Here is a 144,179-nt window from a genome sequence, read left to right as displayed (position 1 = left end):
TGCGTTCCGGGGTTGTTGACTTTATAAATTACAGCCTCGCAAAAGGCTTACCTCAACGACAATAGCCGAACGTGCCCCGAATGCACCACCACCGGAACCACAACGCTCGTAGCTTGGGCTTGCCAAGGGAGTAGCTTGGCCCGTTTTCCCGCTCGGTCCCGGTTGCCACGTGTCAATGTGAAAAACGGACCTGTTTGCGAGATCGGGAAGGGCGCACATCCTCGTAGACAAGGATATCCGTCCCTCCGTTGTCGCACTCCCGTTCCTTTGGCATAATTTTGGTGGGTGGAGATGCTGAGCATTAGGTAAAAAACATTACCGCCCGGCCACCGGTTATTACGGGCAACCGTTGCACGCTACTGCAAGAAAGGGTCCACCCAGCGACCCACCGCCCAAAAAAGGGCGACAAACGGGGCGGCGTCTAGTGGTGCATACTTTCCACGGGACTCATCTCGCATGGCCGAGGTGAAATGGATGGCCCACGCCATCATAATAATGTGCGTCTGGCAGCGTGTGTTGGGCGCCGGGAACACCCAAACACGTGCGAGTGTGTGTGTGTGTGTGGGGCGTTTTTGGAAGGGCAAATTTATTGCGAGCAAACCACAAACCTTGGACGGCGGGCCCTGGGCGGATGGGAAATATTATGATGTGCTAAGATGTTATCATCTGGATTTAATGCTCTGTTAGGACATGGCCGCCCCCCGTCACGCGGTAGGGGTGCTGACTCGGGGGTGATTCCCCGTCCCTACTTAAGACCCCGTGTTAAGCCGGCGGAAAAGGCAATATTTGAAAAGGACGCGTGTACCTGTAGTTGCGGCCTGCCTGCCTGCGTTTTCCGTGGCTCCTAAAGGTGGCCCGTATTCGGGCAGGGTTTGGACCGAAAACCGGTGAGGCCGATCAGCCTACCAGCAAAATGCAAATGGCCGACCATTGCGGGCTGCTGACGAGTGTAAATTATCATCCGCTGCTCGATGTGCCCTGCCACGATAAAGCACAAGCGCCGCTGTGTGCCGCTGAATGCTGATCATATTTCAAAAAATGGACATATTTTTCTAAATCAGCTCTGTTTGCCGTCACGCCAGACCGGTTGACAGTTGACCCTAACCCTTGTGTTGCTCATGCTCATTTGTGTTGCTGCTACCGTTGTGTTTATAGTGGGCTTTCCCGGCCATTTTGTTTACCCACTCGTGTTGTACTCGGTGTTTGAGTTTGTTTTTGCACCTCTTGGCCACTTTGGTGTTGCTTACGCAGAACTTTAGTTCTTTCAGTATGTTTACCTTTGCGGGAACATCTGCAGCATCGCTTAAAACATCACTCTTCAACACCCAACAGTTTGTTGATGGTGTGTTGGATCGTGACATGATTTATACAGCTAATTTTACAACCACTCTTTTAAATGGGTACTGCTAAGCTTTTCATACGCAAATTATGCAAAGAACTTGCTAATTCATTTTCTGTAAGACAATCTATTCAAAACCCCAAGCTCTTCGCAGTTATTCAATTAAAGGGTGTTTAGATAATTGACGTGCTCGATTGGCATTGCTCACTGTAACGCATACAACGAATGGTCAGGTGCAGGTTTTTGCTTACTTACAGCCCTATTATGGTTCTCGATTCGAGTCGTCGAACGGTCATCTGTATTCATCTGTGTTCATTTGGTTATCCACTCGCCCGTTCGAGCTCTCGAACGGAAATCTTCAACTGGATGAACGCTTTCTGTTGAAAGCTTTCAACTGAATGAACTTTTCCGTTCGACAATCGGTATTATGGTTCTCGAACGGAAACTCGAATTCGACAATCCGGCTTCCGACAACTTTTTGCAACGGAAAGAGCCGTTCCGTTAGGAAGTCTTTGATTTTATCAATTATTTTGTATTGTTTATGCTGCGCCGTGCAAAGATAGTGATACTTTCAAAGATAGTTTGTATTTTGGTGATGAAAAATTCAATTTGTCAAATTTACATCGCAATATTTTGCGAAGAATCTTAGTATTTTCAGTTCCTTTACTGGCACTGTCGCTAGTCCAAAGTAGGTCTGCCTAAGAGCCTGCTCTACAGCAGATAGGATAAGTGATAGGGAACTCAGTAGCTCACACATTGGTGTACAACAAGAACAAATAATCATGTACACCGAGAACGCGTAATTGTAAACGCGTAAACGTTGAACCAACAAGTGTCTCGTTATTATGGCCGGCGACAGAGCCGCACCGAATCCGAACGTTGCTTGCCGATCACCGATCACTTTCATCGCGTTGGAGAACGGGACCAGCTAGCAGCCGAACTCGCTGTGCGACCCGGAACTAACCACACAGGCCGTCGCGCATTTCGTTCGCTATTTCGTGCGCAAACTTGTACTCGTGATCTCGGTGATCCGCCAGCTTACAATATTTCGAGTTACAACCTTTTACACATCTAAAAATTTCAGAAATGTAATAGCAAGAATCGCACGCACAGCTGATCTGCTATCTGTGTATGTGTATCTGTGTGTGCAATGTTTACAAAAATGCACAAGAAATGACAGTTCGTACTCAAAGAGCTTGAAAAGCTTTCACATTTAAGCTTTTTAGCACATTTTAGCACATTTAGCACTCGGAGCTTCTCGATTCGACAACCATAATAGCGTCGTTCGTGTTCGACATTCGCGTTCGAGACTCGGATGAATTTTTCCGTTCGAGAACGCGGATCGGGGGGTTAGTCTGTGGTCTTTTACGGTGTTATGCTGCGGTTGTCGCCAGACTGGTGAAACATAACCTTGCTAGTGCCTGGTAAAAGGGTAAATGGTTCTTGAGATTCAATGTTCTATTCATAAAGTGACATGGTGCTCTAAACATCCTTCCATATTTTACTGTAATGTTATTTATGGTGGGTTGAAAAGTGAGTCTTTGATCCGTTAACTTCTAAACACCGGTATGACCCTTGGCCAGGGTATTCCAATATTATTTGTTACTACCACGTTTGTACACGTTTGCATACATTTCATTACACATGATACTGTATATTTTAAGCGATTAATTTGGAAGTTTTACTCAAAACAAGTTGGAATCAATGATTGTATTACCTAATTTGAGAAAAAATGCTTAGCTCAAAGCATTTTAGAATACACTAGCAGGCCCGGCGAACTCTGTTTCGCCCCAGAGGCAATGGGCCCCCGGTGATAGGAGCAGTCGGTAACGCTCGTCCCTGTATCGCAGCTGGCCATGGGTTCGATTCCCGATTCCGGCGTTCCAGGGGGGTTGGCGCGGGACTAACAACCCGGCCCGTAAAAACGAACGTTTAGAAAGAGTATCAGAGATTAACATTGTCGCTGGTTGGTGCAGGCTAAAACCGTTCAACGGTCGTTGTCCAATAAGAAGAGAAGCACTTCATTTCGTCAGCTGATCTTGGAATTACTGGCAGTGTTTGGCGGAAATTTCAGGACAGTAAAATCATTGCCCCTCCAAAACATCTCGCAACATGCGCCAAACATCTCGATTATATACGTCATTCAGTTCACGATTTGGCGCTGGCATTCCTAATTGTTAGCTGGTATCTCCTTATTCACCTGAAGATCAGGATTGCTGGAATTGACACGAATCTTCACATTTTTTCCCAAACAAAACACGGTACGGTACAATTTCACTATTTTTAAGTAAATACTTACTGGGGAATGCTTCCCTACGATTAAAATTATTTCCCGAAAAAGCAAGTGTTTAAAATGAAGTATTCAATATTATTCCCACGCACGATAATTTTTTTACGACGCGAATGATGAAATGAGATGAAGGAGTCGAACTGCTCGCGAGAGCGGGGCGGAAGCTTGAAAGAGAAGTAAACAATTGTTTGCTATTGCGCTCTCTCACTGGCTGACAATTTGCCAAACTATTCGGCGTTCGTGAGAGAGAGTGTAAGCATACGCAAGAGAGAGACAATTGCTTGCTGTTTCGCTCTCTGTCTATCGTTTGTCGATGCCGCCTCAGCGGGAGAGATCGCGTCGACCTTATTTGGATGGGGAAAGGGGAGGGGGGGGGGGGGGAGAAAAACACATTGTGCGTATTGTGGCTTCATTGTGACGCGATCGGATTATAAAAAGTATCCTATTTACCCCCTTGGATCTAAGCTACCTCCACACCAATTTTCAGCCAAATCGGTTCAGCCGTTCTTGAGTTATAAAGAGAACAATAACGCGGTACTCTATATATATATATTTTAGAATACATTTTGATATGATGTAAATATTTTACTTTCAATTTCCAACGGCTGGTTTTGGTCGTTCATCTTATCGGCACGTTTTTCAATGACAGCAAAAAAGCCACCGATCCCTGTTATCATTCCCAGCTACGGTTGTATGATATTTAAAAAAAATGCCGTATAAACAAACCCGATCAATTGGTCCCGCTTCGCAGCGGAAGCACCCGCGTTCCGGTAATCAATTGACCCTCGTTAAGTGGGAAGACATCCAACCTGTCAATCGCTTCAGCTGCAGACTCGCAACTCCTTGCCACCCCTAAGGATGCCCTTAGCGAGGCGCCCGAGGCCAAGCGCCCCGCACCCGGGCCAAGGATCTCCCGTGGGGAATCAAATTAAAGAAAATAATGACCCCAAAAGGTCGCCCAGTTTGTTTCGGTGCAGCGAATTGATTACCGGTCATCCTGATGAGTCAACAGCCGGCGGGCCCAAAGTTCATATTCCACCGTTTTCCAATTTCGAACGTCACACACACACAAACACTGCCACAGACGAGCAAAAATCGTATATCAAAAAGTGGTGCTTGGATAAGAAATTGATTGTCTCCCCGGAAGCTGACAGCGTCTTCGTCGCGTCGACCTCGTCTTGAGGACGATTTCCGGTCGTTATTCTTCTCACTCGTGCGGCTTTTTCCTGGCTCGGGCTGCAAGGTACGAGACGATCATTCATTTGGCACACTCACACAGACGCACGCGCACGCTTGCCTTCTCGCCCCGGGAGTGTCTTTCAATTTTGCAAATGAAACACTATCAGCTAATGTAAATATTGGGAAATGTGGGAAAGGACGACCTCTCGGAGCGTCTCCGATCCCGACTCTCGGTTGCCAACGGTGGTGAAGGTCTACCGAGATCCGATCCTGTCACGGTTCATCTATGGCCACCGCACACACACACACACCGCAAAGACGCCGCACGAAAACGGGGACGAGAGAGCGGCGAATTCGAATGAAGATAAAATATCCTTATCGTTCATTCCGAGGTCCTTGTGTCACTCACATCATTATCATGCTTTTGTTGTTAGCGTGCCTTTTTCTCGTTGTGCGTCATGACATTAATCCACATCCCCGCATCGGCATGGAATTCTCTCTCTCTCTCTCTCCTTTCAGCATGGCAGCACTAAAAGAAAGCGCGTCAGGGAAGCATAATGCTGCGGGTCGCGCAATAAAACACTTCCACCCGATCCGTGACATATGTAGGCACGTGTCCCACCAGAACGAGAGGCGAGCAAGATCGGTTTCCGGTTCGGCGAAGAAAACCAACACATACGCGCACACGAAGGGGGTACATAAAAAGGAGGGAAACTTTTTCCGGTTTCCGTTGGCTGAGGAAAGCGGAAATGCCGTTCGACGATGGTGCCGTTTTGTGGTTTGTGTGGAGTGTTGACCCTGCTGCTGCTGCCGCTGCTGACGACACTCGCCGTTTTATCATCTTGTCTTCGAGGTCTTCGGTGTCTGCCCTGTCCTGGCGGCCGGTGAGTGCTTCTAATTTTAGGAATTTTAATTAAACAGATAAATATGAAAATGAAAATTAATTCACGCAGATAGAAAAGCCGAGCGAATGCTGGTGACCTGCTGCTGCTTTTGCGGGTGGCCACGCCCAAGGTTCTCCGTGTAAGACAGGACGAACCCTGGGTCTTGGCTTGGGTTGTTTTTCTTCCCACTCGCTTTTAATTGGTGTGCCAAGGAGCCGTTCGCATCGCAAGGCCGTGCCGCACGTACGTCGGTGTGCCGGGTCGAAAAAGAAATCGCTGCCGGCCCGGAGGGGGGCACAGATAAATCGTCAACGGTTTTCGGTCGGACGGAGTCGGAGCACACTCACATTCTTTGCATTGTATGCTTCGTTCTCGGCACACACCACGCGCCAGCTAGCACCAGCATTCCTGAGGCCACTTAGCAGCAGCATCAGCAGCAGCAGCAGCAGTCGGGAGTAGGTTTTGCAAAATATGAACAGCAGTCTGTGGCCTGTGGTTTGATTGTGGAAAGCTTAGCACTTTAAACCAGAGGACCGTTGGTTACTCAAAATTAATTTCTAACAAGTTAGTCTCCAGGTTTTTAGTTAAAATTATTGTTTAGCATTTTCAAACGCATTACTGAAGAGGTGAACGACATGTCGGGGCGTCCTTGGAAAGTTAACGAACAAAGCTAGGTTCCTCTGAGGAAAGATCCTCCGACACAGAATCAACCATCTATCTGGCAGGATGGGCGGCGAGAGAATTCATCAGAATGAAAGCAGACAAACGACCGCAAACAAGGAAAACACACTTTCTTGAGCAAATAAAGCAAGAGTTGCTACATAGGTTAATGGGTGCTAACTTTTATCGATCACCTGGCTAAAATAGGCCCAGTATTAGTCCGTCCTAAGTGCTGCACGCCTTATTCGAAATCAGAGCCTTATTTCTAGAATTTTTTGGAACAGTTTTGTTTGGCACACCGGACCGAAGTTTTACGTTGTGTAGAGTATAGTAAGTTCTGAAACCATATAGTAGACCGACTACTCTCCATCGGATGTGGCTATCCGTTCCGATCTCGAGTGCTGGTGCCACCGAACAGAGTGGAAAATAAAACACACAAACACAACGACAAACGAAAGTAATTAATCCAATTAATCTTCGACCGAAACCCGGAAGCAACTTGTTCGTTTCATTGCCCGCTGGGTGTCTGGTTTATTGGTTTGGGGTGTTTTACATTTCTGACGAGACTTTCGGACTCCGCCTCCGAGACCCTGGCCAGTTCGAGACGAGATTGTCCTTGTTGGCCGTCGGTGTCGGGTCGGCGAGATGCCTCGATTCTTAATTTCATCTGTCAAGAAACTTGATTCTAACCCGGAAGTGAAGGCGGGCTTCGGCACTTATGTGATTTGGCCACTCCGGTCCAGTGGCATAAGTTACATGGTTCACCATCATCAAGCCCACCTTCCGGGGAAGAAACTTTGCTCGCAACGCTCGCTTTTATTCATCCCGAAACTCGGGCCCTCAGTGCCCAATTCGCAATTAAACGTTGCGCCTGGCAACGGACCAGGGAATATGTAGCACGAGAGAAATGGCGAATGAAGACCATTTGTTACGGGTGCCGTGTGTTGCGTTCCGACGGGCACGGCTTGATGAGTGGAGCAACGGCACAACAACGGTTGTGTCAGTGTCTCGTTTGCCGGTTGAGCGTTTGGGATGCTGTGGGATGCTAAACGACTTTCAACAAAGGTTTTCGGTGAGTCGTGCTGCTTTCAGCAAACTGAAACAGGAGCTGAAATGTGAAGATAGCGTACCACCCTGGCTGGCGGTACGTCTGCTTTGATTGGCATTGGCCCGGGGTGCATTTACCTGTCTTAGGAATGCAATTTGGCGTGGCGTTTCGGGAAGTAACGCAGCAAAAAATGAGCCCCTCATAGTGGTCCAGCCACTACTGTTACGCAGGTTGCTGTCATTTCGATTTTTTTGGGCTTGGTTTGCACATTGCTTTGTGCAAATTGAATACGTTTCTATTTTCTTGTGCCGATTTCATAAGTGTAGTCTAACGAAGAGTTTAATTGAAAAGATACCGACTAGCATTTTTTTGCGCACTCAAACTGTTTCGCTGTCCAGGTCGCTCTTGGTGTTGCAAGCCAAAGGGACCATTTTTATTCCGCGCAAATTGCATCTAATACTTTCTGTCAGCAAGAGAACGTTCACCATAAACATCCGGCCACCCATCCAAATTGGCCACCGAAAGGAATGTGGGAGAATAATAAGGTAAGACTCGTAATAAGGCACGAAAGAAAATCAGTTTCTGTTGGAAGCTTCAGGGAAAACATTTGGGAAAATGCTATTCGCACTTTTCTTCTCCACCTGACCCAGAGGTTTTTGCATGCTGCGGCACTTCTTAGCCATTCCAGTGTCTTGGGCGGTGTCCGTAAGACGCAGCCAGCGTATGGTCATTTTGTTTAATCGGAAAAATCTGCTAAAAAAATGTTGCGTGCAATATTGCATGCAAGTTACTGGTGCCACCTACCAGTCGCTTCTGCTCCCCTAGTCAAATGACTTTTGTGACTTATTTTGCATATTGCTCCAAAACTACTAAATCAATCCGTGTGAAATTTTTGCACACCGTAGTTTTGTGAAACCGGACGGTGAATTAAAGACAGTGCGACTCTCCCACACTTCCCGGGAGGTGGCCTCCCATACAAACGTAACATGAAATTAATTGAAATTTGGGTTTTTTTCGAACAAATCGAACCAAATTCTGCTGGTGGGTGTTTTGGAATGTGTGCAACGGGAAGCGAGAAGAGAAACTAGATTGTTTTAAACGGAGGAGCAATGGGAACTGAGAAGGGAAACCGATCGGATACGTCACCAGGAAGGCCGATCCTCTGAAACGCTGGATCTTCGAGAAATGAGAATGAAAAATGGGATTCGATTAAATTAATCATTAATGATTCTTCTACATGAAAATACATGAGACCCGAACTGAACTCGGTTCAGAGAAGCATACAGTCGTAAGTTCTTTTCGAAGCGTAGAGCAAAAAGTAATACCGTTGGCAAAATCAATATCCACCAGCCCAGCCCGGCGAGTGCATGGAGCCTGGTCCACCAGCATCACCCAAACCCAGAGCTTCATAAATCTTCACCAATTTACAGTCCGTTTCTGGCACCGTCCAACGCCGGACGGTCGCACGACATTACATCGGAGCGTTTTCGGTGGCGGACCATGTTTATGTTGTACCTCCCGGCATCCCGACTCGCAGCACCACGTTTGGCTGGGTTTTTCTTTCTCTGTCTCGCTCGCTTTTATGCCCCCCGGAACGGAAGCAAACACTGCTTGTGCGTTTGCTGTGTGTGTGTGTGTTATTTTATTCCGACCGGTCCGACCCATTTCCGCACGTTTCTCGTTCCGTTTTCTAATTGAAAAACCGAAACTTGGTCAGCCGCGATGGCCTGGCCGATGGCTGAACCCGGGCCGTCGTTATGTTGGGCCCGCGTAAGCAATAAGCAACGAAACATTAAGCCGCGCCGTGTTTTTGGCACGTCACCAAACATACGCGAAGGACACACTTCCTCGTCGCTGACCTTTGTGGGCGAGGTGCGCATCGTTAGTGTCGGTGGATCCGCAGCAACCGGAGAGGGGTCCGTCCTCAGCAACCACGATCCACGATTGGTGGCCAGACGAGCAATTGGTTGGCTGATAGTTAGTCGGGACGATCTTTGAATTTTTGCGCTGAACCGGTGGCACCCTCGGGCGAACGCGTCCCGGAGTGAAAACGTGAGCCGAGGACGAAAGTGACATCCTGGCGCGCCGTGGCACACCAGACACATCAAAATCAAACGCTTCTCTGGTGCTGGTCCGTCCCTTATCGCTGGCTGAGCTGCATTTTTTGCAACGAGCTGGGCCGCAGGACGTCGGACGTTCAGCTTTTACGAGACCCCGCGAGGCCAGCTATCTGCGCTCCGTGTGGCGCGCACAAATAATCAATGAGAAATATTGTATTCATAAAAACTTCATTAGCAACTACGTGATAAGAATCCCCTCGCAGGTCCGGTCACTTCCTGGTCGCCGTCACTGAACTATTCTTCGCCAGCTCGCAGCTCTCGCCGGAGTTCTCGCCCGGCTGCTGTTTAGTGGTTCCCAGGGCTACAGTTCCGGTCCCTGTGGCGGGAAGTGACATGTCTTTCTCCTATTTTATTTTTTCGTTATGATCTTCTGCATTCTGCATCTCCGTGGAAGACTTGCAGCATGCTCTCTGGCAAGCGCTAGCGCTTACATGAGTGGAGTTTTAAATAAATTTTTATGAGCTATCCCATCCACTCCGGGCCACGTTTTTTTTTGTGGCATCTCGTCCGTGTCCAGCTTTCCGGCAGAGTACGAAGCAGCAAAGAACGAAATTGCTTTCCACATACCACCGGGCTGTTGAGCTGTTGGCGAGCCGAGCGCATCGTACAATACGTTGTGCAACATGTCCACTCGCTCGAAGGACATCCGTCCGTCCGTCGGTATCGTCGACGTCGTTGTCGGTTGCATAATCGGTGGACAGTTAACGATGCACTGTTTGACCTTCTGCCGATTCAAGTGGTCTGCTTTTCGAAAGAGATTTCGATAGTGATCCACTAACCTTCACCGTTTCTGGGAAGTTGTGTTTCGCGAGTGTTTAATCTGAAGATTTTTTATGAGTCGCGAGTTGCGAGTTGATAGTAAGTTTTGCAGTGGTTCTCTTTACGGTGTGACAAAAATGAAATGAAATGAGTGAAGAAATATCAAAAAGGTTTTTTTCTGAAACACTCTGTTTAAAAGTTATCTTTTCGTTTCTAATTGAAATAATCAATTCCTCACAAGATAAGAACAAACATGCTTTCATTTGAAACCATGGGCTGCCATTCCATTGAAAGCAAGGCATATAATAGGTTAATTAGATTTAATTCAACATGAATCTTCTATATGACCATTCGCTCTTTTGCCTTTAAAAATACCGAAAGTAATAAATTTGGCTAAAGGGATCAAATTTAATTATAATAAATTCACCAATAACCGACCGTTTGCTCCACAAATCGGTGCACCATGTTTTCCCGGCTCCGGGTTTCAATTCAGAGAGACCCAAAGTAAATTGGGTTTGTTACAACGCTTGACACAAATCATCTCCGCTGCCACCGTGACGACGTTTCAATTTACGGTTCAATTTGCGCATCATCGCGTAGATAGCCTTTTTTACGGGGCCGGGGCCAGACGACAAACTTCGGAGTCCAATCATCATCATCAACAGCAGTAGCAGCAGCAGCAGCAGCTGCAGCCCGGCCTATAACTTTCTCGACGCTTGACTACCCATTTCGGTGACGGTAGGCTTACCGAATACACTCTGACAAGCACCTCAGGCCCTAGCATCCGGTCCAGTGGGCCACGAGCCTCGCTAGCGCACCGGGCCAGGTCCTTTGCTACTGCGAAGCTCTGCATTATTCTCAACCGACCAACGGACCAAGCGACCGGCGGCCGGGCACCGTCGCACGCGCCGAGATAGTTGTGAGTAGTTATGGCAGATGAACATAATTAAAATGAAAATTCCTCGCCGCGCCGGTGAGGTCTGTAAAAGGGCGAGAGGCGTTTCATTCTGCGTCCTGCTTCGTCCTTGTAGCTCGTACTCGTGCAGCATCCCCTGACGCTGAAAGCCACGGTCCGTTCCGGCTCCGGAATCGCCCCGCCGAAACTGGTCGCCTGGGACCGGCGACGACCAACATCCGGCGTGGAAATAGTTGCACCACAACCCGGTAAATAACTTTTCCTTCCTACACACACACACACACACACACGCGGGCCCACGGAGCGACGCAACATGAGTGCATAAGTGGCCGGCATTGCGGCGATGCCGAGATGAGGATGTTCTGCATCGTGGGCCTGCATCGGCCCACGGAACGGCGAATTTCCTGCCTCGGCCCGGCTCGGCTCAGGAATGCCATCGGTAAAGTTCGAAGTGGCCGCCTCTTCATCCGCTTCCCCCCACTGGACCGCCACCCCCGGTTCCACCCGTGTGGACCAGACCGCGGCTAATCGTAACCTTCCGACCGGAGCCGGTTCTACAGCTTGTTTGTCGGTGGAGCATGTTTTCATATTGCCCTCTCGAGGATAGCGAGAGCGAGGACATGAGCATCGGGCAGCACGATATTTGCATGGCCTCGGATTGTTCGGCTGCGGGCGCTGGCGCAGAGCACGGACCACTCCTGAGCGGACCGGTGGTCGTCGAGTGATTTTTGGACCAGAATGGAAAAAAATATGGCCCCCTAGACCGTGAAAGTGGGAAAAACTGTGGAGAATCCTGTTTGTTTACTTCTATTCGCTCTTCTCTCTCTCTCTCTCTCTCTCTCTCTCTCTCTCTCTCGCGCGCGCGCTCTATATTGAAACGCCTCGTTTATGGTAGTCTTTGGAACGGATTTCCATTCCTCGGTTGAGTAGCATAAGATGCGGGTTGCCGTTCCGGTGGTCACGGCTCATCTTCGTGGTCCTTTTGGACCTCAAATCTCTCGTTCTCTGTCTTTCTCCTTGAAGACCCTTACACTTTCGGCGCTGTGATTCTTTTTAATCAAAATCTATCGCAACTCGAAATAGCGCTGCCCAGGAATGCGGAATTTATCCGTCCGTTTCGGACCATTTTCGGACCAGACAGCGACCGAGAGAGAAAGAGAGATATAGAGAGAAAGCCTGGTCCGGAGATACGTTTCAATCTTCCGGAACAGATTCGAAGTGATTCGAATTTTTCCGGTTCAGTCGGCCCCGGAACCCCGGAATCAGCCAAAGCAACGGCGGCGGTGGAATCCAAATTCTTCGAGTCCTTGTTTCATCCTTTCAAATCTTCAGCCTGGCCCGCGCACTCTATCATATTCCGTCCCACCGCGCGGCGGTGCGGTGATGGTCGATCCTCATCAGCAAATAATTTTGCTGCTTCAGGTTTTAAATTAATGCTCCGGCCCCGGGTACATGTGTCCATTTGCACATTTCAGGTCCTGTTCGCTTCCGGCAAGAGCGGTGCCGATAGGCGGATGTTGTTACCTCACTCTGTGTTTTCCTTTTCCTTTTTTTTGTTTGGGACCACTTTCCGGGAGGCATTTTCCCGCTTGAGAAGGGTGTAGTTGTTGTCTCCTGTTTTTCCTCTGCTTCTTTTCACTCGCTGCGTGTCCTTCGGTGTTCGGAAAATTGTGAGGGACTGCCGAAAGATCAACAGAATAAATTAAAAACATCGCACCCCGATTTTTGCCGCGGGTGACGGGGTCGGTTCACGGACACGCACCGGGCGCTGCCGCGGGATTAGCAAACAGTGCGACGACGACGACGACGACGACGACGACGACAACTTCTGGAATTTAAAATTAAAATTAATAATTTAACTCCCGTCACCGGGCGTTCCCGGCAGCTGGCAGTTCGGTTTGGTGTCCCTTTTTCCGGCCGTTGTTTTTTCGGGTTTTGTCGTTCCACATTTATCTGTTTCCGTTCCTCCGGGCGGATGTTTTCGATGTGCGTACGACGTAAATCCTTTGGACTGAATCGAGGTTTCGGATAGAATCGGATTTCGGACAGAAACTGGAGAAAGGTATTGTGGCTGTAGTGGGGTTCTTGGGCTTGCTTAAAAAAAATCGCCAGGCTATATCGTTTCGTTTAGTAGCTGGTGAATTATTAACAGGTCTGTAGGTCTTTAAGCAAAGATTACACTTCGAAACCTGACCTGGTCCCTAGAGCTGTGGTATGAGAATCTTGAATTAAAAAAATTACCATTTTTTAAACGCGTATTTTCAAAATCCGGGAAAGTTGAAAAGCTTAAACTCCTTGGAGCCCAAGCCTGTTGAATATTCTGGGGTCCATTTAAGCCAAGGATAAGTTTTCCACTTCAAACAAAACAAAAATAATCTAATAGAATAAAAAAAATTAAACCTAAAGATCAAACTACTCTATTATTACGTAAATGTATTCTTCAAGTTACTTCATTTAAAGTACGAACAAAACCATAACAAATAGGTTTTAATTTGCCACTTAAACTAAAACTGGCCATAATTTTCCAACCAGCGTCATCTTTTGGCGTAGATTTTTCTATGCTTTTCTATGCTTATCGTGTATTTTCTAAATTCGAATAAAAAGGGAAGATCGGATCATTCCAGGAATTTTCATCAGAATGTTGTCAAACCTATGGTAACATAACATATTTTTCCATTTAACGAGTTTTGTAGCAACCATTTGAGGGTCGTCGCCGTTAATAATAGAATAACCAACGGCCGAGGGTTGTGATCCAACGTCACCATCGTTAGACAGCTCAGGAACGGATTATGTTTGGCGTTACGACTCAAAGCCAGCAGCTATCGACTAACGATCAGTTTTGAGAAAAACAATGTTTTGAATCTACTAAAAATGCGTGTGTACTCCGACTGGCGACAGGCCCTTGCCAAGGTGGAATACAACACTGAACGTAACGGGTTGCTCGTCTAACATTTCCAATCCAGCCTAAAATAACTTTTAAATCGAAACCATGACCCCGGCACCCCTAAATCCACTCGTGCACAAACTCCCCGGGGGTCCAGCTTTGTTGATATTTGGTTGCGAAATTGATGCTGGGTGCCGGGGCGGAATACATAGTCTACCTCTGCCCACACACCCACACGCACACGGTGATTGATATTGCGGAAACAATATTGCCGCCGGAGCCGTACCGACGGGTGGGCCTGGTGTGCAATAATCGATCGAACGGACGGATGTGCGCCCCTAATGAATCGTTCTGCGTTTGGATCTCATGCTGTGTGTCTGACCGTGTCCAGGAGGTGCTGCTCGGGGATTGCGGAAAACCCGGAATGCAAGAGTGTGAAATCCGACGACAACAAAAATCCCTTTTTCCATCGCCACCCACGGGCGTCTGCCCGATCGATGGGATTTGGCGAGAGATTTGACGAAAAAGATGCCAACGGCAGGAGCCACGGCCAACGACGGAAAGGTGATGTTTATTTGTTTTGAAGTACGTTGTTAATGTAATCGATTCTAAAGATAGGTGAAATAAAATTTCAAACGGAGCGCCTTAAAGTATGCAATCTGTTTCTAATCCAAAATTATTTTTGCAACGCAAAACCACAACTGGCGCCTTCATGTATTCAAACGTAAGTATGAAATTCTTTTTCTTGATGGGCTCCTGCTACTTCCTTCACATGTTTACCGCAACGCTTTACGCTTTGCAAAGCTCCACCTGTAGCGTTTAATTCACTACCATTCGAGGAGCAGGCAGCTATTTAAAGCTTGAATATCATTTTGTTATGATCAACACGAATTAGCAAACGTTTCCAGACCGTGAAATATGATTGACTGGTTCGTAGGTGTCTAGTACAATTTTTGATCAAAATTAGAAAGTCCATTAAAAGCAAAATATTTTACCATTCTATGTGCGTGCCTGTGTGTCTTAAAGATGAGGTCTGTTTTTGCCTGCTTCTCTTTCTTTCGTTGCTTTATCCCTACTATCGCGCGAGGCTCGGGCTGCCGTGGAATACGAGACGTGGCCGAGAAAATATTTTGCATGACATGATTTTGTGAAACTTGGGGATTGCAAAACAGCGTGACATTAACGAAATGGAAAATATGGAAATCTGACCAAACTTTTAACTGAAGCTATACGCGCGGAAAAATATCCTTAGCTGCTTACCTGTTTATAATGAATATTTTTAAAATATACGCAGTCTGTTTTGAAAGTTCGCCACCTTTCGAAACAAGGTCCGGCTGTAGAAAGTTCGAAGCTATTAGAGCCGTTCGCAGCCTTTCACAATTGCTCAGCGACTCAAAAGTGCGCCGCTGTTCAAATGTATGCAGCCATGCGTGCTGTAGCCTTACACACACACCCATACACACACGCAGCCAAATATTACGGTTCATAGAGCAGGGTTCGAGGATTGAGTGGCAGCTTGGTTGCTGTCTAAAACCTTGTGCCTCACCTCATGCCGTGTTCGTTTCATTTTCGGCCGGGTTTACGATGGGGGGCGGGGGGGAGGGGGAGAAAGCAACACCGTCGACGACGTGAAAATGTGTCCCGCTTCGCCTATCCGCGCGTCGTGACCGAATCGTTAAGCTTCGACCGGTCAGCCTCATGATCCTGCCGCAACACACACACACACACATGCATACACGCACGCCATTTTGTGGTTTTGGACAAAAAGCCAACGCAACCTATCGATGACACAGGATGTTGATCCATGCCCGTCGTCATCGGGCCCTGATCCTGCCGGTCCCTGCGAGATGTCCTTTTTTGTCGGGTCTTCACCGCGCCGCATTTCATTTCGGTTCGCTGTTGTGTTGCCCCTATTTTTGCTCCCGAGAGGTTAAGCGGCCCGGCCTCTGATAAGTGTCGGTCAGTCGCCGGGGGTCATGTTTGGTGGAACGAGCAACGAGCTTGCCGGAGGAGGTGAAACAATTGATCCACCGGAACCGGTGGAAGTCGCGGCAAGCGGCAGACCGGGAGCGAGTGCTGATGATTATGTCGATGCCAACGAAAACAGTCAGCTGGCAAACCTGGCCTCGAACCGCGGCCAGCGTTGGGCCGCCATCTTTAAACCGTTAAAAAAAACCCCGAAATGATGAGGGTTTGCCCGCGATTTTTTTGCTGTTGTTGTTGTTCTGGTGAAAAGCTCTGCTGACGCTATGTGTGGCCCCGACCAGAGCGACCAACCGGACCATAAAATATAATGATGACCGGCCGGCCGGTTGGGTTGGGTTGGCGGTGGTTTGAATTTTTCCCCGTTTTTCCGGATGAAGGAAAGCCGCGCGATGTGCGAACCGGCTCGCTGATCATTGTTTATGGTGAAAAGCAAACTTTACCGCGGCGGATCCTAACCGCCCGCCAGCTGCGAGGTCGCAATCTGCATGTTTGCGTGTTGTGAGCCTGTTCGTTTTATGTTCCGAATGTGCCTGCGTGTATCCGTGTGCGTATGTGTGTGTGTGCGTGCTTGTTTGTTGGGTGAAATGTGACAAAACAAGGGGCCTTCGGGCGGCGCATCGTGCGTCGGGATGCTGGTTTTTGTTCTGTTAGCTTTTGCCGCACCGTTTGTTATAATTAGTTCCCAAACGACGGAAGGATGCACATTATTTTAATCCTTCCGTTGTTTGGGCTTGTTTTTTTGTGTTCAGCTCGTAGGGGCTACGGCTGGCAAACTGTTATTAATACTGATTCACGGGAGGGAGTAAAAACAACAGGCTTCAACTGGGTTTTTTTAATGCGTGTTTGTACCACGGCCGATGGGACATGCTACAAATGAAACGAATTTTTATGCAAATAATCTCTTTTGGAATAATTTGAGATCATATATCTATTTCTTACCACAAGTTGGAATGCAAAATTGATTGAAATTGTGTTTTACTTCTTTTATTATGTTGTTGTTTATTTTCCGATTTAATAAACAGCAGAGCGGTTTGACGTGCGGCATTTCACTTTGAATTTATGGGAAATGACTGTTAATACTTATTAGTTAAACGAATTACAACAGTAATGGAAAAAAACATTGATTATATTGCGCAGGCTTTCGAATCTATATTGTGAGTACAAAAATAACGAGGGTCACTGGTGAGTTCTTTAAGCGGTTCCTCCGCGAATAATGGGTCCCGTACTTTGTCTTGTACTCGGTGCGTTTTATTCTATTGGATGGTATTGATATGGTATCGTGGTATATTGTATCGTGTTGTGTTGCTAAAAAACATTCACTATCTTCGCCTTCTAATTTTGCACTGATTTACTCGGCGACCGGCGACGGCTCCGGTCAGTGTCCCTTTTCTTCTCACTCTAAATTTGGCGCTTCTCGCTCTATTTTTTTACTTGCGCCCTCTGGTGTTGTAGGCGCTTCCTACCACTTATCGTTTAGCTATCACTGGAGGGGAATACGCTCTATTTACAAACAACATATATAATAAAAAGGAGTTGCTGAACAGTGCGTTTTGTTTCATATTTTATTGATCTGAATGTGAAAAAAAAAACTTACGCATTTTTATTCTTTTGGTCCTGAGACATCCGAACTGACCGTGAGCGAAACTTGAACTGATCATTCATGGCTTCATGGCATCAAACCTATAGATCTCTTCAATCAAACGACCTTAAAAATGCCGGAACATGGATTCGGAAATCGAAAAAAAGAACAGAGAAGAAATTCCACGATGTTGGCTTAATTCAACAAATTGCATTAAGAGTCCCTTATTAAATTGATGCAGTCTATTAGTGATCCTTAAGTGTAGTGTTAACTTATTGTTGAAAGTTTGATTAAAGATTTTGCACAATACGAAAAAACCAATTAATCGTGGACATGATAACACTGAGCTTTTGTATAACTTCAACTACCGATCCAATCATTTGTTCAACCATTCGTATTAGTCCTTATCTGACGAATGGTTAAAACTACAAGAAATATGAGTTGGCGATCCAGCTTGATGTTCGGTTGACGTTTACGTTTACGTTTAGCCAAGCTGCCATCTCACGGCTGAAATATTCATGTATGAAACTCTGTCAGAAACCCAGATGATGACACTGCGGAAATTATTGAAGTAATTTATGGTTCGCAAACCTGGTCGAATAAGTCCAGCAGCTATTAAATTTTCTTTATTTTATTACATTTACAAAGTGCTATTACAGTAGCAATTTGCCCTTTTTTATAGGGTAAGCTCATCTTTCGATTATAGACGATTTAAAATTTAAAGGATGAATTTATAACAATCACAAAATAGATGGCGTTAAACAATGATAGGGAAATAAAAACTGTTTCGATGGCTCTTATTTTGCTCATAGCATCCTATCACTATCGTCATCCTATAAATAGCATAAGAACGTGATTTTCGTTATGCGACCACCGGGCGAAAACAATTCAACCGAACGAGTACACTATCAGCATCGCGAACCGTTCAGCCCGCGGCCCACGATCGGTCCCGTGGATGGTTATAAATCTTTTAAACAAACTGTGTTGATTTAATGCTCTACACCCCCATTGGCGAACCATAAAAACGTCTTTCCGAACGAAAAAGCGCACCGGAAAGAGCCCCCGGATCGCATTAGTGAAAGAGAAAATAAATCCTTTCGCGAAACGCGACTTCGGTGGCGAGTGTCGCGAAAACTTAAATTTTCCAAACAAAAAAAGAAGCGGGACAGGAATCGAGAGCATCGAGTCTCCCGGCTATCATGGATCGCATGGTCGGCTCACTTTCGACAGCCGGGGCCACACCGGACGCTAAGACGGAGTTTCGTTCGATAAGCTGCTTTGCTGCGCCGCCGCGCACACACATCGCACTGTAAGCGGCCCACCGAACGGTCGGTCGGTCCACTTCCGGCACGTGAATCGAGCCTCCGTGTCCCCCATCGGACGGAAGCGACACGAGAAACGCGGAAATTGGAACGAACCGAACGGAACTATTCTAAACTTAACATGGAGCGGCAAAATGGGGGGTGAAAAGAATTTTTTTGCCGCAAAACGTCAGAAACTATGGCGCACCATCGATCGGTCCGCAGTGCCGCGCGCGCTTTAAAGCGCCAAACTTTTAATGGATTTAGGAAAGTTTGCATCATTTCGGCTCTATCATCATTATCGTTACGTCGCCGGCACCGCCATCGCTGTCCTCCGTTTTCCTAATCCTCTCCAGCAGGACACGGAACTGCCACCGGCAGCAGCATAACTCGCTGGCACGACAGCTCCGTCCTACGGCGATGCCTTTTTGGTTACCGACAACAACTAACCAAAAAAACGTTCGAGGACACGATTGCCAGTCGGGTGTCGCTCGGTGATAGTTCAAACTTACGCGACCGTGTGGGAGCCCCGGGTGGGGAGTGTCTATGTTGTGTGGATTACATTAACTCCTGTCACTTCCGTGAACGGCGATGCTTCGCCGACTTCGGCCAGGCCCAAAGTCTTCGCCAGACGATCGGAACCGTTCTGATCATTACGAAGCCCTGCGAAGGGCATGCGCACGTGTGTGTGTGTGTGTCCTAAAGAGGGAAGAGTGCTCCCACCCCGTTAAGTGTTCGGGCCGAAATTCAAAAATCAACTGACAACGAGTTTCAGTTTCAAAGTTGCAACGAAGATGACTATCAGGACTCCAAGAATGCACCCGCCGGGGCTTTGTGCACCGGAGTGGGCCCCGGAGCGGGAAGCCGAGAAAACATGTGGCAGAACATGGCTACATCGGAAGCAGACCGAGCGAGCCAGCCCCAAATCGCTGGCAGCCCAGGTCTGAGGTGGGTCCTTGCTTATGTCCGGGCTGCATCACGTGGGCTTCGGGCTGGGCCAGCCATCTGCATACGGATCATCGCATACACGCCCAGGGGCGGGCTGAGGATGGGCACGGGATGGACAACATCTGCTCGACTGCCTTTTGTTTACCGACGACCCGAGTCGCTCTCTCTCTCTGTCACGCCGTCCTGTCTCTCTTTCGATCTTCGAGCCAGCGCAAAAGGAAGCCAGGAATGTTCAACTATTTATGCAGGAATTACAGCGCAAACTTATTCCACTCACTCTGGCAGCAGCTTAGACTTTGCCGGGCACTCGGCTAAGAATTCGGCGGCGGGTGGGGGGAGGGGTTGGCTGTTTTGTGTGTTTTCTTGGCACGCGGTTCCCGCTGTTCCGGTTTCGGGGCGGAAAATGCATAGTTTGGTCCATCCCACTCCCGTCGGTCCGGGAAACTTCCCCGCAAAGTTATTCCGGCGGACCTTCGGTCAACTATGCTGGCCGCTGCTGCCGCCGGGGTGAAGATGCTATTGGAAATGTTCTTGCGCAGCACACGATCACCCTCTCAGCCGCTCAGTCAACCTTGGCTAGTCGGTGATGTTTAACGGTTCGTCTGTGCTTTTTCTCCACCACGAACACTTTTCGTTACTAAAGTGCAAAAGTGTTTGATTTTAAATATTCACCAATGTTTCGTGCATCGTGCAGTGCTCTTCTTCCGCATAAATTTGCTGCGGCCACACCATCGCTATGGCGATGGACACACTCCGTCCCAGTTGAGTGCAATGCTCTTGATCTTTCTTTTCTTGTCTCTAAATTGAAACTTTTAAAGTTTGCCCGGGTTTTCTCCGGATACTTTTGGGAATTAACATTTTGAATCAACGTGGAATAAATCTCACCCCAACAGACAGGCAGCAATACTCTTAAAAATTTAGTTATAAATTTCGTCATATGTTTAATCCAAATCAAAGCGAAACTAAGATGAAAATAGCAAAATTCAGTAGAAGATTAGCATTGTAACTTTTTCATTAGATGAAATACACTTGTGTTATGAAAACACTATGATTTGAAGGCTAATCACTGAAGCTTGAAAATTGATGCTGGCTGGTCGAAAGGCTGATTAGGAATCCTGGGCAATGCAGCATTTATACTACACCGAGTAAAGTTGAAGATGAAGCCATTAAATGCCATAGTCTGTGAGAGCATCGTTCCAGACTAGCCTTCTAATCATCATTTTATTTTAATGAGCTTGGCTAATGACCAACACCCCAAATCCTTTGGTTTCTCAAGAGATGAAATCCACCAATGGTCTAATGCTCATTAAATAATAATGTTTCGCCATACGGACAATTAGTGTTATACTTGAGCGTTCGGGCCACCGAAACCCTATATGTTTGTGGATTAAGGAACATGAAGCACCAATTAGATGATTGAACAACATCGATGAATAGTGTGTCCTGAAAGTTCGAAACACGTCACTAAAGCTCGTACAACAACGTACTGATTAGTCAAAATGTTGTGCATCTGACCTTAAGCAAATATTGTTGGAAATTGAAACGAATTCAACCAACCAATCATTGCCACAAACTCTGGGCGTTCTCATTGTTGCTTGCATCTTGCACTTTTGCCGACCAATTATGCAATGAAGGCTAAGGAAAGTAGACTCCCAATCCACAACTGCATACTAATTTACAATAAACTGATCATTCAACTACATTTCATTGATCGTAAATGGTGACCGTTGAAAAACGCTGCTGCAGTTAACAATAGAATCAGTTGCTTCGCCAAACGGTAGTTCTCAACTAACCGCCGATGTCAGCGAACGGTGTCCGCATCGCAATGCGACGTATGATTAAGCATTTAGAGTATCAATGGCCCGTCTGCCCGAAGTGCAGCGCTGGTCTGTCACAATGTGGACGGCTAGCCCTTTTACGTCCTGCTAGCAAATGCGAACCATATTGAACATTGTTCTGACGTTCGGTCGGATCCAGACCAGAAACCATAACATTTCCCCGTGCCTCGTAACCCGGCAACATACGAGTATTGGCGGAGCGCATCCAGTGGCCCTCCGGTGGCTGCACTCCGACTGCGCGCTTATTTGTTGCGATGTTTAAAAATATATCACATTCAATTACTATTCATCCCGGTAGCCCAAGTTGCTTTTGCGAGCGGGCACTTAGAGCAGAGCGAAGAGAGAGAGAGAGAGCGAAAGAGAGAGAGAACGAGGAAGATCACAGGACTCACCCGGAAGGACAGTCATGCAGGATGATGATGCGGAGGGCAAAAAAATAAAAGTCCAACCCGGGCGATCCCCGGCCAGATCCCCGATCGTCTGTGTCCTTATGCTGCGATGCTCCTTATGCTGCTGGCGGTGGTTGTACGTGGCGCCGGCAAAAATCGCCATCCCGTCTGGAAAGGAGCTTGGAAAGGATGAAAGAAATTATTCATTCCCACCGGTGCGCTTGTCGGAACGGGAGATTTTATGCTGGCGCGCGGGCGGCGCTGGTGCAAGTCACCGTCCCACGGTGAGTCTCCAGTTTGTAGTCCGACAGACACTGACTTTGGTGCGGCCGGCACGGCGAGAATGGTGGACCGGGCGGTCGTAAAATGGCTCCACCTGTGGAGACGCACCAGTACACGGCTTCTAAATACACCAGACCGTTACGAGGCAGCTTCCGGAGCCGCTGGTTGGGAAATAAAGAAGATTAAAGAAAAGCAGGAAGTGGTCCCGAACCGTCGCCAACGCCGGCACCATCTTGGATGGTGGCCCCGCACACTAATACCAGCGGCTCCTAGTGGGTGCTAGCAGCCCACTGGTGTCCGCCTTTTTCCCTTTCGCAGAACCATCTAGTTGGTTCGTATTATATTTAGTATCACCTTCCGGGCGCCCTGGCCCCGAGTCAGCAATTGATTTTCTGCTCCTTGCGCGACGTGACGTTGCCCGAACATGTCCCCACTCCGGTGCTGGGTGCGGGTGCGCCCCGGGAAAAAAGGGGTGCCCGGAAACGAAGGCGCCACGGCCGTAGGTGAGCAGATGTGATTTGCGAATGTGATTCCGGGGCACGCTTCGGTGAAAATCATTCGTCACGGAACGGAACAATGACTCCGGGTGCGTCACGTTGGGCCCAAGGACCCACTCTGGTTTTCGGCGAACGGAATTTCCGTTGATGAACGGTGTGCGTTATGCTGTTTAGTCGATTCAGTTGATTGTCATGAATATGTATCCGTTACCGGGGACGATGGGCCGTGTAAAGGGACTTCGTTTGTATCGTTCGGTTCGGTGTGGAAAGAACGGTTGCAGCTGAATTGGTTCACGGGAACTTTCTGGAGGTTCGGTTGACTGGGTTAGCAACATGCCGGAAGGTTTAACAGAAACTGTTTCCTGAAGAAAGTCCTCGGAAGATTTACTGATTCATATTCACTATGAGTGAAACGAATATTGCCATTCTTAATGCATTTATTAGCTAATCAAAAAGACGGGATTCCGAAATTCAGCTCCCGGACTAATGGGGTGCGCCTAAAGGTAGGCAATCTGTCTGTCAATCTCGAGATGTAAATACTTCTTTCCGGGACAAACAGCCACACGTCGGAATGAAAGGTGACAATAAAATTGCCGCGCACCATTTGGCCGCGTTTCCGTTGTACCCTCAAAACATTGCCACCGGCTTGTGACGCTAGTGCCAAAGCGTGGCATTTTTGTGGCACTCAAATCAAATGCTCAGTCATGAAAGCAAAGCCCCAGAAAGGGCGTCAGTAACAATTAGGAACAAACGGGAAAGCGGTCCTTATAGCGCAATGCCTCGGCGAGTCTGCGAGTTTGCAGTTTAATGCTTCCACCCAAAACGCCTCACTCGGGCACTTGGCAGTGACACCAGCCACCCGAACCGGCCGTTCTGCATCGTCACTGCAAGGATTTGTTCGCGCGCCCCGTGTGACTAACGATCGCACGTTAGTGCCGGGAATTGGAACCCCCAGTGGCCCGAGATCAAGAGGATCCGACCAACAAAAAAGGAAACTCGAAGCATCCCGAAGGGGCGCCGGGCGCGCGCTTTCGAGCATTATGAGCGATGAGTTGGCAGGATCGGTGGCCGCTCCCGCCGAATGGGTGAGCGACATAAATCGTGCCGACTTTGGGAGGGGTCCGTGGCGAACCATGACTTGGCAGCCACTCTCCGGTTTCTTTCGTCCGTCCATTGGCGAGCCTTCTTTTGTCTGCCTCGAGCGTTTGGGTACCGTCTTTACACCCAACCTGGTATCCTTGTTCCTTGGCGTGTTTCTAATGCCGCTGGGCGCACGGGCAGAACAGGGGGCCAAAAATTATGGGCCTGCCGGTTACAGTAAGGCCGGTTTTTGGACAAACACGGACGTCCCTGGGAGCGGCTAACTTCACCAAGCCATCGGTGGTGTCGTGGTGGTTTCGGCGCCGGCAAAAGGATACTTTGTGGGGTGAATCCAAATCGCATACACCCGACAAAAATGGAACAGAAAAAATGCTTCGCCGACAGCACCCAGAGCAGAAGTGTCCGGTGGGGACCAGGGTTCGTCGAATGCGATGATCAAGTCAAATGAAAAATTGAAAACTGCTGTCACTGCGGGTTAATCCGTCCCGTCCGAGCTCATTTCCGTTCCGTTTTCGGCCCGCTAGGTCCATTAATAATTTCCACCTTCTTGACCTTTCTTGCCACGCACAGGCAGCCCGTGCCAAGCGGCCCGCGATCCCGAGCCCTTTGAATAATAATCCTGGCTCGGTTGGCACACTGCCCGTGATCAATAAACCACTCTTTCTTGGCGCGAGCCGGCCGGGACTAATGGAGGAAACTGAAGCACAGGATAAGAAATCAACCTCCATTCATGCCGGCCGCGAACTGAGACACAGTATTCTTTCTTTTAGTGCACAACATAAGGAGCAAAAACGAATGAAAGACACTGGCCCGCCGAGAAAGTCACTTGAGCATATTCTACTGTTCTCTTTCTCTCTCTTTCTCTCTGTGAGAAGCGTGACTTCATTGGAATTACTTCCTTCCGTCGCTCGCTCAGCTCATTAACGGGGCGCCGGTGGAAAAGGGAACAAGAAGCCGATCGGACCGCGAGATGGAGCAAGAAATTAAAGAAATTTATGCACTTTCCCTGCTAAGGGCGTTTTTATGCACTTCGAGGGCGCATTTTCCATTTTCTCAGTCTCATCCCATGCCGATAGCATCGCGCGTAATGAACAACCATGAAAATGGATCGCGCTGCACAAAAAGCTGCTCAACGAGACAAGGATCAATTTAGTGACTAGTGTCTGCGGGAAAAGTTTTCTGCCCATTTTCCCACGCTTTTCCTGCTCAAACTCTTTCCACCATCCAGGAATGATGGTGTCGCAGTCGGTGGCTGATTTAAAACCCCACTTTCTAGGAATTCGAATGGAAAAACGGTTTTTCTTTCGATTTTCATTTACCGTTTCGCTAGTGGCTTTCTTCTTCCATTTCCAGGCATCGCACGCTGACGCGACAAAGCGCCAAATGCACCCACAACCCATGCACATCGCAACGCCTATTGTTTCAATTACCACCTTACCCGGGGTTCGGGGAAGCTCGCGCTGAAAAGCAAATGTTCCCAAGATCAACACACATACACGGGGCACGGGACAGACGGGGCACGAGGCTTACCCGGGATGCGGAGGGAAACCGCTTTCCGCTCACTCGATGTGAGCACTCGATGAAGTAGGCGGTGAAAAAAGAAAAGGCATGTGGCTTCAGCTCATTCTTTGTGCAGAGACCCTCTTTTATTCAATTATGTTGCGAGCGAAGTAGGCGAATAGGGGTCGCTCGGAACGGATCGCCTTGCAAACCTCAGCCTACCGGAAGGACTATGGGAAAGGGCGTCACGGCCACGACAGCGCCCAACTCCGGAATCGCAAAAAGCGAGCGCCTGTTAATTAATATTGAACGGCTCACTTTTTGATGCTGCCCGGGTAGGCTGAAGACGGTGACAGAACGGCACAAGGCACAGGTCTTAGCCCCCGTCTGGTCAGCCTTCCGGGTGGGGCTAGTTTTGCTTTTGAATTTCGCCTAAAACTCGTTCGAAGTGCACCGAAATTAGATGAAGCCAAATTGAATTTTCATACAATTGAAGCTCATTCCGAATTAATTTAATACTCAGCGGCGGCAGCGGCGTTGGCGAGAGGACTTCTATTTCCATTTATAATGCCTGGCCTGACGGTGGGCCAGTTTTGGGCACGTTCGGAATTCATTCGATTAATTGGGAAATTCAATCTCTTTTAGATGATATTTATTTTGGCGATTTAAAAGCCCGGCCCCGGCCCTACAGGGTTTCGGTGCCATTCGTACGCGAACGTTCCACATTCCATTCCATACATTTATATCGTGTTTCGCGTCGGAAGGCGACTGGACTTAACTGTACAGTGAAATGAATTAAATTAACGTGCAACGAAATTACAAAATCCACATTCCGATTACCTTTAATAGCAACAGGCTTTTAAGTGACATTACATTTGTCCATGCCCAATGTTTCCGGAGAAAGTTTATAGATTCGATAAGTGTATATTCGTCCCGAGAATTTTAATTACATTTTGCTGTTATTGATAGGCGCTTCCAGTGAACGGTAATTATTTTTTTTAATTGTACAGTATAACTCCAGGAACAGTTCAATCACTTTAGTGCCTTCCGCGAACAGCATACGCGATGCGCACTGATGGATCTGCGGATGATTGAAATGTGATGCGATGAAATGCGTTGTTATTTTCACTCGCACAACATTCTTTCTAATTATGCAAAAACAGATGATAGATCTGTCCAGGAGCGTCGGCAAATGCGCACAGGATGTTCCGAATGGTGACTGATGAGTTTCGCACACAACCGCGGCTTCGAAATGCGGCTCATTTATCATCCCCAAACCCTGATCCCCAAACCTTGATTTGACTTTCGGGGTATAATTTTGGTTTCGGGCTTAACATTCTTATCAACCGTCACCGGGTGGGGGTGGGCAAACGATACACCAGTATCTGCACACAAATGTGCAGCCCCAATGCATTGGAATGCACGTGCATCCATCATCCGGTTGACGTCTCAGAGCTTGGCCTGCGTGTTTGTGCCACATTATCAGTCTGCCTTCTGCTCGAAAGCGCTCATTTTTCTTCGTCGACATCATTCAAATTAGTGAAAGCCATTATAATAATCACGAAACCACAGACTCCCATTGGTGTGTGTGTGTGTTGAAAATGCATCATTTTGAAATTAAAAGGTTTGCGCACCCCATTTTCGGGTGGCACTAATACGTTGAACGTGAAGCTACAACTCCCATGCAGCCATCGCACGGTTAAACCCGGCCCCACCCGGTGCGGTGATTCCTGAGGACACATTTTAGTTTCAATCAGCACTAATCACTTCATTCACAAATGAATCATTTTCGCAGCGGCGAACCGCAGTGTCAGTGGTCCGGGTCCTGCGCCGGCATCCGGTCGCCCTACATTTGGGACACCTCCGGAAAGCGCAAAGAAAATCGCCGGCAGGACATCGCTCACGGGTCGCTCGGTAGTGCGGGTTGCACGGTTGAAGAAATCGCCAGCAACGGGGCCGGCCGGCCGACCGGCACGTGTAAGTGATGGCCACACTCCCACCGAGATTGTTGCAAACGAACGAGTTGCGAAAGCACTTTTGGGTGGGGAGGAGGACGAAGAAGCGATTTCGCTCCAGTGACGATTGCGTCCCCGCTTAACTTTTGAAGCTGCGTCCGGTCGGTTGACTTCGGTTGGCCGACTCTTTCGCCGTGTCCCTCAGATTCAGATTCGGTCAGTGCTCGGTGATCGGGGGCTCGGTAAGCCCGGGATACGGCGGTAGCGGGCGCAGTGGCGCAGACAGCACACTTCTGAGATTTATGCTCGGGCTCGCACACTTGCACCGGCTAGTTCTGCCTGCCGGGCAAACGGCGGTGGGACGGAATCGAACCAGGCAACTTCGGACCTCGGAAACACTCGACCCCAACATTGTGGCAGTTTCTCGTTCGGGAATGTGATATTTTATGAAACTTTACTTTATGTCCTCTTCCTTCGAACGATAAACTTATTGGGTCAGGTTGGAATTTCAGACAAAGCATTTTGTTACTTTTTATGAGGGCGAGAAAAGGTTTATGAAAATGGATTATTAGAATTTATCGTTTTTCTTAGCAATCTTAGTGAAAATCGTTTTTTCTCTAATTGAGAGAGGGTAATGGAGCTAGGCAACCATAGCGGAACTAAAGCAAAGCCGTCAAGGTCTCTCACTCAAATTTATACCGCATATCTGCATACGATGTTATCGATCATCAAACAACACATCTTTTACAAACATTTTTAGACGATTATCTGTTGCGAATGTAGCTTATAAGTCGCAGTCTCGTTAATTTAACGTTTTCAAATACTCAAAACAAGTAATTATTCTTGATCTTCCTGTTTGTAGCTGTTCCATGCAATCGTTGTGCTGCTCACCTGCATCTTGACTAGTTGCTGCTTTGGTTGGCTACAGTAACCTACAGCTGACTGGTAATGGGACGATAGTCCTTACACGGTGCAGAGTCCAGGGCCTGCTCAGATCAATTCTTTCACCCAGCAATAGCTGGCACTAGGCAACAGACGGATGAGAAAATAGTAACAATAACCAACACAGCGCGAAAAAATAAGGCATGAATCCAAAGGCTGCTTGGACCAACACTCCATTCGGCAACAGCTATGTAATCAAATCAACCGCAAAGGAAGACAGGAAAGAAAACGGATGATTAAACAGTCCCTCAAAAATATGCGTCCTAATTAAAAACCACACAACTCTCCAGAGAACAGAAATGGTACGTAAATGGTTCGTCCCAAAAAAGAGGCATGGGCAGAATGAAAGCAACGCGACGATGGGCCGTTTTCACGATGGGCTGCAAATTGTAGTAAAATACGTATTGGTGTTTTTTTTTGCAAGCAACTTTGATTTGAAATTTAACTTGGCACACGTAACGTAATGACAATTATATTGCCAACGATAGATAAAAGAGAAAACATCATTGTTGCAAACACGTGACGGCCCTACGAAATGAATTGAATTGGGCGAACGTGTAGTTTTATTAAATAAATCAAGAAGTGTTAGAAGTTACTGTCCACCTCATTAAATAGATGATAAAATTTGTTGATTACGTTTATTTGCGATGCTAAACCAGGAACACGGCGTGCTTAACATCGGGAAGCATGCAAAACTAAGACCCTTAGAGGACTGGACTGAAAACACCCTCGACGCCATCAAGAATATGACCAACATCATATTCATCATAGTCATTTAGTGTAATGTATCTAATGTACGAGAATGTAGATTGAATTCTATCTCCTTATTAAAAATCTGATTCTTTTCTTTATTTTAAGCTCCAATATTTGTCTACATTGGCCAATAAACTAAGCCTGCAAGGATTTTGGAATTATGCGTACTCTATTAGGAACTTCTATCTATACTCTACTATCTACTCTAGATTGCATGGACTTCGATAAAAAGTTCTCCGTTTTAAAAATCACCTGAAATGGCCCAACAGTTGAATAAAACATTTTTTTTTCTGTGAAACTCTGTTAGATGGTATTTTTGTTGAGCATAAAGATATGACTGAGATGGTTGACAGTTAAATCTTCCCAGTAAGGGTTTGGTCTATTATGGTAAACGCTAATGGATTCGACAACATTTCAAACGAATAACTCCAAGTTTCCCCAAAATTGTGAAAGGTCCACTGTCATTTCACTATAGCGCTTAATGCCCAAATTACCATGACTAAAATCTTCGACAAAAGAGCTTTCTCTTTTCTCTCATCTTCAAACACCTGAAGACGTTAGCTTTGGTGACAACTGCACCTTCCCACGGCAACACTGAAAGCGGTTCCGGGAAGTTTATAAACGTAAATTATGCTGCTGAGAATATCGATCAGCCTTCCGAGGCACCTTTTCGCACACAGTGCACTTGCTGCGTGACGTGTTATGAGTTGGCGCCAAAAAACAAGAGAAACAGCTTAAATCGCACCACTTTACACCAAAACGCTTTGCAATGGAGGATTTGGCTATTTTTATTCGAAGCTTCCACGAAACCGGCTCAAAGTGCGTCACAGAAAATGTTTGTTCAATTGCGACGCGCAACAACATCGGTGACATCCAGCCATCGGCTCCGGCTGGATCCAACGGATGAATGGCATAATTTATGCAAATTCTCGGCCCAAGCTCGATGGGGCCGAATAGGGGGTCCACCCCAGCCATTCGGAATGGCTGATCTGATTTGCATTCATTTGGACGGAATGTGGTGGGCAGTTCAGTGCACCGCATCAAGCGGACTGTGCATTTGGCGCTGCAACAGAGAATGGAAAACAGAGTAAAAATTTCATTAGGCTGCCCGATAAGATTTGCGCACTTTCGGAAAGAATTTGAAGAATTAATTTTAATTACTGCATGTGTGGTGTGTGTGTGTGTTTATGATTATTTATGGAAATACCGCCACGCGAGTCAAGCTTCATAATGTCCCATAATTGAAATCCACTCGGCGCTCTCGTACCGATGACAAGGAACGTGATTCAATAGAAGTATGCTGCCAAACAACAACCGTCGCTCGTTTTGGTTCCTTTTTTCCCGCACAATATTTATTCTTCATACTCAAGACACACACACACACCGCAAGAAATCCAATTCCAGCGTCTTCGGGACGAGAATGTAATCTTCTACAAAAACATGGTGTTATCTCGGCTATCTGATGCCCGGGCCGGAGTCGGCCCGGGCAACCAGCATAGACAATCCACAAAGTAGAGCATAAAAAAGCCAGCAAAACCCCATCAAAGAAATGAGTTGTCAACAGACGCAAGCAGACGCTCGGTCGCCCGGCTGTGTGAGCAAATTAAAAATTATTAAAAATTTGTTTAAAGCATCGTGTCCGGGTCCGGATCCGGGTTTCCTCGGAGTCATCCTTGCGATGTGCTGGCCAACGGTGGTCCTGCACGGGCGCTCTCGGCAGCTGCCGTCGTGTGCTCTATCGCTTTCATCTTAAGAACCGGATTCCGGATTTGCTGTTGCCACCTAATGCAGTGTCGGGGTTGAGGGCCCGACGCTCGGTCGGTCGTTAGTACGACGCTCGACGTTTCGCTTCTTTCCCCGTTCCCGTTCAACAAACTCCACAATGTTGCCAACACCGGATGGTGTGTTCGTGTTCGTCCGGGGTCTGGGGTGGCCCGGTGGGTCGGTGGAGCCAGCTCAGCTCCTCCGCTCCAAGGCTTAAATATTTCTCGCCCGGAACAGGATTTGTGTCGTAGGTTCGGAACCGGACAGTTGTTTTAGATTGTTTCATAACTGTTTCGGGGTTGTTGCTGAACATTCTGGCCCACAGGCTTCGGCCCCTAGCCACGCCGGAAGCAACTAACCACCGCCGGCACAGGCGCTGGCCACGTGATGTGGGAGGGCGGTGTCGGAAAAGCTGGTTCATCCTGATTGCGAGACGACACCGGACCACTAGGATGGGCGGACCAAAAAGCGGAAAGCGCACGGAGAGGGTGCAGAAACAAAAAAAGTGCACCAACCAAGGCGAAATGTTTTTCCACTTCCGGTCCGGAGTTCGGTTTTCGAACCATTCTTCTTCCTTCCGTTCGGCCCGAGTCCCAGCCACGGCCAGCAGTAGTTTCTTATCAACAGTTCCTCAGACCGGCCGCCCGGGGCTCGGGAAAAGTCGGGTTTTTCGGTCGGTCGGTCAAGTTAGTTTATTTAAACTTTTCACAACACACCCACACGACACCGCCGGCCGCCGCGTCTGCCGCCTCTAATTTATCGCCATTTGAGTGAAAGTCACGTACCGCAAGCTCATTATATTCGTTCATATTTCGTACCGGGTTTCGGGTAGCCCGGACACGACCCTCTCACGTCCCGCTGTCGGTGGACTGCTACTGCCGCCGGCTGGACATAACGCCGGTATGATTGAGTTATGGGTTTCTTTTTTTCCAATTCGGCTCCTTCTCTCTCTCTTTCTCTCTATCTCTCCGATGCGACACAATTTCGACTCCACGTCCTGGGAACGTGGACGTGCGATAGAAGCGAGAACGAAGACGATGGCGACGACGACTTTATATTCGATGACGATGGAAAACTTCTGCCGAGGAAAACCGACCAGATTTCGTTTCAGCTTCCGTTTTTTGGGCGCCTTTTTATATTGTAATTTAATGCTTGTTCATCATTCGGGATGATTCCGCCTTTCAGGGGTGATATTAATTGTGTCACCGGTGATTGAAAATCATTTGATACTGTACGGTTTTGGGCGGCATAATCATCAATAATTTATCAACCGTTGCATTTATTAGAGAATGTTTTATAAACTGCTTTTCATATTGAAGTAAGTAAATCGTAGCGATTATTGCATGATTGTAGGCTGACTGATTGCGGAACATTGTTTATTGCAGTTAATCGTTCTTTTATTTATATAAAAGGCGACGGCAACTATAGAACGGAAAGGATAAGTCGGACGATCTTTATAAAAAGCGATAGAATGTAATAAACCAGCATCCCCGTCCCGAAGTAAGAATGACAAGGCTCAGTCTTTAAGTAAGAATCACGGTGTCTACGTCTTTCTGCATGTTTCAGTAGCAGTTCTGCCCCGCGAACTATAATAAGGGACAAAAAAGTTCCCGGTACACATATTAAGGCAATCAGCCGTGTAACGTACCGGCAAAAACATCTTGAGATAGTTAGCATAAAGTAAATGATACTCGGAAGGAAGCAACAAAAAAACAACCAATGTTGCTTTGACCCGGATACGCTTGAGAACGCTAAAGACAACTGTTGAGAACATGTAAACACTCGAGAAATAGAAAACCTGGAACAGGCACCAAGCTCGGCAAAGGATCTCAAGACAGCTGCATACGATAGGTAGGCGATGCATATACATGAGAACCAAGCGAACAAGGGAACAAGGGACAAGGAAAGAATAGTTTTAAATAAAAGTACTATACGGGGATTAGTTTTGTTAAATATCATTATATCAGATATCATTAGCTACGGAACCAATGCTCTAATTAAACTCAACCGTCTGTAAATCGGAAATCAAAAGACATGTTGTAAAATAATAAAACGCATCATTGTAAAATGCTTACAATTTCTATAATTAACATATTAAACAAGGTTTTCAACACAAAAAAACGTTGGCGACATGTTACCATTAATGAACGAAAACAGACCGTGTGAATGATACAACGAAACAGACCAAACTTTGTCGTACGAACACACAAACGTCTCTTTAATGGACTCCGGATCCGAAAATGCACTTCACCACGCGGTGCACTTCATTCGCCAGCACGCAGCAGCGCCCATTCGTCATCATTTTAATGATATCCTGCCCGAAATGGGAGTGCAGCTCAAGGGGTCGCGTCAACGCCACGCGATCGCCCAACCGGCTGGGCCCTACGTGCCCATTACCGCGAGCTGCAGCCGATGGGCCGATGCGTCCTGTTGTTTTTGTCACCCAATTCCACTCACCTTAATGTGCGGCGCGCCCATCTGCCGGGCGCGCAGGATATTCATAAGCTTCATATGCCGGCCGGCTGAATTATTAAGCTCGTAATGTGATTGCACCGCCCGTGAATGACGCGACCTCACTTGATTGTCCGCGTCGGGAAAGTGCATCAAAAAATGGGTCGCGCTTTTTTGCGGTTCCTTTTCCGATGCACATTTCCCAATTTGTCTTTCACATTGTCGCCGTTTGATTGACGTGGGTATTCTTGGGTTTGGTTCGTTATTTTTTTACAGCTCTCTGCACAATTAAATTACAGCCCGTCCCTCCCGTCCCGAAGTGGGACCGAATCAAGGATGGTTGTTGGAGGACGTTTTTGTGCATAAAAGTTGCCAAATAAAGAAACAAAATGATTCTCTCCCAAAAACCAACCAACGCACGCCGGGCCCGGTGAACAAAACTAACGACTCCGTTCGGTTATGATTTTTTTCGTAAATTTTATTCAAAAATTCTGCTTTATTATTGATCGCACGTTTGATCGCGTTAGCGGTTTACACAGTACTGGTTCGTTCGGTTCGTTCGCTCCTCTCTTTCTCTCGCTCTGTTGGCCAATTTCGTGTTATCCTCTGCCTTTGCGCCTATTTACCTTATTTAGCGAAAACAAAAAAACGGATGAAATTTCGATGCTCACATCCCGAATCAACGTAAAAAGCCTCACCAACGTCCCACCTTTCCGCTGTTACTTGTTACGACCACTTGTTTCTACTTGTTATGTTGATTCCGCTGGCTCCGTCGAGTGTAGTTACCAAATGGCCACCAAATGCCACGCCAGTTTTCGATCCGTCAATTTTTGTTTCGTTAATTGTAGCACCCGGCATCGGCCCCGGATGACGGCGAACTTAACGAGACGGTTTTTTGGCCAATCAATGTTTTGGTCAGCTCGCTTTCGCACACACCTCGCTATTGCCAAGAACGGTTCGGACCTGAAAGCTGTTTCGTTGTTGGGTTGGGTTCTTCGTGGGGCTTAATGTTTTTAAATTCGTTTATTGCTTGACGTAGCTCGGAGCCCGGGCGCCCGGGTCACGGGAACAAAGGAAACCATCGGGAACATTTGCGCCCATTACCCACTCTCTCTCTCTGTCTCTCTCTCTCTCTCTCTCTGTCTCTCTCGCTTTCTATGTCCCTCTTTTCTGCTACGTTTCCCTCAATGTGTGGCCAATTTTGTGCTCATGAATTTCGCGTTTCGTGTTTGCTCTCGCTCGCTGCTCTTCAATCCGGAGCATAATTTTAGCACCCCAGCACCGGGCCGGGCCCATTGTTTTAACTTCGTTAAACAATCGTTGCTTTCAACCTGGCGCTCACCCCACACTATTTACAGTCCGTTTGGTTCTTTGTGCGATTCCGGGCTGTAATGTTTTCACCGGGGAAAAATCCTTTCTCTCTTCACGAGATTTCACGGGTTTTGTGTTACGCACCGCACCGCGGGGGCCCGCGAATGTTTTATTTATGGCTTGACCGACCGGCTGCTTTAGTTAGCCGTTTCGCGGTACATTCAACCCGAATGCATCCCCTTTTTTAGGGGAGGTTTTTGCTTTTTTTTAATGTATTGTTTCGATTTGGCGGTCCAACCGACGGCAGCCCTCGGTTTGTGCGTTCGCGATGTTCGCGGGCTCCGTCAATTCCGAGGCAAACAACCATCAGCGGCGAACACGGAACCACTGCGAAGTGGCACCGAACAGAGAGAGCTTGAAGCCGACAATTTCGAAACAATTTACAGTTGAGCAAATACCGTGATACTTAAACGAGAGCTTGCAGATCTTACGCTAGGTAAAAAACAGGAAAAGGGCTTATGCTTAGGATGCTTCTACAACGGTTACGAATCGAGTGAAAAAGCCCACCAAAGACGTCAGCATGTGGTGTGTGTAAGTTAGCAATGCACGATCATCGAACAGAGGGCGTCGTTGTTGTTGGCCAGTTGGCCAACCAAATCTTAATCAATTCTCAATCTGGACCTTTTCTGGTACCCAGTGGCTTTGAAGAAGCAAGAATAGAAGGGACCACAATGATAGCTATGTCCAAAGAGCATAACTAAAAGTGAGGCGCAAAATTGCTTGATCAGAGATCAGCTCGGGGTGGTCCACTATAAATTGCCCACTCAAGTGGGTTGCCAAAAAGTTTTCGAAGTAGCCCAAAAATCGCCGTGCACTGGTGCCTCACACACACCACTAAGAATAAGGATCGCAAATAGATCGCTGGTTGCATGCTTGAAACACAATTCCTTCTGGCGCCCCCTGGGGTTCAACGTTATCCCGTTGAGTAACCCCTCACTATCATGCTCCGGTTGCTGCTTTATCACTACAGTCTTATCGGTTAGTATGTTACAGAGTAAACGTCGCGCGTGCCAGCCGCGTGCCCGCGTCCCTTCCCTTCGGGGAGCCATCTGCACGTTCTACGAGCGCCGACGTCGATCGCTAGCTTCTCACTCTTACCTTGCGCATTTATTTGTTTTATTTACAGACCGCCGCCCCCGCTGCACGCACTGCATACCGTCGCAGCCCTTTCCGCTCCCCGGCTAAGCATTGGCATTGTTTTCTAAATAACTTACTTACAACTTACTGCGTCTGTGGCTAACGTCGGTCGGGGTTAGGTTTTTTCCCGTTTTCCCGACTCGCCTCGGGCGGGTATTTAATGCATTTCTACAGTTCTACTACGTTCGTTTCGCGCGGCTTTGTTTGTGGTTCCATTGCTTGTGTTGAGTAGGTTTCAGTCACCCCCTGTCGGCCGCAGCCTCAGGCCGTGCCAGGCATCGCGAGGGTTCGGTTGAGATAAAGTCATCACGTTTGCCGGGAAGGGGCCTACGACCCGTTCGCCGGTTAGAGTTTGTCGAGGAGATTCGAAACCAACAGCGGAGCGAGCGCTCCGTTCGGGTCCACCAGCCCACCGCCGCTGGCCGGGTGCCGTTTCGGTTTGTGGCGCACTTTGGACCACTTTTTCGTCTTCGCTCCCGATTTCGCGGAGGGACCGGTGGCCGACGGAGCAGGATCCGGTGTACCGTGGGCCGGGGGTGCCGCCAGCTTGCAGCCCTTCAGCGAGCTGGGCAGGTGCTCGGAGCGATTGCAGCAGTGTGGCGTCCGCAAGATGCGTATGCTTATCTCGGCCGATTCCGCCGGCGTCGACCGTGTCCCCGGTCGGTGGGTGGCCTATTGGGGGGTGGGGGTGAAAGATGGACGAAAACGAAACGCATAAGATTCGGGGAATCAACGCCTCCGTGATCATCATCGTGGCAAGTGTAATGGAGGCGCTTGGAACTCGAGAGCCACCAGGCGCCTCCATCGGGACGCCGAAAGTCAACGAAACAACGAAATAAAGGAGAGACGGGCGTACATAAAACAGTGTGCCGGCGTATCGATCAAAACACCGGCGTATCGGACCGGGGCCGGAAGCGCGCCGGAAACGAGACGCCGTCACGAAATCACTTACGCAATCTTTTATGCTGCTGCCGGTGCCGCTGCGCCCAGTTGGGTCGTCGCTGACGGTGGTGCCCGGGCACGGAGCGCCGGAGTCGCCGCCTGTTTGGCCTGCTGCTTCGTGGGCTGTCGTTCCGGAGGGAGTTGCGATGCCGTTCACGGCGCTCGCCGTCGGTGGCGGTGGCGTCGGCGGCCCACTGTCGTATATCATCGCCCGGTTGCGAAGCTCGTGCTTTATGCTCCAATCACGGAGATAGATATCGTTCTGTATCGGAATGCCGCCGTTCGATAAGCGAACTATAAATTGCCATCTGAAACGAGATTTATAGACGCGCAACGGTGAAAGGATGAGTGGCACACACATATACGGGCACGCACGCACACGCTCGTGCGTGAAGACGGACGGGGTCACATGGGGCTCAAGTTGGTTGGTTTCGACAGCGGTAGAGGATACACGCCAGAGACCGGATCCTGATTTTCTCCGCCACACGATGGGGATCGTAAATTCTCGCCACCAACCCTCGCTTTGGGGGGTGGATGATTTCTTTCCGTACTTAGCCGCCAAGCTCGAACTGCGAACGAAGTCACTCGCGGCGCCTAAAGCCCCGAGGTTTCTCTCGGTTTGACGGAACGGAACGTAGTGCCACAAAACCACTTCCAACGAAAAGTCGCACGCTCCACTCCGTGCTTTTGGGCACCAGCGGTCGAAACGGAGTCGACGAAGTGCGAATCTGACAAAAACCAGGTCCCCCGGCGGCGGCGGCGCACAGGAAATGGTGTCAGGGATCAAGAATGTCATTTCTGTCGGGTGTAGGAAATGAATTATAAATTATTCCTTCAGCGCCCGCACCAGAGAGGGCACGGGGCCTTCCTCGTGGCGGGCGAGTTGCACCCTGACCGTGGAACTTTCGTTACTGTGCTCGCGTCCGGATAGTGGCACCGCGAAGGTGCACCCGCCATCAACCGAACCGGGCCAATCGGGCCGATCGGGATTATTGCTTTATGAAGGTCCCGACGCCTGACAAGAGAGAACGTCCTGCGATTTCAATTTAATACCAGTGGGACATTACAAATCGAGTTTCATTCGGGTCGGCGTTCTCCGGGCCGCCAAGATCGTGACAATCGTTACACTGATGGCGAACTTCGGACTTGCGGGCCGCATCGTCGGAGAGGATAATTTACAAATGCATTCGCCGTCCATCGCCGTCGCTCGGTGGATGCATAAAGTGGTCGACCGGCGGCTTGAGGGGAAGTGGAACTGATGTCATAAAGTTCATCAACCGGTAACTCGGCCCCAGTTGGCTGGCCCAGTTCCGTGAGGTGACGGCTACGCCCAATGGAGCGAGTATGATTGGAGTGAAGGAAGAATTGATAAATTACATCCTAATGCCTTCATTGGCGCCCCCACAATTAACCTTTTCGATTGGCTTGATTCCTTAAATCGATAGATTTGTAATAGCTGGAATTTGGAAAAGGGAAGAGGATGATTGTCGATAAAGACATTTATCTTTTAAAAAACTGAGAATACTTGTTGTTATGGATTTAAAGCTGTTTGAATTTCAAAAAAGCATTCTGTAATTATTGGAAAACATTACATATAAATGCCTTAAAAGCCAAAACTTTTTATTATTATTTAACCCGAAGGCGTCTTTTATATTTACTAAGTCGGCATATTTCACCATGTGAGTTTTATACAATTAAAACTATTGTTTTTAAATGATTTTTTTAAAACTAAAAAAATCATCGAAAACAAAACATTTTTTTGTTTAAAAGAAAAGGCAGAAAGTTTAAATAAAACAAAATCAATTCCCAAGACTTCTTACAATGTAGTAGTGCAATTTATGAAAGTTAGTAAAATAATTATTAATACGAATATTTTAAAAAACTTCATAATTTTTTAGAATGCACTTAAATTAGGATTACTTCAGAGCTCGTTAATTGCAAGCCTTCAATTTAAGCCTTAAAACCGTTTGGTAGTGCATCGATCCACAATGATTCGTGACCAGGGACCAGCCCTGTAGACCATTCTTTATCGTAACCCATCCTTTATTGGAGATTTAATGTCAACTTTCTAACTATACGTTGTAATTTTTTTAAATATATTTGTAGTTAGTTGAGACATTACAGGCTATAAAATGCCAACAGGCAGCATATTTGTTCGTTAGTTGCGCACGTGTAGGCTACAATCACTTTCACCCAAAAACGTGGACCTTAACAGAAACACGGCTCTCTTCTTGCTTCCTACAGACACGTTCCCCGATTGCACAACCATTCGCATACGACGCTTGATTGATTCCAAAACAATGCAATCAACATTTCAGCGGCTTGAAACACGTTCGGTTCCAACCTGGGGTGGCGGATGGGGCCATTTTCGATCGCATAAATCAAACACTGATGCCACGATTGAAATGTATCGTCAAATCGTCGGCCATAACTCTCACAATCGAACCGGCCGATCGCCGATAAAGGCAATCACTCTCTCCCTCTCTGTCCGGATTCCGGGCTGCCCATCCGACCATCATATTATCGGCCCGATACAGATGTCATCAAATGCTAACTCAAGCTGGCCGTCGTGGGCTGTCGAACAAAAAGAGCGAGAATCCTCGCCCACTCGGGGGGCGTGTTGCAAAATTTGTTAAACAATCGAAATTATCATACCATTTAACCAGTTCGTCGGCGGCGTCGTCGTCGCTCGCGCGGAAAACTCCGCCATGCGTGGCACGAATTGATTAATGGTTGGGTTTTGGGTTGGAATGCGCCGACCCGCAAATTGTATCCGCCCAGCGACCGAAACTCAGGGGGGGGGGGGGGCACCGATAGCAAGACGGACGAAGAAGAAGAAGAAGCACTTACCTCAGCACCATTTGATGTAACCGGGCCTGCTGTCCCATCCGGCGCAGGCATCGACAGGCTCCAATCACGGATAATTGATGAGTTTCCATTATTTTGATCCCTTCCTGGTACTGTTTGATCGCCTCGAGCAGCATCCCTGCGAAAGAGAGTGAGAGAGAGAGAGAAAAGAGAAAGAGAGAGAGACAGGGAGAGAGAGAAAGAATTAAGATAAAAATGTGGGCCCAGACACGAAGAAAACCGCTTCTGCTCTCGACCGGAGAAAGGAATCGGAAACGCTCCGGCGCGTGTGTGTGTGTGCGGCCCTCGATCATGTGTTTCCTTTCGGTGTTCTTCGCACCCCCACCTCCCGTGACACGTGTCGCCGGTGCTTCTCCGGTACATCCGGTTGCGAGCGGGCGATAAATAATTTACACACGGCCGTACCTTGCTCCAGCAACCAGTCGCCGTACTGTCGCCGCAGGTCCGCGTTGTAGGGTGCGAGCCTTACGATCCGCCGCAGCAGCTGCCCGGCCCGGGGGCCTCCGTACAGCTTCACCAGCTCGAGGTAGGCACCGGTGAACAGGGGTTCCAGCTGAATACAGCGCTCCAGCATCCGGATGGCGTCGCCGGTGCGATTCGATTTCCTGCCCGAAGGACAACCGTAGCCGAAGGATATTTACACAAGCGAGAACGAGACAGAGAGAGAGAAAGAGCGAAATGAAACAAATTGATTAAGGAAGTGTCACGAGCGCCCCCGTTTTCCGAGAGATCCCCAGCTCCCCGTAATCCTTATCCCACCGACGCCGTTGCGATGCGGATCCTTTTGATCCTGTTTACTATTACTCCTCCGTTTTCCGTTTGTTCGCAACAAATTGAACAGCGGACGCGAGAGCGGACATTAACGCCGGCCAGGTGGGTGCCCGTGTGTCGCGGGGTGAAGTACTAAGAAAACAACCGACCCGCCAACTCACCAGTTCCGTCCGCACCCGGCTTGCAGGACCCCCGGTGGCGGCTATGAATATTTTATAATCCTTTTCATTCGCTTCTCGCCACAGGATCCTGGCCACCTGGCGCGCCACGACCGAGCGACCGAGGAGTTGGTTGGCGCAAACAACACAACCTCTGCTGCGCCGTGGAAAACGTCCTTGGTGAAATCAACAGACAGAGCGAGAGAGAGAGAGAGAGTGCGGGCGCGCGAGCATGTTCCATGCTTTTTATTTTCCCTCCAATCTGCTCCGAACCAGTGGGGGAAGGGCATAAAAAATCAGTGGAAAACTTTACCACCACCCGCACCACCGCTCGCCAGCTAAATTTTCCTCAACACTTGCCTCGTCGGCCCGACCACCGTCAAGGCAGCCCAATTCCCGTGGCGAATGCGAAATCCTTGGCCGGGCGTCGGTTGAAGTGTTGCCCACCGCCAGACCATCCTGCCACCATCCCCTGCTACCATCAACCCCCCGCCGGTGGTATCGGTTAAGCGAGGGGGCGGGATGCGGGCGGCGGCCAATAATGATGACGATCATTATCGTGAAGATGATGATGTAAGCTGTTCTTGTTTTACTACGCGATTCATCCATTCGCGGGACCCCGCGCGGAAGTGGGTGGCCGGGCCGGGTTTATGTTCTTGTTCATCGCGAATCGGTCCACCCACCACGGCGCCGTTGCCCTCCCCACTCGCTCGGCGTATCGTTAATTTTGATGACAGATCGTGGGAAGTGTGCCTCTCGTGGGGGCTCCTTGCCCCTGCGAGGTTCACGGATTCGGAACCCAAAACCATGAGAAGTACGTAAAAGACGGGAGGGAGGGGGGGGAGTATGGTACCCGATTTATGCTGCCGGGTCCATTCCGGGACACTGTAAACCTGGCGGTAACGATCGACCAAAAGACCAGCAGAGTACTGGGCGCGCGTAACGAAACTAAAACGATGCGACGAATGGGGACGTGAAAAAAGGAAACAAAAAAGGAAAAACGCACCCACACACATACACGCAGAAGTGGCCATAATGGTGGCAGTTGTGCTGTCGTTGTCACTCGGGCGTTAAATATATGCTGTATGCCGGTTTCTTGCTTCCCGCCACCAGACGGACTAGAGAGCCACCGTTCCGCGAGGGAGAGAGCGAACCGTTTGCTGGAAGATGGCCAACTTCCGACACGACGCCACCGGCGCCGGCCGCCGGTGCTTCCTCCAGCTGACGGTGGTCCGGTGAAGCTCTTCGCTCTTCGGTGTAATGTTTCGGTTCGGCTTTTTCCCGTTTTTTTTTGCGCTTGTGGTGCGCACCGCGGGAGAAGAACCCGGGCGGGAACCGGGATCAGGGTGGCCCGGGGTGGTGGCCACGGAAGCGGGCGACGTTTGTTGCCCATGAAAATGTAACAACATTTTGTCAGCTGTTCGTGCCCGTCCGTGGTTTTATTTAATTCTTTCCCTTCGGAGCAGACGGAGATAAAATATGCAAAAAACGGGGACGGTTCCGGTCCCGGTTTGTGTATGTGTGTGTGTGAGAGACAGAGAAAGTGCGGCTTTCATGTCGACGTGGCTATAGTTGGTCCGGAAATTTGTTTGTCAGTTTAGAATAGTAAAGAGTCTTTGCTGGAAGAACCCGGAACCCGTGCTGGTTGGCTGCGAGTTGCCGACGGAGTGCGGAGTCTCTGGAGCATGTTTGCGTTGGTGAGTAACAGTTTGTTATGCCGTTATGCTAAAGTGTCGCTGAAGGATGATGTTTTTCGAACTAATGTTGATTCTTCTATCACATTAATTGCTGTGCTGCTGTTTATCTGTTCGTATGCCACAAGTTCCCTTCGGACGGGGTAAACAGCAGAACCTACTTTGTCCAATTTCTGAGTGTTTCAAGAACGTCACTTCAAATGTGCGACAAACCTTGTACATCTCGAAACACGTCTCGTCCTTGTAAGTAACAACATTCAACAGAAGCACCCATACTTTAAAGAAAAATCATTTGAATGTTTTTTTCAATTGTGTTGACATTTTGAATCGAAGAAGAACAACTGCGGGTAGCTTTTGGTACTTCCCAAGCTCCAATGTGGTCGGATAGAATTAGCCAAGAATTCACTACGTCCATGTTCGTTTACAAATCCTACATACTTCCCTGTCTCAGTCAAATAATGATTGGTTCCCCTAGTCCAAAAAGGATTTAAACCACTGAGGCATTGGAAAAAAGCAGAATTTTTCACAGTTTGCTTAAAATCACTAAGCAATAAAATTTTAACCTTTTTTGTGGAGCTCACGAATGCCGTTGGTGTCTTGTAAAATGGAAAAAGGTCTAGAACGTTGAGTTGTGCATTAGAACGACATCACGGATGTGAGTTCTTTTTACAGAATTCATTATTTAAGATTGTGTTATACTATTCAAGGGAGTTGTTAAGTTCAATAGTCATCGTATTGCATTTAGTGTTGATGGGTTGACTACATGAGTGCTAAAGAAATAATTCGTTAACAAGATTAAATAAAAACATTTGTTGGAGTAAGAGTAAAATATATTTTGGAGTATTATTGGAGTATGGTTAAGACCTCAGTTGCCGAAGTGGAGGCTTTAATTTTCTAGAGTTAAAGCCCTATCTTCCCTCCAACTTTAAAAAACTACACTCCGTCTTCCACCGTATTGTGTTTCCGAACTGCAAGAATCCAATAATAAAAGATATTTTTTTAAACTTTGCGAATAATTATGCAAAGCCCCCTTTAAACTAAAACCGGCAACATCAAACACTTTGCGGTTCATAATATTCGGGATCACTTTAAGAAGGTGTATCTGGCATACATTCAACAGTTCCACAGCAAAACGTGCAGCTCTTTACAACGAGCCATTGAAAAAGACAACATAAATAAGCGTAATTGGATTTGGACCAGCAGATACCTCACAGACTTCAGACGAAGCTACAAGACGATTAGGTTTCAGAATGCAAAACTAAAGTGCTTCAGTTCATCAACACAAACCGGCCCCTCTGAATGGTTGCTGCAATAGACTTCACCGGATTGTTCTAGACATTGTTGCACCAAGCCAGCGCCGGGTCCTTCGCGGCAAAGTCATTATTCCGACTCTCCCGCCCGGCCGCGGCTGGTCCGTGTGCGGTATTTCAATTACTCTTCGAGTTCGAGCTGTCGGAGGCAATTTATTCCCCGCACAGCAGGGCAGCGCAGCAGAAAACAATAGAAGCATCGCAAAACTTGCCCACCGCCCGGGTTCCGGGGGTGCCAGGCAGGCAGCCCGTTTGCCGTCGGCGCCGTACTCCGATTACAGCAATGGCAGCATTCCGCAACAAAACAACTCTCCACAAGCCATCACCATCACCACCATCATCATCATCATCAATAGCTGTAAATAGTGAGCATCATTTTGGGCGGTTGAGTGTCTGCCCCCGGGGGAAATAGCGATGGCTGCGTGGAGGTGAAAACGTGAACTAGCCCGAGCTTAAGGGAAGCTTTCCACATAATCTCTCCGAGGCCCTGCTCCTGTCTGCTGTCAGTCTGCGCGCATCGACGCCGAATCGCGCGGTAACATTGTATCGGCTTTTCAAGTTTGAACGATATAAATAAAACTAAAGTCGCCCTGCGTTTGTGTGTGTTGTTTTCTTTCTAAGCCCCAAGATGTCAGCCAAGCATCCCGCGGCCACGCACTGCTTCTGAAGCGGCGATGAAAAAGAAACCGGATTGCTGTCGGAGGGATCCTCAAAATAGGACAGCAAAAGAGAGAAATTCAGGATTGGCGAGATTCAGGGAGGGGATATTAGGGACCGCGGCACCATTAATGCAAACGCACCGACAGGATGGCAATTATAATTTCTAAGCCGGTACTAATCGTTTAAGTAGCGGAACACCTGCTGCTGGCTCACCAACCCCCGGTGTGTGGCTCTCGGTTAACTCCTTCCCGGTCCCGGGTTCGTACTGCTCCAGCAAAAAGGATTTGATCCCCGCCGAGCTACCGACGGGAGCCACCGGCAGATAGATGAGGGTTGAATGGCGGCGAAGGAAGCCTGGCACGTACCCTCCGAACACGACACGCTCGCGCGCGCGCTTGTGGCACGCGAACCACCGGCAAGGGCCTCGGCACAAGATTTAAGCAAACGATAGGATTAAAGGATAATTAAAGAAACGTAACTAGAGCCCGTTCCCGGATCCTCCGGCTCCGGCGGCTGGCTAACATGTGAAGCACCGGGCCCACGGTGTCTCGGGAGCCAGCTTACGGCTTCTTGTGGGTCGCCTGCGTTCAGTGCTTTTAATTTTCTCCAATTACAGCCGCCGGCTGGAGAAAAGTGGTTTCGACTTGGAGACTTTACTCCGATTCATTTTTCTATCCCACCGGCAAAGGGTGCCAGGTGACAGATAGGGGAACGCCGGCAATTGGCTTACGATTTTATTTTCTCTCGGGCGCGTTCCAGAAACGCCAAGATGAGTAATCGCACTTCGAGCGGAGTGCGAGAAATTAATTGAACGTTATAAATTCGACACACCAAGTTGACCCATCGGGATACCGACTTCCGCCGTATGGTCCGATCGATGGTTGGCCGAAGAAACGCAAGGACCGCATGCTCTAATCGGATCGCGGAACCTTCACGGAACGGGTGGCATGGGTCGCGACCGGCTCGGAGTAAGAGTAATCGCCGCGGACGAACGCATTCCCTCAGTTACAGCCTCAGTAAAAGGGAGATAATTTAACGAGCCCGACGTGGCATGGCCGTAAGTAATCCGTTTCCAAGCTCGGAGCCGCTCGGAAGGCATTCAGCCGGACGAAGATTTATTTCACTCTCCGGCAGTCCCATCACTAACCGGGGAGAGTCATATCAACGCTAAGATCGTGGAAAAACGTCAAAAAGACAGAGCGGCCTCCTGGCAAATGATGGCAGTTTTATTGAGCTGCTTAACCAAAACAAGGGTACGCAAATTGACGATTTTCTCGGGAAAAACGAGATTGTTAAAAGAAAGCTGTTCTTGGAAAGTTTTAATTACGAAAATATGGCACGAATGGCGGAATGCAACAAACCGAAAAAAAACGAATGAATGTTGAAACACCATAAAGCAATATCGACCAAGAATACAAAAATATAGAATAATGCAATAAAGAAATCAACGAAACTAGAAATCAACGAAAATAAGTAAAACAAGTAGCACTATGATAGTAAAACCAAGTAAAATAAGTAGCACCAAAAGCGAATGGAAAATTCAATAGTCAAGATAGTTTGTTAGATTAGAAAGCGTTAGTTAGAAAATGGTTCGAAAATAAATTACTGATTTGTTTGAAACTTCTGTGCGTCCAATTTTTGAATAACGCTTCCACAGTGTGGCGTCCTGCGTACTCCTCAATGTTGCCAATTTCTTTCGTTTTAACGAACAAAGTGTCTTTAAAGTAAATAAATTGATAGAAAATCAATAAACCGTTCGGAACTCAACGCAAACAGAACCCTGGAACCAGAGCATTCTACTTTAAAGTAACGGTCCCAAAATAATGGGAAAACGGACAAGGAAGAACAAAGTAAACGGCTAAAGTTGTAATACGGAACTGATAGGATGATTGCCTCACAGCATAGCTCGGACTCGCTAGTGCTCCGAAGCCGCGTTCCCTTAAGACCGCCGGCCACAAGATGCATCGAATCGACCCGAACCCGACCGCGCGGAGAGCCTTCCTGCCGAAGTTGCGGAAGATTTTTTACGTCCTGCGAAACCACTTTTAACGTAGCGTAGTCCCAATTCCCTGATTAAATTACATGTCCTCGGAGACAGCACCGCCGACCGGATCAATACCCGGAAGTGCAGCGGTTCCTCCATGTCCAGGCCGCCCGAAAAACAAAACGAAATGAAATAAAAACCGACAACAATGAGACAAATTGGTTGTCAGCGATACCCGCGGACGGTTGAGGTCAGTCTCGTCTGCGGCTCAGAAGGATCCCACGCGTACCCAACTCCCACCCTCACCTCGGGTACTTACCGGTATAATTGGCCTAGATTGTAGTGGGCGTTAATGTGTTCGGATGAATATTTGATCGCTTCCCGAAAGTGATACTCGGCCGTCTCGAAGCGGGGCATCAGCGTGCCGAGGTTGTTGTGGGCGCTGGCGTACGACGGCCAGAGCCGCAGCGCCTCCCGGTAGTGGGCGATGGCCGGTTCCGGCTTCGACGAGTCCCGCAGGAAATTGCCGAAATTGTAGTGCATTTTGGCGTTGTGCGGCAGCGTCTGCAGGCCCGACCTGTCCGTGCGGAAGCAACGAATGTGGAGTCCGTTTTAAATGATTTTCATCATGGTTGGATTGTGGGGAGAGGGCGGGTCGGAATCGGGGTGTGTGAGGATGCGGGTTGTTCGTATAGCATACCGTAGCAGCGCTTCCCGGGAGCTCCAGTCGCGATTCCGGGCGATGGTTTTCAGACAGCCGGCCGTCAGCAGGATGGCACCGAGGAACAGGATCGGTTTCCGTGCGACCCGAAAGCGCTCCCAGAGCCGCTGCGCACCGTACACGACCAGGATCAGGCAGCCCATGCTGGAAACGACAGAAGCGGCAGCGGGATCAGTTTGTTGCCCGGTCACTTTATTAGGGTCACATCCATCGAAAATGAGGGTCTGCTTCATTTTCGGTGGATTGCCAAAAATTAACTCAAATTGCGGGTACACTGCTTATGTTTGGCATTTGGTTTCCACCGAATCAAACAATCAGACATTTTCAATATTGTCTCTTATTATCATATTGGAAATACTCTAACGATACTTTTGGTAGTGTAAGATGTAAAAGAAATAAAAGAAAATAATATAACAGAATAACAAAATTGAATACAATAAACTTGAAAGAAACAAATGGTAACAATGAGTAAATAAAAAGGTATTTGGAACAAGCTTAAACTAAGAGAGACAGAGAGAGAATAACATTATGAATTGCTCGAAAACCAAGAATTTTGAGGAAAATAAATAGAAAAATGAAAGTAGAAACAAACCAAAACGCTAAACAAAGCAGAAAAAGCAAAAATGGAAAGCAAATAAACAAACCAGACAAATAAACCTCTAAACATACTTAAAACACAAGTAATAAACATAAATCCAGTATAAACATTTTAAAATTGAAGAACACTGTTTAAATCACAAGCGCGGCAAAAGAAGGACCACTGCCAAGGAAAGAGAGCACTACGGGCTTTTCAACAGAGAAATCAGCATAAAAGGCTGCCATGTAGAAAAAAATCCCTCTTTTTGCCACTTTGCGCGGACTAATTAATTTAGTCCCACAAAGTGCTGCAGCGAGGCAGGGCCTGGCCACATGTGCGATCCGTGGCCAACACTAGCATAACTTGCTAGTGGCGATAGTGACAACGCGCGTGGTGCTCCGTGAAAGTTTGCTACCCGGTTTCGCGCTTTATAAAAATGGAAAAGTTTCGCATTTCTTCGGTCCACTTAAAAGTTGCGTTCTTCGACCGGGCGCTCCGAGATGTCTATTTGGCGTCTACCGCCGACACCTGCAGCTGCGCGTTTGCAATTAAAGTTGTGTGCTGAACGGACCCGTTTCTTTTTCCTTATTTTGTTGCGGTCTTCTCGACCGGATTCCTACACTTTTTTGCAGGCCCTCCATACCGGCCCAGACTCTGTAGAGTAATTGGTCTGATTTGGGAAGCGCTTTTATGTGGTCCCTTCCTTTTTTCGTGGCGGTTTGTTACTTTTCGAAAGTCGAGAAAAGAAGTGCATCGCAAGGAACGCTCCGGTGGCGAAGGTTCACATTCCGTCTCGGAGGCCTACCGCGCTCAGGTGGGCGATTTTTCCGGCCCCTTTTCGACGCCCCCTTCTTTACACCCATTCCAGACGCCGGCATTTGGGGAATTGAAACATTTTCCCGTTCCCGCGGAACCGCAACTCCGGCGGACCTGGGAAAACGCGGCTGCAAAAGGCGAAATACAACTTACCTCGGAATGTACAGGACACGCTCGGCCACGACGAAGCCCACCGTTACGACGAGGTTCGTGGCGGGCAGGAACGGCAGCACCAGCAGCAGTAGGCCCAGCACCAGCGGCACGTGACGTTGATGCTGCAAAAAGCGTGCGGAAGGAAAGCGCAATTCAGACGAAGGAAAGCAGTAAACTAATACACAAACACAAAAGGGCGGCCCCGGGCCGACCCAAATGAACATGTCGTGGGCGAAGGAAAGGCCGCTGCCCCGAGACTGGGTGGAGTTCCTTTCCGCCGCCCCCGGTGCCCTGACGCTGGATGCTGGTGGAAAATCAGTTTATTTTCAGTCTCTCCCGGAATCGAAACCCAGTTGGAAGCGGTCCTTAGGACGGTTTTCTTTCCTCTTCCGATGGGCGTTTTTGCGTTTGTTTTTCGCCCAACAGACCGGCCGGCCGGCCACCTCGAAAATCGACGCCGATCGGACGCCGCCATTCTGGAAGTCCGCTCCGTCTGTGTCCGGTCGGGCAGCACCGTTTAATGAATACGAATGAGATGAGAAAAAGTTCTTCCACCGTTAGGCCGGCGAACGAAGAAAGCCAGCGAGCAGGAGGAGGGAACGCACGCAAGGACACGTTCGAACTGAGCCTGGGCGGGAAGTCATTCGAGAAAACCATAATAGAGTAATGATGGGCCGGTTGCCGGCCAAGTCCGGAACGAAAACCGACGGCGCCCGGGCGTCGAAAAGGGGCGTTGAATGCGGCGGCCACCATCGAAGAGTGTATGTGTGGTGGATGAAAAAATCCTTGCCTCCGCCAAGACATGTCGCTGCCGGCCACAGACTTCACGGGACGGAATCGGAATCAGGGCCAGAGCTTAACTAAAAGTTCGCTTAATTTATTCATAACGTTACCACACTCCGAGCGCACAAGTCGGAGCTAGTGGTAGGTAAAGGACACTATGAAACCCCGTCGAAAAGGAACCGCGTCATCGACCGCACGCGCATCCTGAGTATCTAGTTACCGATTTCGGAGCGGATTGTTTTATCGCCGAGAGAGAGAGAGAGAGAGAGAACAACAACCGAGATGTGACACCGTGCGAGGTCTTGAAGGGCTCAAAACTACGTGGCCCATTAGAACAACACACAGTAAAGACCAAGGGCTGTCCCACCTACCGTGCCGGATGCCCAATCAATTATTTATCAAAGGTCCCGTGCGGGTCCAGCATCCTTTCAAGGGATTCAATTAACCACGGGTCCGAGTCTCCAGGTTCGAGGCTCGGGGGCCAGTCCTTCCCGAGAGGGCCCGGCATAACCTGCCGGCAACACGTGGCCAACAAATGGTGGCGTAATTAATTGGTGGTTTGGTAGCGGTGGCCCCGACGATGTCCTTGCGGTGTCCCCATGGTGAGCTGTTGGTGGCGCGTACAAATGAAATGCGTGCACTACAACAACGGCGACAATTATTTATGGTCCGCACGTCCATCGGGTCAGGTTTTGTCCGCTTCGAGCCATTATGAGCGCCTGCTTGAGGGTCGCATTCGCTATTGTGTGTTGAGAAGAACTCATTCCAATTACCTTTTTTTGACGATTTTAGCTAGATTTGTTAGAACAATTTTATACCACATCGGTCAGTAAATAATGGGACTAAATTGATAAAACTATTTTCTGGTGGCGTCTTTTTTACATTTGCTCGAAAAATTATTGTTACCCGTACATTTCTTCGGGAGCGGAAGCAAATTTTGGCCCTTGACGAGCCACTCCGATTGCTCGTTGGAAAGAGCCAATTTAAATAACTACAACCATCGTATTGTTTTCGATGATTGATCAGAAAAAGTTGCGTAACATAATAATGGTTCGCCGGCTACGAGTTCGTTAGAAGTAATTAAATCAAACCACGACGGTGTGCTGCAAATCTGCTACGCAGGAAAGAGATGCTGAGTGTGGGTCCTAATTTTCCTAAACCCATAAATGTGATTGTTACCGAAGCGTCCTTGCTCACGGACCACAAGACGATCACGAACCTGAACTTTGGTGAGGAATTTGCGGAATTTGCCAGCCCCAGCTTGCTATTTCGGTTCGGCCATTCTGTGTCCGCCTGTTCCCGGAGCCGGACACGGTACTATTATTTTCCAACCCGCCCGTGCCCGGCCCGTGTGGGGACCAGGAAGTTTTAACAGGTTCCCTAGCCGAAGGCGAAAAACGCTTCTCCTGACGCTTTCGGAGGGGCGAAAGAAGAAAATTAATTTCCTGCTCACCCTGAAAACTCTCTTTTTCGAAACTCTACGGACGGGAAGGAAGTTCATTTCTAATGGGCCAATGCGATAAAAAGTGAATTGATTGCTGCTGCCGCCTCTCCTTTCTTCCTGTGTCTCCCCGCCAGGTCAAGTGAAGTGCAACCCACGACTAATTTCATTTCGTCTATTTATGGTACTGGCCCGGCCTTCCCAAGTACTTTGCCGAGCCCCAAGCATCCCTACGATTGGCCAACGGAGTCACTTAACGGTGCTCCCCACATCCCATACACGCCTATGTTTGTGTGTGTGTCCTATTCAGCCCGCTGCTCAGGAGGAGAAAGAAAAAAGCCTCAAGAACCCACCTCTTTATGCTCTTCGATGTTCATAAACCCAATTGATCGGCCCAGGCACAATCAGACACCACCGAAGTCCGACCGAACTCCAACTCCGGCGCGTGTATGTGGGGTCGGCTATGTTGCGAAGCGGCCGCCACTCGAAAAGCATAGCATCGAGTGCGGGTATTTATGAGCGTGAAGCGTGCCCCGCGTACGCTCCGGACTTTATTAGGCCAGCGTGCGTGCGCCCGGGCAATGATTCGGGTGGTTTTATGAGATTGGACGGGATAAGACTTTCACTTTTGGGCCACTTCCGCAAATCGGAAATCTTGTTGCCATTCGCTTGTTTTTGTCTACTTTGGCCCTCTCCCCGCCACTCAAACACTTGGCCAACTCGGACTCGTTCGGTTCTGCGGTTTCGACTCGACTCGAGTTTCTTCGTGCGTTTGGGTCAAGGGGGCGGGGACAGAATGTGGCCGGCCCTAATAAAGTCATCTGATTTGATGTCGCACGCTGCGGGAACCGCTCCGCAGATCAAAGTCCTGCGTCCTGGCGAATCCGTTCCCATTGGCAGAAGTCTATAAATACACATTCTCCGACAACAGACGGAGCGACACAACAAAGCAGCATAACCCAATGGGCAGCGGGATGGGCAAATAAATGAAATTTTGATTATTTTGCTATGCTGCATCTCGCTCAGCGCAAAGGATTCGCACTCTCTCTCTCGCTCGCTCTCTGTTTCTATCCCGTCGCTCGGATGGGTCTCTGTATTTATTTAGTTACCGGACCCGGGTGGCGTTCTGATGGACATTCAATTGAATTACGTGCCGGAGAGTGCTGACGGGGCCGACATTTTTACGGGGTAGCCCTGTGAAGACGTGCCGAGGCGGCCCCCCGGGCGAGGCGGCCCCCCGGGCGAGGCGGCGTGTCATCAGAAGAAGGTGATGATGGTCTGCGATGAGGAAGGAAAACGAAAAAACCACCCGAAGGAGAACGACGAGCGTCCGAATTGGAAAGGATGCTCCGTCCCACGCAGTGTCGTTATTCTGCGCAATTCAGTGTAATATCCTGAAAGGAAATTTCATCAGTATCGTCTGGTGTGCGTCTGTCTTGCGTCAGTTTCCTTCAGTGGTTCTGTGAGACATAATGAATCAGGTCCGTCAGGCGTTATCAGCGTCGATGTCGATGACTGAAAAACCAAATCTATATATATAAAAGAGTACCGCGCTATTTTCTGTTTATTTATAACTCAAGAACGGCTGAACCGATTTGGCTGAAAATTGGGGTGAAGGTAGCTTAGATCCAAGGGCCCCAGATAGGATACTTTTTATAATCCGATCGCGTCACAATGAAGCCACAATACGCACAATGTGTTTTTCTCCCCCCCCCCCCTCCCCTTTCCCCATCCAAATAAGGTCGACGCGATCTCTCCCGCTGAGGCGGCATCGACAAACGATAGACAGAGAGCGAAACAGCAAGCAATTGTCTCTCTCTTGCGTATGCTTACACTCTCTCTCGCAAACGCCGAATAGTTTGGCAAATTGTCAGCCAGTGAGAGCCTCCAGTTATATTCTCGCGATCCGCCACTGTGAGCAATTGTTTAGCGACAAAGGCGGATCTCCTTTCTCATATCTCCTTTCATCCTTCGCGTCGTAAAAAAATTAACGTGCGTGGAGATAATATTGAATACTTCATTTTAAACACTTGCTTTTTCGGGAAATAATTTTAATCGTAGGGAAGCATTCCCCAGTAAGTATTTACTTAAAAATAGTGAAATTGTACCGTACCGTGTTTTGTTTGGGAAAAAATGTGAAGATTCGTGTCAATTCCAGCAATCCTGATCTTCAGGTGAATAAGGAGATACCAGCTAACGATTAGGAATGCCAGCGCCAAATCGTGAACTGAATGACGTATATAATCGAGATGTTTGGCGCATGTTGCGAGATGTTTTGGAGGGGCAATGATTTTACTGTCCTGAAATTTCCGCCAAACACTGCCAGTAATTCCAAGATCAGCTGACGAAATGAAGTGCTTCTCTTCTTATTGGACAACGACCGTTGAACGGTTTTAGCCTGCACCAACCAGCGACAATGTTAATCTCTGATACTCTTTCTAAACGTTCGTTTTTACGGGCCGGGTTGTTAGTCCCGCGCCAACCCCCTTGGAACGCCGGAATCGGGAATCGAACCCATGGCCAGCTGCGATACAGGGACGAGCGTTACCGACTGCTCCTATCACCGGGGGCCCATTGTCTCTGGGGCGAAACAGAGTTCGCCGGGCCTGCTAGTAAGGGTATAAAATCGATCGATCCATTGAATGGTGTTCAAAGCTGGTTTTTTTTATCCTTACAGGTCATTAATTGATGCAAGGCTGAGTCCACTGAAACCCATCCGCAGCAGACACTCAAAGGGAATACAAAAGTTCAATCTACTCAAATTCCGGCCAAAAACAACCTGACGGAAAGAAAGCCTTAAGTTTCTTTTTAACTCAAACTTTGCCACTAGAACTAAAAGCGTTTCATGCTGGCCACCGGATTTGATACATTCCTCGGCTCTTGCAATCAATCAAATGGGCCGAAATGCAAACGAAAACGGATTCTATCGATCAATCGAACGGTAGAAAGCGGTACATGGAGAAAAAACGGACGAAAAGTACGTAAACAAATGCAGCGTGCTAGTGGCGCCCATCGATAATGCGAACTGGGCACGCACATCGAAAAATGAGCCGTGAAATTTTCATATTTTATCGATGCGCTACTACAACAACAACAAGGGCAGAATGAGAGCGGTCTTCGTTTTTAAATAGCTTCAAGGAATTCATATTAAACATAGAAAACATCGAAATCTATGAAAACTAAGAAACGAAATTCAATTAGTTTGGCTGACAAATTTCATCTTCTTAAATCTTCCTAAATGAGAAGCTTGTTGAACCGTAGGTCTTGTAACTAACTTCGTATATGTAAGTAATGTAAGCAATATTTCGTATATAAAAATATGAATATTTAGTCCAATGTTTGGGGCTCAATTTATAAGTTTTAACCCCTGTGCTTGTTTGGGAACATTCGTCAAACACATCGCGTGGGCATCGCGCTAAACCTCGAATCGCCTTTGGTTAGACTAATTGACTGCACCGTCTTATCTCCGGGGTCATTGCCAATTCTTCAACGCTCTACCGATTGAGCGTGACCCTCCCATATTCCTATCTTCTGTTTATGTGTAATTTTTTGCTGTCTCCGAAGATGCTGGGAATTCCCTCGCTATCTAGCCGTTTGGCCGGCCGGACCTTAATCAGCCGGAGGCAGCGCACCGATCAGTTCAAGCTCGGCTCACGGTAGGATCGCATGTCTGAGAACGAATCAAACTGTGTAGGTTTCTCGTGATGATTGGATTAGTCCTATTTGTGTCGTTGATCAGCCTAAGCCACGGGTACGTTCAAAGTGATCTTCATATCGCAAGGAGCACACCTTACCGTGTCCTTAACCCTTCGCAGGCTTCTGGTGGTGGCACCAAACCATATCCGATCCAATCAGAAGTACACCGTGGTGATCAGCAATTTTGAGCGGAATGCGAAAACCACCCACCTGAAGCTATGGATCGAAGGTCATGCAGTGGACGGTACCAGTACCCTGAACGTCACCAAAGAGTCTGAAGTCCCACAGAACACAAATCGAATGATTCACTTCAGCGTAAGTATGGTGCGAGACCAATCCTGATCCCAGTTGACGTCACGTTCTCTTTCTGGTCACCTTGGTCAGCTTCCTGCTAATCTCGCGCCCGGCAGCTACAAGCTTACCGTCGATGGACAGCGTGGCTTACGCTTTCACCGAGCGACAGACCTGACGCTGTTGAGCAGATCCCTTGCAGGGTTGATACAAATCAGCAAGCCCGTATTCAAACCTGGCGACACGGTTCAGTTCCGCGCGATCGTACTAGACACAGACCTGAAACCTCCCGTCGGCGTAGCAAGTGTTTATGTAATCGTTCACGACCCGCACGGAAACGTCATACGTAAATGGTCGGCCGCACGGCTTCATAGCGGAGTGTTTGACGACGAATTACAGATAGCGCCATCGCCAATTCTTGGCACCTATTCTATCACGGTGCAGTCGAAGGGAGAAGAACTGGCGTCAAAGACGTTCGACGTGAAAGAATACGTGCTGTCCACTTACGACGTGGACGTCTACCCATCGGTAGTGCCGCTGGAGGAACATAAAGGGTTAAACCTTACGATATCAGCACAGTACAACGTCGGAGTGCCCGTCGAGGGCTCCGCTATCGTGGACGTCTATCACGAGGACGATGTACTTGATCAAAGAAAAATGGTGAACCTGATCGGCAGTGGTCATCTGGTGGTGCAGTTCAATAATGAGTTAGAGATCTACGACGATTCCCAGAGTGTTCGGCTGAATGTCACCTTTACCGAGAAGCATACCAGTAAGTGAACGGTAGATTTTGGGAGTTCACAATGGTTCAAGCTATCTGGCCTGTTGCAGATCGAACAGTCTCCAAGGAGCACTACATCACGGTGTACAAACACAAATATCGTGTGGAACTTCTAAGAGACACTCCCACCTTCCACCCCGGGGCGCTCTATGCCTGTGCCGTTAAGGTTGCATTTCAAGATGGTAAACCAGCGCAAGGAGTGTCCGTGCAGGTGGCGGTTGATGGCCTTTCTGCTGATTTCAAAAACAGCTATAAAACAGATGATAAAGGTCTTACCAAACTGGCGTTTAATACAGAAAAAACCATGGATGAGCTCTACATAACGGTAAGATATTTACCAGAACGAGTATCCCTTATATTTAACCGAATTTTTTATTGAAGGTATCAATCAACGAGAAAGAACTATTGGGAGAGGTAATTGATGCGATAGAACACGACACTGGAGCATTTCTGAAGGTCGATTTGGAGTCCTCGTAAGCGCACCCAGCCTAGCTTGTAAAGTTTTGCCTGATTGACGTTACATTATACCTCTTTATTTAAGTCCAAAAGCGAATACTCCTGTCTCACTTCGAGTGACCTGCACGAACAAGATGTCGTTTTTCTTGTACTACATCATCGTAAAGGGTGACCTGATTCAGTCCGGTTTCGTACAGCTCGGCAATGTAACCACACACCTCCTCCAATTGAAGCCATCGGAGAAGATGATGCCGAAAGCGAAGATAGTAGTGGCCACTACCTCCAACAATATCGTGGTGTATGATTTCGTAGACCTGGATTTTGCGGAGTTCCAAAACAATGTAAGCAAACGGATCAGTCTTTGATTAGTTCGGTTGACTAGTTGACGTGAAGTCTTTGATTCGTAGTTCGATTTGAAAATTGATAAAGACCAAGTGAAACCCGGAGAAACTCTGAAGCTCACGATGGCCGGTCGCCCTGGATCGTACGTGGCGCTGGCGGCGTACGATAAAAGTTTGCTACAATTCAGCAAAGATCACGATCTGTATTGGGACGACGCTATGAAAGCATTCGATGGACTACATTCGATCGAGGAAAATGTTTTCGATCCGTTCGGAGTGAGTACAACGTCGTTGCGATTTCGCAAAGAAGACTCAGCAGCTGAAGACTCGCATTCTTTCAGAGCTTCGGGCTTATCGCTCTCTTGCGAGATGGCATAACTTTCTTCAACGGTAATGTCTCCCAACTCGAGCAATAACTTCTACTCTATCATAAATATGGTTATATGTTGTCGAAAACTTCTACCTTTCAGCAAACACTGGACGAGCTGGTCTACTTTCTCGAAGTATCTCTCGGTCGAAGTCGGCTTCATTTAGGACGAACTTTTTGGAATCTTTCCTGTGGACAAACCTAACCATATCTCAGTCGGGATCGTCCACACTGGAGGAGGTCGTCCCAGAGTCGACGACCTCCTGGCAGCTCACGGGATTCTCTATCGATCCGGTGTACGGGTTGGGGATCGTTAAGAAACCGATCGAATTCAAAACCGTGCAGCCTTTCTACATCGTGGACAACCTGCCGTACTCCATCAAGCGTGGCGAAGCGGTGCTGTTGCAGTTCACCCTTTTCAGCAATCTACTAGCAAAGGCCATGGCCAACGTTACGATGCATATTGTAGACAACCAAATGGAGTATATCGGACGATCAGTCAAAGACTCAAGTCACACCAAAACGGTCACCGTTCCGCCGAACGTTGGAGTTCCCGTTTCGTTTCTGGTAAAATCGCTGACCATCGGTGAGATGGTGGTACGCATCAATGCTTCAATTGATCACGGCAGCCAGAGCGAAACTGATGGGATCGAGAAAGCGATCCGCGTGTTGCCGGAGAGCTTGGTACAGCGCAAGTCAAGTTCGCTGTTCTTCTCGCACGACACCTACCGTAACCAGTCGTTTGCAATGGTGTTGGATATCGACAAGAACGCCGATCGGGGTTCGCAAAAGATCGAGTTTACCCTTGTCCGTGAGTGTGCCCTTACCGTGACTCAACCGTCGATGTGTCGATAATAGACTCGTGCGCATGTCTCTTTTCCTTTCCAGCCAACATACTGACCACGGTGTTGAAGAATCTGGATAACCTACTCAGTGTTCCCAGTGGTTGTGGCGAACAGAACATGATCCGCTTCGTGCCCAACATCCTGGTGCTGGACTACCTGACGGCGATCGGGTCCAAGGAGCAACACCTGATGAGCAAAGCCGAGGGTCTCCTGAAGCTCGGCTACCAGAACCAAATGAAATACCGGCTGTCAGATGGGTCGTTCGGTCTGTGGGCTAACTCCAAGGGAAGTGTCTTTCTGACGGCTTTCGTGGGCAACTCGATGCAGATAGCCTCCAAGTACATACCGGACGTGGATGCCAAGATGATACTGAAAGCGTTTGACTGGCTGGCTCGGAACCAGCACAGTTCCGGGAGGTTTGATGCGGCCGGTGCCGTCTACCACAAGGACATGCAGGGTGGCCTACGAAACGGGGTAGCGCTGACGTCGTACGTACTGATAGCGTTTCTGGAGAACGCAAGTGCGACGGAAAAACACCCAAAGGTGGTCGAGAAGGCGGTGCGGTTCATCGCCGGTAACCTGTCAGGTATGAAAGATTCGTACGACCTGTCGCTGGCCACCTATGCGCTGTGGCTGAACAACCACTATCAGAAGCACGTGGCGCTAGCAAAGCTGATGAACCTGAGCACGACCGAGAAGAACGAAACCGAGCGACACTGGCACCGGTCTTCCAACCAACTCGAAACCACGGCCTACGCCCTGCTGTCGCTCGTACTGGCCGAGAGGTACGTCGACGGTACGGCGGTTATGCGTTGGCTCGTGAACCAACGGTACGAAACCGGAAGCTTCCCGCGTACGCAGGACACTTTCGTGGGCCTCAAGGCACTCACGAAGCTGGCGGAAAAGATCTCACCCGCACGCAACGACTACTCGATCCAGCTGATCTATCCACAACGGCGCAAGGAGTTCCGCGTCACGACGCTCAACATTGAGCAAATGAGCTACGACGAGTTCACGGAAAACACCAAAAAACTAGAGTTCAACGTGGCAGGCTTTGGGTTCGGGTTGCTGCAGGTCTCCTACGAGTACGCACTGGAGCTGAGCCAGTTCCGTCAGCAGTTTAATCTGGACGTGGTCCGACGAAACAGCCCCATCGACAGCAAGCTAGAGCTGTACGTGTGTAGCAGCTTCATACCGAAGCTGGTCGACGAGCGGTCCAACATGGCGCTGGTTGAAGTCTTCTTCCCGAGTGGGTACGTCGTGGACGATAAACCGATCAGTGAGGAAACGACCGCCAATCGCATAAGCGTAAGTAGTGCTCCTGTCAGGTATGGGTCCTGTAAGCAACGGTCTACTTTTCTTGCAGAATATCGAAATCCGGTTCGGAGGCACCTCGGTTGTGCTCTACTACGACAACATGGGAACCGAGCAGAACTGCTTCCTGGTCACGGCTTACAGACGGGTGCAGGTGGCATTCAAGCGACCGGCGCACGTCATCGTGCACGACTACTACGATCCACGTAAGACGCGAGACGTTTCGTAGTTCGGACTCCGAAATTTGACCTGACTTGATTCGTTTCAGAACTAACTGCCGTTCGGACGTACGAGGTCGATAGCCAGGATGTGTGCGAAATCTGCGAGCCAGCTGACTGCCCCGATTCGTGCGGTGTCCATTGAGACACACGGCTTGAAACAAATGTTAACATAAACCAATCGGTAACGTTCGAAGTAAACAAGAATAAATATGTCAATGTGGCCACCGGGCGGGCCTTCTATCACGGAAAACAACTCCACAGTGCTTCCGAGCGCCCGGTCCAGGCCAGAGTATTGTCCCCAAAAACCTTTACCAGCTCTGCTCTCCGGCAGGTCTTACCGAGCGCGTCATTTATCTTAAGCTGTCATGAGTTCTCGGCCCGTACTCGATAACGACCTCTTGTAGCCGAGACTGACACCCAATCGGCAACGCGGGAGGTGGTGTACGTTTATTTCGGTGATCATACGTCAGTTTCGGCGGCGGCGAGAACAGGCAATTTATGGTTGACGCAAATCCCTGTCACGCAATCGGTCGGGCAGAAGAAGAAGAAGAAGAAAAAGAAGAAGAAGAAGAAGAAGAAGAAAAAAACGGACCAAACCCAATACGACCGAAACTGTCAGTCAGAAGGTGGCTGGCCCGTAGGCTCTTGGGCCAAGCGCCTGCAAATTTATGGCGTCCGCCGTGAAACATGAACTCCCGACGATCGGTTCGCGGCTCAAAGTCCTTTCCCCCCTCCGAAAAAAAGCCCCACAACATAACCAAACATAAGTGGGACACAGGGTGGCTGTGGCTGTCAGCGGAGCGGATCCGGGCGAAGGATAAAGAGTGAAAGTTACATAAAACGTCATTTATCTAATTCACTTATCAATTTACTGCCGCTACATTTCGGGGCCTGCTGCTTCGGGGAGGGCACCGGTTCGGGGTTCACACGTATCCTGACCTCGCACACCCGGTACGCGTATCCTGACCCCACCGCACCGCACCACCCACAGCACCCGTTTCGATCCGATTCGTTGCGACCCATCAATCAACGGCCGCAAATAACAACACTAACCGGGGGCGGCGCTCGTGAAAGGGAAATCCTACACGTCGTCGTCGAAGTCGGTGCCGTCGGAGGATCGTCCGTGCTCTCCTTCGCCACCCACCGGGCGGACCATATGCGGCGCCCGGTGGTGGTCGAACAGAGGATTCTTGATTGATTGGTAACACATAAAAGCAAACCAAGCAAGAAGCCGAACAACGGCGCTGAAGCGGTGTGCCATTGAGCGTGCACCGCGTATTTGTGTATCGGTCGCGGACCGATACGTGTCCTTACACACACACACGCGCACACACATATACAGAGTTTATTGTTTCGCAAATGACATGATGTAACACGGGAACGTGTAGTGGAGTGGCTCGCAATGAAATGTAGTCGAACGCTTGGCCCAGCGTTCGATGAACGGTTTAGCAACAAATTGCGTGAAACAGGCGGAAGATGTCGTAAAATGCATTATGTGCTAAAGTTCATTCACGTGTGGAATTGTTACGAAGACAATGAACAGAGAATTTATAAAGAACATGATATATAACAGAGCCACAGCCACAGAGCCAAGAACATTAAAAGATGGCGATCAAAATTTAAGAATCAAATAAATAAATAAATAAATAAATAAATAAATAAATAAATAAATAAATAAATTAATAAATAAAAAAGTAATAAGTAATTAGAAAACGCTTCTCCAATCGTTGATTGTGTATTTTGGAACATTTTTTCTCACAAGCTCGAGCCCACAGTGCATCGCCGTGGCGGACTCATTGAAGCTAGTGGCCCATGCTGGGCAAGATACGACAATAATGAGGTTTGGAGGCTGCTGCCTAAAGCTGATGCTCCGGCCTCGGTAGGCCCAGCCAGCAGTAGCTGGCTGGCTGAGGCATTAAAACGGTATAATTTGCGAAGGCACCGGCGGTGGCCCAGGGCATCACCCGCCGCGGGTTCTGTGGTCTTGCATCGCGTGCGTAATGATGGTGTAGCTGTAGGTGGAAGGTGTCGACGTTAACATAAGTATGTTTGGTTTCGGGTGTGAGCTAGAGGCGGCTCTCTTGGACGTTCCTTGTGAAGTGGTTCCTTGTTTTGGCAACGGTTCCACGCCACGCCTTGTGTCTCGTTCCAGATTCGCTTGGAAATCGATGTTTGGAAACTGAGGCAGACGGTGGCGCGTTGGGCGCGTGGATCAAGAAAATTAGATGAACCGCACCACCTAGGACCGGTCCGGGTCCGGGTGCTCCGGTCCTCCTCGGTAGGAAGAAAAATCTCTGCCTAAACGAGAGATAAATCAACCGTACCAAGGCGGAAGTCTTGGTTTTATTTTGTTTTCGCGTGCGCTTTTCTTCGCTGGGCGCGTTCTTCGTCGCAGATGGTCCTCGGTAGTGGTGCCGGGCAGGACATCGATACGCCGCCGGGATGCGGTTGATGGGCTCGGCGTTGAGTGGCCGAGCCGGGCCCGTGACGAACGCCCGGGAAAGGCCTCGGGACGAAATTAAGAATGAGTGATTGGGAAATGAAACCCATTTGTTCTAATGAGCTGAGTGGATGTGCCGAGATTGACTGTACCGTGGTTCCAATGAAGGGAACACCCGCCCAGCCGCTTCCTCGGGCAGGGCGGCCAGGGAGGGATGGAATTGAATTTGAAGACTCCCCGACTCGGCGGTGATGGTGTGAACAGAGACTCCGCGAATCCGTACGTCAGCGAAATGTATTTGGCGCAACGAGCTGTTTGTTATCCCATTTTCCGGTGCCATTTTCGTTTTCGTTCTTTCCGTTCTTCCTGGCGGTTCATCATTTTCATCACCATTTCTTTCGCTTTCGCCAGGCCCTCAAGGGCTTCTTGCTAGGCGTCACGGCGCGTTGTTGACGTCGTTATCGATTCCACTTCAATTTGGTGCTGCGCTTTTTTTTCGCGCCTGCTCCCCGAAACCCGAAACAGGCCCGTCTTCGCCTGCAGCCCATTTTCCTGCACGTTCCTGTGAGTGAATAATGAGCTGATGGCACGCAGAAAGCGGCAAACTGCGATGGTCGAGGAAGCGAAGAAGATCGATATGTTTGGCTCGATCCGCTCGAACGCGCAAACAGCAAAAAACGTCGCACAGAAGGATGAAAATTTAATAATTTACGACAATCTCTTTTGGTGCCACTTTCCGTAAACCATCCAGCTGGGCTTGGCCGAAAGTACTCGCATTGAATCCATCACCACGCCGACTGACGAGCATAATGCTGTAGAAAAAAATGCACAAAGCCTCCAAAACGAACATCGGACCTTGGCCGTGACAGTGGCACAGTAAACAAGCCCAGCAAAAGCTAAAAACTGGGAAAAGTGACTATCCCGAGCATTCAATTTGTGCCTATTTTTAATCGATGTGCTACTGGAGAACATAGACTATTTTTATGCTTTTGGCTTTGAAGACCCAAAAGTCTGTGTTTATTGTTTTCCGCATAAATGGCTCGAATCATGGGGCAAAAACCTTCCTAAAATAATTTGACCATATACCGTTTAGACGTCCGTAGTGGACGTCAAAAACCAATCAAAAAACTAAGAGAGAATTACCAAAACGCTAACTACAGGGCTGACATGAGGCCTGTCACATAGTGCTCAACGTCTCTTTGCAGTCCGGTGAATAGGTTGACAAGCTCTGGCAGTTCGGTTGTCGAGAATGTGAATAAAACAACGTAAATCATCGACATCATGAAAAGCCCGGGACTTGGTATCCCGGGAGAGCCAAGTATCTCTATCGACGAATCGGGGTTAAAATTCTAATACCAAGTCAAACACTGTCAGAAATAGTTGCTGATTGGTGATGAACAGCTCGCTAATGGTGACGACATCAAGCCAAAATGGTCCGGATCGGGATCCTAACCAATTGCATCACTCGCAGAATGCGAATGGTTAAAACTTTTTCAAAAGCTTTTATCAAAAGTCAGCTGTCATAGATGTTTGGCAATAGCAAGCAGCGGGCGGTTAAACGAATCCGTATCCTCGAATCCGTTAACGAATCATTATTCTTGCAAACTCCTCAAATATAAAGCGAACAAAGCTCACAAGAAGGCTCACGTAGTACAAAATACAGGACTTTTGAATTGTCTCTCTGTTTTCAAAAGAAGCACATTATGCTTTTTGGTTTTCATTTACGAGTAGCAATTGGTGTTGACGATAGAAATCTGAATTGCACACGTGAATCCAAAAGTCCAGATCAATCATTTTCACAGCGAACCAACCACCGCATCGAATTTCATCGAAGCAAAATATATTTTATGGCTAGTTCATGCTTTATCATTTGCAGCACTTTTCGGATCAAAAATGATCGATATCGGATCAATAGAAAAGCGTTTCATACGAGGTAGAAAATGGGCCGCAAACAGCTAGCTTTGCATTTTTAAGCTCCACATACGGCGCACTATGTTCAATCGCCACCGCGCCCATCGATCGGCTTCAGATTCATCTTCGCACATCGCATCGCCGCCCGGCACTGAATTAGGCCCAAAAAAGGAGGACCGAGCGGACCGCTGTTCAATGGAACCCTTTTTCTGCACACGGAAAATACACGGGCGTGTCCGGGGCTGGCAGCAAAAAAAAATATACAAAAACAATACGTACTATTCAATTGCCACGCAACACCGGATCGGGAGTGATTCGAAAAACGGATACGCCCAACCGGCTAGCACCGCGAAAAGGATGATCCACGGGTGGCAATGGGCTCGGCAATGCTCGGAGACAAGAACGTCCGGCGTGGACAATTAACGTCAATAAGCAGCTTGCCGGTTGTTCAATAAATAATCGATGCATTACATCAATCAACATCGGCAAAGCGCGGACCGTACACTGCATTCCGATTGGTCCCTTTTTCGTTGTCAATCTTGTTTTTCTTTCTCTTTCTCGTTTCACTCCAATCATGGGGGTTTTCCAGCCGCAAGGCCCACTTTTTGCTCGTTCCTTAGGTCCACAGAAGCTCCGGCGCCCATTCCGGTGGCAGATGATACAATATTTGCACAGTTGATTGCAATCGGTTTGCGATGCAATCGCACTGCGAACGGATCGGAACGGAGGGCTCACAAAAACCGAAATAGAACATCGTGGACCACGCAAGTTCGTGCGCAAAAAACGTGTGCATTCAAATATTCGACGGCATCGAAGAGAGGATTTTCAACATAAATCATCAGTTTGCGGTGCGCTCGAGCGAGCTGATAGACACACAAAAAAGGGATGCAAATTTGAGATCGTCGAAAATGCGTCTAACGCGCTAAAAAACTTCACCCATCTCCAGCTAACTCGCGTCACTCGCATCAAACGATTAAAACAACCCCACATTGCTACACCACGTTACTGTTGGACGCTGGAATTACCTCGCCATCGGTGAGACCGCGGTACGTGAAGAGCAGGGCGGCGCCGAACGCGATGAAGGTGAGCAGGTTGCGCGGATCGCTCAGCGTCGTGACGAGCGGTATCGAGCCCATCTGCCAGTCGTGGCTGAGCGTGGACGGGCACAGCAGTAGCCACCAGTTGAAGGCGGCTAGATAGCAGAAGGTGAGCAGCCTGCGGAGAACGCCGGAACGGAGGTGAGTGATCGAGGATCGAGGGCTCCCCGGGTGGCTACTTACCGAACGTAGAGATTCGGGTGGAAGGCGGTCGGGTTGTCTTGCTGCGAGAAGCGAGGCAGCGATCCTTGCAGCAGCGCCAGCCGGACGGCCAGCAGGACCCCCATCGAGAGTAGGACGCGCGAAACGCGCCGCCCGAACTGGTGCGTCTCCTCGCTCCAGCGCATATCGCGCACCGTCCGCTTCAGGGCCGGCCAGTTCCGGTACGCGTCGTACGCGACGTTCAGCACGAACACGGTGATGCCCGTCTCCTTGGCCAGCATGCTCAGCCCGCCCAGCACGATGCTGAGCCAGAGCGAGTTCATGTCCGGCTCGTGGCAGCGGCTGCGGATTGGAAGATTGGATGCCATTAGTTGCGCAGAGAGAAATCGTCGAGGCTTCACCAAGGGAATGCAATCATCATTAAGGTTGACAGGCCAAGAATGGAAGTGGTAAAACGAGTGGAGAGACAAATCGTTTTGATAAATATGTTCGAGATTATTGCTTCTCCAAGAACAAACCAATTCATTAGAAATATACAATACGATACAATATTAATATTTGCATAATAATTAGCAAATTCCTATAGCAACACAATTAATAGAGTGATAAAATATGGCTAATATAGCATTGCAAAACGTTGCAAAAGAAAAACTTTAAAAATTCTTCATCGATGGCACAAAACTAATAACACAAAACAAAGCCGGTAGCGAAGGACAGTAAAACGGGATTGCATCAGAAAGAATTATCGTTGAAGAATCTTTCCATTTCAACAGAATGTAGTCAGTTTTATTAAAAGAGCTCTGAGCCACTGAGGAAAACACAACTGATTGGACTTGGGAAATGACCTCATCAAGAATGGCGAGATTGAAAGCAAACTAAAGTAGTGATCTGTTTTCCGAAGAGAATAAAAGTAAATCGGAAAACTACACTAATGAAGCTAAAAAGGGCAACTAGTGAAATCATTTATTGAAAAACGAAGAAAATAAAATGCAACGAAAACAGATGTTTCTCATTAACTAGTCAGTGGCAAATGGACCACACAAAACATTAGTCAATTGACCCTTTGGTTGAAACTAAAATAAAGCTTCTTTCACGCCGCTTTGTTAAACACTTCACCGTTCGTGAAATGCGATGCACCCTTTCTAGTGACTCCGAGCGTTCATTATAAGATTCAAATGGCTCAATGTAAGCAGTTATTCTTGGTGTAATCCCATTACAAAAAAGGCATTCGCTTTCCCCGATTGGCATTCGTGCGCCAACAAACCAGTCTAATGTCCGCAGACTAGTTCCCGGAGTTTGGCAGAGTTTTTGATGACTTTCTGCTCGAACGTGCGCTACTCGGCACCCTTTGTTTCATGGTTTAACGTTCGGAAACTTTCCGGAAACAGTAACAGAACCGAGTACCTCGTCGAGTCTGATTGCCATTGTATTAAGTTTTTGATTTTGCAAACCGAAACGAAATGATGATGTTGCGCCCGACGATGATGATGCCGATAATAATTAGCATGATGATGGTGCTGCTGCTCGAAAAAGAAACTCTTCTTTTTCGAGCCTTCGCCATCGACCACGAGCACCGAATGTTTGTTCATTACCCCCACTCGGGCAGACATCCTGAACTACTGGGGCCCGCAACCGTCAGCCAACCCCGAGCCGGGCTGGAAATCCCACAACAAAAATTAAACTAACGACCGAGCGACTTTTCCCGACCGGCAGCCAGGGCCGGCAGAACGAAAACAACGTTGTAATCCGTGAAAAAGCGGCTTTCGTCTGTCACCCGCCCGCGTTCCACTGGCACCGCACCGGTTGGGGTCCTTTGTCTTCGTGGGACCGAGAAAATGAGTTCCGTTCCGAAGGAGCCAGAAGACTGCCGGCGCAGACAATCTTCGTTTCATTTACTTCGAAACCAAAAACCGACGAAGTTGTGTGCATTGTCATTGCGGTAAGTAGCACTCATCCCAAGGAGCCCCGGCAGCCCCCTTTGCGACTGCAACTTTGCGACGGCCGGGGGTCACCGCTCCTCAGCTCCGTCATCAGAAGCGCTCGAAATGCATTATTGGGGCCGACGAAGTGCTCAACAACAGAAAGTAGCGCAAAACTTTCCGCAACTTCTCGCCGACCCACAGCAAGGGGTGGTCACGGGTGGTGCGGCAGGCAGTGTCGAGACAGAGGGCTGCCAGCGCTGCCGGAGCAAGAAATAGTTGAAGTGTTGTTGTTTTTTTTTCTTTCTGCGCCCCTTTAGCTATGCGCTGCCGTTCAGTTTTCTTTTAAAACAATGCCCCAGAAACCTCCTTCAATGAGGAGAGGGTGGTTTTGCGGGTGGCTCTTCTTTATCTTTTCCCGGGGCAGGCGCAGCCAAATGGTTGATGAGCCACCGCCACTGAAGGAGCTACCGAGCAGCTGGTGCTGGGGCAATTGTTTTTCCTGACACCAGAAGCGCCTGTTGACCCCCGCGTGTTGCGGTCCTGGTCCTGGATGTTGAGAGGTCTTTGCGTTGGTCTTACATGCCGCCCATGCGGTACGGCATCCAATCCCACGGCCCGAAAGTCATCGTTGCTCCTTTTAATTAGAAAACGCAACCATAGACCCAGACACTCCCACCGAGGGGCTACTGAAGGAGCAAAACAACACTACGGGCCCATTAAGGATTAAGCAGCCCGCAGCCCGGAGCCCTGCCAACACCTGCCAACCGTTTACGGGGGAGCAGTTTGCCGGAAAGGGCTTGCCTTCGCAAAAGTTCTCCCCCCCACCCGCAAGCGTGGAAGCCAGAAAATGCCGTTCGCAGTAACATAAAGCAACATTAATGTGACCGTCTTTTAAAGCAAAACAACGTCGATCCGCCTCCCAATCCACCGCTCGGGGTGAATAATTCATCAGCGAGTTCGAAGAAATGGGTAGAAAGTATTGCCAACTCGAAAAATGGCCAACCCTTTAGGAAATCGGATCGGGGCCACGGCGCCACCGTCCGGCCACCGTCCACGGTCCGGCAACACTAATTGCAAGCGTTATGATGACCCTCTCGGTAAGGCTAATTTTTATGCTTAGCCGTTCAGCTCTCTCTCTCTGTCGCTCTGTACGTTTGAAACGTATCGGAAATCTGGAAAGGAAAGCGAGGGGCCAACTTTGGGGCCTTTCCGGAGCATCGGGTGAGTTGATTGGCGAGAGGTAATTAAAGTTGATGGCTAACTGTAGGCTAGCAACCCACTAGTCGGCAGTCGGCAGCAGCAGTCGGTGGTCGAAAGCCGAATCCAAGATCAAAGGCGTGTGTCCTGGGGGGGTTAAGTTTGCTGAATAATGTTTTTTATGCCACTTCGCCGGTTCCAACGAACCCGACGACCGGTACCTTTAATAATACGTGCTGGCGTAGGTTCTACACGCTTGGGTCGCCCCAAGTCCCCCAGAAGCCGTTCAAACAAATGGAGCAATTATGCTAAATGCGTATGAATTGAACGGGGCCCCATTTGTGGGACCCCCCTTAAGCCGGACGCCAACTGTGACTGCCGAGCCGAGAAAATTTTCGAAACGAAATGATGTACCGTTCTCTTTTTTTTTCTTTGGCGCAGTATGGGGTAAAAATGCCGAATCAACGATGGAGGCGCCTGGTGGCGGTGGCAAGAATTTTGGAGGTAAGAGCCGAGGGGCCCTGGGGCCCTAGGACATCATCAGAACTAATTGCTTTCAATTGCTGGCACTAGGCTGTGATTTATTTTTTTCTCCATTTTTTCTTACCCAATGGTTTCTACTCGAAGGGCGGTCGGTGGGTGTGTGTGAAGTGGGTCAGAGTGGTCATTTTGAAATTCATAAAATATTCATCACTTTTCTTGGCCGTCCGATTTCATCGCCCACGAGGTCGTAATGGAGGCTAGTTGCGAGTGGGAGTTCCTTTTCAAAGGGATTCCTTTTCAAACTGATCTACGGATTAATCGAGGAACGAAAGAAAACTCAAGTGAACTCTAAAACGATTAACAGGAAGATCTTCCGACGATTATGGCTGCGTTTCGACAGTCCAAACGGCTGGTAGTTGAGATGCATGAATTCAAATGAAGCATTTTAGTGTGAGTGAAGAAGCTTATTAATAGATCTTCGTTCCTTAGCTTTGTCCGAAACGGATTACGATTTCTTCGTCTTTTCGACTTTTCTTTATGTGGTTTAGTTTTCGCCAATCGAATGAAAATGTATTTGTAATAACATGAACCAGAGCACGTTGAAGCCGGTTAGTAATCGGCAACATATCTTTAGCTAAGTTGTAGTATTTGCTATTTAATATGTGTTTTAGAGACAAAGAACCAGTCAGACTATTTGGCCATGACGCATATTGACGATTTAAGGCCTTTAGAACGAAACTAAACCGTTGATGTGGAAAATGGGTTTTTTATAAGAATGATACGAAATGAGGCCAATCTTTTGGATCATATTTTCATGTGTCATACAATTCATAGATCTTCAGCTTATGCATCGAAGCAGAACACGATTTGTAGTTGTATTTTGTTCGTTTCTTCGTTCGTTTGTCGATAATGTGACACCAATGCGAATCACAACTGGGCTTTAGAAACTGGCTGGGAAAAGGAAACAAAAGGGATCTTTAGTCTCTAGACCAAACGATAAACTGAGTTCAAGTGTTCCAGAGATGGAGCCCCGAGATGAAATCCTGCTGCCTGGTGGAAGGTTCATCACAATTTCATCTTACTAAACTCATCAACAATGCGGACTCGAAACAATTGCAATAAATTAGTTAACTGTGGATGAGCTTCTTGACCACACCTCGAACTCGAACTCAAAGTCGCTCTTCGCACTGCAGCCGAACACCATTGTGTGAACCGGTTGTCGGGAGAACCGGCTCGGGCTCGGAGATCCGGAACCCAACGCGTTCGCATCATGTAAGCTTCGTCGTTGATAATCCCCACCGCTTATTGCCGCTCAAGTGCTTCACTTGAGCAAAAGCATCCATTATTATGTTACCCTCCTCCTATCTCTGGCCGTAGTAGTGCGACCGACTTGCGGGTTGCATAAATAAATGTCCGGCATCCGGCAAGTTTTCCAGTTGCTTAATTTTTTGTGCCTCCCCAGGCCTGACTGCCAACTTGCGCCAGGGTGCTGGGAAACTTTCAACCCGTTCGCCGGAGGCCCACCACGCCGTCTCATTCATTAATCTGCACAAATCTGGCTTGGCGTGGTGCAGAAGTGGCCCAGTTTGGGCTTGCCCCGGACACAGCCGAACACCGAACCCGAGCGTGCTGCTCCGGTCTGGACTAAACTGGACGCTGTGGGATACTAGTTCCGGCTTCTTGTAAATTCATGCAAAAACTTCCCAGTGGCCCCAGTGGCGGTCCCAGTCTCCGGGCCCTTATTCCCCAGGATGCTGGCCGCACAAATTGCGGTCGCACGACGAAAGTGTGCGTGCCGGTGGGATTCATTTCGTAAATTGAACGTTTATGATTTCTCGTCCTCGTTGCTTATGCTGGCCGCTTCCCGGCACGGCACGGTGCGTTTGCAATTCATAACGCCGTAGAAAGTTAGCAAAGGCCCCAGCGATCCCGGAGCAGAAAGTGTCGCCGAGTGTGTCGTCTACTTACCCGTGATAGACCAGCAGCGAGATGAGGAAGAAGATACACGCCAACACGTCGGCACGTCCCACGATGCCCGTCACCTGGAAAGGGACAGTAAAAAAAGAGAACGAGAATGAAGGCGTTGAAGGCATTGTAAGAAGACGCTGGCACTGGACGCAGAGATTGTGTCGCGCTGTTTTGTTGGGCGCATAAAATTTGAGATTTGCCCACCATGGCCCATGATTAGAACCGAAGCGCCACTGGCGATAGCTGGCCGAAAGGGCGATAAAAAGAAATTGGTTTTGCAACCATTTTCCCATCTCGCCTCTCTCGTAAAAGGAGCCCCCCTTTTGGACGATTTGCCAGTGGGCCGTGGTAGGACAGAAACAGACTGCACCGGATGGCCGCCGACGTTACATACATTTTTAATGCAATGTAAGGGTCCGAAGCGTAGCCTTTGTAAGTGGAAACACGAAAATCAATTTTTGCGTGACAGTATTTTGTATTCCGAAAATGGTGCTTCAATGAATGATTAGCTCACGAGTGTCGGAAGCTGTAACATCAGTCAATCAGTGTTCGTCATCCTTTAAGCAATGGGAAGTTGTCGGTCACACCGAAAAGTCAAATAGACTTGCAGGGGCCAGGCGGTCCAATGCGGATGGAAGGCGAAAAAAAGGATCTTGGGCGACCCCACTTAATGTTTGTGTAAGATCAACGTCCTCGAAAATGTCCGATGTCCTCGTAGTGAACCAAAAGAAAATCGATCGACGCGATAACCGATTGACCGGTTAATTGCCGGATGTGGCCGATATGGTCCACGCCAGAAAGATGGTGCTTCTCACCAACACTACCATCGCAGCTGAACTCTTCGTAGACTTGCAGTTAGGCCACAAATTGCTTCCGGCGCCAGCAAAATGCAAAAAAAGCAAAAAAAACAGCAGCATGCATTCATAAAATAATCGCGCTGCAAGGCGGCAGCACGTCGGCGGGTTTATGTTGCCCGGCAGCGGGCCGCATAAAGCGGGCGGATATCGTTCCGAAGAAAAAACCCGGAACCACGCCGTTCAAAACGCCATTTTGTTTTCTTAGTGAAGATCCAGTTCCGTTTCCGGTCGCTCCGAGGAGTCACTCCCGTTGGCTTCCGGATCAGAAGAAAGTGTCAACCGAAGACACGCAAGGATACTTACGGCCCAACACGGCCGATGGGTGGCCGGGTGGTCTGCGACGACCGTAAGAACGTGCCGTCGGTGTTTAACTTGTCAATTTAAGCGATCGATCGAGTCTGCGGTTCCGGAGCCATGGAACGAGAGCCCCCGTCGGGCCATCGGGGAAGGACACCACAGCCCGGCAGCCCGGCAGCCCGGGTCATGGTCTGTTTGTTGCCCATCAACCAGAAACGGGTCGCCCACATCGGCTTCGCCCTTTCGCTTCCCGTGCCGAGGAAAACCCCAACCGGAAGTGCCACTAGTGGGAAGTGGCTTCAAGGAAGGCAGCGCCGGGTGGCAGCGCCAACAAACTGGAAGATAATCGATACCACCTGACCGGCCTGCACGCCCGCCGGGTTCAAGTGACAGGACAGGGACACCGCAGCAAGTGTCAAAGGATCTCACCGCTCGCCGGAGCTGGCGATAGTTTTAAGCTTTCGATCACGCCCGCTCGAAGCCCGACAGCAAGTGCGCTTGATTTACTTTGCCGAAGACGGGGCTTTCGACCGGGCGTTTCCTTCCCCCCGGGACCGGTGTCACCTACGGGAGCCGTACGGAAATCGATCTCAATCAGCCGGAGCGCCCGCCGCCTCTAGCAGGTCGTTCGGGCAATCAGGAAAATCGGGCGGATCAAAGGGATCGGAAAAAGTTTTGATTATTGATTGGTCCCGCTGCCATCGCATCGACCGGCGGCGATTCCGGTCCCACCGGAACACACTCCGCTCACTACCGGCCCGCCCCCCACGCTGCATGATGCGCCGCGAGCGATTGCAGCGCCTTCGGGGGCGAATGTTTTATTAATTCGCTCGCCACGGCAAAACAGCAGCAGCCACGGGATTTGGAGGTGTACATTTGAAAAGTTTCCCAATCAAAGCGTCGTCGCTCCGGTGCCACCAGTCGACCAGCTACCGCTATCGATGTGCCCGCCCCGTCCCGTGGTTTATGCTCCGGCGTGGAGAAGTTTTACTTTGCACATGGATGCAGTTCCAATTCGAAAGGAAGGCGTTTGGTGAACTTTTGTGGCAAAGTCGTTTTGGTGGGACGACAGCGGAGTTACATGGCCAGTGTGCTTACTCCTTTGTTGAATATTTAAAATCATTGACCTGAATTGATTAGGAAATTAGTTTTTTGTGCTTTACAACTGTCTTTTCGAATTCCACAAGTATGATCTGTACAGTATGTCTTTTGAGTAACGAGATTTTGTTAATATTAATTTTTGTTTTAAAGTTTGTAAAACATGTACTGAGACCTATAATTGTTTACAACAAGTTTGTGGTGATGAGTATATGAATAGAGCAGGTTTTGTATGGTATAAACGATTTCAAGAAAATCGTGAAGAGTTGGAAGACGATGAAAGATCTAGGCGAAAGTCTATTGCGTTTTATTGATTACTTCAGGCAGTCTCGTCATTTAAAAGACATGCTGTGTACATCAGCATAGAAGCTTTAAGATATTCCAAATAAGTAAAAGTTTCATATTCATAGTAAGAGAAAAAGGAACAAAATACAGATAAAAGATAAACAAAAAAGGTGAATCGGAGCTAAAAAACACAGCAAAAAAAAGTAAAATAACCAAAGAAAAGAGAGTAGCATTTTTCTTGAAAAACTGCTAATAAACAGTAGACTGATGATGCAAAATATAAGCGAAATAGAAAAAAGAAATGACAAAACCATGATTAAAAAGGAAATAATACATTAAAAGAAAAAAATCCTAATTTAACAACTTTCATCTCAAAACAGAAACACTCCAACCAGTAAACAACTTGCTCCATTTGCGTTGGCCGCGCTCACGAGAAAAGCCATGAAATATTTGCTAAAGCGAAAAGAAAATCCCAAATTCCCCGTTTCTGACCAGCGTGCGGACTGTGGGCCTCTTCCACCGGGTAGAAGCAATCCATTTTGGTACAATAAAAAATTGACACTCTATCCATCATTTATGAAGTAATTTCCCGCCGGCAGATATTATACGTCCGCCCGCGAAAGCCATTCTGCGCCACACAAAAAAAAAATGAAATGGACGGCAGGACAGCAAAAAAAAAACTACGCCGCTAACCAACACAACTCTCTATTTCTCGGTGGCAGCCACCGTGTTAACAAACTACGAGGATCCCGCTCATGGCTCATAAAACATACAACTTTGGCCGTGCCGTCGGCCCAAAGCTGCCGCCGTTGATTAGCGAAACGTACGAAAAGCCTGTGCCGTCGCCTCATCCCAGCGGCTCGGCTTCGGTGCAAGCTTCGCGAAGGTCCGAAGGACAATATTGAATCCATTCCGGGGCCGGTACTTTGGCGGCCAAAAACCTGTGGCCGAAATGTCACCGTGCCTGCCAGAGTGTGGCTGTCGAAAGCTTCTCACAAACACGGTATTTGGGGCGAAGCTTACGGCGTGTACGGGATGGTGGTCAGACGAAAGACGAAAAACACCGTTCCACCAGCGTTCCTGGGTCCCGGGCATCCAGTATTCCAGGCACCCAAGTTCCGACAGCATGTCGGACAGCACCACCGGACAGCTGCGAGGGACAATTTTTCATTTGTCCACATATACATACAATATGCACTGAGTGCTGGCCAGAGCATAACACGGCAAACGAAACAACCGGTTTGGGGACCGGGACCGGGAATGTACCACAATTTCCCACGAGAGAGACAACCAGTAACATACCGTTTGCTGATGGTGCAGTTCCTTTTTCTTTTTTCTGCTACTCGCTTCGTCTGACAACATTTTTGCATGCATGCTTTGCATGTTGTGCTATGGTTTATGCTTGCGGTATTCACTCTTTCCCACTGTCTCCGTCACTTTCGGGTTGCCTGTGGTTTCTGCTCTTCTATTTGTGTCTTCCCTCATGCTTTTCCCTATTCTTGCTTATCATCTCCGGGAGAACTATTTCACGTTGCTTCCCTTCAAATCGCTTAACAGATTTATCAATCAGCAGCAGAAGACTCAACTGTGGTGCCTTTTCTGCAATCATATTTGTCCGAAAAATCTATTTCTAGGTCTACAACGATTGTTTCTCGAGTTACTAACGTCTCAAACACCTGCCACGTAGTGTGACTTAGTTTTAGAAATGCTGTGCAAAATGTAGTTTGCATGGCACAAGGCGCCAGAGATCCAGAAAAAGGACATACGACCATCGTCTTGTGATTTAATTCGTGCACTTTAGTCATCTAAACCGCAATCTTTAATGTGGCCCATTGATGTGGTGGAGTTGCATAAACATGTGCCCATATCCAGAAATGAAAGCAAGTGAATTAATCCACGAATACTATGGGTTAGCCATCTTGTGATTTTTTTGAAGTAATGTCAGGACAAGTTTTCTTATCTGCTGATCTATCAGTGTGAGGACGATTATCTGTTATAGAAAGAGAACAACTTTAGCCAAGTCCAGTGCCCAAGTCCAGCAGTGTGTTACTACTTGCTCGCCAATAATCATCGTATTATCATCCAAAATATCGTCACGACTATTTGAAGGTGAAGGAGTGTTTCCATAAAAGAAGTATCAACACACCTTTCACCTTTCAAGGAACCGCGCCATTTGCTCCCCATTCAAATTTTCTCGTACGATTTTCTTTGTCCCTCACTGCTTCTTACGGTTCGATTTTTTTTCGGTTCCCGGTCAAAATGAAATGCTAGTTTCCATGTTTTGCATGCTCGTAAGCGTCACCGCCGGGACTTGCAGCCCGGGGAATGTTATTTCAGCTGTGTTTCCCAACCGGAACCGGATGGTGTAGCTTATTGTATCGTAGGTCCCTTTTCGTCTTCGGCAAAAGCTTAGGCTGCGGCCGACCCCGGAACGGGTGTGGTGTGTTCCTCTTCGTGTAGTTCCTCCTTCTTGCTGGTCCGAGGCGATGACGATGGCGCTCGAAGCCGAACGAGTTCGTTTGCTTTAAAATAACATGCACCTTGGCCAACGTGGGCCGCCCGGTCGCACTCGGTACTCGGTCCGAATCGCATCGGTGCTGTGCGGGGCCCGGGTGTTCTGTGCCGGATGTTTCGTTCCGCTTTTGCACTTCCGGCCCATAGCGTAGCCCGCTTCTTGCGGTTTGCACTCTTGCCCGGATATCAGGGGGCCCGACCAGAACGAGCTACTTACCGCCTCGGTGTGTATCGGATGGACGGCGAACAGGATTCCGGCCAGGATGGCAAAATTCCTCCGCAAGCCGGCGATCGTCAGGCAGACGCGGGTGAAGAGCACGGTGGCGGCCGCGTGCAGGGCCACGTTCGTCGCATGAAACCATATCGAGCGCAGCCCGAAGGTAAGGTAGTTTAATCTGTGAATGGGACGAGAAAGGAGGAAGAGTTAAACAAAAAAATAAAAGCCGGTTTCGGAGGAGATTAACAAGTGCAACCCGCAACAACCGCAAGCGAGCAAGCAAAGCGCAACTTCATAATGGCCGCGACGAGAATTTTCTTTCTCTCTCTCTCTCTCTGTTCCTATGAAAATGGCTCCCCCTCTCGGTGGACGATTATTTTTCATTGTGAAAATAATTGAAATATATCGTTTCAGCAGAGGCAACGAGTAAGCGAAAATGGACTGCAAATCGGACGCGCGATGGCCTTTGAGGTTAACCGATTCGTAGCGCATAAACAAAATGTTGGCGAAGAGCACACTTTTGTTGACCTTCGAATACTCATGTGACCCTCAGCATTGGTTTGTATGGATCCAGATATCGTTCGGCTTGTAGTTTATTCACAGCGACAGTCGCTAAAGATTGCTGCTATGATTTCAAACGAAATGGAATATCTTGTCTTAATATTAAATATCGGCTCGGTTGTGCTCTGCTACGAAAACATGGGAATTGAAAAGAACTGTATCTTGGTCACTGCTTACAGGCATGTGCATAGTACCATAGCAGTATTGACAGAACTGTCGAAAAGTTCGACGATCCTTTCTCTATGCAATGTCAACGAAAAATTAGTGATGGAAAGGTGGTCTTTAAAGCATCAACTGTGATTCTGTTACCTTTCCTTACAGTTTAATGTGGAATGCACAATACTTCTTTCAAAGTCCCGAGATGTGATTTCAGTTAAATGTTAATAAACTCCGTCATCCAAATAATGTCTTTGATAACAGGATTGTGCGACAAAATTAGGTTTAATCTTGCATCAGTACGATTGCATGGCGATACTTCACAACATGCTAAAAAAATCCACCCAAAAAGGGACTGTACATCAGAACGTTCAATCGTAGTTAAAACCGAGCCACCTTCAATCGATTGCATCAATCGATATTTAATGTTCTTTAGCTAAGCATCACCTGGCCACTGGCAGATTAGTGAGTAACAATGTTACTACATACCACGCCGAACGGCTTCCGCTGAACCACAAATCGGGAACTGTGGTTCAAGCTCCGCATTCCACCAGTTGTGGGTAACGCAACACCCCGCTACTGTGCTTTAGCCCCAGGTATGTTATAAATTGAGCCTTCCCGAAACCACACAAACGCACACCGTGACCCGGCCGGGGTCCCAAAAGCGTTCCAGAGGCGAGCGAAAAATATGCCACTGTCACAACCAAATCTGCGGTCACACTTCTAGAATTGCAGCACCGTGCAACAGCACGCATTAGCACGCCCCACTGGCCAGCTGGGTGGTCTCCATCCGCCCCACCACCCACCGGGTACAGAGCCGTCTTGTTACTTGTCGCTAATGCTGCGCCGAAGGAAACGCTCTGCGAAATCGTTTCCTGCAAACCTCTCCGGCTCCGGCTTTTGTGTGGTGGTCTCGTAAAGCTGCAACATTAAACTGGGCGGGGTGGCGCTGGGGGTGGTGCGTGCCGGGTTGCTGGGGTTGCTCCAACATGACCGCAAATGGCTTACCGATCTCTTCCGGCACGGCGAGAGAGCGAAGCGAAATTTATGGCACACGAAGGGGCTTTGGTTTCCGCTGGGCGCTGCACCGGCACGGCTGGGATCGCTGCCGTACCGGGCTACTTAGCGTCCGGGTGGTGCCGGGAGGCTTCCGGAGCTCACCCACACACACACACACACACCGCCCGCACAACGCCAATTGCCAATTCGTAAACGCTGTGGCTTCGGTGGCCTCAGCGCCCCGGGAAAGCCTGAAAGTCGACCGGCAGCCACGGTGCTCAGTGAAGCTGAAAAGTCTTTATTTATTCACACACACACACACACAGACACACATGCACGCACATTTATTTCCGAACTGCTTGCAATAATCGGCCCGCCAGACCAGCCAGAGGACTTCGACGGGCCCAACGAGCAGGCCCGTCGAGTGGTTCGCATTGCTTATCGTTTTGATTTTATTGCCAACTTAATTGCTATCAGGATTTATGTTTACACGTTATGAATTTCCTTCCGTCGGAGGCCGGACCGGGCACTGGTCAGCTCTCTCTCTCTCCGGTCGCTGGCCCGGACCGGTCATCTTCCGCGAGCCGACGCCCGTCGTCCCGAGAATGACAAACTAAATCACTGTGTGCACTGTGCAGTGCCTCCCGGGGGGCTCAGGCTTGGGGCCCGCTTCTCGGGCTGATTGATGACCCGACGAGGACGACGACGACGAAGCCAGTGACGCCGAGAACGACGAAGCCGCTCTCGTACATCAAGATTTGTGTTTCGCAGAGCCACGAGCATTCCATTCGGTGACAATACATTATTATAGGACTAACGCCCGGGCTCCGGCGGCCAGCCGTGTCCTGATTGAATGTACGGTGTAATGATTGACAGGTTAATGAAATCGTTTGCCGCTACCGGGTAGGCTCGCCGTGCGATAAGAGGGATTTCTAGCGGTCGGGATGTATATTGTAGCGCTCGATTCTTTGCTCGACAAAGAAGTAACACTTTACTGTTCTAGTAGAGTTAAATAGGTCATTCTAGTCAAAAAGACGTATTTTGCCATGTGGGATTGTTATAAGGGAACGGAGTTGTAGGTTGATGATAGATCATTTTCCGAGAATGAATGAGGCTTTTAACTATTATCAATACGCTGCTGTGGACAAAGGTTCCTTGTGGGGTAGTTTCCGCAAAAAGATATAGATTGGGCATTGCGTTACAACTGTACTTGCTTCACTAATTACTTTACAATCAATCTTGGAATTCAAATATTTAATAATGAACACAAACTCGAGCAAATTACTTTTCAAAGTAGTCCAATCGTTTCAAAGTCTTCAATTTAAGCGTCAACGTGTTAATTGGAGAAACCCAACAATTATCAATTATGAATGAAGTAAACCTAAATAACTGTGTAGAAATGAAACATGGAGCGTTTCGAATCGAAGTTTCGTAAATGTATCAAGCGAAGTGCACAGAAAACAATGAAAGACAAACATCAAACTAAATTCCCCGTTGAGCATAGGCAGCAAATTACGATTTTCTCCGGCCCAACTGGCGGCCGATACACGCACGCACGCACACACAAGCCGCCCTTTGGCTTCTCGAAGCAATCTGTAACATTTGCTCGATGGGCAATAAGTGCTGTGTCTTCTCAACCCGTAGCGTTGGGTCCGTAGAGTGTAAACGAAATCGAAGTTTCACGTGGGCTCGACGAGCTTAGGGCAACACCGGTGTCTGGCCATGAGAGCACGCGGCGAGAGAGAGAAAGCAACAGCGAGGGAGATCCCTTTGCTGGCATGCAGGAACGAAGGTTATTCATAAGTTCCAATATTAATTAAATTTCACTCCACTCACCGGTCTCGAGTGGCGCCGAGTAGATGGAAGTGGCGGAAGTTCGGGGAGTTCACCACAAAACTTGCTCTTGGTGCCTTCATTTCCGGTTCCCGGCAAGGCCCGCTCGCAATGCCGCGCAGGGACGATGGATGAAAAACCTCGCACCGAACCGGTGCACTTCCGTACCGAATCAAAGTCAATTCGAAGCCCGGGTTTGCTGAGCTCACCGCACCACGCACTTAGCAATGGGCTAGAATTACATTGGTCGTTGAGAAAGCCGGCGAGGGCTGGTTAGGTCGGCTCTGCGTTGTAGATTAATAACTGTTACCAGCAGACCTCAACCGCATCAACAGGATCTCGGCCGCCAAATTACTGAGCCCATTATTATTACTTCACAGTGCCACGCGGCACTCCATTCCGATTGCAACAATTCCGCCCCTGCCGTGGGTGGGTCTGCCGGCGCCATTGTTGGTCTGCTGGGAAACGAAGCCCGTCCTCCGCGCATCGGAGAAATTCCCGGCGCAGTGCATCAAAGCGTACAACCAACTCGAATCAATTTGATTTAAATAAATCCATTGCACGAGACGGCATCGTCCGGTTGGTGCTGGGCGGCACGATGATTTATTGGCCACCAGCCCAGTCTGGAATGCGGTACTTCATTTACCAGAACCGATCGAAATTTTTTTCTTAACCGTTTGTTGGAGTAGATATTTTAGAGAAGCTTTATTGATCGTGTTGATCAAACAAACTAGGAGTTTGATTGGAATCGTGTAAACTATGTGTAAAGCTAATCAACCAAGGTTTAATCAACTCCGCCATTCCGATGGCTGATTTTTCACAGCATATAAGCACTTCTTTAATTCAGCCTCGCTCGCTAAAACTTTGCAGAACTTGTTGGAAAATTATGCTTCTTCTTTTAACTAACTGCATTGCGCTCTCTACTGACTTTAACCATTTTTGTGATTTATTAGTGTGGACTTATCTAAAGGCCACGTTCTAAATATGGATCAAAACAATAAGTATCACCTTTGGATGTAACAAAGCTAACGAAAATTGAATCAATTGAAGAAGCTCCCGATATCGGGTCTCTTGTTAAATACCAGAAATGGCAATTTTCGGAACCTTTGACTAGCCGCCTGGCCTTTAAAATCCCGCCTGAAGCCGATGTTGCTCTAAGCGGACTGCGGGACATCGAAAATAAATAGACCTTTACAAATCAATGTTTCATTTCAACAATCTTCCTCAACTATCTTCCAATTTCGACAATTTCGAGTTATTTCGTCCAGGCCATTGGGTTTAGTGAAATCAGATGCATTAGTTGAGTGTAAGAAATTATATTCAACTTAAAACTACTTACAAAAGTAACTGAAACTAAACTAAAAACACACAACCAAACAACATAGAAAACGATTTCGTCTTTTACATCCTTATTAGCGAACCGAGAACTTCCACTTCTTTGTTGATCAGTCAAAATACAAGAATATAGTAAAAAAATCTTTGTCCCCAATTTTTGTGCTCCGTTCTGGGACAACATTTCCACCAACATCACTCCACTTAAGTCATTGAACCGATTTTCCAAACGCCCGGCCAGGCCGCTAAGTCAATCCTCGTAGACCGCCCGGGGCCTTATGCTACCGAGCGGGCAGGAGGCACAAATGTATGTTGGGCGCATAATTTTCGCTATCGCGCCCATCAGATCAAACGGCCACCGCCTGCTGCTGCTGGGGCCGCAAATTACTACTGCCGACTAGCGGCGAAGATTGCTTTCCTGTTATCGTAACATTTTGATTGAAATGTCTCAATAGCCGTTCGGCCTGAAACGTCTTCCTCCGCCGGACGCGGGGACCACGCGGGCCCCCGGACCGCCTTGCGGCCGACTCGTGGCAAAGGCAGCACGTCCGGAGACCCCAAGACTCCAGAATCATTAGCGACGATCTGACGAGTGCTACAGTGTGTGTGTGTGTGTTAGAGTCACTGTTCGCCTTCTCGACTTCTTCCTTCACGGCTCTGGACGGGGCCAGGATCCGTGCCGGGATAATGCGCTTTGATGTCCTTAATGGTGCCCGGCGCCCCCTGAACGGAGGGACACCGTGTCGGGGTTTTTGTGCCGCGCCCGAACCAACGCGAAGCGCACCAATCACTTAGCTGGATGCGCACCGGGCATACGGAAAACATATCCCTTACCCTAGGGCTCACGGGCCGTGTTAAGGTCCATTCACGGTCCGCTTTTTTGTTTGTTTCTTCCTTGTTGACTCTCGGTTGCAGTTTCATTTTTTTCTGACCAGCACGTTCTCATTAGGCGCCTGGCAACAAGAAGAAGAGCACGAGCCGCATGCTCATTACGCTGACTGGCGCCGGCTACACGGGGCAAAACATTTATGCGCAAAAGACACGTTGCCAAAAAGGCCAAAGGAGCCCCTCGCACGAAGGACGCCCAAGGACCGCGACTGCGTCACCGATAAACACATTTCCTTGCGCCCTCCCGACCCTCTCTCTTTCTCTTGCTCTCTTTTTGGGAGCGCTGATTTGAATAGTAACTATAATTAAGGTCACTTCTTGCCGGTGTGGGAGCCGAACCTCTGCAGAAGGTCCTTCGCCCAACGACACGGTAGCGAGGACTCGCTAATGATAATGATTTTTACTTTTTGGCTGTAATTAACACTGACCTCTCATTCAGAGTCCTTCTCTTTCTGCCTCTCCCTCACTCACACACAGACTTTCTAATGCTTCTTTAGGGCCGCGTTCTGTAGTTTGTTTTTCCCAAGGACCCGAAATCGCTTGTAATGGGTTCCGGTTCAGCTCGTCGAGCGTCCTTTAGAATATGGCCTGCAGCCTACCAAAACGGAGGAGAAGGAACCCAGGCCGCAGTCAGTGAGGCGGAGGTGGCGGGTACCGGCGGATACCGGACACGGTCTTATCGCCCGCCGCTGGCTGGCTCTCCGCCAAAGGCGGAAGCTTCATTTCGATCGACGATGTTATCGTTAATGAATCTATTAACGATCAACAATCCACCCAAGCTGTGGCCCCACTTGCAAACCCCCAGTAATTGACCCGCGGCGCTCCCCGTCCCCCGACAAGGGTCAGCGTTCAGCTGCCCGGAGTTGGCTCCCCGAAAACAAGTTGCACGGTAATGTTTTCGGTTCAACAGCGCGCACCGTGACATCCACCGGGATCATTACCGGGCACCGTGCATCGTCATCATCATCATCATCAGTAGCGTCGGCGGGCGCGGAGAGAAGGAGAAAAAAAGCGTCATCAAAAGCACGGTTGGGTGGGCCCCATTTGCCCCATCCCAGCTCGTTTGGAGGAAATTAAGAAGTTTTCGTTGGTTTTGGCTTAGAGCGGGCCCCGTGCTGTGGATCGTGACAAAAGCTCTGCTGGCCGTAGCTGCTGCTGCTGCTGCTGCTGGATGCACCAACAGCGTGACCTGGCATGCACACACCCCCGGGCACCCCCAACAACCGGCACCACCCTGGCCCAGCAGCGACCACTTGCACTGACAGCTTTATGGCGTTTTATGGTGACCGCTGATTTATACGCTAACGGGCCCCTTTCATTAAACGGCACGGGCACCTAGCTTGGGCGCCACGAAACGCCCGCGGAGGTCCTGTTTTTCTTGCCCCGTTTGCTCCGGCTGCCGTTGCGTGTTACACTCGCTACACGATTAAGGCCGACCAGTCGGCTCGGTCGGGCGACGGCTCACGGTCACCGGGAAAATTCTGGCCGCCCCAGCCAAGGCACGTCACGTCATTAAGCGAACCACCGCACACGGCACACGAGCCACGGGCCGGGCCGGGCCGAAAATGGGTTATTGATAAACTGGGCGGAAAATAAACGAAAATTTATGTTTTGAACATTAACATCATTATTATTCGATAATGCTGAGCCGCGGCACCATAAATAATACACCACAGAACGGCCGGCTGACCCGCCGCTGACGCTGACACATTGTATGGGTGATGGGTGGTGGGTGTTCTTCCACCGCCTACAGTGTGTGCGTGTGTGTGTGTCCGTCTCACTCGTCGCGCACAGGGAATTAAAAAAGGGACGATTTTTTGTTTCATAAAAAGGATCACGGCCGACACAGGCGTCACGAGAGGATGGCTTTTGCCGAGTTGTGGCTGTGCCGCAGCTGGTATCAATATGACCCTAGAGAGAAAGAGAGAGAGAGCGAGAAAGGGGGGGATCGGTTTTTTTTCTTGTTCGAGCCCACACCTACATTGCAACATTGCAATTTCGGGTATCCTTCTGCCAAACCCGGTTGGCCGAGCTTTTCCTGTTCCAGGCGGATCCGGAGATAGGGCCGATTTTATGTTGTGCTGCTATTTTGGCAGCACATTTTCGCGGTTTTCACGGCCTGGTGCCGAGGTTGGCCCGGGGAACCCCGGATCCCATCCCGATCCCGGATCGGTCGGTGAAACAATTCGATGAACAATTTTGTGTTCCCTTTTTTTTCGGTTGGTTAGCGGTCGCCAAAAAAGGACGCCCAGTTTTCGTCAATCCAATTTTGGGGGTCTATTTTTGGGTGGTCGGTGGGCCGAATATTTTCCAGTCGAGCTGAGCCCCCCCACCCGCCAGGGGGGATTTGACTTTCGGGAGAGCGCGATGCGAAAAAGTTAAACCGAATTTGCGTGCCGGCGGCCAAAATTGAGGCCCCCTTTAACGTTACGTTAGTTTTTACACCCGGCGCCGATACTTTTATTTCTACGGCAACAGAGTGTAACCAAATTTGGTTACAGTTTCGCGTTCACCAAAATGTGTCACATTACATTACCAATGATTGAAAGTTGAGATGATTTTGGATTTAAAATTGCACAAAAATGTTAATGCGAGTAAATAATATTTTGGCAATGTGCGCTGTTCAAGGCATCTGCCGTGTTGAAAACTTTGACAAAATTTTATTATCTTTAATAGCTCAGATTCTAAAAATATTTATATTCAATATAGGTTTGAATACAAACAACATTATTCAACCGATCTTAGCAATGACCAATTATTAACAAATGGCATACAAAAACATGTGGAAGTAGAATGTTGCAGAAAGCCTATCAATGGATTGGCTGCGTGAAAAACAATAATGCATCAAATCAAATAATTTTTGCTCAAAAAGCGTCAATTAAGCTAGCCTTGACGGTTTATCGGAAAAATAAAGAGTAGTTCACGAAAAGGATCAAACTTTTTCAGCTCTTTTGAGAATTATAAAAAAAACATTAGACTAACGCCATTGAGAGCTTTTGAGGTAATGAAATACATTTAAAAGAATAAATAAAAATATTGTGAGCTACAACCAAACGGTCGTTACTTTGTGCCTTTATGGCAATCCTGCGCTGGCACAAACCAGCAACGCCGTGCTGGCCACACGCAACGTCACACCCAGTACCTCGAATTCGAATGGACCGATTTTCCTGGCCGCGCTCAACGGAATACGCCCGAAATTGATAAAACAATCTATAACGATAAACAATTAATTATGCTCCCACCCGCCGTCGATTGACGCTGTTTTTTCTTCTTCCTCTCGTCCAACACAAAGTTGGAGCGTGAGGGCTTGGTGTACCGAAACCCTGCCTGCACGTCCCCTGTACGAGGGTCTGTTCCTGTCAATAAATCTGTTCGCCCGCTTCTAATTTGTTTTATGACAAATTAATTCTAAACCGTCGCTCCATAAATCAGTGACAAAAGCGCACCGGAACCGACGTGGCTGCTCTGGGTCGTTTGGTCGAAAGTTCGTCCAAACATTGATGCAGCTTTGTCACGTGCGGCGGTTTGACGTGTGTCTCGGGACGGGAGATTGTAACGGCACTAGTGATTTGTACTTTGAGGAAGCACAATTTGTGTGCTTCTTGCTGAATTCAATGCCTTGTTTTTGTGTCCTGCTTCTTATCGCGCTGTTCTACGCGCTGGCGATTATAACAAAACTGCACAACGTCCGCAACGGCAGGTCCTGTCCATAGATTGCCTTCACGAACCGAGCCAACCGCGAGGGACGCGTTTCTTTCCGCGTTTGCGTGGTGCGCGAAGACGCAAAACTGCGCCCCGACATGCAATGACTAATTTTACTGCCAGTGGTAATGCGATAAATAAATTATTCGCTTCGATACGCGGCACGGAATGGAAACGCCTGGTGCTCCACGTTTCACCGTTCGGTGGAGGCGCCTGGTGGGCCACAGATACAAACGAGCGCCCGGCGCCCCTCGAATTGAGCGCCAACAAGGAACCGTGTTCCCATTGTTCCGTGCTCCTATCTCTTACGCTACGGATGGTATAGCAAAAACCAAAGAAAAGCAGTGCCTTTGCTAAGTGAAACCCGGAACAGCCAGAACGCACACAAATCACGCGTAGAACGCACACAAAAGATCATGTTTGCCGGTTTCGAAAACGGCCCAACCGACCAAAAAAAGGCGCGCGGAAAGGATAGTTCTCGGCCCTCGTTAGGCCATCCTTCCGATCGACAGGTAACCGTCGTCGTCGTCGTCGCCGTGGCCGCCGGGTGGAAAACTCGTGTGCTCTTGTCTCAAAGCGTGGCTGTGCTTAGTTTTGCAACACACAGCCGGAGCTCCCGGAGGGTGTACCGCACATCCACAACTAACCACCAAAACCGAGAAACCAAGAGCGATGCGATGGAGCACTCCGTCAACAAACAAACTACCGAAACGGATGCTCCAGGAGCGGTGAAATGTGACTGGAATAAAATGGCAAACAACGGATGACAGAATAAATAATCGCAACGAACTAAATTCCGAGCAAACACGCAGCCGTGCAGCCGTGGAGCGGGCGAAAGGGAGGTCTTAGCAACCGGAACTCAAACACAACGCCGGAATGCGAGTGGATCGCGTCGCAACCAGCAAGGACCACCCATCCACGAGCCGATTCTCGCCGCGAACGGGACAATCACTGTGTGCTAAATCATCGGACTGGCCAGCGCCAAGTAGTGTACCGGAAGGCAACACAGTAAGCCCTCGCGAACCTACTGGGCCACTCGGATCGTCACAAAAGGACACACGCGCCATTACGAAAGATAGGAACTTCGACCGAGAACAAAAACAGGGAGCGCAAAAGCTAACCAAAACACACACCGGAAACCCCTTTCGGAATGTAACGACCAGGACCACGCCGGACCGGATAGCGAGAATCTCTCCGATCGGTCCCGGAAAACGGGATGTTGAGTCCGGACGTGATGAAAAGTAATGGAAAATAAATTTCCACCGCTCCACCGCGTGGCAGAGGCCAATCTATCAGATCTAGCTGGATCTAATGAATTGGTTCCTGCGCGACAGATCGATCTCTCCCGGTCGCGCTCCCGGAAGTGGAGCACTGCCCGATACAACGCCCGGGGACTGTGCACGGTCGCACCAAGGCGAACGAAGATTAAATAAAATAAACTTAGTTTAACTTCAAAGTTCAACTATGTCTGCCGCCTCCGGTGGCACCGCCCTCCGACCCGCTGTTGCCTTGTTGTTGATTTAGTTGACAATGTTTACGTCCAAACTGTGTGGCAATCGTTCGTCCGTTCGGAAGCGAGACCTCGATCTGACGAGCGTCGGTGATGGTTGGTGAAGGACGATCCGCCCCGGGGCATTCGGTGCAATTTGGTGGCAATCACCAGAACTCACCCAGACTATTGAAAGAGAGACAGACAGAGAGAAAGAGAGAGAGAAAGAGAGAGAACCATCGGCAAACCGAAGCGATTCATCAACCCCGGAAGTGCTGCTTATTATTGTTTGTTTACTACCTTTGCGCGAAAGTTTATTGGGAAAGTTTTTGGCCCCCCCCTTGGCCGGGCCCATCCCTCGCGGGTCCAGCACGGCCTGTGGTGCACTCTGGTACTCTTGGCTACCCTCTCGACTTTTCGCTTCGTTCAAAGGGAAGTTTTTAAAAGAAATGCTTAAATCTTTCCACGGTGAATCCCGGCCCAGCCCAACCCAGTTTATGGCTCCGTGGCGCTTTATGACGGTTTGGTGGCCGGGTGGTGTGTGTGGCGGTCGGTTTCGATGCGGAAATCTATTGCTTCGCCCCACTTTCCGCGAAGTTTACGGGCTGCTCCCGTGGTCGGGAGTTGCGGAACCTTTTTTTTTGGGGGCTTAGCATTGTGCTCGAGTGCGCTCGAGTCGAGACCGAAACGAACCACGAATGAGGCAAGTTTTGTGGAACGGAGCACGCGGAACGACATTTTAAAACACTCACAGCACGGCCAAGGGATGTTCGTTTCGGAATCGAAATCGAGCCGCGCCAATCCCGTTATTTCATACTCTCATTTTCTATCTAGTCTCCGGAACCGGAAACTTACCGAATACCCGCACACACACACAGACACACACAGACACACTATTTTTATGAACGCTACGAGTTCCGGTTACTATCGTTGAAGTATCATCAAATCCGGGCCCCTCTGGCCGGGGCATAAAAGCAGAAATCGAATTCCCATAACAGTCCCCGACAGCCCGCCCGGTGCCCGGTGGGGTGGCAGCCAAAGACGCTGCCTGGCCCCGGGGTTTCAGCGTATGCAAATGATCCAAATGGAAACCCGGGTTTTTATTTGACAATTCACCGACCGGCCCCGGGGCGCGATACCTTCGATACCGGTGCCCATCACGGCGGTTCCCCTGGTGAGTCCGACCGTCCGACTCCGGTTCGTGTTTTGATGTCGTTGTCGTCGGGCCGGGCACAAAAAACCCATCGCACCGAAACAAACCCATAATAATCAATGCCATGTCGTCGTCGTCGTTCGAGTTGGTCTCCCCTAGCGCAACGATGGTACTTCCCAAAACTTCCCACAGCCCACCGTCCGGGAAGGGTCGGCCCGGGAGCTACGAGGACCGAAGGGAACCAAACCCCAGGAATCATCAAGTAATCGAATCGGTATTCATTTCTCGCTCTCGTTCGCTATCTCTTCACCGGGGCCGTTCCCGGAACTTTGGGGTTGAAAGTTTCTGAAGACGAGCAGCATTCGAAGCCGAACTCCGCCGGGCCGCCGGGGGCTATGGCTGCGCGGCACTGCGGGTTGACAGTCGATATGTCGGCGAACCAAGTCGGCTGCAGTTCTGCAGTGCCCGATGGCTTAGCACTGCGGGTCCTGGGGTGAAGTTCCGCTCCGCTTCACCGGGCATTCGCTGCAGCTGGTAACAGCATTAAGCTGTCCGTAATAGTATCATCTTGAGAGCATTATTAAGCTCGTGGAAAATTGCATTCTGCCGCACAGGGAGCCCCGGAGTGGGCCCCGGAGTGCGGGGTGTCAGAGTCCGGTCCTCGAGTTGGGGGACATAAAAATGATGCCACCGCCACGGCCGGGTGGGAGTTTGGCTCAGGCTTAGAACAAAGATATGTTGGACGCGTTCGTATGGGGCTCCGGCTCAGGATGGCCCGGGATCAGCAACACACCATCAACCGGTTAGTGCGGATCTTACGACATACTGCGCCACTGCGCTCCCTAACGTTCGGTTGGTCGGTCGGCCGAAAGCCAAAGAATGAAATAACGGGGACAGATTTTCAATTTACATTAGAATTTCAAATGCCTTCAATAAATCATCACACACACACGCACACACACACGAACGCAGGGCTCCGGGAAACCCCTTCGGGAGCCGCGTCATCGCAGCGTTGACCGGGAAGACCGGAAAAGCCGATCCAACAACCGATACATCACCCGGGCGGAGCGACCCGATAGACGACGACCCGGATCAGGATGTGCTTCGCAAGGAGCGTCGGAGAAAACCCATTTCCGGTAACGAGCAGGCGAGCAGGTGATGGCCATCCCCGGGACGCCAGGCGAGAATGGCACGTGGATCGATTTTCAATCGATCATCAGGACACATCCGGGCACTGCGGGCCGAACACATCAAGCTTCGATGCGAGAGAGGGCAGAGGCGCAAAAGCATAAAAGCAACCCTTAAAACCGGCCAGAAATTGCAGCGCTCGAGGCACCCAACGCACCCACGCGTGCGCGTGTGTGTGTGTGTGCGAGAGGTCCCTCCCCAAGTGATCGCCATCGGGGATCACCCTCTTAAACGAGGCCATCAATAAGCGAACGGGATGACATAAATATGGACACTTTCATTGCTCTCGCCGCTCAGGGCGCGCCACTTTAGGGGCTCTCCTGCACTGCATCGCCCGCAAGAGTCCCCCCCCCCCAAACCGGACCTTGTGGGTTTTTTCTTCCTTTTTCACTCCTTAAAAGCAGTTTGTATGGGGCAGGTTTTATTGAGTGGTTCACTTCTCGACATCACCCTACGAAGACATCCCCGCGAGAGAAACAGTGAGAGAGAACGAGGAAGTTCGTAAAAAAGGGTTTTCGTCCTGATCATAAAATAAGAGGTCTGAGGTCAGCTACTGTAGGGCGCGCGAGAGAGCGAGACCGTTATGGTCATTGAGAGGACCACAGTTGGTAGGCACATTTTATTGACATTTATCAACCGATGATTTGATGAATGTAATTAAGAGCCAGTCGCCAGCAGTAAAGGGCTGCTGGAGTTGAGGGATTAAATAATTACCTCCACCCGAAAGCCTCGGTGCTTTAATACCGAGTGACGGCTTTGCGTTGGGTTCTTTCCGTGGTACGATTTAAAATCTCGGGCTTTTATTTCCCCTGAACTGTTTTATTCCTTTTAAATGACGCATATTAAAATCCGACGGAAGCTGAATCTGTTTCTTCTCCATGGCTTTTTCCATAAAGAGTTCCCATAAAGTTCTTAACCAGAGGGAGCTATCATTATCGCTGGACGTTGAATAACTATAAGGTTCGCAGAAATCTATGTTTTTTAATACGCTTCAACTCGAATATGTACAATTTAATCGACGCCTATGCACATACGTTTATGCTTTAAAAGATTTGTCAAAGTATCATAAATCATTGATGAAAGAATTTAGAATCCCCCATAAGCGCTCTCTCTTTAGCGATAGAGTCTGTTTAAGATAACACGCAACCAACACTTTCGAGGACCAACACTTTCGAGGGCAACTCGGGCGCTGGCTTAAGACTCCGAGGCTTAAGTTTTTTCGCTTATAATATTTTTGAATATACTCCCAATTGGTTTACTGAACGAAGGGTGATGTAAATATAAATAAAGTTCCAAAACCCTGCCATTAAATCCCAAAAATTGTCGCAGTTTTTACTGGAAACCAACACATCAATACGACAGAACTTTGCGATGCACCTAATGATAGCGAGGACCACATTTGGTTCGATGATTCACACGCAGCGGCCAACACTTGCCACGAATCGCGAATGTCAAAATGTCGAAAATATAAATTACTTTCGCCACCAGTTCCGCAGTTTCCGGCTCCCATAATCAGATACCCAAACCGCACGCAGCACTTTCAACATAATTTTCCACTGCACACACACACAAACACAGTTCCGGGCCACCAATGGTGGCCAATTTTTCGAGCCATTCGCCATTTCTGATATCGCTACGGTTTTCACTTTCCACATTCGGCAGCATAAATCGGCGGTGGGTGGTGGGCCGCGTGCATGGCATCGCACCTTTTCGCATAATTTCGGTCGTCCCGCTGCGGCCGGCCGGACGGCGAAAAGTGGCATTAATATTCACCCGCACGCAACTGCAGCACGCAGCGCTTTCGGGAGCCCCCCAAGCCGGGACTCGTCGTTGTCGACCAAAATCCCGCCGAAATACGAGACACTGTTGGTGCTCTTTCATGCATATTTATAAATTATGCGCAAATTTCAAACAAACCACTCCGAGAGCGAGGTGAAAAGGCCATGGCACAGCCGTTAAAGCGGAGTGTCCTGTCTGGACCCGTCAGTGTGGGTGTCCGTTTTTCCGGCGAACGAATCGTTTGATGCGCCGGTCCATTGTCACAGCAGAAGTGACATGGTGCCCAGGGCGAGTTCAGTGCCCCAAACTCTGAGAAAACCCCCGTCCGGAAAATGGCTAGCCCGTTTTCTGAGATCCGGATAGGTCGCGCGGACGGGTCGGTTTCTAGGTAATTAAACCAACCCGCGGCACGTACGCCAGCTTTATGAAGTCCCACCTTAAAGGTCCCTCGAGATCCTGCGTTCGCTCACATTCTTTCACTTGCTGCCAGGAGAACTCCGGCCAAGTTACGACCGAGTGAAATAAGATCGGCCAGTGTCTGCAACGGAGTCCTTTGCACGCCCCGAAAGGGTACGGTTTTAATGATCTACATCGCGGCTGTTGCCAGTGCTGCACCACTTTGGAGCAGGCCATCGGCCGCTTTGCCGATTTTGATGAAAGTAATAGTTCTTTTATTAGGTCCCGAGCCCCGAAAACTCATAATCCAATTACCAGCCATACCAGCGCAGCCCTTCGTGCTTAATCTCCTCGGCGACGGCCCGTTGCCGGTATGCTGTAATTAAATTCGAGCGGCGAGAGTTTGTGGCTTTTCGAGGCTTTTCCGGTGTGAGCTTATTGGATTTGGCACTCACTCTCGGCCCACGCCCGGCGGGCAAGGAAAGTTTTCAAACCGAACTAGCAAGCTTTGTTCTAATTAATTTCCTATTTTTTCCAATGTCCTCCCCAACGAACGTGTCACGAACAGAGCATTGCGTGTGTGTGTGTGTGTGTGTGTGTGTGTTTGTGATAAGCACACGAAATTAGTTGTGCTTTTCCTTCGGTTCGATGAAAATAATGAAATTAGCTTTCGCCGTGTATCGATCCGAAGAAACTATTACGGTCGCCCCCACCTGAAAGGACATCCTTTATCGATGCAGAGACCTCGTTAGGTTCGTGATGCTTGGACCCCGGGTCTGATGGATTTATGGTAAACATTATGCTCTGCCATTTTTCCCATTTCTTATTATCCCATCCCACCTCGACACGTCCGCCTGAACAGCTCCGCCCGATGTGGTAGTAAAAGGCTCACATGCGACCCGGACCCACCCGCAGACCACTTCACAGTCGGGTTCGGGTCGGGACGTGCCTTCGTCTAGCGGCATCGTCGTCGCCGTCGTCGTCAGGCAAACACAGCCAGCTTCTGCACCTTTTCGCAATTCACATACCCTAAGCCCTGGCGGCAAAAGGGACTAAAAGGCAGCGGGACGGCAAAAGAAACTGCATATGTCGACACCATCGGCGCACCAATGGAACCCACCCGGAGGAGTGTTCGACCGGATCGATCGATGAAGTGAGCGAAAGTGTGTGGCGAACGGAACGTCGCTTATCCTTGCACTTGGTAAGCAAGCGCAGCCCTTGCAGCGACCCGGAAGCGAGAAAGTGAGTCCCGGAGCGTACCGCAATCAGATCACATCCCATCGAAAACCGGCTGTCGAGTGCGTGCGCGTGTGTGCGTGTTGGAGTCCCCGGGACACATTTCTGTCCGGGACCGGGACACATTCCTGTCCGAAGGCTCGATGCACACGCAAATGGTCAAATGGTTCATAAAAATGTTTACTTATTTGTCAAGGATATTCGCCCGCTGCTTGCGAATGATTGGCCCGCTCCGGGGAGGCTCTCGCCAGATCCGGTGGCCGCACATGGTTATGTCGGGCTGTGACCACGTAGCCATCTTTACAGCTACAGTACCCTGGGTGCCCAGACACCGGGTGATGTTGTTACCGTTCAACCAATGGAATGGAGATCTGATTCAGTGAGGAATGTTGTTCATTTCTCAAGCAACCACACGAACAATACGCTAGGTTTTCAATCATTTCCCGGAAGAAGACCAACGCCCTAACGATGAAGTCAAGCAGATGATCGTTCGGTTGCAATTGGCCAGACTGGAGTGAAGGCTTCCCAACACGTGCGTTCGCATACGCTCAATAAAATAATAACATGACTAATAAATATTGAGCCTCTCGGATGAGTATGTAAACTTTAGGTTTACGCTCGGTATAAATCACAACTTAGAGCATCAACTAGCAGCATTCAGAACTGCATACGATTGGACACTCTGTCATTGTCTTTGTTTCGTCAACAATTTGTTATCATTTATTCACCAAACATAGCCATTATTGAGCCATATAATCCCCAAAGTTCAGCCAAAAATCGAATGTTGGTCGAGAGTCATGGCTGATTGGGCGAGTCAAACAACGAACGATGCAATCAATAATGTACCCATTTTCCATCGTGCTAATGACCTCTCGAAATGATTGAATGAGATTAAAAAGGTCCGCAGAATTTAGAATCAAATGTAAACGTTTGGTATATATAGCATGGATTTTCCTTAAGAAGTTTGATAGAAGAGAACTGTTACAATCACTCTGTCGAAATGAGAAGCGAAGCATGAATCCTAAAATAAAGGGTCTCTTTTATCTTCCATCGAATTCCATTTCGTGGAAGCGTCTCTTAGGTCCGGTGTGATCTTAGGTCCATCCTGATTTAGAAACCATCATCAAATAACATCTAATAAAGATTATTAATCTTCTCAAAAAAGCAATTAACTAGCATCGATTTACAAATATGCCATAATACTAAGAAACGGAGGTAGTTTATTCCATATGTCATACACTGCACCGTACCGAATGCATTCCGGCCAACTTCGTGGGCTTTTGACGAGTAGGAATTGGCGCGTCGTTAAAAATTATAGCTCTACTCCGGCAAATAGTACCTGCATTGTTGTTCATGTAGATTAATATGTTATTGAATTGGCAATACTGAATGTTTGAGCTCGTCTTTCAAAGCTTTGAAAACTTTGAATTACTTATCAGAGAATCTTTTCATTATGTATGACATTGGCTAATTATGTTTCTTTTTAATTACCGTTTCAGACGTAGCGCAATTGTTGTAGGGACGCAAAGACCATACATTTCCTTCTTGCATTTGACAGCAGATGGTGCTCGAAAAACGGCTCGAAAGCGCCCCCTACAACTGAGCGCCTTAGAATGCCGGGCTTTAAGATGACCCCCTACCATTCGTCCTAGTCACCAACGCCTTTTAAGCGATTAAAACTTTCCTTTTCTCTATTCTCAAAACAACAATCTGGCTTAAGATTATGCGCACCGAGGCAAGAAGCAAAACAAAACACGCCAAACACTAGCAAACAAAAACATTGTCACAAACTCCGAAGCAACTATCCGTTCCCGGTACAACTTCGGCTCCTGGAGTTTTGGACGCAAAAAAAAACAGAGACATAAATGCCGTCACCGCCGCCGTCGCAGGCGATGGCGACGGTGTCAAGAGTGTTTGATAAATGACGCCCGAGGTCAAACCAGCGTTGGAACGTTCCTTTTCTTGTTGCTGCCACCAGCGAGGAGTCTCCGTCCCCGGTTTCAGAGGGAAAAGCAGAGCACAGGCACACCTTCTTCATCGTGGGCCTTTTTCGAAAGCGAAAGCGGAAATACCGTTTGATCTTTTCCGTCCCGCACCAAATGGCTGATGGCCCTCCGGACTGCGCTTTCCGGCCCTTTTTTGGGCCGGGAGAATCCTCGGGAGAATCCCTTCAAGTGTTTTCAATTTTTTCCTCTTCTTTTATTTCTCGCGCCCGTTTTCGTTGGGTGGAAAACTTTGACCCGACTCACGCCCGACTGAGAGCGGCAGTGAGAGGTGGCAGTGGGGGCCTCTAAAGTTTTCCCGGGCACCCCAGGGAGCGATGCTCGACGCGCGTCAACGGTCGAGGCCGGGTCGCCGGCAGAAATAATTAATCAAACTTACCGAAACGTCAGCGTGGTCAGCGGTCGGTATGATTTATGGCTGCCGAGATCGGCCATCGGCGTGCCCCAGAAGTCGTTGCGGAACACCTGGGCGACCGGGCTCAGGCCGAGCACGTCCTTGTTGAGCGTGATGGCCGGCACGTCGTCGTGCACGAAGTCACCGTGGATGCCGTTCAGATAGCAGAGGGCCGCAATTAGCCCGACGACCGGGTACATGGCCCACGACTGCTGGCCGCTGCCGCCGCCGACGCCACCGGCCCTGTCGCCCCGCTCGATGTCCTTCGTGGCCGTTGTCGTCGCCGTCGTCGTAGTGACCGCAACCTCCTTGGTGGGCGAGCGTTTCGTCGGACCGGATGCGCACTCCGCACACCAATGATGATGATGATGATGATGATGCTGCTGTTGCCGGTAATGCTGGTGATTATTTTGTTGCTGGTGGTGGTTGTTATTAAGCGCATCTTCAATTTGCGCTGCATTTTCTGAGGCACTCAACGACGACGACGGTGACGGTGATTTTAAAATGGAGGATATCGAGCAGCACCGTTGGCACGGAAAGGACTGTGACGAAGCGTGAAATGCGACCGATGATGATGATGATGATGATGAGGATGATGATGCGGAGGAGGTCGAGGTCGCTGATGAGGATGATAATCGCACGGTGGCCGCCGACGATGACGTGGCCATACACGAGAGGCAGAGCGAGCCGACGGCCGTCGGCGGGTGTAAGTGGCCATCGATGCTCCGGGCTCCGGGACCGGGCTCCCAGCGGGATCCACCGGGACGGCCCCGGCCGACCGACTGACTGTACACGATCGTTACACGGCGCGTCATTTTCCCCTCCCACCCAACACCCACCGCCTCGTTTTCCCGTTTTCACCACACGCGCGGAGCGGATTTTCTTTTTTTTCTTTCTTCGCCTCACTTCTTTCTCTATTTTTCTTCCTTTCGGCTCACAATTTTCGGGAAACTTTGCACATTTTGCTCCCGATCTGGCCCCCGGCGTGTGGCCCGGTACGGGAAATGGCAATTTATTATTAATTTTCACGCCCCACGGAGCCGCTTTACTTTGGCGCGCGCTTTTCTGGAGCAATTTCGGGCGCAATTTTTCAACACTTCACTGCGATGCACTTCCCTCGGTGCGAAGCTGGCTCGGGCCTGGTTGGAACACAAAGAAGAGGCTGGAAGGTTAGAGGGAGACGCTACGGGACAGTAAAAGGAAAGCAACGGAATACGGTGTACGAGCTGAGATTGAAACGCAATGGCTACTGTGGCCGAATAACCACATTAGGGCGTTGGTCGCCCATTTTGACACTTGTCGAAGAAACAATCGACGCCACTGTGGCACGCCTACTGTGCACAATTGCACTGACAGGATACGGTGCTGACCACCACCAGATTCGATACGACGCGACCCGGAAGCAAGACAGAAAGCGATAAGAAAACTCCTTCGAGTTGACCACAGTCCGTTTGGCCCTGTTTGGCCCTCTTTGGTCCCTATCGATCAGAGAAGTGCCGAGTTCCGATTCCGTTTGCCTCTCATTTCCTGACCGGCCAGCCAGTATGCACACACACCTGCCAGCCAGCACATATGCACACACACACACACATGGGTCCTGGGGGTCACTTTCGAGACGTTGTTCCGGTGCCGGAAACGGAGCCGGAGATGGATATCAGAACGAGTGAGAGGCTCACAACCGGAACCGGGCGCCGGTTCCGCTTGGCTTTTGACGGTTCTGGGAGGCCGGCAGGGTACCCATCCCATTCATCATTAATGGCAGCTTGGTAGGGAGGGTGGCCCTGGGAGGGCTTGGAGAAGAAGTCCTTCGAGGGTTTCTCTTCACTTCGCTTCGCGTTTCCAACGACGTGTCGCTGTCGAGGAAGGAAGAAATCGCACCACGTGCCGACTGCCGGCTGGAAGCAGTTCTTTCAACATCTCTGTCCAACACACACACACGCGCGCGGGGGCGTGCTTGCACTTTCCTCTGTTTAGGGTCCTTTCGTCCAGGCCTTCGCCCTGGACCTCCGGAGGTTGAGTTGATTTTTCCACATTTAGCGGTGCCGAGCCGTATCCTATCGGGCCGCCTGTCCGTTGGCCCCCGAAGGAAAACTCTGTGAACGAGACGCACACACGGACAAAGAAACAGTATTAGTACGCAGCCACCATCAGAGTGGGAATGGAGAGAGTCTGTTCGTTGAGGTGACCTGTGCCTGGCGCCCTTGGGCTGGCCGGCAACTCGATGGCAAGTGTTTTGATTTATTCACCGGCCCCCGCCATATTTTCGCTATCACTTATCAGCACACATACACACCGGCACACACAGCCCGACCACGCATCGTTCGGCCCTTTCCCAAGCCATTGTTCGATTGCACTTTGCCCTCTTCGCGAAGTTCTGTTCCTTGTTCAGTTTCCCCAAAAAAACAAAATTCGGATGCCTTGTGGCGCCGGCGGTTGGGAAAAGCGGTGTTTCCCGCAAGATTTCCCAGCATCCTTACTCAAACCACCCCACTCGGTTGGTGGGCGGAAGTGAATGAAAAAATAAATTCTTTATTTCATTAGAGAGCCAGATTCGCCCCGAGTTAGTTTATTGGGCCGCGCGAAGCGCAGAATGCTGGCGAATTTTCTTTCCACCGAAATGATGTAATAAAACACAATATTAGCTTGTTGTTTGCGTGTTTCTTAACACACACCCTGAGGAAGAGAAAGAGAGGGACAAAAGTGGCACCGAATCCCTGGAACAGGTGGGGCGGTGTGAATTGCGGTGCGGAAAATGGTTCGCACCGTGGTCAAGTTGATGATTTTCCGTGCCGTTGGGAGTTTTTCCGTTGCTTTTCGTGCCACCGCGGGAAACTCGTTTCTAAATAAATGATAAAACAATATGATGCCTGCCCTAGGCCGGCCGGAATGGTAATTTACTCGCAGGCGCGGCACATGATTATGCATATTAAAAGACGCGAAACGCGCTATGCGATCGCAATGCGTAATGTTTTCTGGGACTAGAGCGCCGAAGAATGGAAATCTGGGAAAACGCAGGAACATCGACGATGCTCCTCCGAGCAAACGAGGGACCCACCCGAGTGGGCCGATTAAACATTTAGGAATGCTCGAATGAATTCCATCGACCGCTGGATTCGTTGTTGGGGCCAATTTTTGCGGGGCCACAGCACATTTCTCGCGCTGTTTTGGGAAGAACACACGCACAACGAAACGCCTCGCTGGGAATTCTAAATTCTTCGTATTTCATTAGTACCTCGGTAATTTGGAGGAAATTCAATAAAGAAAATATTTGATCAAACCATTGTGGAAGGTTTTTACTTATGCAAAACGTACGGAATACTTAAATCACCAACAATTAATTCTTTGCGCTCGAGTAATACCGTGGTTGGGATGTGACGGAAACTTTCTTTCGGGGTATTAGGAAAAACCAAGAAAAAAACTTGCCAAGCTAGGTTTTGTTTTTAACTACTTGTGTAGCAACTGAAAAGCATCATGTGCAATTCCGGAGAAACCTGACAAGATGGAAATTGCTTATATATTGCTAGATATATGCTGCTATATATAAGAAACCGATAATGGTTTACTCTGGCCATATCACAGCTAGAACCTGACTCGAAATAACCAGTCTTACCGAGGTATGTATCCAAATAATACTTGGGATACTCTTTGGGAATTATTTCCCCACACGAAAAGTCATTTTTGTCATTTAGATGCTTTTGACATTTTGTACTTTCTGATGAGAAACTACGTTAATTAGAGAAATACTACACTTTATATGACACACGTTAAATGCACGTTCCTGTTAAATATTCCAAAGTAAAGTCCACGTCAAACTTATTTCGAGAAGATGAGTCGTGCTGACAAAAATACGCCTTCTGGAACATCCTGAGTAGTACTTACATCCTCCTTAGTAGTAGTTGCTGAATGTGCAAGTCTTAAGCTCTTTTTCCAAGCGAGATAATAGTTGATAGTAACCAAACCAAGGGATAAACAACCGGTTAGAACTTCGCTTTGTGCTTGTCAGTCACTTTTGCCAACGAAAATATCATTCACCAGTAGCTTTAGGTTGTCAGTTTTTGGTTACGTGCGGTCGGGTCAATGAATTCCAAGTACATTCCAAACCATCTATGGGTCAACCGCAACAGGGAACATTGTCAACATTGCTGTGCGTAATATGGCCTACTTTGAACCCTTCCAAGCAACCATTTAACCGTCAACTTTGGTCTTTTGGGAAAGTTTACCCATTGCAACTACCCATTACGGCAGACAGGATATGTTATTAAACGAAACTCGTTTCAATGTTGCATTGCGCCAAGCTACCCCCTAGCTATTATGTTGACCCTCCCCTGGCCACCACCCACCGACCGATCGCAGTGCTCGCGTGCAGGAAGTGGTAGAAGGAATCAATCAATCTTCGCTCGCAACACAAAACATTAGCGGGCCGCTCGGTGACATAGCTTTGCATCGATGATATGGATAATTGAGTGCCTCAACCACAGCTGCCCATTGTCATCCATTAGAAGGACAAATAGGAGGTTTAGCTAGCCCGCACCACGCACCGACTCGCAACCACCGCTGCCAGCAATAGATTGCCCCTTTTTCCCGGGAAAAATCCCGGGACCCCCCCGAACACCCATAATTAATGCAGCTCGCGCGTCTAACCCGATGCTAGCTGCCTAGTCCTAGCGGATGTGAGTAAATAAGTAATGAGCACAATTTACAGCAAAAGTCAATTATTCAAACCTAATGAAGTGAAGTCGCACCGTCCCCGTGCCCCGTGGTCGGCTTCAAATTAATGCGCTTATTTCATTTCAATCATTACAACCCGCCGAGCCGAGCCGTCCTGCCGAGGGCTGCATATGCTTTGCGGAGGACTCCGGAGGACACCGCCAGGATTGCATTCGCCCCAGCCGACCGAGCACCGGCTTTGCAATCACTTATCTGGCCCCGACCGGTGCACAGTCACCGGTCCACAGCGGGTTATTTATTGCGGAGCGGGCCGCGAATGTCACTTCGCCGACCATCATCACGCTGACAACCACTCATCAGAGCGCGAACGGAGCGCGAACGTCCCCGGATTGTGCCGAGCCCGGAAGCGGCAGCTGAGCCGGTTCGCACGGGGCGAAAAGTCTCGCTGGACGGAAATAAGTTCTCCAATTTATTTTCAAATCACGTGATTAGCGGCAGTCGGATCGGATCGTAAAAGCCGTGTGCCAACGTTGGCGACGTTTGCCTCTCACGGCACGCCGGAGGGTGGGGTCTAATTATTTCATTAGTATTACTGCAAAACCTTGCACTCCAACCCCAACGGCGTGCGCTGCCTGTGTAGGTGTGTGTTGTTGTGCTCGATTTGTGTGCGGTTGCGGCGGCGTCGTTGTTGTCAACCGCGAGAGCCTTGCCTTGACAGAGCTCCTTTCGCGGCCCGGCCCCGGGTCTAATCTTCGTGTATAATTATAATCTCACACTAAAACCAACTGAACGGAATAATTCGCAGCCATTTCGCCGCGTCATGGGCGGGTTGGGCGACTGCAGCAAACCCTTGGCCATAAAACTGTCGGTGGTGACGGTGCGGTGCGATTATGGAAATCAGCAGCAGCACCATCATCAGCGCGAGCGCGAGTCCTGTGTGCCAGTCACGTGTCGAGCCTTTTTTGGATTTTCACTTGCTTTCGCGACGACTCGACTCGTGATCGAGTTTATCTGGCGAGCGTTCATCATTCGCTCGTCGGCGCTTCGAATCGAATCGGCAAGCAGAGCGCAAAGACGTGAGTTATGGCCGTGTATGTTTCGTATTGTGGTGTCCTGGCGATCACGCACGCCAACTAATCGCAGTCACAGCCAGCCCACTGGTGGACGATTTCCCAAGTTGACGAAAGACAGCACGCGGGAACGCTAATAACTCGACACCATCAGCGTGCGGGACTCGAGCACCGAGTCCTTGTTGTGCTGGCGTGTGGCGTTGATTGTTCCATTCAAACGTAAAGTTTGGCGGGAACTGCCGCACAAAGTACGTGCCAATCGCGTGCGTCTGTGTGTTGCCCTGTTCCGTGGGTGTCGTTTAGGATTTGCCTTGATGCGACACCCCCCGTTCGAAGTGCGTGCCGTGTGAATGACGTGTGTTAACACAAGAACGACGATGTCGGGGCTCTCGAAAATAGCCACACTACTTTCAAGAGTATCGAAGCGAAGCGCCGCGAAAAAGAAGTCGATGTAAGAAAGTGAAATTTCCTTGGCGTGAAAGAATTGAATTTATTTGGTAACTGATTAACTGAAAAAGAACGACCCCTATCTTCATCTAGTAACCCTCGCCTTCGACCCATTATGAACCGGTTATAAATCGGTTCTGAAGCGGTTATGTAAAGGCTATGAACGGAACGCTTCAGGAAAATTATGCATTTTTTGCAATTTTATGAACATTCGTTCTGAAATGGCACTGCTTTAATCGTTTGTGAATCGGTTCTAAACTGGTTGTGTTAGACGGTTTGGAACCGGTTCTAAAGCGTGATTGTAGCAACTGATGAATGATAAATGAAATTCAAAATTCTAATTTTTCTCTCCATCAATCAAGTACTCATCAAATACTAATCAAATCAGAACCCTATAACCTCAAATCGATTATCCCAGCTACAAGATGAAAGCAATCAAAATGATAGGATCACAATATAAAATAATCACACCAGCAATTATTAGATCGTACGCAGCAGAACAATGTACACCATGCAACTTTCGCCAAAAACAAAAACCCTCAAAGGACACTGATCGCAATCTTCTAATGGCACATCCTTGCCCGAGTGTGCGAACCTCTATTAAACAACATCGAATTTTGCTCCCTTCCAAAAGGCGGTTAAAAGATAAGAAATCAAACATTAAGACAACACTTTCAACTCCACGGCACCGCCGGGTTGCAAATCTCGGGAGCTCCTGCGCCACCGAAGAGGGTGATCCGTGGGTGATAAATCTAGGCGTGGCGTGGGGACAAAATAGACACATAAATTCTCTGAAGAGAACCAGAACGAAAACAATGGCAGCATATCTTGCATCGGTGTCGCATGCATTGCTGCCCCATTAGCGTTCAAGTTCAAGTGCTTTTTCATCGACGAAATCATGCGCCCGCGCGTGTGTGTCCATTAACGTTTGTTACTTTCCTTCCATTTTCCACACCGTTTCATGTGCCACCCTTTTTCGGGGTTTACTTCACCGTCAGCAATGGGTCCAGTTGCGACGGCCAAAAAGGCAATCGCGCAGTCCTTTTTTATCGATTGCACTCCACGGGCGTGCGGCGGTGGTCCTTACTTCTGTCCTTACCGCACCGTAAGGGGCACCGTAATAAAATTTCCCGACACTTAACCTCACAAAAGTGAACCTCATTTTGTGGCCTTCCGTTTGGGTTTGTTTTTTTTTGTTCTGTGTTTTTCTGCGTGAGAAATGACCCTCAAGTGAGTTCTTTCGGGCGCCCTCCCGGTTTGTCACTGTGTGTTTATGTTGCTGATGTTTTATGTTCTTCTTTCACCCAGCAGTCCGCGGGCGTGGGACGGGAGCTTTAAAATATGCTGTGGCGCATGAAAGGACGCAGCATCCATTTGTGTAATGAAGCGACCCTCCCCACCACCCCTTGGGGGCGGCAGTTCGGCGAAGGGGTTGTTGAGTGGCCGGCTCTTTTAATTTCTTTATCGTGGACGGTAAATCTTTGGGCGGTGGCCTTTTTATGCGCGGCCCCGGAACACCGGTGGGGGCTCCGGGTTGTGTTGCTCCGTTTTTGCACTCCACCACCGAGAAGAAATAAAACTCAGCCACCGAGAAAAGGAGTAAACACAGCGCGCGAGCGGTGAAAAGAACTGGCGGAAAAGCAACTGACAACGTGCGAATTGTCTCCCGAATGGGCGGCCTCATTTTGCATAATGATCTCGTTTATTGGTGGAACGTGAAACGATGCCCGAAGAACCGGCGGCTAATGTCTTGCCCCTTGTCGGTGTGGCGAAGAGGGCGGCGTGTAAAGGGCCACCCGAAAAACCGGCCACCGAAAATATGCTTCGCCTATGCTCTTTGAGGGTCGCACGATGATGAAGGGGTCGACATGACAGTGTGTAGCATAGACGCGAACGATGGGATGATGATACACTTGCCTTGCTTTGCCAGGATGGTCGAACGGGACCACACGGCTCCTGTCTCGGCTCCGTGCCGTGGGGGCCGTGAATATCATAAATCAAATAAATTAACGACATTCACGTGCGCCATTACTTTGGGGCGTCCCGTTTTCGAGCACCGCACCGACAGACAGAGGGCGCACCGCGTGGTCTGAGGCACACTGTCTTCCCGCAGGACGTCCATCGATAACCGGAAGCCGACGGTGGACGGCGAAGAAAATCGGCCCGACAGCAACGGCCAGTGGGCTGCTTCTCGCGAAAATTCCTCCTCGGCCCAGCTGTTGGTGTGGCGTGTTTTTCCGAAACCTGTCCGAAAGGTGTCGTGCCGTACCTTCATTAGACTGAGCGTGTTCCACTTTCCACACACACACACACACGCGCAGGGACGCCCGCAAGACGACCACAACGACGAGTTGTTGGTTGCGTTGGTGATGATAATCCGCACCGAACGTGAAGCAAGCACCGCCACCAGCACCAACCACCGCATGGACTTACGCTGATAAGCAGGCACCAGGCCATCCAGCGAGGAGCCGGGTCCGCGGATCTTCGGCACACACATTTATTGTAGCATAAATTTTCATAACATTATGCAGCACCTCGGAACCAAAAACCGGGCTCGAGACCTCATCACCGCTCGATTCAGTGCTCCTGTGTGTGTGTGCGTGCGTGTGTGTGTGGGAGTTTTTATTCCACTCGCCACCCACCAGGTTGACATCTCTAGAACATCTGGAGCTTTTGTTCTGCTGGGCTTTATGCTGCTGCCGCTGCGTTGTTGTTGATGGGCCCCGCTGTATAATATAAATAATAATAGGCGTTATATTGCCAACCATCAGGTCCGCGAGTGTGCAAGTGTGTGTGTGTGTGTGGTTCTTTTATGTTGCCCACTCGCCCACCAGAACGTATGTCATCGTTGCGAGCGGCCGCGAGTGAAGGTGTCGAGAGTCCTGTAAGACGCGCACGCCAGCGCTCCCCAAAACTCCATATGGATTTGTTCTTTATGCTTCGTCCTTCGTCGCCAGTTTCCCCGTCTTCTTCATTTTCTTTACGATGAGATGAAAACAGATAACCCAGCCGACGGCCGTCGGTTTTGACGGCATCGGCAGTAATGAAATTTTCACGCCAAACGCACTCAGGACGGAGTGCGCCACCAGGCGCCTCCATATTTAATAATGATTATGTGGCGAAGCGGATTTCCGGAGGTGGGGCCTGGCTCGGCATCCCCCCCCAGGCATCGAGGCACACACAATTTGATCCAAACGTCACCACCGCCACCGTCACCGTTGATTAAAATGATAATATGCCACTCGCGCCGCACGAGTCCCGATCACGAGTGGCTGACGACGACGACGACGATGCTTGGGCTAATCTTACACGATCGAAAGCGATAAGGGGGGTTGCATAAAAAATTAAACGACCCCCCACTTCGATGGAGCCCCAGCATTCGTTCCCGGAACGGTTTAATTCCTCACACTTGCGTCCGCCCGAGAGACTGCCGAGAAACGGTTATGTGCGCGAAATAAAGAAAGAAAAATTGGTTTGTTATTCACGCCGCACGAAAATGAGCACACAAAAAAACCCAACAAACGCCAGCGCGTACGATTCGTGCTGGCTCGTGCTGCGGGTTAATCATCATAATCCTTTTCGCATTTTCAAGCCCCTTTTTCGGGGCCGTTTTCAGAAAAGTCAAGTTCCATTTTTATCTTCCATTTTTCAGCCAAACTGGGGGACGACACACGCACCCGTAAGAAGATAATGCCGGCGATGCGCATATAGCGCCGGCCCTTTTAGCGAAAGTAAACTCCTGTTCACTTGCAAATGGGCCACCACTTGGCAGCTTCTGACTATGGCTCGGTTGGCTTTCGCTCCGCAACGACGACGACGGTGGCAGCGGTCTGGCCGTCGTAATGGGAAGATTTATGAGCCAACAGATAACCTCTCACCCGGATTGCATGTGTCTCTGATTATTTTCCGTTTGTTCGATTCGGAGCCGGAGCGTTCGTTCGGGGTCTCTGGCGCTCGCAATTGAAATGTGCAAATTTGGGGATTTTTTCCCGAGTCGGCAAATTTGGCTGCTCGGCTTCTGCCGGTTCCGTTTCTTTTCGGCCAGCCCACCGGCTCAGCGCACCGGAACTTTCCCCGGCACAATCGGAAGCTCTCAAGCTCGCCCCAATGGCAAATCGGAATCCACTTGCCTTTTTTTTTGGTTTGGGACCAACAAAAAACACGGACTCAAAAACCATGTGTGAGGACAGCAAATGCCACGCCGGGATGGGGGGATTCCGTAATTGGGGCGGAAAGCGGAAACACATCGCCTCGTTCCCGGAGCCGGGGTCCGATGGGACTCGGGCTCGCAACTCGACCAAACCGAGCAACCCGTCGCCCCGGGCATGAAGGTAATGGTTTTTCTCCGCGTAACGAACTGAACGGGCACGGCGCGAGGGGCCGACTGCCGGCGAGCCGATTGCTGAACATGGCAGGGTCTTTTTCCGTTTTCTTTTTTGTTTCCCCAGTACCCGGGCTGAATCGAAGACAACCGGAAAACTAACGAAAAAGGCCTACGACGATGATGATGGAATTGTTTACGAAGCAATAACGAGTTGTGCACTTTTCGGATAATTGGACCAACGGCCTCGGAGCTGAAGGGGGGACAATTTGATCGGTGTAAGACCGCATTGGACAGGCGCAACAATACACAAAAATGACACGTTGATCGTTTGAACATTCAATTTAACCTTTTTTTTAAGGAAGGCTAACGTTTTGATCTTATTTAAATCTATTTGATCTTCTTGTTAGAAAAACGAGAATATGTTGTCGTTATAAATGAATGTTGTCGTTATTTTATTCTTCAATATCTCTTATTTCTCTTTCTTCCTTAATTTTGACTAGCCTTAGGTTTCACGTGTGGTTTTTAAAAGATTGTTTAAGGTTGTGCTTTCAAATATTTGCCATGAAAATTAAGCAAACATTTTTTAATTTTTTCGCAATTATCTTTTAATCAATTATTATGTTATCGAGTCGGGAAATAAGGTATGAATTAATTAATCATCATCCGTCTACATCCACATTGTACCCATCATTCAACAATAATCCATTGTAGGATCGTAATTACGCAATTGATTTGGTATTGTTGGGTATCAACAAACAGGCCATTGAAAATGTATTCTATTTCGAAACAGGTCCTTCGCTCTTGGCCTGTTCTCCACCACGTCAGTAAATTTTAAGATGTGCCCAGCTGGGGCTGTTTAAAAAATTGTACGCATTACTCTTCTCAATTGAAGCTCAAAAGGTGTGAAGCATTAAAAAGGAGGTCGCTCTCTCTCTTGATCGAATTATAAGCCTCAAGCCTCTCAAGGTACTCAACCTGCTGGCGGCAGGCAATGTGCACCGGCGGCAGGATACTTCCCGTCCAATAAACTCGGCCCGGAAGCGTGAAGCACGCCGTAACGCATCTCTCGAGCTTAATGTTCTATTATACAACGAATGCGCCATGCCGTAAACTGCAAACCGTAGCGCTTCAGCGTCGAGCTCCAAGGGCAAGCCTCTGTCCTTTTGATGGAGCACCTCTGGCATCGAAGTTTTACGAGTTCGCCGAGATCCGGTGCCCGGTGGGGTGACGAAGTTTTACGTAATTTCTCTCCCCCGGCCTCCGGTGGCTCCGTTGGTGGTGGACGGTGGCTGGTGTGGCTGGGCTGTGGGCGTTGCGTGTCAATTTCTGGCCCACCTCTCGACTCGTGGGAAACAATGCTGGAGGATTTCATGCTTTTGACGAATGGTGACGGATACTTGGCCACCATGCAGACCCGCCACCATACCGGATGGCCCGCTCCCGAGAAAAGCCATCCGTCATCCGGGCCCCATCCGGCAACTCGGGCGCGGATCTGGTACCGAGTATTGCCACTTGAGGCGAGAAACTATGCCAACTCTGCCAGCTGCCGTCTTTCGCGGAGATGCCAGGCTTCGTCACAGTTGTGGAAATGAGATTGGTTTGAAACGTGGGCTCAGATAAATCGCTGCTTTGTTTAGGATGTGCATATAGCATTTAAGTTTAGGATGTGCATACTTCCAATAAGTTTCGGCCAGAGATTTTAAAACATGTTTAGAAATAACAGAATTTTGTAGCCACCGGAACTGAAGTGCTTGAGCGAATGAAAACCCACGCATACCAAAAATACCTTTAATTCGGTATCGGGTCGGATCGGTAATGTAAAATGTCGAAAAATGAATGACAATATATTTAGAACCAACTTTAGCTCTGTTAACACAAAGAACCTCGAAAAGTAGAACGAAACTACTCATCAACGACAAAGCAAACAAGGATACTAAAGTAAAGCTAAAACGAGAATGTATATGAACATCAAAAATAGTAAAAGGTTAAATATATTGTGAGAAAGAGTAAGCAAATACAAACGCTCAAATTATACCAATAACCAATGTAGTGAAATAATAATTGGTTCACACCATAAAGATCCAAAATTGGTGCTAAAGTTTCAACCCTGAACTGTGCTTTCTGGCGAATGCCAGCGCCAACGGAGCAGACACATGTCGGAATGAAAAATCTTCATATTAAAAATGTGTCAACATTTTGATGAATAAGATATTTAGCGTGCCCTTTCTCGTCCTTTCTAACCACCCATGGACCCGTGGGCCAAACTGGCCGGGTCCTGCATCGTCGTCGATGAATATGTCCTTGTGCGTGTGTATGTATGTGGTTGGTGGATTATTTTCACAGACCACAACCAGCTACGTTTTCTTACGCGCAGCTTATGCTTAAAATATTGCCACGGTCTTGCAGCCCGTGTCTTCTTCGAGACCGACTGACTAGAAAAGGAAGTGTCGAAACCCGTCGACATTTCTTCCACCGCAGCCGAGTCCACTACGCCACCGTGTTTTTTTCCTCTCACTTCCGCTAGGTCGTTGGACCAAAAATTTATGTCGATAACGTTCTCCCGTCAGCTGTTCAGAAACAGGCTCGGAGCGAACTACGAATCCCTCTGCGTCTTGTGTGGGGTTCCCCGGCCCAGGCTCTCGGTTGATGGGGAAACCGGAAACACTTCAACAACCCACTTGCGTGCGTGTGGTGTTTGTATTCACTTTACAATATCGCTCACCCCGCTTCGAGCAGGGCGACAAGGCCCCAACCAGCAGGATCCCTCCACCTAAGGGCCACCTCAAGAGCCTTTGAACCGCTCTTCACGGCCCATCGACACACACACACACGGGAGTGGTCATACACAAATCGTTAGTGAAAGGAAGATTACTTTCGAGGCTCAATTTACGCCACTTCCTGTTGACTCGGAGTGCCGCCCGGTTGAGGGCTTCCTTGCTGGCATTCGACAAAGTTGCCAATCGGAAACAGGCACCGGGTACCGGGGGAGGAAGAGCGCGTAATTGAACCTTATTACCACCAACAATCGATCCGCTGACGCTGAGTGTGTGTCCTCAACTCCAGGTATAGACGCTTGAGGAGTGGCAGCCGATACGGCAAATCTGCTTCCATCGGGCGCATTGTGGAAGAATTTCGGTGGGCCACCATTTTGCATACTAATGACGGTTGGATCACCATAAATTCCCAATCTCACCGCTCCGTCAAATTATCGCCCGCCGTGGAGCCCGCCGAAAATTCTCGACCCAGGACACCAGACGGCAACTCCGGGAACAGTTTCCAATAAAAAAAAACACGATGAGCGGTGCCAGTTGCTAATGATGACGATTTAATTTGTCGCTCGTGGGAAAACCCCGTTCGAAGGGCGGAACAACTTTCCCACGGCGGACGGTCTGCTTCCGGAAAGTTTTTGTGGCGAATTTTCCACGGAAAACTCGTACCGAGCATGGTGTGCCATGCGTGCTGGTTACGTCCACCGGAGGTCCTGCTTGCGGTATCTTCGGACCTCCCGCCAGGGCCGTGTGGCCGAAAGGAAGAATGACTTCCTTCCGGGAAAAGAGTGGTTTGGAAAATTTGTCCTCCCACAGCCCGCCATGTGGTCCGGCCGGCCGAACGACGGCCCGGTCCCGTTACAGGTTGCCAACTCGACTTTTGGCCGTGCGCTGAAGAAAGTGGCGGGTTTCTTCTTTCCGGATCGGTAAATTTTCTTCGGATCCATCCAATCCTTTCCTTTCGGGCCGAGGCGCCACCGCCACCGTCTGCAGGCGTCGTCGATCGCAGTCTCACGGACTGCTTGGCGGCGGCCTTCGGTCGCGGATGTACGAAGCAGAAATAATGTATATTCTCGCTCGCTTGTCCCATGAATAAAATATTTTTATTATATTCCACTAGCCACTGGCCCGCCAGCCCGCGACGTGCCACCGGCCTCCGTCCACCCGTCATCGGCAGTGGCCGACGGATAGTGTGGAGTGGAACTATTTATTTTAAAAAGAAATGAAACTTTCCCGACGCCCAGAGTCGTCCGGCGGGGCGTGCTACGTGCTGCCGATGGCGTCCACCGCTGCACGATGGCCGAAAACTTCAGCGACAGAGTGGACGCGGGGCGATGGGCGTCTCCGGTGCCGTGCCGTCGTGAGTTAAGATATTAAAATTCATATTATTTTCTCATTCTGTTCTGCCGCGTCGGCTCTGTGCCATCTTGAGAGAGAGCGGGACGGGAGTGGGATCTCAAAGCATACCGAATCGAACGGTCGGGACCGCTCCGATGGCCGGTGCATTTGGCGAAAGGAGTCCGAACCGTCCGACGGTCACGCCACTCGTTCATTACATGACACGACGGCCAGCAGTCGGTGCATCAGCATGGCTCCATCTTCGAAGGATGTGCCTCGGCCTCGGACCTAAGTGCTAAGACAAAGGATGATCCACTAGGGAGACAGCTAGGGAGCGATCCAAACGGGTGTGTCTGGCAAGAAATTTTACCGAGGCCGTACACCGATCCCGGAGCTCACGTTCACGAGCACGAGCGGTTGAGAGAAGACTTTCGGGCAACCGTTCGGCGGCGGTTATAGTGGCTCACGCAACGTGAAACCATCACCGGCCAGAAGTCTTTAAATTGGAGGAATGCAATTTTAACTATTGTGTTGGGGAGATAAAGGAAGGAATTTGGTTTTCGTGAGGTAAGTAATTCCTTAAATTTTAAGTTAATGCTTGACACGCCACAGTAGGTTGAACGGTCCCAAATAATTTTGGGTATCAATAATACAGTTTGGTTCCTCGAAAAAACTGTTTACAATATGAGGAATTTAATAAAAAATGTGTTACTATGATAACCTTGGCCGTTCAACGGTGACAGCCGTGGCGTACCGACAACGATGGTTTTGACAGTCGGTCGGTGAAGCGTACAAACCACGAGGCAGTCCATGTGGGGAATGCAAACAGACTACATGTGCCTACATCGGCAAAGTGCTCGTATCCTCAATAAATACGAAGTTACAAAAACTCAGCGACGAATACTGACTAACCAGCGTGCAGGTTACAGGAAGTGGTGGCGTTTCAATAAAATGAAATAAGCTACAAAAAGAACTGGAAGACCCGGAACGAGGTTTCAAGACCCGCTTGGTGGGTTTTTCTCTAGTAATAAATAAGCATTGTTGCGGAAACACTTGCACAAGGTTTGCAAACCGTTGAAATTGTTGTTAACACAAAGTTACACGTTGATGCTCACTCAAATCCATTCTTAGAATTCAAAACAACCGTCCAGGCGCTCAGACACACATGTACTTAACTCGGCTTAACTTTCACAAAGGACGAAGAAATGACGCGAAATATTCAGCGATAAGTATCAGCGACAGTAGAGCAATGAAACAAGAAAAAAATCCTAGAAGCGCCGAGTGCTGGGAGCGCCACTCGGCAATCATTGTTTTTGACATAACGGAAATAAGTAGAATGTTGGAATATAAGAAACAAAATGTAAAACACTTATATCAAACATTTTCATAGAAGACTTTAACAAGAAGACAAAAGTTCATAATTTATCATTATCCTTAGTGTGAATTTTTGAGAGCTTATCGAGACCTCTCTTGGTTGAATTTTCTAAGACCTAATCCAGTGTAGCTGAAAAGTAATTTTGTTCAAAACAGCACAAAGTAGAAGCGTCATGGACCACAGTATAATATGGCCATTTTCAGTTATGTTTAGTTGTCGTTAATGGCTTTAATCAAAAACATATAAATATTCGTTTCTATTTCTATCTCATCGTTGTTTTCAAACGGAATTGGACAAAGTTCCGAATCAACTAGCAGCTAGTGAGAAAGCAATTCAAGAAAGTTATCAATTAAAGCCGGCTCTAAGTCCCAGTACAAACCTTTGTTTGTCCAAACCAAACCACATTCGAGGGAACGTAAAGGTGCTGTGTTTCGCTACAAAGTGAATCATTCTTACAGAAAAATCGCCAACACCAACAAAGCGAAACAAAACCTCCACTCATTACGCCATCGAGTGAAGCACTATTTAAAAGGCGGCATAGAAATCGCTTCTCCCATCGGGGGCCGACTGATGCTGGCACGCCGGATAGCATCCTCGCCGGCGGGCGCTGGCCGCTTGGATGGATCATTAAAAAAGGGGGCCACAAAACAAAGCCGACCGTCACCGGGAAAATAAAAAGAACCCAAGCTCCCCTCCCCGGGGTCGGCCTCTTCCGGACCACGCGCGCAACAAATCGCTGCCGGATGGCTGCACGGAATATTGACGGAATAATTGCCGTCCGAGAGCGCTCACCAAGGGTAGGGTGTCGATAAGGGCTCGAGGGTGTCCATAAATAGGAAAGGCAGACGCACACGCCGAACAGGGAAAGGCCGATGCCGACGGGGCCCGCCAAAGAGCGAACGAAAGAAATAAAGAAAGTGAAGTGAACAAATCGATGCCCGACGCCAACGCCGTCGCCGCCACCGTCGTTGAGTGGCGGTTATGAGCTTCCCTCTGTCGGAGCATAAATCAATCATGCGAGAAGCTTGTTATTAAAAACATATTTCACCAGCCCGGGGCCGTGCGAGGTCCAGCAAGCCTGCCAGGCGAGACCCGGTTGTGGCTGACAGCTCGGGTACCATTGTTTCGCGACCGATCGTTCGCTTTGTTTCGCCCACCCGAGATTTGGTTCATCGAGAAAAAGGATTCTCCCGTTTTGGGCGTAGAACCCACGCTCGCCACACCGAGTGTGCCTGGAGACCGTTCGACGTCGCACTTTACGACGCACGGTATTATAGTTTTCGGGCTGCCTAACTCATCTGAATGTCGGAAGTTGGAAAACGGAACTTGAGTCTCGTTCATTCTCTCACTCTCTCTAAGGGCCATCTAACTTTTGTGCCGTAGCGAACCAAATAAATGGTGCATCGTACGAGTGTCGCCATCCAGCGACAGTCGCCGAGACTCGAATCAAAGTCGGAAAATATCATTTTCATCGATCGGCTGGAGGGCAATACGTGCCACAAAACCACCACCCCTCTCGTGTATCTCGTAGTTCATGGTTTGCAGGCCTCCCTCAGGACCTTGCTAGATCTACAGGATACGGGGGCCGATCCGGACGGCACCCGCGAACGACGTAATTCCCCGGAGTAGATTAGAAGCGAGCGTTGGGTCGTTTGGCGCCGGCAAGTACGCGGGAGGAAGTACATTTTTGCCACACTCCCATTCGTACGCAGATCGATACATCGGTTAGGTCGGTCGTCGTCGTCGTCGTCGTAATCCTCGGGGAGCCGTCGCGACGCCCGCCGACAGGGCTGTGATTGTCTGCGAGATAAATGACACTGATGATGACGGCAGACGCGCTGTCGCTGGCGGCAGGCGGCAGCTACCGGCGAACCGTGGCGAACGAAGAACAAGGACGAGCGATCGCGAACCGATATGTACCCACCGATTGTGGGGATAAAGCGACATTCACCCATACAGGGCAAGTAGAAGCAAGAAGGAAAAAAACAAGCGGCGAAGGAATAAAACCTTGACTTGATTGCTCCCTAATGGGGTGCGCAAAGCCATCCCTCGCTCGCTTGTAATGGTTCCCGATTTACATGACGCAGGAGCGGTTCTATCGAAAGGCAACACACACAGACGAGTCGTTCGACAAAACCTTTAACTGTTGTTGCCAGCTAACGGCAAGCGTTTTTCCCGGGAAGGTTCCAGGCCAGTGGGGGATGAGTGATGCCCATTGATTATGTAAGCGAGTGCTCCTAGAATGGGTGTTTCAATAACTGTGAAAAGCAGACGCCAGCAAAAGAATCCTGCCTTGTGTTCGGGTGTCTATGCTCCACGAAGAGCCCTCTCGAGTTGGAGCCGTGAACCTTAAGAAGCTCTTCAAGCATTTGCAGTGCAACCTTTTCATTAACAAGCTAACCTTCCATATGAGTCAATTGCCGAGCCTTACAAAGAAGAGCAGACACTACGTGCTGTATTTTAACATTCGCAATCCCCCGTTTCGCCATTCCTCATAAATACCACCATCTCTTGAGGTAACTAAACCAATGAGCCTCTATCGCTCGCTCCGTCATGTGTTGGGTACTGAACCTTGGGTCTTATGCCGCATGAATGCCTCCGCTCGAGACTTCGAACTTTCGACTCGAATACGCCGACAACGCCGGGTGGGGCCGCACTCACAACCGATCCGGTAGCGACGGAAAAACTTTGCCATAATTTTAATAGAAAAAGTAACAATCCCCCATCACGCGCCGATAGGTTGGTTAAATGGCGCGTTTTCGTTTTAACGCCGTCTTCTTGTGCCGCCCTTTTTCACCCAAACCAAAAAGTTGCCATATTGCATTTAGCTGCGACCGCCGGAAAAGCGGTCGGAAAATTGGCAACTTTTCGCACGACCACCACCAAACGACAAACGAACGAATGCCAGCGGGACTGATCGCACGGACAACAACAACCGATGTTGTTGCCGCATCGAACATCGAATGAACCGTGGTCGGTTCGGCGCGGCAAATACGGGACGCGGACCAAACTAAACACGGGACGGAAAACATGGCCCCAATTAATGTCCCCCGGGGTCGCCGTGTCCGTCTTACGTGTTTCGGCGATTACTTTCGCGAACAAACCCACGGCCACGGCCACGGCCTGCCTGCCTGCGTTTCGTCTCGTTAGTGCTTTTTCATAAATGTTCCCGGGCCGGCCAATCGGGGGAAAACTTTTCGAGGGCCCAATTTACCAGAAGAAACCCGAACCGGGTTCTCGGGAATCTGTAGGAGAGACCAAATAATAACGCGAGCGCTTTAAGTTTTCTTTCTTCATTCCGCGCCACCGATCCCGGGGCCGGCGGCCCAGCTCTCCCACCTTACTGTGAGGACGGATATTTTCAATTAGCCATTTGGGGCGAGTTTTCAAAAGCTACCGACCGGTCGTCATCGGCACTATAAATAATGCTTGCCCGAAGCTGGCCCGTGGGGTGAAGAGAACTTAGCATAGCATGCGGGTGGAGGGCGCGGCCCTTCAGCGTGATGGCGTGATGCTGATAAGGATAACACGCGTAATGCGCCAACGAAATTGGTATCGCGATCGAAGTGCTATGAAAAAAAAAATTTGATCCCACCCTGTCGGGAAACTGATGGAAGAAAAACGAACAAAAAGCCCAGATATAAATCCCATCGTAATTCTTGCCGCTTATTTCGCCCACTTCCGGTTCCCATGGCACTTCCGAAGTTTGTATTTGAAAGAAACGCTTTGGCTTTACTTTTATTTCATTTCCAGTGGGCAATAAATTATGGCAAATCCTTCTCCTTTATCTCTGCCTCTTTATCATTCTCGCTCTCTCTCTCGCTCCGTCCGCGACCGACATCCGGTTTCTCGTACGACGTTTGCGTGAATCACGCGAAAAGCGTGCGTTTTCCGTTGGTCCGCCCTTCGGAAGCGCCTGCATTGCTGCAACCCGCTTGACGTGGGAAGCTGCACCCATTTTCAAAACGATGCGCTGCGGCCTTACCGCTCATTACCTTCGCTGTGGTGTGATAAAACACATGTTTCGCTTTAGCCTGGTTCGCATCCTCCCCCTTTCGCGGGCCATTAAGCAATAGAAACGCCATTGTGAAGCAGCCAGCCAGCCAGCCAGCCGTAACGTTTGCGTGACTGGTGGCCCACTTTTATGCTCCCGGCGCGCGCCTTCAAAGCGCGGACGGTCGCGGGCCGGGACGGCACCGGCTAGTCGAAACACTCTGCGGCGAAGGAACAATTTCATCGGTCTATTGCGAGTGCTGGTGCACTTCCCCAATTGATGGCGCTGGTCGGTCGGAATGCGTCAAATGCCACAAAAATAACGACCGCACATTACTGCGAAGCGAAAGTTTTGCCCCGGCACCGTGCGGCGGATTGTAGCCATTTCATTCGCCGTTTCTTGGGCTCCGTTCTTCGCGCATTTTGCATCGATGGCCGTCGAATGGTGGCCGGAAGGAGCCCCCATCAGCCCCCTCGAAGTGAGGGGACTCCAACCGTTAGTTTTTATTTCTTGCTTCGTATCCCTTCGTTTGCCCGGACGACGCTGCCAAGCTGCCAAGCGTCTAGGGGCGATGCTCAGCGCCAACCATTCCCGAACCCGAGACGCGCATGCTGAATAAAATTCATTTTTTATTTGCCCCGATCCCCCCGAGGTAGCGGCGGCGGCGAGTGGACGGATTGTAAATGTATTTCTTATGCCGCTCCGTGTTCGAGAGCATGCACTTCCGGAATCGGCAAACATCTTGTTACGGGGCTGCACTGCACGGAGCAGCAAATAAAATGTGGGTCCAAATCAAAGCGCGTGAAATTCGTTACGGGGTTTGATTATTTGTGCCATTTTTCTTGGGTTGCGATTCCCGTATTTGCCGATCGTTTGGTCAGCAAACTGCCCCAGCTTGTGGCCGTTCCGAAATGGAGATTGTCAAATTCGAAGACTGTCGATTGCAACAAAACCCCACAAAATTGTATAATAAATGTGTCTGCAAAGGAACACATAATGAAAACTTGAAACTGGACATAAGCATCGGAGGTGATGATGGTCGCCGCAGCACACGGAACCATCGCAAAAAACCATGGATCATTCAACCTGCTGTATCGGATATTTCTCACTGAAATATTTACAGCACCCAATCGCATTAAAGTGTACAGATGACTTAAAATTGGGTATCTCTCTCTCTCTTTCTCTCTCGTTCCCGACCGGTGGCTCTAACTGATGGCGCCCGGAGATGGCTTCACTTTTATGGCCAGCAGATTGATTTAAAATTCATGCCACTCTCGGGCGCTCCTTTTCCTTTGGGCGCTGTCCTGGGAATGTAATTTTCCCAACCACCGAACCGACCGAGCCCGAACACACCACAATAAATGTGCACACACCGACTGCATTAACACTCCACCGCCGGCGCCGGGAATTACCGGAACGTGTGTGTGTGTGCTGCAACACCGCCGTGTCCTCCGGGCCACCTGCCGCGGGTGCTGCTCACACCCACGTAAAACATGCGGTTACTACCATCCACCATCCACACTGCCCTGTACACTTAGTTGTGCCTTTGCCCAAAAACGGGACAAAATTGTCCTCACGATAAACCGGTGCGCTGAGTGCTCCACTCCACTCCGTAATCGGTCGCTTTTGCAGCGGAAACCCTCGAACACAATCGGGCTCGAAGTGGGCTCAATGGCAACGGCGGCCCGGGCGGCCATCTCACGCCCGCCACAGGACCTCGTTCGTTTATTCCGAACCATTTAAAAACACTCATAAAAGGCGAATTTATTATTGCGCCTTCATCGATGCCTGGCTAGGAGCAGCCGGTCCGTCGGTCGGTCGGAGCCAGATCGACCAGCTGGGCCGGCCCGTAACATGCCCGACGTTCTCCGCACAGATACTGACTGACCGCGCGTCCGCGTCCTGGTCGTGTCAAAATTTTCGAACACAACCCGGAACGTCAATTGCATGTGAGAATTTAAATGTTCGTCGTCGCCGTTTTGGGACCCGCGCGTAGAAGTGCGCTTACGGTTTATGTTTCACGTTAACCGTCAAACGCTAAACTTGGGCGATGGGACCCCTCGTTCCGGGGCCGTACGGGGCCGTAAAAAGAAACAAGCTGCGTACGAAAGCGGGGAAAAAAGCACTCATAAACATAAGAACACATTATGCACAGCCAGTCGGCGCCGGCGGCTCGGGGACATCGATTCACTTGGCCCTCTCACGGCGGAGGCCACAGAATGGTTATCGCCGAGCGTCGTTAAAACTTACGGCCCCCGAAAAGACAATCGCCCGCCTGTCAGTGGGCCTGTCTGCCGTCCTCGCGATGAACGATTTTCCGTGGCAAGGATATCCACCGGGATGGCAGCACCGGGGTTTCTTTACGCTCCAGCTCCAGTAAACCGGGCATTGATCACGACGACGACGATCACCACTTCGTACTTAACTTGGTGACGACTTTCTGTTCGGTTCGGTTTTCTTTCTAATTGTGGTGGCACACCAAAACCAACAGCACGGCGAACGGCGCTCCGTTTGTCGCTCCGTTACGGCCGAACTCCAATGCAAATGATGTTAGTTTTAATCGGTTCCGACGAAACTTCAAACGGCAGCTAAATTAGAGCGCTGCCGGTGCGTAGCGACTCATCATTAATTCTCATTTGATTGCCCATTTGTAATCGACTACAATGATTTCGCGTTTTGTTTATTCATTTATGAAGTTTCCGCGTTCTGCGAAGCAGATTTATAGGGGCCCATTACCATACGGCAACTGTCTCGCCGTGAACGTTCGGAAGCTCAAATATCAGTTACTGTCGCCAATTGGTAGAAAATTGTGTGGCAAAATTGAATTTAAATGGAAAATCTTTTCCTGGACAGAAAAACAGGATTAAAGATTCCGTAGGCTATGGATAGGAAATAAGAAAACGACAAACACGAACTGCGAGGATGAAAAATTACTTTTGGTTAGTCAAAAATCGGTCAAAAATATCGATCAATACACGTCACGACTGTGACTTGTAATTTGGTGGTCAATCTTCGGACAGTTTGGACGAGTAGTTTTTGTGTAACAATCGTTTCTGTGAGTTGATGTCTGCGTTTTCGAAAAAATGGAAAAATTGAGTACCGGCAAGAACCTTCGTGAACAAATAAATAAAGGAGAAAGTACTACTTTTCCGAGTACTATTTGGACGGTTGCGTCGCTTGCCAAAGTGTCGATACAGTGAATTCCCCGTATCGCTGGATAACCGTTATCAAAGCCAGAAGTGCACATTCAATTTACTCAATTATATCGGCCAGTATATGATAAAATCGCGTCGTCGCGAACTTTAGTCCGCCTTACACCGAAGCCCTCATGTCGAACTTCATGAGCTACCGTTTGGGCCTCGAATTTTGCAAAAAACACCGTCACTTCAAGGACCGGGAAATGTCTTTTCCAATCAAGCCGAAACCCGAAACCAGCGAACCCGCCTTTGCCAGGATGTCTCTGCTAAAAAGATTGTGTTCCGCCGCGCGAAATAATTACTTAAACGAATCAAAGAAAGAGCTGCCGCCCGGTGTTCGGAGCGAGGACTAAACAAGGTTTGCCAAAACTCAACTCCGGATTGCCAATCAACCGGATTGCCGGAGCGACACCGGCGCGTGTGTGTGTGTGTGTGTGTGGCATAGGTTCTTACCGTACTATGCTCCGAGCAGTACTCTTTCTCTCCCGCTCCCTTTAGTACCGATTTTCGGTGCAATAGAATGACAATGTTTAGTGCCGGCGATCATGGCACCAGAGCGATGCCGGTGGCCACAAAGTCAAAGACTAACGCCCACCGCCCACCAGTAATGGCGGCGATAATCAGGGTCGCGATTGAAATCAAAAGCCTCGACCGAACTCATTTGGAGCTAGGGCTCAACCGTTGCCGTTCCTTAAGATTACCTTCTGTAGGCTTCACACAACAAAAGTGTCTCCTTGCGATTGTTTGCTCGCCCGCTCGCTCGCTCTCTCTCTCTCTCTCTCTGTGTCTAGCGCACCATCTAATTGAATACAGATTAGGACCATAAACTTGGCATCCTATTGGCGGGCGGCAAGGCTTTGTGCTTCCGCCCGCTCCGAAAGTATTTCCTTTATTTTCTCGGTTTTACCACTTCCTGGCCCCGGGTGAGCCCCGCTGAGTGTGCGCGCGAAGCGGAAATCAAATTAAAATAAAGGCCCAAACCCAGGCCACGTGACCCGCTCCGAGGGCCACGCCAGCGGCCACGTGGCACAATCGGTGGCCCGACCCCATCCCGGGGTCACAGCAAACGACTCACGCGAACGACACAACAACAACAACGACGACGACGGCGACCGAAACTTTACGCATCACAAGTGCCGTGGCGCATTATTAAAATTCTTCCCCACGCGTGGGTGGTCCCGTCGGTCGGGCGGGGGGAGGCGGTACCAGGCGGGGCGGGGAATTAGCATATTTTGCTCGATGTATGCGGTTAAATATTAGCAATCCCATTAAAGCCCTTAAAGTGCCGGCCCCCTTGGGCGGTGGTTCCGTGGGTTTGTCTGGTGTGTGTCCTTCGCCATGCTTATGCCGCGGTGACTGCGGCCGGGTGGCTGATGAACGAGCGAAACCCAAGCCCGTGCCGGCCGCGGCGGGTGCGAGCGCCGTGTGTGGGCCGCTTTCTTGTCTAACCAATTTATTCGACACTTTAAAGTATCACATTACGCCTGGAACGCCGTTTCCCGAAGATCGGGGATCCGGAATCGCGCGCTGCGTCGCCTTCGTCCGGAGCGATGGGTTTTCCGGGTGCCATTAGTTTGTGTTTTCCCGGGCATTTTTTTTTGTTTTGCTTTTGTTGCTCCTATTGTGGGAAATTGTGAGGCTCGGAACGGTTGCTCGGCGCGGCGCCAGAAGTGCGGTTCAAGAATCAACAACATGTCGACGACGCCACTCGACTACCGGGTTCCGATGGCGCGCAGAGAGTCGCGAAACCAAAATCCATAGCTCGGATCCCCAGGCACTGCGCTATCGCAAAGAGGGTATCAAATTTAAACCGCGCTTTTGGGGCGCGCCTTATTGGGGGGCCGCCAATTGGGTGGTAAATTGTGGGCTCGAACAAACATTTCGTTTTCGGCTGGGTTGAAATTGTATCTCTCTCATGTATAGTAAAAAAATCGATAGAAAAAAGACCTCATGTAACGGCTGAGTGGTTGTCTGTCTCAATAGTGCCCGAGTGAGCCTCAAATTTGAATCAATCGTCAAAGTACTTACGAACGAAACCTAAATCTTGAACAATTTTTTTGCTTTAATCACCATCACTCAGTTTTCATTTCACTTAAAAAAAGAATCTTAGGTGTAAATAATTCCAAGCCAAAGAACAAAACGAAACGTGCAACATTACAATATACTGCTTATTATTTGACTAAAGTCGCTTCGTCATTGGCTCTGCAGTTGCTACTCGAACTTACATGATCAGTGACTTAGGTATGACCTTGGATGCGAAGCTGAAGTTTAATACGCATTATAAAGACATGATCAACGGTGCGTATAGATTACTAGGTTTTGCTGTCTGCTTCCGAGTTCTGAGTTCCGGGATGTTATGTGCCTAAGAGTTATGTACTGTTCTAAGGTCATCCTTCCTTAAGTATGCTTGTTTTGGATGGCATCCGCATTATCAATATTGGATTGATCGCATTGATCTCTTATAACGCAACTTCACTAAGATTGCTGTTCTTATATTTAGTTTGTAGGGTCTTACCAAAGACGGTCGGCTCAAGCTGTTTTCGCATTTAAGATCTTAACTGCCGACATTCCTTGCTCAATTTAATTTCGTTTTTGCCAGCTGTGATTAGATGCAATATTTGTTCTAAGTTAGTCCTGTAAGTTGTCAATCAGGCTACGATGACCGTTGACTGTGTTTTGTAATAAATAAATAATAAATAAAAAGAGCAGGAAAGAAAACCGTTTGATCGTATAAGTAAAACCAAGCAAATGAAGTGCTGAACTGAATCAAATATAGAAATCATGTTAGCAATTAAAATTCGGAACCATCAAGTATGAAAAACTATCAAAGAAAATATGCATTATTACAAATATTCTCTTGAACTATCGATTATCGACTCGCTGTGTGTAACACTATTGGAAACGACGTTTGAAGCACTCTAATCTCGTCTTCAACTGCTGACACCAATGCTTGCCATTGTTGCTACCCTGCTGCTGTAAGCATTATGTTTCGCAAAATCGCAGCCGTTATCTTGCAAAGCTGCAAAGGAAAACCCGCTGAATCTCGATGCCGCACCACCTGCGGCCCCCGGTTTTGTTTCGACACCCAATTCCAATTACGTTAATGACAGTACACCCACCGCTACGGTGCCGAAAACGTGTCACGAAAGCAATCCACAGCAACATTCCTCGTACTGGCCTCGGGTTTGTCAAGTGTGCTGTTGAAGTGCCGTGTTTTTTCCCTTTTTTCCTTACCGAATTCCAATCGAAAATTGGAAGGAAGCAAAACACCAAAGCGTAAAAAAGTGGTACAAAAACAGGAATGCACTTCATCCGCATTAGCCTGTCGATGGGGGAACTGGACGTCCAACGCGCGGCACAATCGAGATGAGATTTTAATTGCTTTCTGTTGCGTTGATGAAACCGACAATCCAACCATTCCGAGGATGGCCGAGGCGAACCGTTCCGGTCTGAACTGGCCGGTCACCGGCCCGTCCGGATGACAGGAACCGAAACCGGCCGCCTTCCACAAAATGCGCACCACCCGTATTTCGGACCGATCCGATGAAGTGATTTCGTCGTCCATTGCGCCGCCCGAACGGCAAAGCCTAATGCTCTAATGCTCGTTCGAATGCTGCCCAACAAATGATGCCGGGTGAAGAAAAAAGAAAATCCCCGGAACCATCATCGCTGCCATTCGGTTGGGATCGCTTTGAAGGTTTGGAGTGGAAGACAATATTTCGAGGCCGCCCGACCGAACGATGGCGCTCACCGGCTGCTGATGCCGCCGATTCCGGACTTTCACAATAATTGCGGACAATAATCTTCATGTTAATGGACGCCCTCCGTTGGAGGGTGCACGGAACGATGGTCCCTTTTTCCGCCCCAGAATCCTTCCGTCCAGCGTTTTAATAGAATTTATGACGAGCGCAGTCGAGGGCACTATCGCTGTGCTTCAACAACGTTGGCTTCTAGTAAATGACCGCAACGTCGCCATCGTCCTGGACGGAGATAGTTTGTTTTGGGCAAGTTTTCGACCATAAAACAGCTTGAGCGGCTGCTGGGGTTGAGCATCTTGCTGGGAAAATTTGATTTACTTCTCCGGAAACCATGCCCCGGCCCTGCAGAAGGTGACCTCCTCGTCGTAACTCGATGTAATTTGTGTTACGAGTTTCTTCTTCGCGTGACTTCGTTAAAGCGGGTTGCTTATCGGACGACCCCAGAAGGCGACACAGCCTGACTGATGGCAATTGCAGAGTTTGCATTTAAAAACTAACACAATTGTGACGACACGACGAGATTTCGCCCGGGTCATTAGTGTAAAGTGAACTCAATATTTCAACCAAAACAGCACCAGCGCGAAGCAGCGCAGCTCGCTTTACGTAACACAGTTTACTGGGCAGCCATTAATATGTGCAGTAGGTCCCTCTCGAGACGGCCGTAAGGACTGCCCGCTCCGTGGCAACCGCCACGACACCGGAACGTGCTCAAGTGCACCGTCCGTGTTACGAGGTTACGAGGTGTCCATCGAAGAGCTTGCTACGCCCGCGATTAGACACGAGTGTGTGACCGTTTGTGGGAAACGGTCGCGCAACGGTGAATCAGTGTCATTTGTTGCAGAAGACTGTACCACGAAATGGAGCCGAAGTCAGTCAGCCCGACAAATTGTCTCACGCGTTCAAAAGCTACTTAAAGCTTCGCTCGTAACATTCTTAATGAAAAAAAAATACAGGCGACCCAAAGGCGCGCGCAGAAAAGTGACACTGCCTGGGGCCGGTGGCGGTGATGGAACGTAAAAAGGCCCCACGGAAACCGTAAATCGGATTGTTCCGGTTTATTAAACATTGATTCCCTTTTTAATACTGACGTTGTGCCGCCGAGTTGGCTGTCTACCTCGCCCGGGAACCTCGGATTGATGTCCTTCGAGGGAAGCGGCACCGAGCGCCCCGAAAGGTTTCTCGCATGAACCGCGGTAAAAATGGTACACCACTGTGAGCGGAACATCTTACGGTCGGTTGACGTATTTGACTTACCTCCCGTTTGGCGCCGATTTTTGATTGGTAAATAAACATTATTGCTGCAACCAATTCGCGCCCGGACCCAAATGTGCGCACAATCATCTGCCGGTGGGCATTAAAGGTAAGCGGTTCAACTGAAAAATTAAATTTCAGCGCCCGGAACCAACGAAAAAAGGATACGCCCAGCATAAGCACAGGAGCCGCATTAAAGAAAATAAATGCGAAGCGAACAAGCGTTCGACGTGGTGGGCTTCACTGAGGGCCAAATGTACTCCGGACTCTCCTCCTCCGCCGGAGTGATTGGAAATTTTGCACCCCCTCCCGGTGGGTGGCTGTGTGGACGGGGTGGGGGGAATTGAAACATAGGCCTCGTTCCGGCGCGCAAGCAGGCATGCCGTGCCTTTGATGTTACCGGGAATTTGCTGCACGAAGCGTCTGCAACCGACAGGAGCCCAACCGAACGCCTTCGGGTGAAATTCCTTCCCACCTCCCAACGAGGTATTGACCTCGTTTCGCTTCGTACGCAGCACTGGAAGGTAGAAGGCCACCAGGCCCGGCTTACCGTAGAAGGGCGTGTGGAAGAAGCGGCGGCCCGACCGAAGATGCGAAGCATAGGAAATTCATTTGCGGTCAATAAGAGATTTCTTCAAACATATCGCTTCCATCGCGCCCTGACCTCGGCCCTCCGGTCGGTTGTGTCAGCAATCTGGGATGGATTTGCATCATTTACCTGCAAGAGTAAAAGAGGGAAAGAAACACCGGGGGAATTATTGAATGCCGGATGCCTAAGAAACGATAAGAGGATTAGAAATGTGTCCTGTTTAGTTGCCGCCCGGATCGGTGACAGTTTCATTAAAACTGATGAAAAGATCCGCTTGCTAAGAGTCTGCCCCGAATGTATGTGTGTGTATCGAGTCATTGGCACCCGTTCCCGGGGGGACTTTATTGAAAGGAAGCCCATTTGCCCGTTGCTTCAGTCACAGTCGCACGGCAGCAGCAACCACAAAAGCTCGGCGCTCGGTTGCATAATTGTGATGCACTCTCGGAGCGGAGCAAAGAAATGCACCGAACGCAAAGCGATGCTCAACTCACAAATCCGTTTATCGTCTAATTGGTGATAACTTTAGAAATAACGTGCGGATTCTTTCCCGTTCTGCTGGCTGGCTGGCTGGCCAGTGACAGCCGTTCGTGTCGAGCTGTTTGCCTACCTTAAGGCGTCATGTTTGCGGTTCACCCGACAGATCGCCCGCAGAATGTGCGGGAGCCAAACGGCGACCGAGAGGACATGAAAGCGAGTCCCCCCGACACCCACCCATTAAATCATAATTATCCTTTTGGACTTAATTGTAGAATAACTGCGGTGTACGTCGCCACAACCAGCCAGCCGGCCTGCCGAGCCGTGGAGGATTCCGTGCAAACGGTATTTGGCTGGTCGCCTTTCGCCAACACGACTCTAATGGGACACGACGATGGGGCGAACGTGGCCCTCCCTCTATGTGTGTGTGTGTGTGTGCGTGAATGTGTGGCACCGGATCCTGCAATGCTGACGAGTCATGTGCCAATGGATGGCAATCCCCACCGGGCCCGGATCCAGGACACGGCTCCGGCTGCCGCATAAGCACTCTTTTGGGACAGATCCATCCGGCGACGGACACAGCACCGGGACCACACACACACACACGCTGGGCATATCTACCGTCTGCGTGCCTTCAGGGTTTGCGAATCGGATGAGGGCAGTTGGGTGACCGGCGGACCAGGTCACGCTAGAAAATCCTCGCACCACCTCACCGACCGCCACGTCCATGGGTCAAACAGCGCATCATCATCATACGGTGGACGCCAGCCCGGAACCGAACCGGATGCAGTGAACCGGATGTGGGAAAGTTTAAAATAATATTTAATTCAAATATAATTTATTTCTTTGCCCATATCCGGCCAGGAGGGAGCGCAGACACATGTGCGATGGCCGATCGGCCGGCTTCGGTCAACACTTCTGGCCGGCCCTTCTGGGAGGGCACACCATTTCTGGCCTCACCTTCGCCACCGCCGCCGCCGGTGAGTGATGGGCGGAATGACGAGCAAAATGGATCCGGTTGAGGCAGCATTTCCCGAACGAGAGCCACCGGCGCCGGTGCTAAATGTTGACTTTGGAGATGTTTAAGCTATATGTTTAAAGTGTTTTTAACTGCAGCAGGACTCTTTCCGGGGGTGACAGATTTCATATTATAGCTTTGTTGCCATTTGATTGATTGCCCAACGGCTATAATCATTTCGATTTACATTCTCGAGAACATAAACTCCGCTTTTCAATAACATTTATTTGCTTATTTTTTTATTATTAGAACGGGCAGCGCCGTATTAAGCACTGCTTAAAACTAAATAATAACAAAATAATTCAAATTACTATTTCCTAACCAAAAAAGTAAATGAAAAGAACCAATAAACTTAGTTTTCCATATTAACAGTTAAATTAATGGATTTATTAGTAATGATTAAAAACGCGATAGTTCCCGATCTACACACACCACGAAAGACTTATCAAGCAGACCTTTATTCAATCTTTCCCCTCTCAATACACCGTGTGTGTCTGCATATTACAACTCCAACAGAGGTTAAAATACAACACACATGTCAACAAAACCGAAAGGTTGAAAGGTTAATGGACAGACCCGTGTTCTCCACTTAAGCGCGCCGTAAGGACTCCACTAATGGCAAAAAAGATCGCTCCGATCAATAGGATTAATCTACGGGCCACACACGGGCCACTCCTTGCTCATTAATTTTCAATCCTTCTTCCTTCCTGGCCGCTGGCGCGGGCTGCCGTTACGCTTCCAATTTACGTGCAATCAATTAAAGCGAGAAACTGGCAAGACAAATTGGACCCAGTACCCTGTGATGGTGAGAAAAGTGAAAATTTTCTTCCCGCCCGGCTGCCTGATGCCGATGTAAAACCCTCGTTACGCGTAGGCATCTGACATCTGTCCGGTTTCGGTTCCGCCGGGTATTCTGGTTTGTCTGGCTTGCGTGCCGCTAACTAACTAAATTCGTAGACCTGGAACCGTCCTCTCGAAAGCTCTCGGATTTACGTTCCAAAGAGCCTTGGTGCATCACCCATTGATGATCCATTTGAGGGGCTCCGAGCTCCGTCGTCCTTGTGAAACGGGGGAGAAAAGGCAAAACAGGACGGGTCCCCAGCGCGACAGCTGCCAGGGCTGGCCGGAATGGCTCCAACAAAACGTAAATAGAAAAGCGGAGCGTGTACTAATGCCTCGTGCTCACGTTCCGGTTTCGAAGCTCCGGCCGTGCGTCTTACGAGGGGATTACATTAAAAAATAATTAGAAGATTTTCTCGGGTGGGGACAATTTTTACGCCTCGCCAAACTGTGATTGGAGCCCCATCAACCCGGCCGCGGCCCGCCGGGACGACCGACATTCGAAAGCCTATCGCGCCACAAGTGCCGTTGGCACATTTCTTGGAAAGATTAATTTTGATTTTGTTGTTCCTTCGGTGCTTCGTTTCGGTTTTTCTTTTTTTTCTATATACTTTAAGTGGTTCGAGTTTTGCCGGGCCACATTTGCGGGTGATGTTAATTTGCTGGCCGCCCCGCCCCGGAGTGGGCGGTTATTTCTGTTTTTTATTCCCGACTTTCCCCCCTCTCCGGAAGGCATGCGGCCATTACTTTTTTCACGCGGTCTTTAACATAAAAAGCGGTCCCCGGGCGCGAGAGCATCGGAAAGCATAGGATCGGCTTCGTATCGCCACGTCGGGATGATGAATTCGAGCGTGATGATGACCACGCGAACCAGCGCGCGAGTTAATGGGTCGAAATAATGTAAACAGGATTGTTTCGACTTATTCGCAATTTTGGCCCCGAGAGCCGGGAAGAAAAGTTTACCACTGGTCCTGGCCTCCATCGGTCGCCCCATTTTTATGGCGCGTCATCTTGTGTGTGAGTGCGGTGCTGAAATGGCGCTGTTTGTTTACGATGTCTGCAAAATTTCACTGCAGGACTCCCGAAACTGGACGGGGACCATCATTATTTCCGCCGTCGGCAGGCATCGTGAGAGGTGGCAAAAATGTTAGCCTAGAAATTAGCATCTGTTCAAGTCGTTTTAAAACTTAAATCACGCCTCACTGACAGGTTTTTACTGCGGCTGTGTCATGGCTGTTTGGGACGTGGGTCAGTACGATTCAACAATAGAAATAGCCATGGACGAACAATAACAACGGCTCGAAGGAAAATAAAACTAATCTGGTTTTATTTCTGGCGAAATTCTTCTCCTATTTTGTAAGGAAAATGATTTGTTTGATTTACTAGAACGTTTGCCCAATATCCATTGATTATTGATAATTCCTATTGAAGTCGTTGCTCAAACGAAATAATTCCATAACCAAATGGAACCAGGAAACTTCTCGTCTTTGCAGGAATTGGAAAGGATCCCCGTTTTGAGATGTTCATTCGGGGGAATGGCACAATTCTCACATGGAGCGTTTTGTTTGCGAGATTTACATTCTTCCTATGCAGACTTCTTTTTGTATTGGACCATTCATGATATCATTCTTTCTCACCAATGTTGCGAGATGAATTGAACTAAACAAAACTTCACAACCCAAACCTTAAAATGACCTAATAAAAAATCTTAGAATAATAGAACGAAACGTGCAATTCCGTACCATACTTCATCTACTAATCAGGATTTGACAAGATACAATTGTTGCTGATACTTTTGGCAATCCCGAAGATCAAAAGCACGAACTACTGCCCAGCGCACAGTTCTGACGGAGCATCTAAAAAAGCGACCCAAGGCGAAGTCATTTATTTCGTTCGTCGAGGCGAATCCCCAAACAGTGGCAGTCATTTTCTTAGATCCACTTACCGGCAACACTTTGCAGGCCGGATCCCGGGGCAAGCCTGAGGCTTTCTCATCCCGGGATTGACTTGCCGTCGTAATCCTGCGGGGCCCCCTTAGGGCTACAGATGTACAAATCAAACGATTGTCAACCTCCCTTTTCGGTCCGCGTGTCTGCCTTCTGGTGACCGGCCGGTCGTCGCATAATACCGACATTAATCACTGGCAGGGACGGAACCACCCATAATGCCACCCTTAACAACGAGCAGGGCCACTGAAACAGGGAAAAACGATGAAACGAAATCTTCGACGACCACAGACCTTCGACCTGATCTGCTCCGTCAAAGCTGTCCTCGGTGAGCTACTTTGCCCGTAATTGACTCGAACCAGCAGCGTCGGCGACGGCGGCGACAAACTCTGTCACACTTAAGACGATTTAGCCACCCATTGCCCCCCCCCCCCCCCCCCCCCTGGGGCGACCCCGCAGCCCGGGCCGGATCATATCCTTTGTCTTCATTTTTCAAGATCAACGAAGTAATTTATCTTAATTAATACCGCATTACAATTCAAGATTTGTCACCCACCAGGACGAGCGCGTTGCGCGCGCGTGTGTGTTTTCTTGGTAAGGGTGCCTCCCACGCGTTGGTCAAGCATCCCCACGCCCACGGAGGCGGCCCTCAAGAGGACTCATTTTTCTTCTCGATCAACCATTTTCGTCGGGTATTAAAGATACATTAATGGGGGCAGCCGTCGCCGTCGTCGCTGCCACCAGGGGGCGCTCGCGGTCCGCGACTCCGCACGGATCACGGGTTTTCGCTTCTTCGCCCCATTAGCGCGAGGACTCTCGTGTCGAGCGTTTCGTCGAATTCTCTCGCAACGCCCCAGCCTAACGATGGCGTTATGGATGCGATCCCCGGAACCGGAAAAGTGGCCCACCCCGAAACGGACCCCGCCCGAAACTTGGTCCGGCACCCGGGCTCATTAGCCCGGGCCGGTTGTTGTTGGGTCGCTCCCGAGCACTCCCTTTCTCTCTCTCTCTCTGCTCTCGCTCGCTTTGCTACTGTCGCGTGCTCAGAATATATAAATTATCAATTTCTCAAACCGGGCGGGCCCGGGACCCTCTTGACCACCCTAGCCCGGCCCTACGCCTCCCTTTTCCCACCTACAACCTTCCCGGGAGCTCGGCTCCCATTTCGGTAGCCAATTCACTCAATTATCAGGGCCCAACGGAACGAGGCCCGCACTGGGAAAACGGACTTTCTTACGGACGGCTCGTGCAAAGCCGTCCGTCACCCAAAGGAGCAGGCAACCTACCACCGCGAGGGCGCGGGGTGAACATGGGGCCAGGAAAAAATTAATATTCCCCCCACCCCGGACCACACCGAAGATGATTGAAGCCTGCCCGACAATGTAACGCCAACACTCAATTAGCGATGGCCACCGTAGCTCTGGTTTACGATTTCAAAGCCCCACTCGAAACTATGGGCCGACGGGTGGAAAATCAGGCCACCCACCACAACATACGCACACACACACACACACGTTGACCGAAGCGGGCGAAACAAACAATGTTGCGCATCGGTTTGCGGTGAATCTCGTCGTTGTTAGGCCACTCACACACAGGTCCGGGTGTTTAGTTGAATTGAGTTGGGGAAAACTGTGGAAAATCTGCAAACCGGAAAAAATGTGGAATCACCACCACCCGTAGGGGATTCCCCGCTTATGGCTCTGCACCGTGCTCCCTTCGGTCACCTTTCGGGCTTTAAATAAACATTACGACGATTTCCCGGACGATTTTCCATTCCAATCGACCTGGGTCCTCGGGGTCACGCTCCACCCGCCGAGCCAGGCTCGGGATTTATTCAAATATGCCTTGATTGATTTCGCATTAGCATTAGAGAGAGCGAACGAGTATCCTTTTAGGCACCGGCCCCCCAGGATTGCCGGATTTTTCACGCACGCACGCAACCATAAATGGTTTTTCCGACCACGACCAACGCCGCCCGTCGCCCAGGTTAGAATACATTTTGCATTCAAAGCTCTCCATTTGCACCACCGAAGGGTCGCCCATGAATGATGCATCGTCCTGTCGGGGGCCGGCTGGTCGCATCCTCGCCGGAAATCGACTTTTAGCCAAATCATTCGCCCGAAGCACCGTGACCGTCGACGGGTGGAGCATATTTAGCCGCCCCGTGAGGCGCGCTCCCGGGCGCGCTCAAGACCCACCATTAGTGGGGGTCCGGTCCTCCAGACGATTCCTTGAGATTTTTCGTTCGATGGTCAAGCGATGATTTTTTGGTTGAATTTTTCTGCTCCTTCTCGGGACGACCTCGGCGCGTCACGTTCGCTTGCCCGATACGCGGGCGGCCATTGCGAAAACAAAAATTAACCCACCGTACCGTAAAGGAGGGCCCTTCGCGCTGACCTTCGATCCTGTGCGGACTAAAAGTCACGACCCAGAAAATGCTAATGAAGGCCACACAGATCCACACACACACACACACGACGGCACAGACACGGCATAGAACATTTCGCTGGCAGCGCAAATTTATGCTGCCTGACATGCGAATAAACAAACGCGTTGTCGCGCCCCACCTAGAAAAGGACGAAGCGCGTGTGCCGCCGGGTGGGTGCCCGGTACCTTTAAGAAGTTCGAAATGGACCGCCCGCCGGGAAAAATGTGCAAATTGCTAATAATAATGGTGCGCTCGAAACCGAAAACGAGGAAGAAAAAACGGGAAAACTTTCCGCTTTGGCGGTCTCCGTTCGGGAAACTTTGGGGGCGGGGGGCGCGTGGGTTCGGAAAATGCCAATGGTCCTCCGGGCGCTCCGGTGAGGTGATAAGTGAGGCGGTTTCGATGTGTCACGCACGTCGCCGCCGTGAAAAGTCCCGGCCCGAAAACGTCCGAAATCAGAAACTCACAACTTTGCTCCGGGAACAACACGCCACGGGAGACGGGCAGGTTTCCGCATCGCCCGTACTTTTTTTGATGGGCCGTCGCTCTGCGATTAACAGCATTTTCCGCACACATTTCACTTTCCACGGCGGCGTCTGTCGTCGGCGGGTAAGTTTTCCGACGGCCGTCCGTCACACATGAGCATGAGTGTGTCACCCGGCCGCCACTCAGGCGCTCCTGGTCGATTGTCAAAAGTGGTAGTCTGGAGAAAAGAATTTGAGCCCCAAATAGAGTGAGCTTGGTTCGAGGGCCATAAATAGGTGGTCGGTGTCGAACCGAAAAGTTTACGCCAGGCAATTTCGCTGCCTTCCGATTTTGGGAACACAAATCATCGCATGAGAACAATAATCATTTATTAATAAAAGGCCCAAGTATAGACCATATTAAGATTACGCGAATAAAGGACAGAAAACATACCATCAATTGCACAGAAATGACCGTTGATGATGTATGGAATGCATTTTGGAAGTACAATACAACTTATTAAATAAAATCTATGGGGCACAACACTTAGAGTAAGCAAATGACGAATCGAATACCATTGAATGCTTCTTCTCGACTTTGTTTTTCACGCGAAAAATTAATTTCCATACATTAACTTAACGTTTATGGTGTAACAAGATCGTTAGTATGTAAACGGGTGTGCCATTTGAACGATTGACGCGTTAGTTTAAGTGCAGCGCTCTTTTGATTACATGAAAACAATAAACGCACGAAACTCAAGCAAAGTTGGTGCTCAGAACGGAATCATCAAACGCAACCGTTACCGACCGAATCTGAACAAGAACAGGACCATCAACGTTGCTAATAAGTGCTTGTCATGGCCAGCGGTCGAGTCCAATAATCGACTGTTAGGTCCAAAGATTTAGCGCTCACATCTTGTTTTTCTTACATACGGAAACAGTTCAAAGTATCTTCCTCTTTAGTCGGAAAGCCGCTCTTAAACAACGTTCACATGCACGAAATTATATTGTTACAGCCTTGCCGTTGCAACCGAACCCTTCATTCATTGAACCCGAATGAATGATTTTACAATTCGTTTCAATTTGAAATTTTCTTAAGTGCTTGGATACCTTGTTTAAGTTGGTGTCATGTGAAAAGACCACAAAGTTGCAACGGAATGGCTATACTTTGCCACATCATTGCCATTTACTATTTATTTAAGACCTTTCATACTATGTTGTGTTTTTCAAAAATGAAACTGTGCCATTACTTCACTGTGCAGATCATAGTAAAAAAAATCATAGTTACTCGGAATGCCCTGAAAGGCATTCGATCGGCACTGCTTCGTTTCCCAGGAGCGACAGAAATGAAGACGGGAAATTAAAAACATCAGAACAACTGGCTGAATGGTGAAACAATATCCCTCTCACAGGACCCAAAGACACACAACACCGACACCGAAGGGAATTACATCCCACCTTTCGGGGAAATTAGGAGCCCGGCCGGCCGTAAAAATGCACATTATTCAATTTTCTCCAGGACCTATAATCGCATCGCCTTTCAAGGAAACCTTTTGTTGATCACTTCCCCGAGACAGTTGCTGAAAGGTCGCTTCTGCTGATCAAATTTTAATAAATCTAGCTTCTCGATGCCGCACGATGGCGCGACAAAGAAAGAGCGAGAGGGGTATACATATGAAAAGGGGCAACATTGGTTCCAGATTAGCATCTCACATCCTTCCTGTCCCAACAGGTTCCCAGCCAAAAAAGACCCTTGCCAGTTCCTGGTCGACTCCTTGCAGCTCTTAACTCTTCTACCTCCATCTCTCTCTCTCTCTCTCTCTGTGTTGCTGGTACATGAGACTCTCCTCGTTCGTCGGCACATCGAACATAATCGTTTGTTTCCTTGTGTACCGACCCAATTTAACGATAACGATCCGACATGGTCAATTAAGCAGGCACAATAAAATGCCTCAACCGAAAGCATCACCCATCCATCTTCTGTTTCTTTCTGTCCCCCGGTTTTTGTTGTGTGGTTAGTAAGCCTTCTCCCTCCCACTCTCTCCTTCACTCCCCAGGCGCTCCCTATCACCGTTTCATCGGCCACAAACTCCGTGCTGCGGCCACGGCCGGTGGTTGCTTCCGGTGGCGCAGTGGCGGCTGTTGTTTTGGTGAGCAAATAATTTCCAATCGAACTCCTTCACAACTCCCCGGGACCGTGGGGCCGTGTTTTTCGACATTCTTTTCGGGTTGCGTTGGTTTTGTTCTCCCTCTCCGTACTTCCGGACACCGGCGGGCACCGGAGTCGAGTAATGCAAATCTCGGATCGGATTACGACGACCGCAAAAAAAGTTGCAGTTCAAAGGCAGGTAGACCGACAGAAGATCACATGCCATCGCAGGGTCGGGCCGCTGGTAGTGCGTTGCGTTGACCTTTACCTCTCTGCTTTTGGCCCCAACAGCGGCCCAGACCGAGCTGAAATATCGGAACGACCACCGAACACTACCAAAAAAAAAGGCGGGGGTTTTCTGGGTTTGTGAATTCTCGGATTCCGAATCAATGTAGCCGGCGGACCTCGAGTGTGCGTCCTTTCGTGTCTTCGCAAACCATGCCGGTACCGGAATTCACCCCGGACTCCGATCATCGTCTGTAGCCCGAAGGTGTCCCAGGTCCCGAAATGCAGAACACTCCCGCGCGTGGTGTGGTTGCAGGACACCGGGACCGATAAACCAATATCCTTTTGCTGTGGACCAACAAAAACACACACACACTCGGAGATCACACCTGGGATCCTGTTTCTCGGAGCAGCCAAACTCGGTTATCTCGAGCGGTCGGTGAAGTTGGAGACTGTCGTCGTTTTTCGTCGCCAACAAGGAAGTCCTCGAGAAGTACAACACGAACCTATCATTTGCGGGACCTCCAGTTCTCGGTAATAGTGGACCGCACAGCATCCTGCACCGAGTGTGCCACATTGAACAGTGTCACCTACCGATACCGATAGCTTCCCGTTCTTCTTTCGGTGAGCTTTCGGTTTCGGAGCGGTTTCGATTCTCAATTAATTTCCTCACGAAGACCACCGAAAGCAGCCCGCGAGAGGCCGATAAATCAACGATTCGAACCGTTCGAGCGCCGTCACAGGACGATAAAAAGAACGGTGTCCGTGAGCCACAAGACTGGAAAGACTCGAAACTCGAGAAGAGACCCTCGAAAGCCCGCCGCCAACTTCTTGAGCCGATAATGGGGCCCGGCTTTACTCTCGCACCTGTAAATTACTTTTACGCGCCCTCACACAAACCCTCTGCCGGATTTGGCGTCGTCCATCGTTTCCTAAGGAGAGCCGCCTAAGCCGCCAGCGCCGTGGAAAGCGAAACGCCTGCCTGCCTGTGTTCCTGGGAAAACATTCGAAATCAGCATAAAACTGCAAACAATGAGCTGCCGGCTCAAGACCGCAATAGAAGCGATCCGCAAAAAGCAACACAGACACACAGACACAGACGAAAAAGCGAGGCCACGGGCGCCCGACAGCACGGGAATCAATTTGCTGTTGTCATAATTTTCAATATTTTCCCTAGCCCCGGGCCCCGCCGCCGGCTGCCGGCCGTGGTTTTCCAGCGAAAGCGCTCGGCGGCCGGCCGACCGACTTGTGGTGAAGTTTTGTGATAATGTTTATTTACCTTTTTCCCCGAGCCCCGCAGCTGCCCCGTGCACGCGTGGCGAGGATGTTTTCCTTTTGTGCGCGCTTCCATTTTCTTTCCACCCAATCGGATCTGATCTGGCTGCGAGTCGTCTTGTCCTTTAAGGACACGACGGGCCGACGGGCTGGGCCGACGTGGGAACAAATGATGGAATTTGAAAACTTTAAGCACCCGGGCGCGGGCAAATGAAATGTTGAATTTTCATTGGCCGGAAGGGAGGTTTTTCCACCGCAACAGAACGATGATCTGCTGCAGTGCGGTGCGGTGCGTGGCGGTGCGTGGCGCCTCTGGTCGTAAGACAATTTTCGAGGGCTTCAAACACAACGCCGCTGAGGAGTGTTTTTGTTTCGACTATTTTCTATTGCTGTCACGCAAAGGTATTCATCATCATCATCATCATCATCATCTTCATCGCCGTGACGGGGCCAGCTCTTCACCGTATCGAAAGCATTCAGATAATTTGCCGAAACTTTGGAACTCGCGAGCACTTCCGGCCGGAGGCACGCCGGAACGCTGACGCTGCCGAGCCGCAGCCCCGTCGACGTCTGAGTTGTCTGAACTACAAATAAAGGTTACGGATTCAATTGGTTGCCATTTTTTCGAAGAAAAAGAGAACGAAATTTTCCAGCAACTTTTACGGTAAGTTAAACATCAAATGACGGCTTCGAAGCTCCGGCGGCAGGCGGCCTGTATTCCACGTGGCCACGGATTGAGATACATTCACCGGCGTCATATTTTCCGCGAAAGAAATACTTTTATTAAATTTAAATCAAAGTTCGTGGAAGTCCGCCGAGTGGGTGCCATGGTTCCCGGGAAAAATGAATGCCGCCTGAAGTAGTTCCAAGTTCGGCCACCGTCATAAAAGGCGGCACCATAGCCCACCCTGATTGATTGGCACTCTCGCGGGAACGAAGTAGGACTATAAATTGAATTCAAATTTTAAACGAAAGTATGTTCCGCTCGCCATCGTCACCGGGGAAAACAAACGCGCCACGCGCCCGAATTTTCCAACCCAGGTGGGGTTATCCAATTTTCGCGCTTCTCCGCCGATCAATCGGTCGGTCGGCCGGACCGGCCGGGACTTTGATTTGATTTTATTTATTTCATCATTTTGTTTACCTTTCCAATATAATCACTTCCCATTAATAATTATTTTGGATTATTTTCTTTTTTCCTCATGAACGGCGAACCCCATTATGATTTCATCGTCCCCGGGACGTCCCGTTTGGTGGCAGAAAATCGATTTTCCGCGCCAGCGGAGGGCGGCCCGTCTCAAGGGCGAAACCCCGTCGGTTCGTTTGCGAAGTATTGCGCCACTCGTGGAGCGCCCGTGGAGCGAACGTTCAAAGGTTACCTGGTTTCCCGGGAGGTCCTTGTCACCGGCGCTGCCGACGCCCCGAAGCCCTTGCGCCAACGCGCCAACAACTGGCGGATTCATTATTTTCCTTCTCGCTACTCGTTCCCCGGAAGCACTTCAGCGGATTTCTGCTGCCCGTGCCGCTGGGCTGGATTGGCGTTACGAAAATGTATGTCCTTTCCAGGCGTCGGTGTTGGTCGAATTTCTCTTGTCTGTTTCTTCGGAACAACCGCTTTGGGAGTTTTTGACAAATGCGGAACAGTATTCCGTTTCTCGACAGCGCATTCGGGCGAAGCGATTGCGATGCTGAAGGCACAATTGGCTCGGCTTCATGTGGAGCAGAATCTTCAAGAGGGGACACTCAACACCGATCCAAGGCCTTTCTAAGCTTTACCTAAGTAACGTTTGCCTAATCTAAGACATGTTTACCGTGAGTTGAAAAATGATTACTTGGTCAAGGTGTGAATTTGGGCCTCCCTTCAATTTCCAATCCTTCCATTTCAATTGTTTCGTGAAATCCATTTCCATTTCAATATCGCTAAACGTGAAAGGCCACGAAAATGCGCCTGTCCTGTTTGTTTGGTTCTCGAAATGACCTGATCCTTATATATAATATAAGGAGGGTGGACAGTTTAAGGATTTATTGATCGTAAATCATCCTAATAAACATTCAAGTAAACGACCAACGAAGAGACTTGCCTAAGCTTGCAAATAAGTCAGCATCCGAGACGAAAAGAATGGAAGATTTTCATAATCTCTCTCTATCTCTCTTTCGCACTTAAATTTCATTCTTTCTTGCTCGCTCACGCAACGCGATTTAATAAGCGACAACCCAAAGCTTTAAAATAAATTCTGTAAACCTCCGGGGCTCCGCGGGAAGGATCAAAATCCGATTAGCACCGGCCTTGCCGTCGGGCCCGAATCGGCCCAAAGGACCGGTGGTGGTGGGCACCTTGTCGAAAAAATAGCTCTTCCCTTTTACCGGGGGTGGGAAAACCAGGTGCCAGCAACGTGGAGGGCCAGTTTTATAATTGAACGACCTAAACAAACAGTTAAAGGGCAGCCAGCGAAGCGAGTGCGCACCTCCGGGCCTCACCCAGCCTTCCCAGTACCGTGCCAGCCCTTGCGGGGTCGTGACCGTGTCCCAGTACCTCCCACCAATTCGGCTCCCGAAAATGTCACCCGAACGGGCGGGGTGCTACCTTTCGGGGCGTCGCGCTCAACTTCCGCAGCAGCCACTTTCGCGGCGCAGTCAGTGTGCAGCCCAGAATGGAGAGGGTGTTCCGGAGAGGGAAAGGGAGTTTTCCGCGCGTTCCGCGCTTTTCCGGGGCGGCAAAACTTTCGCCGGGAGTTTCCGTCGCCGGCGCTACATTCCTTCAAATGACCCAAAACTTGTTGATTAAACCCGGACACGAAAACAGCATCAGGCTGCGTTGAACGGGGATGGTGGCGAACCTGGCGGTGTCCGTGAAGGCCAAAAAGTCACGCTCTCGTCAAAGCATCGAACACAACCACACACACACACACACACAGGCACACACAGGCACACGAACAAACGCGCGTGCGAAGCAACATTACGCCAGATTATCGCGATTGATGTTGACGCCCAGCGCCCTCTATGTGTGGTGCGGCGCACCGCGGGACCGGAGCCCCGCGCTCCGCCCCAGGCGCTGGCCAACACCTGTCGAACCGGCCCGATCAGCCAGAAAAACAGTCGAGGTGACAGCCTGCGAGAAGGGAAAAGTTGCCCTCGCGCTCCGCTTCCTTTTGAAGGGAAAGTTTTGATGGGAAAGTTGATTTTCACCGTCGGCGGCCGGGTCTGGGCGCTGAGAATCACCAGGTCAGGAAAGAAGGACAACGACGGCGGCGACGGGGCGGAAGATTATGTGGGATCGGAAATTTTCCATTGTTTTGTGACAGTTGATTAATTTTCTAGCAATCGAACGCAATGGCGCAGAATGGCACGCCGGCCGACGCCCAGGAAGCCGGAGACCGTGCCGAGCCGGAAAGTTAATGAAGTGAATAGGACAGCATAGTTCGGGTAATCTCAGCTCAAGGTGGGTTCCTGTGAAGAAGCCAGAACAACGGCCCAGGGACTGCCGGTAAAGTTATGATGAAGCTGCTTTCGGTGTTCGGTTCGGCCGCGGAGATAAAAGATAGTCGCCAACGTTCGCGTATTAATTTCGCATTCTGAGCCACGAGATAAGCGGAACCGCTGACGGCGATGTCAATAAATTGCGCAAAGCGATGCCAAAGAGGACCTATTTCGGGAGGAAGCCATCACGCAGGTGAATGAATGATTGATAAACCAGCCGTATCGTAGACGTGGTCGTTCCGAAAGCCGGCGGGTTGGTCTAAAAATACGCACCGCGGCCGGCTATGAAAAATGGAGCCAAAAACCTACAAACTTGACATCCATTTCCCGTTCCGGGTAATGTTGAACCTTGTGATGGTAGGTTACCGGAACTTAGCTCATTAGATATACTCTAAGGACCTCATAAATGAAACTCCGGATGGTTTTAGTTACTTTCGTCACCCATTTTTCGAGAGATGACGCTTGAATCGAATTAATGCTGCACACTATCTTTCCCGCTTCGCATCACTTGATAACTGGTTCTTATAAAGCATAAAAAGTGCTGCTGATGGCCTAGCAATAGTTGATGTGTCTCATAGAAGTTAACTGAGGTAAGATGCCACCATGAACCAAACCAAACCATGATATGAGCATCAAAAAAGCTCAAAGCTTTATAGTTAGAGTTATAACTTTTATCTTAATACAGATTTAATTTGTCGATCAACAAATTATATTAGTATTATTTTGACCAGTCTTTTGGAGAAAAGACACACTGCAGTAAGCATTTAAGAAGACGGAGCTTCATTGAGACGGAGTTTTGGACCCTTACTGAACTTAATCAGTCCCGATAGTCCCCAAGTTGCGATATCGCAACTCTTCTTGGAAATTCCCAAAACTTGGCCCTTTATCTGAGCCCATCGTCAAATTAAAATCCTTCCCACTAAGGTGGGCTGACGCCCGCGACGGCCTGTGACCAGTCTTCAGAATGTCACCGGTCCAATGAGATTCCTTTGCCTTGAGGTACCCGTCTGTGGAAGCCAACCGGCGAGCCCTAGCTTTAAAATGGCAAATCGACGGCACCTTCAGCCCACACATTCCTAGAACCCAAAACCTACCGGAACCAGCCACGCACTAGACTTTCACGGGGGGGTTCCAATCCAAAACCCATTAAAGAACCCGACCGTTCCGGAGCGCACTGTGCTTACGGAGTGTTTGGCTGAGGGCTCACCGGAAACGCCAATTAAACAACCATTTCGAACCGACGGTGCAGGACTTTTCTTCGCACGGGGCCACCCTTTCGGCCACACAATCGATCACTTGCCCAATAAGAGAGTTGCGCAAAAAAAAAAGGACTGAAAGGTCCAAAAAAAGTACTACGGTCCATCTCGCGGATCCTGGATCGAACGGCGGGTCTGCGGCTGAAGTGCAACAGACACTGGGCGGGACATGTGATTCCCGTCGCCGTCTGTTTTGTCCTGTTTTTTTGGGGTTTTTTGTTTCACTTTTCTGTTGAAAAGCGAGTCCTTTTCTGTGTCGGTTGTTGGTTGTTTACTCCATCGGGCCCCCCATGAGACAGGGGGCCCGGCGTGAGACGAAGGATCTGCAGCAGCAGCACGAACCGGCACAACATGTTGCAGAGGTTGCCGTCGAAATGTGTTCCTTTCTCTCTCTCTCTCTCTCTACCCCGTTCTGCTATGTCCCTGTCGCACTGCATGCAGTAACAGTCGGGCGGGTACACCTTGGTTGCTTTTGGCGTGTTGTATGCAAATTTTATGTAGTTTCTGTTTTCCGTTTCCGGCCCCAAGACTCTCCCTGGCCGGAGACCTTCTGACAGATGCCGGTCAGGTGGGACCGGTTCGCCAGTGGTTTCGTTGTTTTTGTTTTGTCGTTTCACTGCAACCCTGACAGGGCTCGTGTCGGCTCGTGCCGGCTCGATGTTCCCGTCAGTCGCACTCGCCGGGATCTTCCCACAATTCCCTGCCAGACTTTCGCCCGCTGATGTACCGTTCCCTCGTTTCGTTTCGCCGCATTCCGAGAGTTACTTCATTTCGGGGATTGCGCGACGTGAATCCCAAAAAAGGCAGACGAGTCGTCCGTCGAGTCGAGTTGCGTCGGAAGCGTCGAGAGTAGCTTTGATCAGTCGTGCCGGCGTGCCAGCCAGTGTTCATCTTTTTAATGCCACCCGGATTTGGCCCCACCGACTGGTGTCTGTTTCTTCTTTTCGCCACCCGCTTTCCCTTTAGCTGCCTTAGCCGACGAGCCGACTAATCCTTTTTGGCAGTCCAAGTTCTGTGTCGGAAGTGAGAAGCGCAAAACGGAACGCATACTAACCTTGGGTTGGGGTGGCTGCGGCAACGACTATCCCAACGGACAGTTCCGCTCCGGAGCACTGCACCTTGGAGGAAGGATTCGGGCCGGCCAACACCTTCTCGTTGCACAGCCGCCTAGCCGCCGGTGGTGCATAATTGTTTTGCTAATTTTCCTTTCGATTTTCCACACACCAGAGAGATAGCGAGAGGGTAGCTCCGTCTAGCGGCCACCTCAATTACCCACCGTCACACGGAAGCACACACACACACACACACACGCTCTCTCTCTCTCTATCTCTCGACGATGGATAGAGCGTCTCGCTCTAGGCGGGAGCTTCTCTGCATTAATTATGTTTCCGGGCCCGTGCACAAAAACATTAAAATTATGAAAACGACGGCAGCACGATGGAACGGGGAACGCCGGAAACAGCAACGGGAAGGAAGGGAAAACACCGCGTGGAAAACCTCGAACCACCCCGAACGGCATCAGAGATCGGAACAAGCTAAAGGCAACAAACCGGGACAAAAACGGAAACACTTGCCAACAAACCAAACCAACCAAAAAAAAAGGCGCCGGCTAAAGAAGAGAACTAAAGAACGGGGAAAAAATCTCGGCTCTTCGCCATAAGCACACACACACACACACACAGCGAGCCAGCGAGAGGAGGATCAAGTGCACACACACACACAGTCGCGGGCTCGGTCGTGCGAAATTTGCACCGCACCCGGACCGGAAAGCCACCGTCGCGAAGTGGATTCATTTTAATCCTTTTCTTTCCGGCTCTTGACGGCTGCTTGTGTGTGTGCGTGTGCGTTGTTGTTGTTGTTTTGTCGTTCCCTTTTCTCTTCGATGTCCTGCAAATGCGACTCCACTTCTTTTCATTTTTTTTTTGGAGGGGGTTTTCATCTATTTTCCTTTCCATTTTCTATTGTTTTCGCATTTTTTGTCCACGTTTGTTTCCGCCACGGGGCTTCCGGCCACGGTTCACTTTCGCGGTTCGGTTGTTCGGCCAAGAGCGGCTCACGGCGACACTCCAGACAGCGGGCCGGGCCGGCGTTGGAAGTGATCTAATTTTGGTCCCTTTTTCCTGGAGGCTTTCCCCGTGCAGTAGTTAGCGAGTTTTGACAGGGAGTTGGAGAGGCAAACAGGCGAAAGCAAAGCTGGTGGGGTCTCAAGTGGACTACGAGTCAGCTTTAAGCCTTTACTTGTGCGGGATCGTTGGCTCGGGAGCATAATTTTTGCTTTCCTTGGCTGGCCCGTTCCCGTTCCGTTCTATAATGCTCACGCGAATCACGACTTCCTGACACGGAGGAGTGCACTTTAGGTACGGTCTCCACCCAGTGGCCCCAGTGATTAGTGCCTTTTTTCGGGTTTCTGTGGCCTGTCCACCTCTATTAGCATTGCTGGCCTCCGCCGGCGGGTACGGTGGGTCCGGGTTCTTTCGTCCTCCTTCTCCGGTCGGGTGCGATAATTGCTTTCCGGGGAGGGCTGGACCCTAGAACTTCGAGCACCAAAAACGCCCAGAACGCCGTGCCTTCATTACGGTTCGGCTTCTACACCTCTCTGGTTTTCGGTGGTTCCCGACCGATGGTCACACCTGATACGTGGTAGCATGCAAGTGGCGTTCAGCGAAACCCAGCAGCGTAATGACTACTTCCTGTGGGCTTCCTGTGGCCCCACGCTCGGTCGGTGGTGTTTCGCATTTAAAGCTCCGGACGGCCCCGGGTCCGCACGTTATGGCTTTATTTTGGACCAAATTTTATCGCCCCGTGCGCTAGGGCAAGGAGTCCTGTTCCACCGGTGTGGTCGGTGCGAACACTGCGCTGAAGACGGAAGATTCCGAACGAACGACTCACGTCGGCGAACTACTTGCGGGGCGTGCGACACGCCTAGTCTCACACACAACGTACCGTACAGGCTGGAATGTGGCGGAACTTGTGACGAACCAACGGACCGAAGGAACGCACACGGAACCCGGAACTCGAAAACACGTCTGACCCGGTTCCTGGTCGCACGATGACTGGCCGTCACGCCGAGAGGCCTTTCGCAGGCCTCACCAGGAACACGGCCACACCGCCGCCGCACCCATCGCGGACGTCGCAATTTTAGTGCTCGCCCTGAGCTCGCGAGCGGAAGAGCCACTACCAAAACATCACAACAGAGTTGGCGAGCGTGCCGGAGCGAGCTCAACCCCGTAGGCCGATTCCGGAAGCGACCCACGGAGAGCGGGAGCATAACTAGAGCGTGTCCTAGTCTGCAAACGCGAGAGAGAGGGAGAGGCGAGCGCAGACAGATTTCGCAGACCCTTCAAATAGACCCAAAGTCTGTCTGTGTCCAAGTTTTGGGCACTTTAGTCCTTCTCTCCCTGGTGCAGTGCCGGTCCGTCCGTGGTGTTTGTGTGAGTGTGTTTGTGGTGGCAAGTTCAGCAAACCGCTCCCGTTCGCTCGCGGACTTCCTGTTTCGCGAGAGCGCAAGCGCCCGATGCGCGGCCCAGTTCCCCTGTTTCTCGGTTGTTTTTCGATCTCTCGGATTGTTGTCGGTGTCCGAGGTGGCCTCGAAATTCGAACACCGTCGTTCACCGTCCTTCCGGGTTTCTCGCGCTCGCGCACACACACACACAGTCACGCTGACCTCCTTACGGAACGGACGGAAACGCATCGCGCCGGCACGCCACTCACTCCGGCACTCACTGCAGATCGCCGTGAACCTGAAAACGCGCAGCCGGCATTCCGGATGCAAACCGCCACGGCGTGCAATCGGCATACTCTGACAGCACGGAACGGGATGTTTTGGTCACAGAAGAAGCACTCACTCCGGAACTCATTTTCTCTCGACGTGGCTCACTGAGTGCATCTTACGCTCTCCGATTCCGGCTCAGTGCTCGATTTTCCTCGCAGCCGTAATCACAGTAGGGAAGTGCAAAAGCAACTCCGTCGGCTGCAGATCGGCTGTCGGCGTGGAGGATGACCGTGTCCTAGGGTGACCAGAACTCTGTGGACCCGTTTCGATTCATTTCAGCGTTTATTCGTTCCATTATCATTTTTTAGTAAATCAATTTCTTTTTCCTTCATTTATTTCATTTAGAAGTTAGTATTTACCAGGTCTATACGTTGAGAATCGGAGTTTTAAAAAGATTACTGTACCTGCCGATTGGGACTTCCCAGTTTTGCTGTTCATTCATTGTTACCTTGTGTTGACATCAGGTAAATGATTTCAGGTCAAAAAAAATTATTTCGGCTTGCAACCCATCTTTAAAAGGGTTAAACTAAGTCAATTTTTGAATGACGAATGAAAATGATGTTTTGCGGAGATTTTTATTTTTCTGCTCCTCTTGAAAAAAACTGCTTCGGAATCGCACCAAATGCTTGTGGGGACTTGTGTTTGGATGTTCACAGTGCTTTGAGTGGTTTAAAAAATTTCAAAATGGCGATTTTGACTTAACAAACAAAAAGCGTCGAAGGACTCGAAAAATCGAACTTTCTGATGGGACAGAAAGGTGCAATGCTTCACAAGCTCCTAAAACCTGATGGAAACGTTAATTCCGATCGCTACTGACAACAAATGATCAATTTTAACCATGCATTGATCGAAAAACGACCAAAAGCCGTTTCTGTTTTCTAGAATGGAGGCGCCTTGTACCTCGTGAAGTGAAGCTGACATGTGCCCAAAAAGAAAAACAGTTTCAGGAAAGTATCAAATAACTTGGCTGGGAGCTGCCATCCCTCCCCGCGTTATTCGCCAGACTTGGCTCTGTCCGAATATCATTCTTTTTCATCGATGGGACACGTATTGGCTAAGCAGCCCTTCGTTTTTCTACGAAGAAGTCAAAATGGGATGACTAACTAGTTTACTTAAAAAGTCGAAGAATTCCTATGTCTGGGAATCCATGATTTAGCAGAGAGATAAGAGAAATGTATAGCTAGCGATGGCACTTACTTTGAATAAAATAGAAAATCGCATTAAAATTTGATAAACATTTTAGGTGTGTTGGGACATTCAGACATTCGTTTCTTTACCTAACTGATCTACTTTTACTGTTATTTTTTTATGTTCTACATATAGTTCTCTCCGCTTTCTTCAAGCATCGTTTCTTGTCGTTTTGCTTACTTTTCTTTTCTTTTACTTATGCTCTATCATTTTATTGTACCATTTTCTTTTCTTTTTTGCGAATTTGTTGGCTCGTTTCGGTTAACAA

General features: G+C 49.3%; 1 protein-coding gene across 1 annotated transcript; it reads right to left on the bottom strand.

Annotated features, from left to right (window-relative positions):
• Positions 1 to 36,218: 36,218 nt before the first annotated feature.
• LOC128278567 (protein O-mannosyl-transferase TMTC1-like) lies at positions 36,219 to 95,435 on the bottom strand. The gene is made up of 12 exons (XM_053017296.1): positions 94,606 to 95,435; positions 75,512 to 75,689; positions 70,244 to 70,317; positions 64,695 to 65,015; positions 64,440 to 64,629; positions 48,528 to 48,649; positions 46,961 to 47,125; positions 46,580 to 46,837; positions 40,089 to 40,288; positions 39,666 to 39,801; positions 36,826 to 37,123; positions 36,219 to 36,545 (listed from the first exon to the last, which is right to left on the bottom strand). The coding sequence occupies exons 1-12, from the start codon at positions 95,433 to 95,435 to the stop codon at positions 36,219 to 36,221; spliced, it is 3,099 nt and encodes a 1,032-aa protein (XP_052873256.1).
• Positions 95,436 to 144,179: the final 48,744 nt, after the last annotated feature.

Source organism: Anopheles cruzii, chromosome 2 (genome assembly GCF_943734635.1).
Source record: "Anopheles cruzii chromosome 2, idAnoCruzAS_RS32_06, whole genome shotgun sequence".
Lineage (NCBI taxonomy): Eukaryota > Metazoa > Arthropoda > Insecta > Diptera > Culicidae > Anopheles > Anopheles cruzii.
The sequence above is the reverse complement of the archived record's forward strand: the minus strand, read 5'-3'. Positions and strand labels throughout refer to the sequence as shown.

Excerpts from the sequence above, each read along its gene's own strand:
- LOC128278567 (XM_053017296.1), bottom strand. The coding sequence starts at position 95,435 with ATGACGCGCCGTGTAACGATCGTGTACAGTCAGTCGGTCGGCCGGGGC. Across the intron at positions 40,289-46,579 it reads AATCTAGGCCAATTATACCG|GAAATCGAATCGCACCGGCG; the intron begins GTAAGTACCCGA and ends TCCTTCGGGCAG. Across the intron at positions 36,546-36,825 it reads GCAGCAGCATAAAAGATTGC|GCCACCCACCGACCGGGGAC; the intron begins GTAAGTGATTTC and ends ACCCCCCAATAG.